This window comes from Nipponia nippon, unplaced genomic scaffold (genome assembly GCF_047370975.1).
Source record: "Nipponia nippon isolate SJK-2023a ecotype South Korea unplaced genomic scaffold, ASM4737097v1 scaffold_1, whole genome shotgun sequence".
Lineage (NCBI taxonomy): Eukaryota > Metazoa > Chordata > Aves > Pelecaniformes > Threskiornithidae > Nipponia > Nipponia nippon.
In genome coordinates, this window is record NW_028262290.1 from 162,926,452 (window position 1) to 163,070,630 (window position 144,179).

General features: G+C 39.7%; 1 protein-coding gene across 1 annotated transcript; it reads left to right on the forward strand.

The window, feature by feature from the left end:
* Positions 1-31,685: 31,685 nt before the first annotated feature.
* MINDY4 (MINDY lysine 48 deubiquitinase 4) lies at positions 31,686-117,597 on the forward strand. The gene is made up of 18 exons (XM_009475345.2): positions 31,686-31,916; positions 33,947-34,066; positions 35,233-35,441; positions 39,397-39,655; positions 40,715-41,133; positions 57,064-57,122; positions 57,453-57,562; positions 58,696-58,812; positions 62,289-62,377; positions 67,609-67,710; positions 68,716-68,779; positions 70,155-70,220; positions 70,479-70,546; positions 88,723-88,786; positions 90,716-90,877; positions 102,482-102,662; positions 107,896-107,968; positions 113,065-117,597. Exons 1-18 carry the CDS (start codon positions 31,854-31,856, stop codon positions 113,111-113,113), a joined length of 2,274 nt encoding a protein of 757 aa, XP_009473620.1. The 5' UTR covers positions 31,686-31,853; the 3' UTR covers positions 113,114-117,597.
* The last annotated feature ends 26,582 nt before the right edge of the window (positions 117,598-144,179 follow it).

Consider the following 144,179-nt stretch of genomic DNA (forward strand, 5'->3'; position numbering starts at 1 on the left):
ATACACCAGATGGTTGTGTGTGCTGCCATTCAGAGGGCCCTCCACAGGCTGGAGAAATGGGCAGAGAGAAATCTCATGAACTTCGGTCAAGGCAAATGCAAAGTCCTGCACCTGGGGAGGAAAAACTCCATGTACCAGGATGGGTTGGGGACTGACCAGCTGGAAAGCAGCTTTGCAGAAAACGTCCTGGGGGACACCAACCTCAAAATGCGCCAGCAATGCACCCTTGCAGGAAAGAAGGCAGGCAGCAACATGGCTGCATTAGGAGGAGCATCACCATCAGGTCGAGACTGATGATCCTCCTAGTATTGGTGAGACACATCTGGAGTGCTTTCCTCAGCATCTCCTGGTGTCCACCCAGCTCTAACAGCTTCCACTGACAGTTGCCCTGGGTAGTTTTTCAGTCACTTGTACCTATACTCAATTAGATTTTCACCAACACTTTTGTTCACTGTGCTGATAAGACTATCATGTGGGACATGTCAAGACGCCTAATCCAGAAAACATCTCCCTTATCTAAAAAGGCCTTTTTCCCTCTTGGAAAAGGGCATACACTGTTGTGCATAAATGGTATTGACAGAAAAACTTTACAGCGAAACAAAATTGTTACAACTGTGATGAAACCTGATGTTTCAAAACATTAAAAATGTAATTTCAATAACCCATAAGTTCCAAGGAACAAGTTTTTATGTTTATGACAAAATTGGTGGTAGTTATGCCTCACAAAAGAAATAATTGATAGGATGAAATGGTTTTATTCCAAGTTATTGCTTTCAGTGGAGGGCTTGAAAATGAGATGAGATCCATCGAGACAAAAAAATAAAATCCTTGCATGGCAATGAAAGTGCACCTAAGTGGTTATTTACTACTAAAAACTTCAATACTAATGACAGAATGAAAATTCAGACTCGCTATGCTCTAAAACAGCATACCCCCCTCCGAGGCTCCCTTTGCCAATGCATGGGTCAACATGCTGCTTTTTTGCACATGTTGGTAGGCTGGGATGCACAACAGGTTTCTGCAGGGAGAACAGCACTTGAAAGGGATGCCCAGCCTCAGCCTGTCCAAAAGGGCAGCTACAGACTTCAAAACAACTCTCCCAGGACACTGTGGGAGATAACTGCCTTCATCAGAAATCGCCCACCCTCTCCAAGGGTGCAGCTCAGTCTTGGCACCATGTTCAAGTGTGTCACAATCCTGCCAAGCATACCCTCATGGTAGGCACAACCCAAAGAAGAGCACAACCCAGGGAGATAAACGCTCCAGCCACAAAACCACCCAGGTCCCATGCCTGCCCCATAACCACGAGTGACAAGTGCAGTATGAAGGCTAAACGTTTATTTTGAACACAAGGCACATGGAGGCCATTTGAGGTGACTGATTCTTCTCCCCCATTTCCCCTGCATATGGATGCATTCACACTCTAGTTAGTGTAAAAAACAACAATCTTGCTCACCCTTGCGCTGTCACTTGGGGTGAACAGTTATATTTCTGAAGCCTTCCGTGGCCTGCACAGCCTCCCAGAGACTCTGCATGGCACAGAGCACTGATGGGTTTGGGGGAAATAGAGGCAAACATCACCCAAGTGACAAAGCTATCCTCAGTTTGGTTGAGAGAAGTGTGGAAGGGGGCAGACAATCCCTGTGCTAGGGTAGGATGGCAAGTGGAGAGAGAAAGGGACCAACAGGCTGTACTTTGATAGCCTGTGGTCCTCGCAGATCCTTAACAGGGTTGAAGAGCATCTTTCCGCATCCTGCCCAAGCTCCAGGGAAAGCGATGGTGCAGCACCCATTCCGCTCTGCTCTGGCAAGCTGCATGTTAGCAGAAACTTCATTTAATACATTTTTCTTTCTGCACTTGCCTTTTCCACTTTGTTCTGACTGAAAAGTCATAGGAAGGGCAAGGGAGCATAATCCACAGTATGACTTTCTCATGCACGCCTGAGAACTGTTCTACCAGTGAAACCTAATCTTACAATTTCTAGTCCACTATGCCATATCACAGTTTGAGAGAGTGATAAAGAAGTGCAGGTCTCAAGGAGAGAGACTTTGTATTTAAGTTAGTGCATCTGAGACTGGTTTATTCTTCCTTTTATTTATTCTTGTCAATTCACTTGCTTCCACCTCCTCCAGCTCCCACTGCAATCACCGTGCTCAGCTGTCAGCTCCATGGGGCAGGCAGCCCTGGGTTTGGGCAGTTTTCACACCAAATAACAACACAACGAGAATGAGAACACTGTTTCTGAGGCATCGGCTGTTTTCTGTGTCAGGCCCTCCCAGAGCTTCTCACCAGGAGAGAGATTTGAAATTCTCCGTCATCCCAGTCCCAATTATTATAAAAAAGTGGCAGAGAGAGAAAGGCCAATTCTGATAACTGAGTCAGGCGAGCAGAAAAATTAGCCGCTCTGAGTGATTATCATCTCAGACCACTGCTGTAATCCTTTCCAAATTCAATTACAGCTTATTAAAAATAATTCTCTCTTCTGAGTTGATCACTTACAGTTCCAAGTTACAGTTAAATCCAGCTGTAACAAAAACTAACACTCTAAGGAAAGTTGCAAGGTTTGCTACTGATGTAACGCTAGGGTTATACCATAATAGACTTAGTTGGTAGCCCTCTGGCACACTGGTTGGTTTTGAGTAAAGCAAGACTGGATGACAGTCCTGAGTATCCTAATCGCTCTCCTTTTTTTTCACCTGTCCCCCCTGGTTGATGTCGGATTGCCTGGGAGAAGCAGCGCTTGAGAAACTGCTGTTGGGCTTCACACACAGCTTCACTTGGAATTACATTATCTCATTTGTAAAGAAGTGGTATTCTGGCTCCTGTCCACTCATTTTTTGGTCTAGCACCAGCAGACATATGAATATATTATTATTAGCACACACTTAGTCCGAGGTCAAGTTCTGGTGACCAGCTCCAGCATTTGGTCTGGACAAAAATGCTCTGTACAGTCAGCAATCTTCCTCTGACATTTGGGATGCATGTTAGAATAATAATAGTAAAAATAGCTGCTTGTTAGAATAATAATAGTAAAAAGAGAGGTAGCAACTTGGAGCCATAGGCTCAGTTCTGGAAAGGGTTTTAGAAGCCAAGCATCTCTTTTCCTTGCAGAGCATTCAGTAGGATTAGATCTCATCCAACTGTCAGGAGTTAGACGTTCATATTCTTCTATCAATCACTGTAAAACAAGGACTTGGGAAGCAGCTACAAGACATAAAGCACCTTCTTCTGCTTACTGCCCTATAGCAATAAGTGCTTAACTCCTGGGACTCTCTATTAGCAATTCTTTTATCATGTTATCTGGATAATAAACCAACTGCTTACACAGCTTTTACTGACAAGATCAACTATGGGATTTGCAGTAGCAGAACAAAGTTGCTGTTTGCTTTCAAACTGCCAAGGTCAACACAAGCCAGAACACCAGTCACAGCAAATATATCACACACAGGAAGGACATGGTTCAGGAGGGAAAACAATTTTTTGGTGTCTTCACCCTCACCCAGAGCAAGACTTAACAATGACTGACCCTATTACAATATTTGAAAATGGATGTTTCATCACACAGGCTCCAGAACAGAGGCCGGTGACCATTTTCAGAGTGTATCACACCCTCTGTGTTCATCAGGGCACAGAAATGCATATCAAAAATATGATTTGCCTAGGAGGATTCATTGCTCTCTGATACATCACCTCTTGAAGGGACCAGAATATGATACTTTGAAGAAAAACAGAATACCTGACTAGACCTCCAATCCAAGAAAATAACACTTTACAGGGAAGAAATTTCCTCTGGCTCTTGCAGAGAACTGTTAAGCCATGTTGCACGTGATGCAATTATCCACATTTTTATTACATAGAATCATAGCATAGTTTGGGTTGCAAGGGACCTTTAAAGGTCATCTAGTCCAACTCCCCTGCAATGAGCAGGGACATCTTCAACTGGATCAGGTTGCTCAGAGCCTCGTCCAATCACCTTTTGTGTCTTAATTACTATTATAGTATGCTTGGCAAACCGTCACTCAACAGCTTACAGTCTTTGACTACATTATTTCATTCATTAGATTATAAAAGCAGCCAAAGAAAGCTGCCACACAGATGCTGGTTTCTGTCCAGCTACAGTGCTCTAAGCTCACACAGCTGACTGTATGGGCAGGCCTATTTACTAATTTTAAATGAATTGCCCTTCAATTAGGCTGCACTGCATCTTTCTGGCACATTTCTACAACAGCTGAGAAACTGCAAGTATTAGTCCCTGGGTAGATGGTACCCGCTCAATTACTTTTTTTTGTGTTTTGAGGATGGCAAGAGAAAGTTACTGCATAATCTCAACATGCTGTGTCTTCAGAGCAAACTTCATCCCAAAAGAGAAACAGAAGTAGTTTGCAAGTAGAAGGTCATAGGAAGTCTCATTCAGTCTGATTTTTACATCTTCTGTTCAGGTTGTCCTGCTCCAAGCAAGGCTCAGCTCTGACCAAAGCTCTTCTGCTGTCAGGGCATTTGTAGCATTCCTCTCTCGTATAGGCTCTCTGGAAGCTAGTAATGGAGCTGATCTCCTGCACCAGCACTGGAGATAGCAACTGATGTGGGCTAGGTTCTTGCCACTGACTTTGACAGAACTTGTAGGAATGCTAAGGATTTCAGATCTCTTTCCTGCATCATGTTCCAAATCATGTAATCCTATTAAGGATATTAAGGATTAATAGATAGGAAACTGAAAAAAAACCCCACATTAAAAAAAAATACCTTTCCCAAATTACATATAAAATATTGTTGTATAAATTATAGAATAGAATAGACTGTTTAAGTTGGAAGGGACCTACAACGATCATCTAGTCCAGCTGCCTAACCAATTCAGGGCTAACCAGGTTAAAGCATGTTATTAAGGGCATTGTCCACGTGCCTCTTAAACACTGACAGGCTTGGGGCATTGACCACCTCTCTAGAAAGCCTGTTCCAGTGTTTGACCACCCTCTTAGTACAGAAACGCTTCCTGATCTCCAGTCTAAACCTCCCCTGGCGCAGCTTTGAACCATAAATCTTTACTTTATCACTAAAAGAAGCATAATTCTCCCAAAACACGTGACAGTCTCTGGCATGTATGGTCAGATGAGCTCTTCTTCTGGAATCATACTCATTCATCCATCCTCCAATTACTGTCCGTTTATTGTGGTGACGAAAAAAGCAATGAAAAGAAATTCAGTCCATGCCACCGCAGTACAAAAAGCATCAAAAAATAAGCTTGAGCCAGAAATATCATACTTCTGGAGTACAATGAAAGAGAAGATGGTATGTGGCTACAGCTTGCCTACAAAGTATGTATAATTGTCTTACCAAGAGCCCCAGCAGTGGTGAGGTAGGGTAATCCAGAGAAGGACATAGGATCAGAATTTTGCAAGATATTAAGTTCCCACGGCTAAACCTTTTGCCAGGCTGCTGATATTACAAAATATTTTCATGTCTCAGAAAGCAACCTCGGCTAACACCTGACATGTGACCTAGGAAACACAAATAAAAGAAAAAAATGCCCACATTTTCTGTCATAGCTTTTTATACATCTCTACTGTCTTCATCCCAGAAATCGTCACTGGGTAGTTTTACCTTTCCTTCTTTTTGCATCATTCAACCAGGTAAAGGAAGGAAAGTGCAGAATAAAGCCTGCCAGTTACACGGAGGCAATGCAGTTAGGGACAGATGAGACTAGGACATCCCAAGCCTGCACCCCCATAGCTATGACATAACTATCGTGTATATAGATGATGCAACTGCCTGCAGGCCATAAGCATCCAAGTCAACCTATCTGCGAGTAGTTCAGAAGGTGAGAAGCCAATGGAGCAATTCATAAGAAGTTATTATCTGTTGACATCTTTCAAAGGAGGTGAGAAACCCAGAACAATGGTCAATGAACAGATTGGCATCTCCAAATAGTTCACCCAGGTCCAGTAATGCTGGAGGCAGAACAGGTGGGATATCTGTTGCCATGAATACGTCATTAATTTATATTTGATTAATTTCCATTGCTGGATGTAGTAACTTTTGTTGTTCAAAACAGTAACTAGTAACAGGATGTTGTTCTTTCAGTGGACCAGCAGGTACTCAGCAGCAACCCAACAGTCAGATGAAGCAGCACTCTCTCAGGATACACTAGTGAGAAAGTTGTTCGACTTACATAAATGTTCCTTTGTGGTAATCACCTTATTAAAACGTCTTTCTTTTCCAATGGATGGAGCTTTACTACAAGCCCAGTGGCATGTGTCTGATGTTGCCATTTAGATTTACAACACTCCTTGATAAGTGTATCTAATTTTGGATGGAGGGGTCATTTCATTTTATATTGCATCTCAGAAATAGCTGCTTCTTCCACTCTCTACCCATCTTCAAAGCATCATGGAAAGCTTCCTTCTTTCCTCCCAGAAGATATTTTCATAGCAGAAAAGGCCCTGTAAAATCAAATAACAAAATTACTCCATTCTTTGTTCCAAACTGTTTTTAAGTATGGTATAAATTCACTTTCCAGTAATCATACAGGCCACCATCATTGCTCTACTGATTGGGCCATAAACTACAAGAGTTTAGACTCCGACTGATTTCTGAGATGCATTGTCAGAGCAGAGATTCACTTGTAAATGGGGAAATTTAACAAATGTTTCTTAATAAATAGTTGAAAAAAAATCTTCAGTTACTGGTCTGTTCACATGCTACAAGAGATTGATTATGGACGTATGATAATGGCAGTTCATCTTAAGAGTTTCCACAGAGACACAAATCAGCTTTAATTAAAAGATGATATGAAAAATCACTTGTTGAGATATGAGTTTGTTAATAAAACAGTGATAAATTACATGGTGGATTTAATTGGAGAGAAAGTGCTTCATCACACTTAATTCAGTTCTTCTATTTATTTTTACATAGAATGTCTACACTTAAAGCATTTTAAGTATACCTCTGTTAAAATGATTTAAGGAAAGAGAAGCCTCAGTCTGTGATTCAGTAGTGGCATTCAGACAATACGGGGTGATTTAAAGGACTTAAAGTGGTGCTGAGGAATAACATCTAAAATATAGTAGCGTATTTTGAAGGATTATAATTTTAGCAATAGCATGGAATTTATACAAAGCAAGTCTTCTGTTTAAACACGTGCACTTTAAGAAGTTTGAATACACCAAAAGGTGTCATTTTGTCTGGGTTTCAATTGTTTTTTTTCTCCTGTTGCTACTTCTATATTGCGACATGTACATACACCAGGGAGAAACCCCAGGCTCTCAGAAAAGCTCCTGCCGAATGCGTGGGTTTACTTCAGGAGCATTTGACTCCGCTATGTGGCACTACTGGGGCTGTTAAGACAATTCCTGTTGCAGTGCACCTCTTTTCACCACTCAAAATACTGATGGTAACAGACTATGCAGCAGCCGACCAGATGTTTTTAAGATGTAAATTGGAGGACACGTGATGCAAGGCTGAGAATGCAGAGCTTGCTGGGGCAGCACTGGAGGACAGGAGGAGCTCAGGCCTGTCTCTACTGATCATGGAAATCCTGGAATGAACCAAACCCAAGCTTCACTCCAGAAAGAGCTGATTTTTGACTGCTATAAAGGGCCTGGGAATTAACTAACATGGTAAGTCACAGACCCTAGAAAGCAGGGAGCCAAGTTAGTCAACAGCGTAGACATGTCCTAGATTAGCACAGTGGAGTCTGTAGTGATTCGTTTTCCAAGAAAGTAATTTAGCCCATCAGGGACTGAGTGGTTTGTTGTCACTGGAAGGCTCCCTGGTTTCTAAAAGATGTAGAATACCTACTTTCTGCAAGACAATCCCCTCAGGATAACTGGGCATCTAGGGCCTGTCATTTTGTCATCCATGTTTGTCATATCAAATACAACTTTTTTCAGTTCATTCTGTTCTGAGACTGATACCCCAAAAATATTCATGAGAAAGTATGCAGTTGAATTAATGTGGGTAAATAAACCTTTACATGTTTGGGAAGGATTGTTTTTGTGCTTGATTTCTATTGCCATAGCAATTTGCAGTGGGATGGCTGGTACTGAAAAAACACTGGTTCAGAAGGGAACCACAACAGTAAGCACTATTAAAAGAGCAGCAATGTCAGTATCTTAATGTCTAGACGTATCAGCATCCTGTATCAGAGCAATAGCAAGAAGACATATCAGTTAGTAAATCGGAATGGTTAAATCAAAGTTATTGACTTCTGCTTGCCTTTCGCCACCAAGATAAAGCTCTGCCTATGTTCCTCAACTGTCTTCATCTTCGAGAGCCAGGACTGAACAGAGCTCAGGTTCTCTTGCTTCCACAGTCTTTTGAAAATTGCAGTTGTTAGACCGGACAAAAAAAAAGACCTGTATTAGAAAGTCACAGTAGGAAGAAAAAAAAAACTCCAAACCCTAACCAACACATGATTCTCTTTTACGGGAGGTTGTTAGTTTGAATTCACCAGTAAACAGTAAAAAATATGGTACAAACAGATACTGCAGACCTCTGTATCTCTGAGAGTTTTGTCACTGTAAGTGCTACTAATCACTACTTCAGCATAAAGACAATCTCTTCTTTGAGTAAGACAGGAGACCAGCTGCTAATCTTACTTCTGCAACAAGCCTACATTCTTCTTTTAACCTTCAGTGGAATATCCTGTACCTGTTTAATTGTTTAATTGCTTGGTCTGACCAAAGTTTGCTAAGCAAACTAAAATGAGACCCAAGAAGGAGTAATTTCATTGAATTTCACTCTTGTTAAGGTGGCCACTAAGTTCCAGCTGCTCATTTGGTATAGTGAATCAGGCTATTGGGTCCCAACTATTCTTCTAGACTTCCATTATCAGTAAATGGAGAGACGGGCACCTCCAGGAGGTGACTTATGCCACCTGTTTGAGATACTTCTCTGAAACAGAGGGCACAAATCACTCACTAAATGCCACCTTCCTTATGCACTGGCAAGGCAACCTAGCTCAGCCACCCAGAAGTTCAGCAGCTAGTTCAAAGTCAGATGATACCTGTTGCAAGAAGAAATCCATCCAGCTCCTGAAGTTTTCTGATGTATTGTAGTGTCCTCAATCCATTGGATTCACTTTGCAGAGAAACTGCAGCACTTGCTTTCAGGGTAGAAGCTCTTAGTGTAAAAGCCCTCTTATTTTGAAGGCAGCTTGGTTTTGGTGCAGATTTAGTGGATGTGCGGAAGAGCCCATTATTAGCTTTCCCAGCATTTCCATTCTGCAAACAACATGAAAAAGTGCCTCTGAAGTGATTAAATACAATACAATTATAATAACACTGACTCAAAGCTAAAACCGCCTGGCTCCAGAATCCATTTCTATGTGTTGAAAGCAGTACTAAGGACAGAAAAAAATGTAGCTGGGTGCTATTCTGGCTTGGTATCATTGCAAGGGGACAAAATACCACATGTAGGGAGTGACGGACTTCTCACTTGCACATCAGGTTTCCCCAGAAGGAACAGATAGGACAAAAACCTGCTGTTTGATTTACAACTGCCATTATGACATTGTACGGTTGGGAGGAGAGTCAGAAAAAAGCTTGAGCAGAGTGCGACAATGGCAAGAGACAAATTTCCTACAGTTTCGTTGTTTTTTTTTTTCCAATATAGGCACTTCCTCTAGAGTACCCTAGCACTTTAATAGTCCAAAAGTGCCGCCAGTCAACATGAGAGAGGACAGAATGCCTTGCACTAGCTACAGTAGATCAAATTCATCTCAGGGTTGATACTGCTGGAATGAGCAGAGTTGTTTTGAATGACTCGAAGTGGAGAAAAGAAAAAAAAAAAAAAAAGAGTCTGATTTAAACTGAACTCAGTTTGCTGACTAGCATCAAGGCCTTTTAATCATTTTTCTGAACCCCCTTACCTGTGTCCCCCCAGTAGTCCTTCACTTCCCCCATTTCCTTTTCTACGTACCAAGGGGTCTCATGCTTCAAGAATCTCCATTTCCTCTGTGCTGCTTCCCAGGAGCTGCCTTGTCCAGATGCTAAACTGGCTCTTCCTCAGTGACCCACTGGACTTTAGAGTGTATTTGTCAGCTGTTATTCAAGCACATTCAGCAAGACTTTCCTTTTCAAGACATGATTTAGATCAAGTAATCTTTGTTTTCAGTAGTGCTGCATCATAAAATTAGGCAATTACTCTTGTAAATCTGTCAGGGCTCTAAGCAATTATCTAATTTAGAGCATTTAAAATAAAAGGCAGGAAAATTCCACTCTCTTGTATGTGTTGCTCAGAGGAATTAGCCTGGGGCATATGGGCATGCTGATGAAGTCTATTCTATTGGGTGAGTTGGGTCAGCAGTCAAAAATCCATTAATATATGGTCATCTTAAAATGAGTTTTCCTTTGGCTGCAATTGATCCTCCTTTTCTGTTCCAGCTGCACCAAGAAAGAAAGGTTATTGCAAGGAATTGAATTTCTGCCTTCAGCTATCTACTGGAAGGTTATAGGGAAGACAAACCCAGACTGCCCTCAGAGGTGCACACTGAAAGGACAAGAGGCAAAGGACACGAACTGCAGCAAGGGGAATTTTGGGAGGACATGAAGAAACAGCTTTTATCAACATGAGACTGGTGCAGCACTGGGACAGGTGCCTGGAGTGTTTGTGGAATCTCTGTCCTTGGGGATTTTCAGCACTCAGCTGATGAAAACCTCAAGCCACGTGATCTGACTTTGAAGTGAATCCTGCTCGGGGCAGAGGTTGGACTAGAGACCTCGAGAGATCCCTTCCAACTTAAATGGTTCTATAATTCTAAGCAGCAGAGACAAAATTCTGTAATTCTGTATTTTTAACAGCCTTGCCAAGTAGAGGCAAAGTTGACTGAAGCAAGATCACTTCCCCCGTCAAGCTAAAATGATGCTAACAGGGGCTCTACTGCTGGGATCATCCTTCAGCATCAAGTGGGTGTAACTCAGGTGAAGATAACATTGAATCAGAATTTATTAAAAACCTGGGTAGAGCAGCTCTCCAGTGAAATTTTAGGCTTAAATGCACTGTCCTCTTAAATTGCTAGAAAATGAGGAAGAATGACTAAAAAAAGCTTTAAAACAGATTATGCACACAAACACATTCTCCTCCTTCCCCCCTTGTGTTGCATCACTTGGAGAGGACAACACCTGGGCTCAGATCTCGCTGTGAATACAGCATCTGACATCACTGAGAGCTTGTCTTCCACAGCGAAGCCTGCTGTTGCAGGAAGGCTGCTTTCTCTCCCAATCTATCATGGAAGCACTATGCCTAGCTCCACACTAGCAGCCACACATATTTCAAAACGTCCCCGTTTTTCACAAGGCAGATGTACTGTTTCCCAGCCAGTTCTACTTGAGAGAGTCCCTATACCTCCCTCCATCTGCTCCCCAGGCCTACGCAGGCAACAAACTGTGCAACCTTGTAATGATGATCTTGGCTTTATGCCTCCATGAAAAAAAAAATAAAAGTCCTCCACTTCAGCTAGTTTTAGTATCTATAATTAGCTTCTATCAAAAACCATGAACATAAGACCATAGATATTTTTGATAAAGTTTGAGTGATGATCCTAACGAGAGCACAGGAATATTTCAGAGCCAGAAATGTTTCAAAACTGCCTTATGTACATTTGTAATTTATAACAAGCTTCTAATATCGAAGGCATGCCTTCAGTAAGAACGGAAACAGAATGATAAATGCTTGTTTGGGCTGCTGGAAAGGCAGGATACAATTTCCATTGGAATTTTACCTTTCCCTTCCCCCAGCGAAAAATTTTACTGTTTCTCCAGAACAGCAAATTCCAATACCTTTGATGGTTGGACGGACCTCAAGGTCTTCATTCAAATTAGATGAACATGTGAAGTAGGAACAGCCCTCAGGCACAAAACATTTTAAATACAAATTTTAAATACCTCTGAATTTTGAAAGAGATTCAAGGTTCAGGGACTGTCTGTTACAGAAGGGAAGAACAAAACTGACATCGGAGTCAAAATACAACTTTGATATTATAGAAGATGAACACTCTTAACATCTGAAAGTTTTAACTCTAGGTTAACTGTAAATTACACGCTGTCTGAAGTGGAAAGATTTGTCCTTACTTTTTCTACAGGATCTCAATGAAAAATAATTTTTAGTTCTCCCACGTTCTCCTGAATTTACTGTGCCTAAATTCAATTGAATGTTCTTGTTGTAATCAATTATTTAATCCCTGTTCCACTTTCCAATCCAACGCCACTTCTGTGAAGGTTTTCACTAAACAATCCTGTAACACAAACAAAACCTCCCCACACATCTGGATGAATGCTGGGGGAAGCAGGGGCTCTAACAATTAGACTTTATTGTTAAACAACGTAACACTAATGAGAACCATTGTTCAAAAAAGGAAAAGCATTGTTAGAGGGAAACAAACACCCCGAAAAATAGAGCAATCAAAAGAACTGACATTCAAAGATATGTTAGCAACAACTGTAACCTTATAGCCGCTTAACTATGCTGGAGTAAATACATAATTGCTCATGCATAAACATAAGAAGGGCTTAGGTCTCAACGAATAAAGGATTAAACTTTGAGAACATCCATAAACAACAGGAGAAAATAGAAAGACTATAGACACCTCTTTGGAAGCAAGCATGCAGTATTATGCTCTGACCTCCTGCACTCACAGCCCAGTTCTGTGAAGCCTCTATTGCTGAAAGCTACAGATCTGCTAGGCTTTCTCCCTCAGTCTGATTTAAAACATGGAGAAAACAATTGGTAAAATGGTAACATCCAAACTAATCATCTCTTCTTGAGGCTCACTTGTGCAGCAAAACCTGTGTGACCCAGGCTGATGCATGTGAGATGTAGACGAGCTGTAACTTCTCTGACTCAGAACACCTGCCATTCATGGACTTCACTAAACCCACTCCTTACTCAGTTTCTGTGAATCTTTGTTTTTAAACTTTTAGGCATGGGTGGATTTCCCCACCATCAGAACTGTTGTTAATATAAGAGAGAATCCAATCAAAGTGAGGTCTGCTGGGTGCCATTAGAAGTATATTTAATAATAGATGTAAGATTTTGCCAGACCTGTCCACTGCAGATTTTCTTGCACCTTCTTTTGAAATACCCAGTATGGCCTAGGTAGATCTAGCCTAAAAAAACATCATGATTTTATCTTGTTGGTACTCCATATTATGGAATTGCCTCCAAAAGTTGGACTCCAAACCCTGCAGTAGGGTCTGGATCAGTTCATCCAATTCTGAGTCAAACATATTTAACAAGACTGTTTGGGAGCTTGGCATAATCCAGGGTTGTGGTGCAAATATACAGTACAGTTGCCTTATATTTGATGGTAGCAATTCCGAGGATTGAAAAAATGGCCAGGACAGCAGCCACAGAAACCATATAATTGCTCTTAACATAGGCACATATACATGACTCTAAGTAAATGCCTGCAAACCTATGGCTAACTTCAGCCTCATTTTTCAATCCAAACAATAACCATTTTCAATTATTGTATAGGTTCTGCAGTTCTCAATAAACTTAATTTTTCACACAGTTCGGGTACAAAACCCAAACAAGTTTGTAAGCTGCTAGACTGGAAGTGATTCAAATTACAGTGTAACAAATGCAACTAGGCTTGAATTCCTGCAGGAGCTTGGGACAGACATCCTTTTACACTGGCTCTCAGCAAATACCCAAGCATTCCTTTTTTAGCAGAAATACTCATAAGAAATTAGTTTCAGGATCTCATGGGTGCATATTTGAGGCTCCAAGGACTATATCTGTACACACACAAGTATGTTATTCATGCCAGAACTGCTCATCCAATCAAGGAACGGAAATGCTACTACTGTTTGTGGTTCATTTACCCAAATGCTCCCGAATACCGCAGCGGAAATTTAGAATAGTTGGGACCACTACAGCAGTGAAAATATTCAAAAAATGCACGATAAAAATTCTAACATTACACTAAAAATCCTATGCTGCTCTCAGAGGGGGAAAAAAGAAAAAAGCCTACATTAAATGGGTTCCAAAACACCTAGAACTGTTACTGGCAGAAAAAAAAAAAAGTATTTGGATAAGCAGTGGATGAGGACCTCTAAAAAATAGAGTTTTGCTAATTCATTATTGAGAATATTGTTTAAGTCTTGTATTAAATTACATTTCAACTCCAGTTAGCAAAAAAAGAATATTTGCTACAATATGGAGTAAAAGGCAATATTTTGTTTAAAGTTTTTCTCTTATTTATGGTTAGGAAAACATGAGGAGGCTTGGCTCTCCAAACAAGCATCTGGAAAAGAAGAAACCATGAATCATGAGCTCGCCCTAGTGTTTTAAACTAAGACTGCAGTGAGGAACTAAAAAATCCTTCATGTTATACTTAGCATTTTCATAAATCATTTTACTTGTCTACCTTTTCCAATTAAAGCCAAAAATTACTTGCCTAAACTCTTGATTTCTTTTGTTAGTATTTAACAAATGCTTAATCATCCGGATCTCCCATTTTACAACAAACTGAACATACTCAAATGTTTTGATGTGCATTTTGAAGTCAGTTAATCAGTTAAGATCAAAGCAGTAAATTACTGTTTATTTTGCAGACTATAAGCAGTGCAGCATTTACCATGGAGAAGCTTAGCAAATTGTTAGTTAAGATTTTACTCTATAGCTTCAGCATAAGACACAAGACAGAAGAAAGGAGAGGGAAAAAAAGCAATAGCTAAAAATCTGAAGCATTTCACGTGGGCTTTATAAGAAATTCCCAATTCATTCATGACCTGGTTTTCAGAAACTAGTCCATTTACATAAATACAGCCTGCATGCAGCTACAAGCTGTCTTTCAATTTTTTCCTCCTCTTCCTGCCTTTTTTATTTTTGATTCCCAATAAAACAATACATTTCAGGCATACAGTTTGATGCCATTAACGATGATGCACTCCAGCTTAGAGGGAAAAAAAACCTAGACACAGGGTTTTTGCAAAGCAATACCTATCACCTGTAAATTGGCAAAGTGACCCTCTTCGGTCTGCCTACAAAGAGAAGGACAGAAAGTATCACGAGGAGTGGGATGGCGTACGCTTCAATGTCGACAGAAGTGTGCAGTGGGCTGCAAAGTGTGGCAGAAAAGGAAAGGAAGGAGACATCAAGCCTTTGAGAAGTACAAAACAATCCTTTGAAAACTACAGTAGGAAAAGCTTTTCAAGGACAGATACAAAACCTTCTGCAGTTTGTTCAGTGCTGAGAAAAAAAAAAAGCGAGGATGTTGCCCACAGCAGGTGAATTCCTCAATAGTTAGGAGGTGGTTGCACAGTTTAGGGGAAGAAAAGAATGTTTTGCAGCATGCAGAGCATTGTTCTCAAACAGCCACCCTGCAGAGATGGGGGGGGACACAGAACTGTGCTCTAAAGACATGCAGTTATTTATGATATTTTCCCTTAGAAAAAGGGACAATAGGATGACACCAAGAAGAAAACTGCTTGACTGTGCCCATGCGTCAGTGTAACAGAAGCAGAATAGCAACGATTTGGTATGGATGATGGTGATCAATTCATATCTGAAGTCAAACCCCACTGCAAACACACAGCAGGAGGAAAAGCTTGCGATGGGCTGAGAAATTTGAGGGCAAAACTAAAGGAAGTAGAGCACTTCTGTTTATTCTTAACAGCTTTAAAGGTGTCTGAAAGGACGCTAAGGCAGTGCCTTCTGGTTGCTCCATCTTCTTCTTAACCCCTTCCTAAAATCCGCTCCAAAATGAAAAAAAAAAAGAAAGAAAGAAAGGGGATCTCAATCTCAAATCAAAATCTCTTATTTCTATCTCAATCAGAACAACTGGATTCTGCAAGAAGTGACTGTTGAGGGTAAAGGTTTTAGAGAGGAGACACAAGAGCAAGGCTAGGCTGCAGAGGAAGCCCTACAGAATTCATAAAAGCAAGCAAAAGCGTGATAGAGTCAAGGCAACAATTTATTTTGCTGACAATAATATGCACAGAAAAATGAAACATCTCCTGCATTCTTTTCATTCATATTCTTGCATTAAACACATGTTGTATCTGAAGGGAAAAAATCCTAAAAGAGAAAAAGGATGTTTGAAAACTGACTTGACAGCCAGAGCATGTATTTTGTTCCTGTAATTTTATTCTGCATTTTGTTTATTTCTCAGTCTATGTGCCAAAGCATATTATTGTTTACTACTGGTCTTGAGTTAATTATTTTCCTGACAACAGTGCCAATTCCTATTTAAATAACAAAATATACTCTTGATTATCCACCCAGTCATATTGCTGTTACTAGAGGTAATTCGGAAGCAGTGAAATCTTCCCACAGAGCTTATTAGTTTCTCTGGATCTTTGAGAGGCAGAACATTGTAGAAAAAAATTATGTGAGCCACTGAACTTACAGTGCTTCTGTTAAGGTCTGCAAGCAGATGACTGGGCACTGGCCTGAGCTTTAGTAAACTGAACAGACCATGAAAAACTACTGGACACAACATTAGAAACTGCTGAACCTAAATAACAGTGTGAAAAGCTGAAAAAAATTATACGTAGCACTGTGAATGATGGTTGGATTTCGCACATGATGAAGAGGGAGTTATGTGAGAGATGGCCAAATTTCAGAGATAATCAGAGGGACAATTTGGGGACCAGGATCTTACAAGGCCAAAAGGACCCAGGTAATGTCACACCACATAAGGCCCAAATGACCTAGGTAACAGTATCAGAAACACCAAATTTGGATGCAGATATAGTAAAACCACAAACAATGGAGAAAAGGTAATTAAAGATGGGTTGTTCAGTTTAGGAGGACATAGGATTGGAGAAAGGAAGAGATCAAAGTGCATGGGGAAAGGAAAAGCATGGGAAAATAGAGAGAAGGGGCAAGAAATGGGGTTACCCACGTGTAAGCATGTCATTACCCTTGTCTGACTGACCCTGTGCCTGACCAACGCAGTCTACCCTATCTCCTCGTTAAATCCTAATCTTAACCAGGGGACATCAATTCTGTGTGCATGTTGAGTGAGATTTGCTCACAAACTTCAAGCTGGACTAGCTGGTGAGTAGGAGAAGATCCACATCTGGTAAAGCCCAAGGTCTCAGCTGACAACTTGTTAAGGTCCTTGGGCAAAGCCCAGGCATGGATATTAGATGGAAGTGCCTGTGATAGTATTTGAGAGATCTGCCAACATGGCGTGCTTCTGAATCTAGAGAGGCAAGGCATGTAAATGTCTTTTCACCAGTGAACTTCAATCCAGATCTGATGGAGAAGGGTAAAAGCACTGGGCCACCTATGTTCATGTTTATATGAGTGCTGTTGGTGTTCCCAAGGGTGTTGTTAGGAGCTCACGTATGCCGTCTTAGGGTACCCTAAGATGCTCTGGGCTTATCACCTTCTATCAGCTGTCCTCTTCTGCTGCCATTCTTCTCTTGATGGAATCCCAGAAGAGGAAATCCCTTATGAATACCTGAGCATGCCCTGGCAGGAAGAGCACCCTTGCTGCTTCTTCTTGCTTAATCCCAGGAAGAATGTATAGATTTGTTCAGCAGATCTGGTGCTCTTGGTATAGTGGAGCAATTTGAGTTCAGAATGGCACATTAGTCACAGCAGACCCTTAACTCCTGTCCAGAAATAGGCATCAGCAGCTTCACTTACTGCACTGCAGGAACTGCTAGAAGAGACGAGATGCCTGTTCCTTTTGGACACAAAAAGTAGCCCTATTCTGATTATTTGACTTTTGGGATGGTGGCAGGTGCACTCAGCAAAGGAAGAATGGTCATTACCAAAGCATTTCTATGCAGGAAAGTAGCAACAGTTCCTATGAAGGGTAGAGAGAGCACAGAGAGGCTTGCAAAGGGGTGGGAAAGATGCATTTACTGGGAGTGCAGCAGCCACCTGGATGAATATCCCCTCATATGGATCAGAGGAATTGCTGTCTTTATATGTGTTGTTTACATAGACAAGAAAAATGGGCAATGTTTTAACCTAATGCAGGTCGTAATAAATGTTATGCTTGCAAACGTTGCACAAAAGCTTCACGCTTTCAGGATCCTAAGCAACCCATTTAAGTTACCACAGTATCAAGGCAATGGAGCTTGTTTCCATGGTAGTATGTGCTCAGGAGTACTTCTATGCCCACACAACTGCTCCAGCAAACAAAGAATGCATATCACAAAAAGGAAAAAAAGTTTGGTTGAAGTATAGTCATCTAAAACAGACTGCAGTGAAAGAGAGGTTGGCGGATATGAAACACACGCATCCATGGCCTCTGTGTTCTCTCTCTTCTCCTGCTTTATAAATTGTAGGAAAACAAAGTTTTGTAAGAATCTCAGCAGACATCAGGACAGTTATCCAGTAAGACAGGATGAAATAAAAAGGGGAGAATACAAGAGAAACAGGCTATCAGCTACCACTTAAGAGTTGCACAAAGAATGAGCAACAAAGCCTACCGTTATCAAGTGCTGCATGAATGCTTCAAGCACAGTCCCGCTGTTAAGTTCTATTGCTTCCATATTTCCAACAGGATAATGACGAACATTTCTTTATAACTATTTTCCAAGCATTAAGGTAAGTGTGCTGTCTCTGACTTATGCTGCTTAATATCTTGCATTAGCAAATAGTCCCAGAGATTTTGACTAAATTAGTTTTTAACTATTTAAAATGCAATATTCACAGGCGTATGACAACCTGATATTAGGAATCTAATAGCAGTGTCGTACCCAAAAGATACACATGTCATTACACACACGTGTATAGTTAACAGTGAAGTATGCTTCAGGATATCCAGCAATCTCTTAACAACAGAGGTGATGAAAAACAAGGCATCCATCACATTCCTATATGAAATATTACAGCAATATTAAAAATTACACAGCTGCTTACTCTCAAGGCCTCAGATATAATTATAAAACTCAGTAGTAGAAAAGTACATACTGTTTGCTTTCATTAGTGTGCTTCTAAGAAATTGAATTCTTACCTGTGCTTCATACCTTTTCTATAACAGAAAGCTGAGATTCCCATTAATCTAGTACTCCTTCTTCAGAGAAGCAAAACAAAAAGGTGGATGAAGTTCCAGATTGAAACAATGCCATTACTCACACTTCATGAGTTATACAAAGGATTGCATTACTGTATTTCAAACTGCGTCTGGCATCTCTGCGATTACTTGCTCTGTTTGTAACTCTGAAATACGCAGAACTGCACAGACCTTTAGAGAAACAGCCAGCGCTACCATGCACTACAGAAATAAAGGCTTTTTTGAAGGCCTATCCTTTGTTCCCAATCCTCCTTAAATTGATGGGGAGTGAAGAATGCTGAGAAAAAAGCATGGTGCCATGCCTTTTCTTTTTACAAAATGAAACAGCTTTTCAATCCCACATCAAAAAAGTTCTTAGAAAAATATTAGCCAAACCACACTGAAGGAATCCAAACCATCTCCAACAAGACAGTTATTAAAACAAATCTTTTGATTTAATATACTTGTTAAACAATGCATAGCAAGATAAACAGAATCCACTTGTGGATCAGGCAGATTCTGCTGGTTTCAGTCAACAAAACAGCAGAAAGCTACCTTGATACCGAAGTGTTCAGAGGTTGGCATTTTAGCATGTTTTTTCTTAAGAGTGCATTCTTCATGTATTGTTTTTGACAGGCTAATTTTTGCAGCACTGATTTACAGCAATAGTCCTGAGCAGAAAAGCAGCATAACAGCTTTTAAGCATCAGAATTTAACATCTCATCCTTGAAAAGCTTTTCAAAATTTCTTGTCGTTATTGTTTTACTCTTCCAGTCATTTCTACCTTTGATTTCTAACAGTTAAATGAAGATAGTTTTGATAAACACAGGCAACAAGATGATACTTGTTTCAAGTCTTCTCTTTAAATGACAGATACTCAGTTGTCTGGAGGGAGATGACAGAGCAGGCTCCCATCGGACCTGTTACTTAACTTGCACCCACAAATATAAAATGGCCAGGGTGTGCAAACAGGGACTAACTGGTTAGCATAGCAGGCGGCCCAGAGGTGCAGCCCAGGAAGGTACGATAGTGCAATGGTGATGTTCTACACGAATGGAAGAGGTCTTGACCTAGACGGGAGCCCATGAGGAAAGATGTGGCTGCATGGAGCTCTGGGTCCCCTTCCTGAGTCCAGGGCTGGGACTGTAGCAGCCTCAGTAAGGCAGGTGTGCGCTGGTCAAATTACTGAGTCTGGAGACCTGGTGGGGGGTCAAATGAAATGCTTGACAGCTAATGACCACCCCAATAGCAACAGACATCCCAAAGACCCAGTGAAAACAGGTTCCTTCAACAATGGGACAACTAATGCTAAGTTATCAAGTTCGCAAGAGTAACAGAGCCACATGTATGAGTGGGTGTGTTCCAATATATTTAAAGAATTATATATGTTTGTAGTGTAACAGCATGAACATGCTACAGGAAAAGAGAAGCACGGAAGAATCCTTGAGGTTAGGAAACCCATAACCTAATTCCAGTTTAGCACTGGACCTGGACACTACTGATCCCCGTCAGGGCAATGACAGCAATCATGAAATGCTGAGCACAGAAACTGTAAATTTTGGACTGGTAGCAATAGGAGGAGTTAAATTACCTACATACAGAATGGGTTGGCGATTCATCAGGATGAGATGCAGAAACAAACAACCTGCATAGGAATCCGCATGAGAGATGCTATTTTGGATTTAGACTCAAGTGGTGCTTGGGAACCAGTTCAAGTGGAACCACTGGAAGAGCTGTTCTTTAGCTGTGATCACAACACAATTACGTTACTATAGAAAAGAGCAGGTGAGTGAAGAAAGCACTAGATAAAAAATGTGAAGAAATGGAACAACATAAAAATAAAGCTATTAGTCAAGAAAAAGATGAAAAGAACAGCCCAAAAAGCAGGAACAATCAAATCTACAAACAATATAAAACCTATACAGAACACTGGATTAGAAGCTCAGATAGAACATGGACCAAACAGGAAAAAAGGAGAAAAAAAAAAATTCACTTAATTCTTGCTGGGCTCAACAGGGAGTTAAGAAGGCTGTCAGAAGGAAAAGGTCAGAATTTAAAGAAATGGAAAGCTTGCCCACATGCAGAGAGCAGAAAAGCCATACAACATGGCAGGTCAAATGTAAACAAGAAATTAAAAGGATGGAAATTAATTCAAACAGCACCTTACAATGGATACTCAACTTCATAGTAAAAAGTTCTTTAAAAACATTGAAAGCAGGAGGCCAGCTAAGGAATCAACAGGCCTGCTTGATGAAGAAAGTGCAATAGGAGCACGCAGGGGTAGGTAAAAACACCCAGTGAATTTCTTGCACGGGTCTTTTCTGATGAAGACCTTGGGAAGATTCCCACATCTCTGACATCCTTCATAGTGAATCAAATTCAATACACAAGAAATATCAGACCAAACCAATAATGCTAATAAAACATCAGAACAGGGTAGCATTCTCTCAAATGTGAATCTGCAAACCTGCTGGCAAAGGCATGCTACCCACCCTTGCAAACAGCTGCTCTGCCAGAGGCCTGCAGCGCTGCTAACACAATTCCCATCTACAAGAAGGGCTCCAGAAGGTATCTTAGAATTACAGGCTCGTGAGCCATGTCCTTGGCAGTGACAGAGTCCATAATAAGGAATAATTTTGAGCACACGCACAAATACACTCTATTTGGAAAGAATTGGTACAGATTTGTAAAGGGAAATTCAACCTCACTAGGCTGCTGGTCTTGTACAAGTGTTGTCAGTACTTGGGTAAAAAGAATCCTATGGACATGATATATTTGTACTTTGAAATAACTTCTCATTACTAAGCCACATTGCCTCAGGGTTGAAAAGAAGGTATCACATCCAGGACAGGACCAAAGAGCACCCATGCTCAGAAACATGCTGATACCACCTCCGGGTGATGATCAAAGTGCAGTACCATGCTTCCTAGAGCAACCACCCTGGGGGCATTTCAAAAGCCTTTCAAGCTTCCTTGTGCAATACTGTTTCCTACTATGTATTTTAATACTCTTCCAGCTTATCAGCAGTAATTTCCTATATTCCTGTTCACAACAGCTCTAGAATAGAATATAGTCAACACAAGCTACTTGACATTTTTAAATAAAGTGTACAATTGCAGAAGTGAAATGAAATTATTTCTAATGAATACCTGCACTAATGAGCCAAGTTCAAGCTACATGCATTATTTTGCTCAAACCCAAATTCTATAAATTGAAGTGGGTGTCATAGCCTTCAAGAGCTTAAGCACTGCTTTAAAAGAAGCTGTCAATTATTTAATAGAAATCCTTTCCTAGTACAATATTGCTGATCTATGTCCCACATCCAAGGTTAATTTAATGCTTAAAACGTAGCATTTCAAGTACTGTTTCATGAAATAATTTATCTTGGAAAAAATGTAGAGAACAAGGAAAGACAATTATTCATGTGAATAAGAGAACATGAATCACAAAGGAGAGAAAATTATATCTATATAATGCAGACATGCAAAGAGCAATCCATTATACTAGGCGACACAAAGGAGATTTAAATTGTAGGGTAAAATTATAGCTATGTACAGTACTTTTTTTTTTTTTTTTTTAAGCAGAAAGGAATCTGGTTCACCACAGATTCTGGTCAAGTCAGTCAAGGTGCTACCATGCCATCTAGAAAAACCTCTTTAAACCCACTCAGGTACATCTGTACTGTCAATACACACTCTTCCTTCCAAAGGTCTCAAATGATCAAGAAACACACACAAACACTTGGTAGTTCCACAGAGGAACCCACACCTCTGGTTGAGCTAAGGGCTGAAAAAAAGACAGGCAACAGAAAAGGAAACAACAGTGGACCTAAGAAATGCTTTGGCAACAAGGAGCTCAACCAGCTGTCCTGTTCAGCACCACAAATACCAGTCAAGTCCTTTCCTGTAAAAATCGGTCACTGTCCAAACCCCTTATTTACAAAAATGCCTTTTGTTCACAAGAAAATTATGCATTTCACATTTAGAAAATCTTTATACATTTCACTTTCATCTTTAACATACAATGAAATGTTCTGCATTTTTACAAAAGAACACAGGAACATTAACTAGGCAAATAAAGGTCATTTTAAACAGCATCTAAAACATCAGGTTTAAGTGCAATTATGTTCTCCACAGCAGAGAGCAGAGAACAAGGGGAGTCAACAAACTGCAGCACACACATAATTGTGTGCAATTATACAAGCAGTATATAACTTGTTCTAATTACTTTGCATTCATATCAGACTCTATTGTATTCCAAATTCCGTACCAAAAAGATGTCAGCTAACTCCAGGTGCTTTTTAAAAGCCAGATCTATTCTACTCATTGTGCATTACTCACTCTGGAAAATAGTGGTATTTACAGATACCACACTGTTCAAAGAATATTTTAAGAAGTCTTTCCAGACTTCATAATTGCTGGATTGTTGAACTGTCACTCACATTACTGACGGTATTTCCCTTAGCCCCTAACCAGAAGAATGTTTCTAGGCTGCATACATTCAGTAGCCAGTGGTGCTGAACTAGCCAAATTGAACTACACGCCATGCTACCCCAGCTGCTATGTGAACAGTCAGTGAGCTCAAAAGTGTCTACCATGATTGTCACCAACTGGGATCCTGAAGCTGGAATAGTGGTATTTGTGAGTTTGATGACTAATTAAAACTGAAGCCTATAAGGCAGCCCCAGTTACTGTTGATTAACAGACCTATACAGACAGGAGTGCCATTTTCCCAGACTGTGACTGCTCAGCAGCCCTTTGCTCAGACAGAGATTAAGGATATGTGGGGAAATTTGCAATTAACAGCTTCAGGAACCCCTCTGCAGCAGCTGTGGAGATGCCAGGAAACTGGAGCAGGTGGGATGCAGCTGATGGCTTAAGAAAGAAGTAGTTAAGCGCACAGGGGGAAAGGTCAGAGCTCAGTTAAACCACTGGGAGCTGGGGCCCCATGTATGGGCTACACAGCACCCTGCTGCCGCATTGGACTTGCTGCATTAGGGGGGCTGCCACCAACCTGGCAGCTGGTGGTGATAATCAAGCTTATGGGACTGTACGGATGAGGTGGTCAGGCACCCCTATGACTCAACGGCATCACACCCTGGCAGCACTGTCACTCAATGCAACCAAAAATCATTCTGAAGACTCCGGGGAAAGGGAATCTCAAGGAGTAGGAATCTCAGCTCCAAGAAGCCATGCAGTTAGTTAACACAATGCCTGTAGCTCTGTAACACCATAGTAGCTCTGCAGAAAATCAAACACCCCGGACTCAACTAGCTCATACACTGCCAGCCAGCCCTGCATGTGCTTGGACCAAGAGCTGGGCTGCATCTCTCCACTGCAGCAGTAGAAATCCCTAAGGAGGGAGTCCCTGCAACCTGAGGACGAAGATTTACCTGCTGGGTGGCACCTGATGACAATGAAAGGAATACCCTACATATAACAAAGAGAATAGAGTACCAATAAAGTTATGTTGATACAGAAGGGAAACTGCTGGTGGTGAAATGCATACACTGTAATGAATTGACATTGTTTACCACCCTCTTTGGTTTCAAATGTAGCCTCAGAGCTGCTAGGCTTATCAGCCAAGGGATATATCCCGTAATGGTGTTGCTCTTTGCCTGTATATTGCTTACTTTGCTGTATGTTACTACTATAGCCCGTTGGTTGCACAAGTTATGGCAAATGATTCAAACTGTTAGGATGAGTCAAGAGGGTATAATGACTCTGACAGAAGATAAAAATTGTGTTCCTATGACATGCACTTTATCCTCACCAGCATGAGGAGCAGCTGAGGGAGCTGGGGTTGTTCAGCCTGGAGAAGAGGAGGCTGAGGGGAGCCCTCATCGCTCTCTACAACTCCCTGAAAGGAGGTTGTTGCAAGGTGGGGGTCGGTCTCTTCCTCCAAGTAACAAGCTATAGGACAAGAGTAAACAGCCTCAAGTTGTGCCAGGGCAGGTTTAGGTTGGATATTAGGAAAAAATTCTTCAGCGAAAGGGTTGTCAAGTACTGGAATGGGCTGCCCAGGGAACTGGTTGAGTCCCCGTCCCTGGTGGCGCAGATGTGGTGTTTAGGGCCATGGTTTAGTGGTGGACTTGGCAGTGCTAGGTTTACAGTTGGGCTCGATGATCTTAAAGGTCTTTTCCAACCTAAACAATTTTATTCTATGATAATCTCTGCAATCTAGTCTTCAGTATGTAGTTCACAGGGGGAGGGATGGAGTTTGCAATGCTGTAGGCTGTAAGAAGCAGTGGGCCACAACAGTGACCCATGAGAGAGGACATCACAAACCACCGTGTCTCAGGCAAAATCACTTCCAGGCTGCCCTAAGACAAATCAAACACCAGCAGAAAAACCCACTGTGTGCCAAAAGTTAATCGAATCAGAGAAGTACTTGAGCTTAAATATATTTAATGAAACATCTGGAGCTCTTTAGGGAAGTCTCAAAGGGAAAGAATACACCATGCGAGGTCAGGTACGCCACTGAGAGAGCTCCAGCCTGTGACTGACACCATGCTGGAGCAGGAACCACTATGCTTATTGCCTCAAACTCCCACATTGCCCGTCTATTCATTGGATGAATTTTGATGGACTGAATGTATCATTTGGTGAAAATAAGGGAATATGAGACTGGGAAAGAGGAAGACAAAACTGTTCCTCTAATTGTTTTCTTTTTTTTTTTCCCCCCTCAGTGCTCAAATCAGGGTCAAAGAGTGGTGGACAACAAACTAGCTCAAGTGAAACATCCCAACTATAGACTGCTTCTCCTGCAACACTTTCTCAAACCTGAGGAGCACTGGCCGTGTAGACTTTCAAACTCTGTTCTCTGATCAAGCTGGACGGTAGAGCACACCGTGAGTAGTGGTGACACAAGATACTACACTGGTAACACTAGGGATGACTCAGCTTGTCTTGCTGTTGCAAGAGAAACATCTTGGCATTATCACTACAAACTACCATGATCAGAATATGCAGTTACGGAGATCCACAAGGCTGTGGCTACTGTGCGCCAGACTTGGCAGTAAGTTTGGAGAGGCACAGTAAAAATAGTCTAGCCAATGCTTTTAAGTTATTCGTTTTCATTATTACAGCATTTGGGAACAGGACTCCCCAACGTCTGGACTATCTGTATATAAATAGTGCATTTTCCAGATAGATCTTCCCTGCTTGGGCAATGTGGGACTGCATGCTTGCTGGTGATGCCACCACCCCTTACCCGTGACGTGGTAACCCTTGACACCCAGCTCACCTTCCTCTGTAGAGCAGATCTGCTCTTGCCGCTCTCTGATGTTGGGAAAATGGGTACCATCATCAGAGGCTTCTAATTAAATATTCTCCCAACTGTGCTTGTGCTGAGCATAAGATACACGTCCCCGGCAGGTGCCCTCCAATTCCTATTGCTGCTGATCAAGAGGAACCCAAAAGACAGAGTGAGGGCTTGACAGCCAGTGTCCCTTGTCCCTCCACGTAGCACAGAAGTGATCCTGCCCAAACCACTTGAACACAGAGGTTTTGGTGCTTCTGAGTATGTGGGTAACAAGGTTACTAGCAGAAAAAGAAGGTAAAGCAAGAAAGATTTTGGATAGTCAAAAAATCCCCTTCCATATGACTTCACACTGAATCTTCTCACATCATTCATTTTCTATAGAAATAGCACATCCCCTTTCCCACTGCCTGATGCAACCTTATTCAGCTGAGGAACCCCATGACCCCAGGGGTGCTTGCCTTGGGCTGCAGGGAGGCGGCGCATGTCACTGGCACCCAATTTTGCAGTGGGGCTATGTTGGGAGATCTGCCACATGCCAATGCAGAAAATGCTGTAGACCTAACTGAGCCTGCTGAGCACTTGCTAATACATGTAGATACTGGCGAGACATTGACACATGTGCACAGCAACTACCCAGTCCGTGTAACAGTTACGTTCACTGTATACTATAACCACTGCAGTGGACACGCTAAGAATGAGACACTTCACATAGATTAGTTAGTGATAAAGGTAAAACTTATAAAATCAGTATTATAAGAAGGATGTTACAGAAACTCTGTTTCAGAAGCCCACTATTCTTTGGCATAGCTTAATAGCAAACCTTCACCAGCTTTGAAATGCAGTTTCCTGATTTCTTTCTGTTTGTATCCCATCTGAGATTTTTCTGTGTCCTTGCGAGACCTTGCACCACAGCGCATGTGAACACCCACTGTTAGGAGTACCCTAAGAGCTACTTCAGGGAAAATCAACCCCTGCATCACTACCTCACGTAATCTCTTTGTCAGGTTATAATCAACCTACTTTTACTAGTGAGCGTTAAATGAAACCTTGAGGATGCTCTCACTGCAATGGGCGGTAACAGCAACAACCAGATGGTGCAGAGGGTGCCAAAGTCACCCTCTCTGTACCCAAGTCGGTAGCTGCATCGACAAGAGCTTTTCTCCGTGATGCAATACTGACCTAAGGGCACCAGAGGGCATTCCTGGCACTTACCTTTCAGCTTGGGAAAATTAACTCCTAAGAGCTGTTACCTCTTTTGTAAAGAAAGAGAGATCAAAAGCTGGCTACATGTAAACAGTGCTGTACTTTTTGTAAATGCATAACAGCATCCATCTTTTCTAAGAGAAATGGAGGGCAAAAGACTGTTAGACATTCAGAAGTAAAAGCTCTTAAGACCTGAGCTTTGTCGTTGTATTTTATTACACTATCTTTGTATCTCACTATCTGCACCTAGATTTTCCCCCCCGCTACCAAGACTCTTGATATAACCTTCTCCACAGGCTTCCCGGGGCTTCCCACTGCACTAACACCTGCAGGACCTCCTTCTGCAGTCTGTTACCCTGAGCTGATCAGCACTGGTTTCCTCTCTCTCTCTTTTTTCTTTCCCCCCAGGAATTAGGGAGTTGTTCCTGCTCAACAAAACCAGGTCCATGTGGAATTAACAGTTGGACTCAATGATCTCAGAGGTCTTTTCCAACCTTAATGATTCTATGATTCTATGAATCAGCTTGTGAGCAGAAATTCTGGCATTTTTGCAGAGAACATTTAATACTCTGTGCAATGTCTTTAAACAGTGCTATGCACTTCACAGCTAGACCTGTGCTGCCATCACTGAGCAGTGATTACATTACACCATCCCCATGCCTTCAGACATTCCAGTGCTCAGGGTACTGGGTTTACGTGGCAAGGTGTTGGTAGCAGGAGGGTGGAGAGTGGCTGCAGGGGTGGCCTCTGTGAGAAGAGATCAGGGGCTGCCCCGATGCTGGACAGTGCTGGTTCCAGATGGCGCCACCATGGGCTGACTGCAGGACACAGCTGAGCTCGTCAGCAAAGCCGGTGGTGCCTCTGCGAAAGCATATTGAAGAAAGTGAAAAATGGTATGCAGCAAAGTGTGAGGGGTAAGGAAAAAAAGTGTGAGACACAACCCTCCAGACACCAAGGTCGGCGAAGAAGAAGGGGTAGGAGGCACTGGAGCAGAAGTTCCCCTGCAGCCCATGGAGGAGACCACACCAGAGCAAATATCCACACTGCAGCCCACGGAGGAGACCACACCAGAGCAGATATCCGCACTGCAGCCCACGGAGGAGACCACACCAGAGCAAATATCCACGCTGCAGCCCACAGAAGACCCCGTGCCAGAGCAGGGGAAAAGTGTGAAGAGGAAGGAGCAGCAGAGAAGCCGTTAAGGACTGACCGCAATCCCCATTCCCCATCACCCCCTGCGTCACTCGGTGGAGAGGACTTAGAAGAGTCAGGAATGAAGGAGTGAAGTTGAGCCTGGGAAGAAGGAGGAGTGGGGGAAACATGTTTTTGTTTTTGTTTCTCACCATTGTGCCCAATTTTTTAAAATGAAAATAAATTAAATTTCCCCAAGTTGAATCTGTTTTGCCCATGATGGTAGTTGGTATGTAATCTCCCTGCCTTCAATCTAGACCCACAGGATAGCACCTTTACTGCGAAATTGTTGTTATCAAAATCATGTTCTACTTTCATTTTGGAATATGGTTTCTTGGAATGAAGGGGGCGACGGGCACGTATATCATAGCAAGCATTCTTTTGCAGGCCGCATCATGTTCTAGGACAACGTAACGTGCCAGCAAGTTAATGCACGGCAGACAGCAGGTACTGACAACAGTAACGAACAGTCAGGTCCTTTGCACGTCCAATTAACTGAATGGATGGCAAATTACCTCCCCTGATATCCTGAAGGCATGCAATAGTTAAGGTCCAATGCAAGGCAATCTTCTTTTCCCCAGATGTCCCCAAAAAACGTATGGGGAAACTCATAAAAACTTTTGCAAAATGCCATTTCCTGAAGCTCTCCAAGAGCCTGTCAGAGTCCAACACCTTCTGACCAGGTTCTTTTAGATATTCCATACATGGAGGGCATAACGTTTAATATTGTGTTTACTTATTTGAAGATATTTGATGTTACATGCAATTTCTGCTTTAGCAGAGCAATATAAAATATACCAACACCACAATACCAATGTAAGTTACACTTAGCAAAACATAGCAATTGCAATATGCAGTTCAATCACAATACCAGTATGATCCCCATTACTGGTCTCTATAATATGTTCATTGTTACGACACCGGTAACTAGGAAGAAATACATGGGTTGAAGCCAGGTCAAGCCCATTGCTCTCTTCAAAATGCTTTTGCTAGATCTTTAGTTTTTATACTCCCTGTTGGACTGAGCCATGTATACACTCCCCCCATGCTTGTCTGGCTAACTCTGGGAGACATTCACACACTTTTAATGAACTCAGGGAGGAACATTTACACCACCACCAGCTGATGCACTCAATTGCTGACAGCTGTTTATTTAAACCAAAGCCCACCCTTTCTGTTGAGATAAAGTCTGCTTCTTTACATTATTCTCTGAGCCTCAGGGGAACATCACCCTAGCCCATCTCCACCAACCATTCCTACACTGCAGGGGTTTATTGAGGGAGTCACATTCCACCCTTTGTCAGTCACAGAGCTGGCATGCATGTGTGACAGACTTAAGCCTGAGATTTCAGCCCACGCCCTACCAAGTAAAATTATACAAAAACCAGCTCTTTGTCCTTGCAGGTATACCACTTGATACCTCTGGACATGAAGCGGACCCATAAGCAAGCAAAACACCAGGTCTAAAAATAGCTCACCTGACTGGATGGATACAGGATTTCAAGAAAAGAGAAACAGGGAGGAGCAGGGAGAACTGTGCTGTATGCAAAGCAGCGGTCTGAATGCACAGAGATCTACTATGGAAAAAATGATGGGCCAGGCAAGAGCTTATAGTTCAGGACCAAGAGAAAGGTCAACGAAAGAGTCATTGCTGTGAGGATCTGGGACAGTCTGTTCTATCGAGAAAAAATGATGACTTCTTCAGAGAACTGGAAGAAGCTTCACCATGACCAGGTCCTGCTTCTCATGGAGGACTTTAAGGACCTCAACATCTCATGGAAGAGAAATGTGGCCTGGCATAACCAGCCCAAGAGACTTCTAGAGTGTGTAGACAACACTTTTGATGTTGTGCTGGATAGACAAGTTGATGAAGAGGGGTGCTCTGCTTGATCTGCTACACATGCTTATGGAAAAACTGGTGAAGGTCAAATTCAAAGTCCTGCAATAAGAATGAAATAAACCCACTCAAAAATACAGCCTAAGTGTTGGTTATGCAAGAAAGCAACTCTGCAGAAAAGGATCTTGGAGAGCAGGTAGACAAGCTGAAATGAGTCAGTAGGATACACTTGCAGCAAAGGCACCTAACTGCATACTGGAATGCACTAGTAAAAGCACAAATGCCCTTCTGTGAAGCACTCCTCAGGTCACATATGGAATACCATGCTTTCTTTTCCTTCCCCCACTACTCAGTTTAAGAAAGAGACGAATGAAGTGGACCAAGCACAGCAAGGAACCAGTAAGGCAATTAAGGGGCTGAAGCACGCAAGACGAAGCGAGCAACTGAGAGGGCAGTGCCTGCTCAGCCTAAAGAGAAAAAGACCAGGTGAGGGTCTAGATGCTACATACAACTATTGAATGCGGGTTAATGAAAAGAGAGAGCCAGGCTTGTCTCAGAGGGCACAGTTAAAGGGGTAAGACGAAACAGCCAGAAGCTGTAGCAAGGGAAATTTTAACTAGAAAAGGAAAATAGTTTACCCACCCAAGAGCGGCCAAATATTGGAAGAGGTTGCCCAGGCTGCGGAATCTCCATCCTGGGACAATACCCTGCTTCGAGCAGGGTGCCCTGCTATATGACCTCTCCAACCTAAACCAGATCCCCAAGCCCAAAGTGTTACTCATCACAATCCCTCCTGTTACCATATTGTATTACTGGCTAACGTAGGTGCAATCTGAAAGGAAAGATTCAATTGCTGAATGCTCCCACCCTAGACATTGACAGTAGGAGAGATTAAGCTTCATTTAGCAGCTGCATTTTTTGTTTGGGTTGTTTTTTTTTTTTATACAAGAGTGCAATTTTACTAAAGAAACACATATGGTTGAAAGCTGCATTAGCACAGGAGTAATAGGTTGCAAATAACTATGTACGCTTCTTAAAAAAAATAAATCACAAAACTGTCCCCTCTCTCAGATTTGAACATTCCTTTCTCAAATTTTGTTATTTAAAGCAATTACCGAGATGCTTGCTGCAGTGTTACACCATGAGCGCTTTCAATTTTAAGTCTATCATCGGCTTCCTTCCCAGGGGGAGGAGTTCTCCCTGCTTCCGATGACATGGTTTCCACAGCAACATACCTCCAGTAACTGGACTGCACACAGTGCTGCTGCTGCCATCCAGCCCGCCGCTGCTTCAGGATTGCAGTGGTTAAAAGCCGCACCGAAGAGCTGCAATGTCGGCAGACTTGAATGATTTGTTAGATGAAGTAAAGCATACGCCCCCTAAGCACACTTTGGGCTAAAAATGGACAACTCCTTTGTGGAAGAAGTGGCTGCATCACTGGTGAGAGAATTTCTCAGTAGAAAGGTAACTTGTCTCGATTTTCTCCAGCTAGTAGAAATGAGAATGACACTTGAAAAATGTAAAGTGCTAAAAGATTAAGAAATACTGGGAGGGGGGACTTCTTCCAGCCTTAAAGCAGCTAGACCTGAACCGTAACAAGCCTGTCGGGTAAGTAGCTACACTACATGTCCCACAATGCCTTTTTGTTGCTGAATATGGAAGACAGCTTCCTCCTTGTTTGAGAAAGCCTGATTCTTACCCACGCGCGCCTGCAAAACCCAACATCAAATCAAGAAACGCAGTCTCAGGTTTTTTTCTGGTTAATTATCTATCTTGCTATTGTCCTTGTGTTTACAAGAGACATAAACAACTTCCCAGGACAAAGACTTTAAAAAAAAAAAAGGGCAAAAGGTACTGCTGCTAGAGAAACCAGGAACATGCTTTTTTTCCGGTTTTCAGTAATAGCTTGGCAGACAGCAGATTTATCTGAGGGAAAGGGAGAAGGGGAGGAAAGAGGCCATTGTACTTTTCACAAACTTAATGCTGTAAAGGAAACTTAATGCTGTACGTCGGTGTGGGGACTGTGGACTGAGCAGCAGAAAAGGTACCTTCACATTTCCAGGTGAAAGCACCTACCACCTTGTATTTATGTTCAGTCCTAAGGAAATATTGCTGCTGCCCAGCCCCATCAGTCCCGCAGGGTCAAGAATGAGTTAGCTTGTATCAGAAATTAAACAGCCACTGTCTTACTAAGTGCTACACAAACCTCAGTTTTCTTAATCTCTTTTGCATCCAGTCTCCAATTCAATGTTTGTGAACAAAGTTGAAACATTTGCCAGCAGAATTTCAAATGCAGAATTCATTATTTGCCATTTACTGCCAGAAGTATGAGAGGCTCAAGTCTGTCTGTTCAATTGATGGCGAAGATTTTTCAGATGAAAGACTTTTACATTTCTGAGTTAGATACCTGTAAATGGAAAACTGAATAAAAGCATAAAAGGAAAGGGAATGCCCCGCTGGTAAAACAGACCAAAAAGCTTACAATGATAGTAATTTATAATTGAATTGTCCCATCTATTTCATACTGTATACCCTGGAATCAAAACCAAGGGGCACTGATGCTTCTTTATGCTTCTGCACAAGCGTTCCCCTGCTTCCCCCAAATCTTTATCATACATCAGAGGCAACTGTGAGAACCATCCTTTATTTGCCACAACTTGTCCATAGTTCTCTAAATCTGAGCCAGACAATCCATCTGCAGAAAAACAAATCCTTTCTTGTAACAACAGCCCTTCAGAGAAGAAATCAGGACTTTCTCTCTCAAAATGGTGGTCTGCTGTTGTACCACTTGAATTAGTTCAGGATCTGACTCTTACATTTCACAATAAATCAGGTTCTCCCTCCAGAAAATGAGATGCCCATACATTTTGTCTCTGAAGTGCCCATGTATGCTGACCACAGATACAAAGTAGTTGAGGAAGTCTGAAGACCCCAAACCAGCTGATGCCATGGAGATCTGACTGACTTCCACCCTGAGACTGATCAGAATAACCTCAAGTCATGATAAAGGTTCTGAAACCTGTTCTGAACCCACCAAGCGATAGTGTACACCTGATGTTCAGACTTTATAATTACCCAAATCGGAATCACATTTATGAAAAGCTGTGTCACATCTTGATGGAAAAAGCACACTCAGTATTTCTGGAAGTATTTCAACGAGAAGCCCAGGTTTTAGCAGGGGCCTTCACACAGACCAGTCGGTCTTATAAGCGTGTTTGGCAGCTGTAGTCACCTGCATGGAGGTTTTTTTTTTTTTTTTTTCAGGTTTTCCACCTCACAGGTAATATGGCCACCTTAATTATTTTCACATATGTGGGCTGTAGTAATGCATGATTGTACCATGAAAGTAGAGGTTCTAAGGGTTAGCTTGTTCTAATTACTGCCATTTTAATGTATCCAGAAGTTTCATATTACATCCAACAAAGTCAAGGATAAAAGCTATGGTAAGTTGTACTGTCTCAAATACTCTGAGATCTGACACTGTTCCTTCTCAGGGTTTGAAGAAAACCATCACTACCATGGACCGAGAGCTTCCCCGTTCTGCACTTAGCATCAATAACAGGAACGAACTTCGAAATGTCCTGCATCTGCACTCCTTGTACAAACAGAACAAGGTACGGAAACAGATCGCGCTCCCCAAAATGTGGTATCAGATACCATGAAGCTAGGTCAAGCAGACCAAGACTGTAGGGTATGTCCAAACTGCAGAGAACTGAAGCTCGGGTCTGGTACTGCATTTCTGTGGACACACTGACAGTTCTCTGAGGAAAGGAGAGCTTAACATTTAGGTGAGACTGCAGCTCTTGGGGCGAAGCTGAGAACCTGGCAGTTCACGAACCCTTGTTACAAACTGCAACCTCCAATAAACCAGGAGCAGTTATTCACTTTAACATCTTTTCCATCATTATGGCTACAGTATTCAATTTTGGAAGTGCCCTTACCTGCCCATTTCTATTTGCGATTATAAGACCTGGCAGATAAAATTATACTTCTAGCATTTATTATTCTTTGAAATGTAATATAGACAGCAATATTTGATGACAGAAACATCAAAGGATAATTTCCACTTGCAGTTCACTCATGACTTAAGGCACCATGATGCTTTTGGTAAGCAGTATGAGGCTATCCTGTAATAAGTGTGGTTGCATCACTACAGCAGACATCGTAGCATGTTTTACTTAAGTCCTAAACTGTGGTGGTTTTCATTTGTTTGTTTGGTTTGTTTAAATGAAATGCTCATGTACACAGGACATTTTCCAGAGTACTGTTGAAAAACAGTGTAACAAGTGGGATGGGGTGTTGCCCTATACTTAAGAGTTACCCCAAGCACATGAATAGGGTTCTAGAGTCCATGCTTCTCACCAAGTTCTGATAAAATAAACCACAAATACTGAAGTCAGGTACCAAAAATACATTTTACATTCTTCTGAAGTTGACCAGATAACATTAGAAAAGGTGTATTCTAGCACAGGTACCATACTTTGGAATGAGAAAATGAGAGTGAGGAATGACCCTAACCGCTTGTGTCTTCTGTATCATGCTTACTTCATTTAACAGAGCAACACTTTCGAGCTCTTGACATTCTCTCAGTGACATCCTCCAGTGTCCTGGGTTGTTTGTACAGTCACATCTGGGATACACCCATCGACAGCTAACTCTAGAAAGTAGCTAATACGTTCAGCTACTGTACAGTGTAAAAAGAATATCCTATCTTAGGCTGCAGCAAGACTAACAGACAGTTTCAATAGTGACCATGAACCTTATTTTTCTTTTTGGATAGGCAAAGGAGAACCCACTGAAAACACTGCTTGAAATTATTACTAATTACTTCCTTGAGCACTGTGGGACTTCCAGAAGCATCAGTTCAAGTTCTGCTCTGTCAACTCCTCAAAGCAAGAGATCAACATCTCATCCACCCGACTGCTCGGATGAAGATGGCGTGCGCGGGAGTGCCGCTATGCTCGATGAAAGCGAAACTCAAGGCCACAGGTACAGTCTTATTTCTTTCTCTTTGCCCTGTCTAGTCACTTTGTTGTTGTTTTTTTTTTTTAACTAGATAAGGGAAATAGTGTTAAAAGTTTTATCATTTATACCGTCAACTACACTACCTTTTATTAGTTATCCTAGTAAAACAAAGCTTTTGTGTTCCATACCAATTATGAAGATTGATACTTTGATTGTGTTCCATACCAATTACATCTTTCAGTCACTGAAGCACATAAAAATCTGAGCTTTTATGCCTTGTAACTTGGAAATAGTCACATTGAAGCATATTCTGATGAGAAACTAACTGCCTGCACTCAAACTACAGGTATACTCATGCCTTACGTAGTAAAAAGCAAGGCTTACTATCTTAAATTCAGTATAGTTACAAACAGTATACATTCAGCTATTTCATCTTGCGAAATACCTGAAAACAGCATGTAACCAAGTCTTTCAGTTGCATTTATTAGTGCCTCAAGGTGGAGTAACAGCCCTAACTGTGCTTCAACAGAAAGCTTTTAAAGTGGGCACAAAAGAGTAATTCGCCTTTCCAGCCTTGACTCTCACAGAATTAATCTAATTTTATTGCTCACCTTAAACACAGCATGCTCAAAGTAGCTAAGTCTGAGCATCAGTGCTTGCAAAACCCCAGCAAGTCTTTCCTCACAGGGAAAGAAAGCCTAGATTTTGAAAGTTGATGCTACCAGCTGAGAAGCAACACCTGAAAAGGAGGCAGTGCAAAACAATTAGCTACTTCTCTTTTTCAGATACAGCTTTTAGCATGTTGTCAGTGATCTTCTCTCCCCTTGTCTGATACTATCCCACCTCATGCTGCCTCAGAGCTCGTACCTGCCTCATTTTCTCCCCTTGCCCTAGACACTGCAAGTTGTTCCATTCCCCCTGCCAGCCTCTCCAGTGCCTGCAGACTTTTCTTACTACAGCAAAAAGCTTTCTCCTACAGAGGACTCCATTAACACCCTCCTCTGACACCGAACAGCCGCACCCAGCAGCGTTAACCGACTCCCAAGCTCCCTCTACCGACCCTCAACAAAATGGCGGCCCCGCCCCCGGCCCGCAGCTACTCAGCGCCCGCCGTGCGCATGCGTATGGGCAGCAGAGCCGCCAGGCGAGGGCTCGGCTACTGGCCCAGAGCGGCCTTCGTGGCACAGGAAGTGGTGCGTTATGGGGCCGCTCTGCTTGACACTGGAGGGGACTCTATGGTTTTAGTCCTCCCCTGGCGGGAAAAGACACAGGCGGCCCCTACCCACACATAGACCCGCACACACGAACACGCTCCTTATACACACATACATGAATGCGCAAGTGCAAAGAGTCAAAGTGAAGCTCCACACGCAGAAGCAATATGTGCAGGTGATGGGAGAGGGTGCGGGATGGTGCAGTGCTGTGAGGAAGGGCCCCTCACCAACATGGCGCGGGCACCATTCCTCAAGGGGTAAAGTCTTCCCCTTCGCTGCCCCAGCCAGTGGGGCAGGGGGGAGTCAAAACTGGCAGATTGAAGGAAAACTGGAAAGTGAAAACCAGAAATGCCCAACCACTTGTGCGTACAAGCTTGGAAACATAAAATAGAATAGAATCATAGAACTGTTTAGGTTTGAAAAGACCTTTAAGATCATTGAGTCCAACTGTTAACCCAGCACTGCCAAGCCCACCACTAAACCATGTCCTAAGCAGCACATCTACCCGGCTTTTAAAAACCTCCAGGGATGGAGACTCAACCACTGCCCTGGGCAGCCTGTGCCAATGCCTGACTACACTTTCAGCGAAGAAATTTTTCCTAATATCTAATCTAAACCTGCCCTGGTGCAACTTGAGGCCATTTCCTCTCATCCCATCGCTTGTTACTGGGGAGAAGAGACCGACCCCCACCTCGCTACAGCCTTTCAGGCAGTTGTGGAGAGCAGTAAGGTCTCCCCTCAGCCTCCTCTTCTCCAGGCTAAACATTACCCAGCCAAACACTGAAAACTGCCAGCTCTGGAGAGGGCAAAATCTTGTATTGACTTGGAGGTTTCCATCTAAATCCTGTGTGATTTTGTATCGATTTTCATGCCTTCATATGCACCAAGCTCACTGGTTATGCCTTCCCAAGGTGGGGGAGGCTGAATTTGGCTGGAGGTGCAAGGAAGGAAAAATGGGTTGACTGGGTATGACAGGGGAATGTGGTTTGTGAGGCTTGTCCTGATACAAATCAGTATTTGTAATTGATTTTTTTTTTTCAAAACCAGCTGAGAATCTGACCCTCAGACACAGGTAGGGACTGCTGGATGGGTGGCTTCATTTTTGCCGTAGATCAGATCTTGTCCCAGCCGTGCAGTTCCTCTGCGTCTTGGCAGCATGGCCGCAGGAAGAAGCTGCAAAGCCACTGTAACAAGGACTATTGCGGGCAGATTGCCAGTTTCCTTCAGCCACATCCTATTTCAGCCCACATCCTATTTCAGCCCACAAAATGAACCGGTGAGAGAAACACCACGGAAAAGCGCAGCTCTGGGATCCTCCTAGCCATTTCCATCCCCTTCAGCCAAGGAAAAATCAGGCATTACCAGCTCAACCAGCCAGTGCCTGAAATTAGTTTTAATTTCAACTACCTAGATAATTTTTAACAATGCTTTCAGGAGTGGAGAGTGGAAATTAGACAGGTACTCTTCACTGGTTCCTTATTAGAGAGTCTTCTTTCTTTTTAACTTACCTCCTGAAGTTTTTTTGAATGTCTGTAACTGTTAAAACAGTCTCCTAGCTGACACGTTGTGCCCTTTGGCAATGAGGGGTTATGTGGTCCTAGGTCAGGAGAAACAGTCCTCAGATTTCCTAATGCTCCCAGGGACTGATCATGCTCCCTTCAGTATACATATGCCACATGTCTTCACGACATGAGGCATACTACTTCAAAACCCAATTTTTAACTGGTTAAATAAAAGGAGTGTTTTTGGGGAACAAGATGCTTCAGCTCATGGAATTGCTTTACTATGAAAGAGGATGGAGAAAAACATCCTAGAGTGTTCAAGGACAGTTATCGTAAAGAAGGCTAGCATTTTCAGGTTACACAATATAAATGTATCAACTGACACAAAAGAAGTCTCAGTGAAGTGGGAGCTACTCAATAAAAGAAATTCCATTTAGCAGTGATCTAATATTATGCAGACAGTGAAACAGATACTGATGAAGAAAATGGGACTCATCACGATTTCTTACAGGCTCAAATGATGACTTTTTTTTTAGTAAGAACATGATTTGTTAAAAGGCGTTTTTAAGAAAGAAATACATATAGTATTGTACAAACAGAGTCACAGATCCAGGTTAATCTCACTTGCATTTCAGAAAAGCTTGTTAATAGCATTATATATGTGTAGGAAAACAGCTGCAAACAGTGAACTACACCTTGTGTTGCTACCTGGAGGACCAGGCTGAAGAATACGGAAGAGGTCAAATGACAGCAGTGTAGCAACCTATTATAAAGGAAAAGCCCAAATACAAAAGTACCTTTCTTTTTGAATCAACATAAGTGTTCTACATTTGAACAGAGTGAAAGGGGTCAGTAGAGTCAGTGTCAGTTATATGATAACAGAGGATGTGAGCAAATTTTCAAACTGCCAACCAAGCAGATGGAGAAGGAATGAGAACTGCTGGTGGTAGCTTAGGACCTGTCTGGTATGATATATATAGTTTGCTTTCTGTTATGATACACTGCATATCAAAATAAGTAAACATAATATTAAAGTGTTACACATATTATAACCACTTATGACACATAATAATGATATTGACATAATGTCCTGAAGACCTACATATAGATGTTTAAGTGAAAAGTGATTGTATTTGAGTACCATTGCTAGATAATAAGTAACTTAATTTGACAGCAGTGCTTTAATTAGCCAAGCACATTTTTTCATTGATTTCATTGTGCATTGTTTTGCTGTTTGAAGTTTTACCTTTTTCTTCCTTGTAGATATGAGGTTGAGAATCCAATTGATAAAATCCTTCCATGCAGAAAACATCAGCACAAAAGTGAAAAATGCCACACAGGGACAATACACAACAGCCCATTACCCTCTGATGGGGATAAGAAGTTAAAAGATAGTCAAGAAGATTTAAAAGTAGCAACGATTTCTGAGGAGCTGAAATCCACAGTGAAAGAGAAGCCAAGGCCCAGGTCTGGTCTCATTGTCAGAGGAATGATGGCTGAACCAGTAGCAAGTTCACCAGAGGTGATTTCCAACACTTACAAAATATTTGGGTTGGCCATGGATTTTATATCTAACCTTCTACGATAAAGTCATTTGCAAATAATATTAAAATTACCTCTGCATGCTAATCCATTAAATCTGCAGTCTGAAAATATGTGGTAAGTTAGGGAAGTGGTTCTGGTTAATTCAGATATTCAAACTGTTTCAGATATAACCACTACATGCAACTACCCCCTGCATGTCTGTGATCTTAGGTTACAGAATTTCTTTATAAATTGTTTCCATTCTTGATATCTCTCGACAGATGGGATTTTCTGTTTTCCTAGGAAAATTGCTTTTTTACCTTAGCAGTGTCTACAGCTTTCAAAGTTTTCTTAGCCATGGGTATCTCTTTTACTCAGATATTTCCAAAACTCCACGTTTAATCAGTAGCAGTTTGGAATTGAAAATTACTTTCAGTTAGAAATATGTTTCTAAATTGGTCCAATCAGACCATATTCCATCAGTAAGTGTTTTCAAAACATGGTTTTAAAATTCTTGCCCCTTCCTTTTCCTTCATGCTGCTTTTATATAGACAGGAACATTCCCTTTGTAAAATTGGACTTGTAATAATGAGAATTTGAAATAATTTAAACATATCATTTAGATAATACCAAAGACAATATGGAAGTTAAATGAATTAGTTGGATTTTTCTAAATATCTCTGATTTGGAAATAAAGACTAGATACCTAGTAGTGGGCAGTCTTTCCAGTAAAATATGTTACACATCTTGGTTTCCTGAGTTGGGTACAATCCCAAAATTAAGCTTTTAGGAGGTATTTTGTTGATGTTTTTGGGTAAAAGAAAGCAGTTTTTAACGGTATATGGCATCTTTAATACTGTTCAAATTTTAAGTAAAAGTATATGTCTGTCTTATTTATTTTCAATCTTTCAAAAATCTGATTTACTATATAACCTGATTCCTAATAATAAACAAATTGCTTAGCCCAGAAGTTAGTGATAGATCTTTCCTTTGCTTTTCATGTTTTTTTAAAGATGCTCAAATTTTAATCTATGGTTTTAATGGCCCTTATTTCTAGGATCTGCAAAAAAGGAGGCTTTCAAAACGATCCACTAGCATAAGCAGCACAACACAGTTCAAGGGTGAAGAACATGAAGAAAATGACCTGAGTGTCCCAAGTACTGATTTTCAAGAAAGCAAAGGATCTTCAACACAAGTAAATAATGAGTTTGCATCAAAGACTGTGTCAAGCTCACACACAAGTTCAGCCTCTGAAAAACTAAGAAACATTGCCAAAGATACAGATGACTTTTTTGCCAAACTGCTGTCTGAAAGAGAGAAGACCAAGACAGAAGAAAGAAAATCAATTCCAAGCTTTGGTACAGATAGCAATGAAAAAAGCCTTAAAGTGAGTGCCCCTCACAGACATTCAGGGGCTGGAAGAGAGAAGAGAGAAAGATCCCTCAAGAAAAATGAGAGTCGGTTGTCAGGCCACAGGTAAGAATATCTGTAAGAATATTATACTAAAATGTTGAGGAAATCTGATGCAGGAGTAGGAGTGACTGAGGTATGCCTTCTGATTTCATTGGGGGGAAGTAGCTGGAAAAGGTGAAGATACTGAAAGGCAGAGAAGTTTTAAGATTTAGCTAACTAACTTCTGACATCCCAAACCACTCAAGAGTCCTTTCTTGGTCAGTGGAGAGGCCCTGGAGGTGCTGGTTTCTCTTTACTGCTTCAAAAGGGAGCTAGTTACTAGTTCAGACTTAGACCACTTAAGACATCTGAGCAGTACAGATGACTCCCACCTGGGGAGGTCGCCTATAGTGCTCCACAGGGACATTGCTTGCTCCTTAGGAAATAGTGTTGATTACCTCTAAATGTTGCAGTAGTACATCCAGAAAACCTCAGAGGATAAAATTAAGGAAAACCAGGCAAGTGCGTACATGGTTCAGTGCAGTGCTGCGTTGAGATATCCAAGCCATGCCCAAACAGGCTGGTTTAGCTACCAGCACAGTGCTATACCATGTAGAGACACTGTGGTGTGTCTTTGAAGCAGGATAGCCTGTGTCATTGTGGTATTTAGACTAAGCACAATTAGCATCCCCACACACCAGGATGCTGCAGCCACACAGCTCCTGTGCCTCCAAGTATTTTACTCAAAAGTTAGCTCAGATTTTTTTTATTGTGCTGCATTGCTTCACATTGATATAAAAGGTTTAGAAGAGCCTCCTGTGAGCTCCAAATATATATTTTTGGCTTTTTTCCTGTCTTACACTCTTAATTGGTCTTTTTTATGGTTTTGTGTTGTTTGGGTTTTTTTCTGTGCAGAATTTGAGAAGAGTGGGTGGGAGGCATGGGATTTTGTTTATTTTGGGGTTGCTAAAGCAGTAGGACCCAGACTGCCACATCTGCAAGCTGGCTTCATAGTGGGGCTGTGACTTGGGTTGGGTTTTGAAATGCTTCAGGTTGAGTCATCCATCCAAGTTTAACCAGTCTGGAATTCTGAACCACTGAAGATGCTCTAGGTTTGAGCAGTGCAGAGCAACCGTGCCCTGTCCGTGCATATACAAAATCTGCACAATAAAAAATGCACTTCTCATCAGCAGCTCTCAAACAACTTTAAGCAGGGGGTAAGTATCACTCTGCCCGTACTACAGATGGGAAAACTGAAGCAGGTAGAGAGAAATCTGCATGCTACAGGTCACGCAGCATGTCAGTAGTAAAGTCGTGCATAGGTTGGTCTTGTGGTGCACTCCCAGTGCTAGAGGTGAGCACGTGTTATAATTGGTAGAAATACTTTTGAGTTTATATGACCTGCTGCTCCATAAACTAAGGTATATGCCATTATCTTCTTCTGTGGGCCATAAAGTAGTATTTCTGTTTTACTAAATTTAACAGCAGCCAGGTTTGTTGCCTTTTTTTTAAGTACTGAAAAACCTCATTAATATGCTAAAACTGCAACCACAGATTTTTTAAAATTATTATTACTATTTTGTTTTCCTATTTAATTTTTTATAAATCTTGAGACATAGTGTGTTGAGGCCCTGTTGAGATTGTGAGGAACCAATGATATATTAGGTCTCTCCACATTTATGTTAGGGGCTGTGGGAGTTAACAAACTGGGGATCTGCTGGAGCTGCAAATGGGCCAGGAGTGGCACTTGTTTCCTGTCTGAAACCAAAAAGCAACTAAAAATAGCTACCAGCATTACGCAGTTATTTACCTTTGTTAGCTAGCTTAATTTGTAAAAGATTATTGAGTAACAGGCCAAAGTACTACAGTCTTAAGTCTTAAAATCCACAAGAGGTCAGCTCTTCATTGTGTACTGTGCTGGAAAGCTGAGCTATGTCAGATGGCGGCTGAACCCAGGCAATACAAGTCCAACTGTTGCTGAACTGGAACTGGTGCCTGCAGATCCACCTTGATATTCTGCTTCCAGGAGGATTTATTAAATCTTGCATGACTCTGTGTGAGAGTCCGTGCACTCTCCGTGCAGAGAGCCAGCTCATAAGTCACTGTGGAAGCAGAAGCAATGGGGTCTGACTCCGTACAACTCTTGCTTCATATAGCTTGACAGAGCACATAAGGTAGTGCTAACCCATCACTTCCTCCTTTCCAGTTTCAGGATGGTTTATTACTTCACACTCAGCATTAATTGAGGTAGAGCATACAGCTTCAGTGGCCTTTTGACAGCTCCCCAACAAAGCTGAGAAGAGGAAGCGTATTCCTTGTATTTGCTAATCAGTGAATATATAGTACCTTATTTACGAGTGTCAAAGGCATATTGGACTGCATAAAATCATTTGGAAGGACTGCGTCTGACCAAGAAATCTCTTGTAGTAACTTCACTCAGCTGTAGTTGGACGTGCTGACACTTCCTAACCTTATGCAGTAATTGTGGAGTGAGCAGAAAAGGAGAAGCTGGACTAAGGGGACTGCCCCAGTGCACCATTTTGTCCAATGCACTGCGGTACTGTGCTCCATTGCTGTAGTAAGTGGTTTGAAAGTTTCCTGCCTTTAGAGGACTGGTTTGGTACAGCAAGAACAGAAGAGGGAGCTATTTCCTAAGCAGAGTCCATGTAATCTGTTTCCAAAGCAAAACGGGGACATTCCTGCCAGATGATTTGAGTTAAAGCCATTAGAGCATTTGAATTCATGCCGAGCTCTGAGATCCTGAAAACTCTACTGAAATCAGCAGGACTACTGATGCTCCTGGAGTTAAGTGGAAGTAACAGAGAGTGGAAGTGAGACTCCAAATAAACATCGACCATTACAATATAAGGCCTGGCTCTTGCAAGACTTTTATATCCCTTTGGCCAAATCCTGCAGTGTTTGAGAGCCTTTCAGGATTTGGCCAGAGTGCTTGAGCATTTTGAGGCATGAAAAATTACAATGTAGGAGCGGATATTTGTCTGGATCCGCTTCCATTCTCTGTTACTGCTACCTAATGCCTCTGACATAAATAGTAATTTAAGTATGTAGATGAGTAGCTGAAAATCTATATAAGATTAACCACAGCTAGTTCATTTACAGGCATCTGCAATTCTGTTTTTGTTTCCCGTAGAAAACTAAGGACATACAAATCATATTGTTCCTTCCATTTGCTGTACTTTTTCATCCTTATATGCAAAAAATGCTTTTGCTGCATACAGGCTGCAGGCATCCACTGTCTACATATGAGAGAAAAATGAAGCAAAACCACTGCCATGCTTCGAAAGACAAACTGAATGTTATGGAATAAATGCTTACAAACAAAGTGGGCAGAAATACCTAAGTATAAAAATATCCTGGGGAAATACAGAACCACAGTACTTTGACTCAGGCGTTTTAATGAAAGAAATGATCATGCTTTTTATTCCATCAGCTATCTAATGCTTAGCTACTGCATGAAGTGTGTGCGGCAGGGGAACTGTGTCGAAAGTCCAGATTTGTGACTTGATATTTCAATGCTGTAGTATCAACATGAAGTTAGACATCTGAGTACCATATTTCACATAAAAGTTTGTCCTCATTAAGAGCTGCAGGTTCTGTCTTTGTTCAAATAGATACCATTTTGCTGTCTTGACAGTGAGGAGGCATTTGGATTTCTGTGATGACCCAAATTAAATGCTTACCTGCAAGAGGGCTGTGTAATTCAAGAGTGAGCACTAAGTTTTCCAAACGACAGACCAACACACCCACCACAGATAGGAAAAAAAAAATGCCAATTCATTTATTTGCATTGCTATTGCTGCAATTCCTTGCTTCTTTTTAGGAAAGTGGAATCATGTTAGTGAATCAATCAAAGGGATAATAATGATACAGATGTAGTCTTTGCTTGTTTGTTCAACTGCTACTGCTGAGAGCATCTGCTTTAAATTCAGGTAACTCTAGTGATGGTTTAAAAAGCCAGTGCTTAACTGCAGTTATTACCTAATTGCTCAGAACTGTAATAAAATACTGACTTTTAATAGAAAACTGCTTCTTATTTTTTTCAGTATACTCCAGACTTAATGTTGATCCCCTTGCAGACATATTGTCATTACATAATGAGTACACTGCATTTCTTTAATTACAGAAAGACAGAGGTGAAGAACAATTTGTTCACCTGCATCTTCATTTATCTACATAGTACCTGGCAATATGATGTCTGCATTCTTCCCCAGAAAAGGGAGAATAATGATCACAAAGAATTAGCACAAAAGGATTATTTTCTTCCTTGTATTACAGGGGGAACAGAAATTTTTGTTCTGTTGGGTCCATGTTGTGACCCAATGGGTAAATGCTGTCTATGTCATGACTGTGTTCTTTGCCGTGTCACTAGGAGTTATTCCATAAAGAAAGTATAATATGCTGTAGAGTTTGCATACCTACTCAGATGTAATTGGGAATGCAATCTATATGCCTTTTTTTTTTTTTTCAGAATTCCTTTGTTTTTAATTAATCCAGGAAAAAAGCAATAAATAGGTGGCAGCAAATCTTCATGTATCCTCAGCTGTAAGCAAACAACAGCTAATTTAATTTCTCGATTCATAGAATTATAGAATCATAGAATATCAGGTTGGAAGGGACCTCAAGGATCATCTGGTCCAACCTTTCTTGGCAAAAGCATTGTCTAGACAAGATGGCCCAGCACCCTGTCCAGCCAAATCTTAAGTGTCCAATGTTGGGGAATCCACCACTTCCCTGGGGAGATTATTGCAATGACTGATTGTTCTCACTGTGAAAAATTTTTGTCTTGTGTCCAATTGGAATCTCCCCAGGAGTAACTTGTAGCCATTACTCCTTGTCTTTTCCATGTGACTCCTTGTAAAAAGGGAGTTTCCGTCTTCTTTGTAGCCACCTTGTAGGATAAGGTCTCCCCTAAGCCTTCTTTTCTGAAGGTTGAACAAACCCAGTTCTCTCAACCTTTCCTCATATGGCAGGCTTCCCAGTCCTTTGATCATCTCTGTGGCCCTTCTCTGGACCCTCTCCAGCCTGTCCACATCATTTTTGTGTAGCGGGGACCAAAACCGAACCCAGTATTCCAGGTGTGGTCTGGCAAGTGCTGAGTAGAGTGGGATAATGACTTCTTTACCTCTGCTGGTGATGCCCTTGCTGATGCAAACCGGCATCTTGTTGGCTTTCTCTTTTCTCAGGAGTTGGATATCTGACTTTTCATATTCCATGGCTTTAGCTTTTAATAGTTTAGATATAATGCTTCAGCAGCCACAGTACATTTCTTCTTTTCTGCCTAAACTACGTAATAGTATTACAGTCATGAATATTTGAAGTAAATAAGGAAAGGTAAAGGTTTGCTTTGACCGAGAAATCATGCAGCAGAAGTAATTAACAGTGAATCCGTTTATAATACTTTCCCATGTGACTGTATCATGCAAAGATAGATTGTTGATGAGTTTTCTTGTACAAACTAATGCAATGTATACAGCACTCCTATTATTTTACTGTGGAACCTTCCATTTTAAGGATATGAAACATGTTTCTCCAAGAACATATGGAGACAAATACATAATCCAGTATTTGTATATTGACACCAAACTGCACACCCACATGTATACAGAATTATGTCAGTAATTCCTCCATGCTCCTTCATAGCAATTTTATTTAACTAAAATTAAAAATTACATTTATGTCTCAGTGCCACTTCAGTGGAGGATTTGAACCCCCATCTATCTTTTCAGGTCATTTTGGTGCTGTTTACAGTTCATTCTCAAAAGAGTATTTCTCACTGTTCTCTTTTTTATTGAGTCCTTGTTCCTCTCATTAGTGTTAGTTGTGTGCAAGGCACAAGCAAAATGTGAATGACTCACTACTTTTCAATTGTTTTTTTATTTTGAGATTTTCAAGGGAATAAAAAATTATGTTTAAGAATACACAATTCAAGTGAATGATCCAAGATTCCAACTAAAATGTTGCTGTATCTGTAGTTATGATTTTGTTAAAATGCTGCAAGTTCCACAGGAACTTGAGAGAGACAATGCTGAAGGAACATATCAAAGGTAGCAAACTATTAAAGAATTTCCCAAGTCTTTTAACCTGGGCAGAGCCTTCAATGGCAGTGAGGAAAGGTTCTCTGCCATCTTTAATATCTTGAGGTGGGTCAACCCTCCCTTGAACAGAGGGGTTGGACCAGATGACCTCCAGAGGTCCCTTCCAACCTCAGCCATTCTGTGATTCTCCTTAATGCTGAATCCCCTATAAGAAGAAAGTATTTATCACTAAACTGAGCACAAAGAATAAAGAATGAGGGTCTATAGTGGAATGGAATTCATGATCTTTAGGAACTGTAAAAACATAAATAGCTGTTGAAGTTGATGCCTGATCATGGATTAAAATCTTTCTATTGCTTTTCCAGAAAAAACATGGTGAATAATGAGTTATTTGGGAAGGACAAACGGTGTTTTCCCCATGTTTCATGGCTTGAGCAAACAAAATTAGGGAAAGGCAAGCAAAACCACTTCACAGCAGTTGAGTTCAGTTCTTTTGTCTCAGCTACAGAGACATACTAGTTGTTGCTCATGCAGCCTCTGAAGTTGAAGTGCTCTCCTAATTTTCCATGCTTACATTCTGTCAATGTAAGGTGTTGTAGTGATGTGGAAACCCTCCAGTTTTCAGCTGAATAGTTTCGAAATGAGTAAATCTGAGCTGGCCAGCTGCATTCTGACTGGGCAGTTCTGCAGTGTAGTGGAACCACCTTATGCTGAGTTAGATGGGCAGATATTATCTGTAGACCTCAGTTTCACTTCTGGTAGTTAAGAAGAACATATTGCGATGTTTGAACTTCTAGTTTTCATGTATAAGGCTAACCACCCTCCCTCCCCCGATTCCAAGATAAATAGCGTAGAAACTAGAATCAGAGCAATGAAAGAAGAAGAAAAGTGTAAAACTGGAATCAAAGACCCAGGGGAACAAAAGGACTTGGCAATCAGGACCTGAAGTTAAGGGTATCTTTCCAATTTCATAGAAATTAAAAAGGAATGACTATCAGAAAGGCAAAAAGAAACAGGAATATCGTTACATCAGAACAAAAATTTCCTCCTGCCATTCATGAGCAAAAGGATACAGCAGTAGATCCCATTGTCCAAAGGCAGAGATCTATAACACAGTTTCAGGAGCAAGGAAGATAATTGATTCTCCACTCATCCTTTCATTGTGAACAATCACCCTACTTATCCGGTTCTTCTAATTGCATCTGCCATACCCTCCTTTGCCTTGCCATCAGTCTTGGCTACAAACTGAATGTGAGCTAGTGGTTTCCTTTCAGAAGTCTGCCAGTACAGATGGATATTTCAGACAGTAGGGACTGTTTTATGGCTGTGTATCTTGGCTTCAGACGCCTTTTCCAACCAAAACCTAAGTATCTCTGATGCGCTTCGTCTCCACCACCAGGAAAACAAGTGGCAGCGAGTTCAGAGCCAGAATTTCTCTTCCTGCAATAGTCTCTCACCTGAGTTGGCCTTAGCTGGGCACTCTTTAGTGGTTCCCAAAATATCACTCATTATTTGGTAATAAGCCTTTTTCTAGCAGTGCTCTGCATTCTAACACAAATAGGGTAGGGTTAGTGAATTGCCATAGATACCAAGTTCCTTAGTGGAACATTACTCATATTTCATAGAATCTTAGAAATTACAGATGGAAAAGACCTTTTAAGGTCATTTGTTTCTATGGCAGATTATTCATTACTCTCTCTATATATTTGCTGTAATACTTTTTCCAGGGTTTTGTCTAGTTCAGTCTTAAATGACTCAAGTGACACCTCTCCCCTGAGAGTCATTTAAGACTTAAAAATATATTATATTCCAGTGTCTAGCAGTCTTTAGTCTTGGGAATTTTTCCCTTATATTACCTTGCATTTGTTTTTTTCTGCCCTGTTATCCACAGCTGAGGTTGATTTTTGACTGATCTTTCTGTTCCTTGCTACATATTCACCTCTGTTAAAATACTTCTAAATATTTTTCATGTTCCTTTAGGCATTTTTTGTCTAAAGCTTGTTTCGTCTGCTTGTATTTTTATCTCTCCTGCTCTGAAATTTTGCTGTTGTTTTTCTGTTAGGTTTTATTGATTTGTTTTATATTTCTTCCATGTACTTAAGGACTGCTCTAACTTTGTCGCACTGTGACTCTTACTAATACAAGGTAAGAACAGTCACCTGCTGCTCATGACATGATTCTCAGCAATATAAAATCACATTACCACATTTATCACTGCAGTTTATCACAGGCATATGCCTTCTTACTTTCAGTTTCAAGCGCATTGAATGCAAAATGTCTCCTCAGTGTTTTAGTGTGTTTTCCTCCAAAAAGGCCTTTATAATGTAATTATGAATATCTCATCTTCTGTGGTAAGGCAATATGTGTTCCTATAGAAAAGGTACCTCCCTTCAACTCCCTGCATTTCTATGTAAGACTGACAAGGAGTTAATGGCTTTACTTTGCTTTCTGAACCACCTATGGCTTTCTTCACCCTGAAGGATGAACACAGGTGAACCCATTGTGTTACTGAAAATTCCTGCCTTTTCCCTTTCATATGTTCCAACAAAAAGTCCCTGAAAATTCACTTTTATGGAGCTAGGAGATCCTTAGAGAAAACAAAATACTAATCTTCCTCAAATAAATCCATTAAGTCCTTTAAAAATATATGCAGGTTTTTTGTATTCTTTTAGATACCCGAGACTTTCAAAATAATAAAGTCCTTAAAGGATTAATATTCATGCTTTCTGCTATTAACAGGAATAAACAAGCTTATTTTCTATGTGAGGACCAAGCCTATACCTGCCAGTTATGCATGACTGAATGCCTAAAACTGCCAAGATCCTCTCACACATTTTTATCCTGCATTATTCCTGGCCACAAGCTGTGTTGATTTACATTAGAACATTGGCAGAAAATGTTGGCCATGAGTTTCTGGGCAATTCCAGAGCAGGATTTGATGTTGCCTCCGTCAGCATAAGCAGCAAAGCAGAGCACAAGCAATCCAGGAGGTTTCTGGACTGCACTGATGATAACTTCCTGGCACAGGTGATCGAGGAATGTTTTACTGTGAGGCTGGAAATGCTGGAACAGGTTGCTTAGGGAGGCTGTGGTGTCTCCATCCTTGGAGATACTCAAAACATGACTGGACATGGCCTTGAGCAACTTGCTCTAGCTGAACCTGCTCTGAGCGGAGGGTTGGGCTAGGTGAGCTCCAGAGTTCCCTTCCAACCTCAGCTATTCTGTGATTCTGAACTCATGACAGAAATAAAAGAGCCAAAGCGCTGGCCTCTTTTAAATATGGGCTATCACTGAAACAGGAAAATACAGTGCCTAATGAAGGTTAATATATGAATGTCAGATTTCATAAAGAATACTAATCAACATTCCAGTTTTCATTGTATTTTTAAAATAAAATTGAATTTCCGACTCAAGCGAAAAATAGGTCCAACAAAGTTATGTAATGTACATTATTTACCCAACAGTTGTGATTGGCTCCAGTCTTTTCTACTATGCATTTTGGTGTAAAAATAGGTTTTCTAGGAATAGTGAATTCTGTACTGTTTGCCCAGCGGGCTGTAATATTTCACTGTTATACACAAAATCGGTGTGTCAGATGAGATTGCTTTGTCTAAAATAATATCTGGCATTTTGGTAAGTAATAAAGTTTTGATCCTGCGAGATGTTGAGCAGTTCCTAAAAGTACTCATCACCTTGATAGCCTGTTCTGTGAAATGAGGTCTGAGCTCAGATGGCCATATTGTTATAAACTAGATACAATTTAAAAGTAATCAGAAAACCCCAAATGGTTTCAGTATATACCAGCATACTCAGTGACATGCAGTTACAGGGTTTAACACTGCAATGAACTCCTCCCCTTTCTGCTAGCCTGGGTAGCAGCAAGGGATTCCTGCTGTAGTAATTCCTGTAACATGCAACTCAAATCCTGAGTTACAACAATTTAAACGTATTTCGATTACAATAATCTCCACCCCTGTTTCCTTTGGACCAGACCATAGGGTTTAACATTGCAATGAACTCCTGACCTTGCCCCTGCTCCGGCTTGGACTTGTCCACAGACTGCAGTCCCTTAGGGGAGTACCTGCTCCAAGTAGAACCTTATCTATGAGCCACATTCTCCCTAGGGGAATACCTGCTGCAACATATTCTTATCCACAGCTGCACTCGCTTTGAGGTGCACCTGTTTTGTGCTGAAAAGTGTTGATAAAAAAGGGATGTTTTCATTACTGCGGAGCAGTGCTTACACAGAGTCAAGGCCTTTTCTACTTCTCACCCCACCCCACCAGTGAGCAGGCTGGGGATGCATGAGAAGTTGGGAGGGGACACAGCCGGGACAGCTGACCCCAACTGACCAAAGGGATACCCCATACCATATGACATCATGCTCAGCATATGAAGTTGAGGGAAAAAGAAGGAAGGGGAGGACATTCAGAGTTATGGTGTTTGTCTTCCCAAGTAACTGTTACGCGTGATGGAGCCCTGCTTTCCTGAGGATGGCTGAACACCTGCCTGCTGATGGGAAATAATGAATGAATTCCTCGTTTTGCTTTGCTTGTGTGCACGGCTTTTGCTTTCCCTATTAAACTGTCTTTATCTCAACCCATGAGTTTTCTTACTTTTACTCTTCTGTATCTCTCCCCCATCCCACTAGGGTGGAGTGAGTGAGCAACTGTGTGGTGCTTAGTTGCCAGCTGGGGTTAAACACTGAGGAATTCATTAAATTTTTCCCTCTATGAGAGGAAAAGGACGTATCGGGCAATGGTGGCATTTCTAGGAAGCAGCAGTTTAGTCAGAGTGCAACATTTCAGATGAAAGAATGGAAAGGAACGCAGAGTTGGAACAGCCTAATAGTAAATTACCTTTGCATGTTTCCTTCCATCTTTGTCTATTTGTGATCTGTGCGTAACACCAGGAATTGTCCTTAAGCCACACGAAGCAGCACATGGCGTCATCTCAAGCTTTCATCAATGCTTCGGTGTGGCTTTGTAGGCAGGAAGCACAGTAAGAATAGCGCAGTCGGCACCTTCCCTGAGAGACTCACCAATCCCTCCTGGAGTGTGCTCGGCTGCCAGCTGGGGAATAGGTCTTTGACTCTGTCTGTCAAACAAAACGGGGTCATCTTTGGGGAATATGGATTTACCTAGCCCATATACAAAAAGAGAGAAAGAGATTGTAGTTGCCAAATCACTCACTAGTGAAAACCTTCAAGTATCTGGAGTTGCATAACACCTCTTATAACATAATGCTTGGACCGGAAAAAAAGAACCTAAAATAAAAGTAATAAACTATTGTGACTTTTGTTTTGTGCCAATGGATTTATGGCATCAAAGCCTTTGACATAACATCTGTGTGTGCTGCCATTTGCCCTTTTAGTATTTTTCCAGCACTCCATAGGAAGAAGCACTTTGCAATTACTGGAAATGACAAATGGCTTCTGTATCATTTCTTTATTTTTGGAAAGAATGTAAAACTGGAAAAGTCCAGCCCCTTGCCTAAAATACAGTCAATTGAGAATTTGCCTTGTTCATGCATAGAGGGACTCTAGATGTTCTCGAATGTAAAGCAAGAACAGACAGTGTACATCCTATTTCGCTGGTAGAGTTTCACGCTATTTCTTTTCACTGTGTCTACGTACGAGCATCAGGGGGAGCACAGTAGGAAGCAGCATAAGAAATTACTTGGTCCTTAAAAACAGTCGGTTGTTTGCAGGTAACACAAGGAATTTTTGTCCCGTTATGTGTTACTCTCCCTAAGATTACCTTACCAGGAGGTAAAATCTCGCTCTGCGGTACATGTGCTTACTAATAGGCTGTTATCTGTTTTCACCTTTTTTTATAGTAAAATGAGATAAGAGAACTACCCACTCCTCAGTGTAAGCTTTTGTCTTCTTCCAATTTAACACTTGATATTAATTTTCAGGAAGATAATTTATTTTGCTAAAATCTGTCAGGTTATAGTGGTTTGGACTGCTAAAAATCTGAGGTTTCTGACAGAAAATGTAAGGCCACGAAAATTCCACACCCTTAAAAATAAATGGCCTAAGAGTTGAAGGCCAAAACCAGACAGAGTGGGTGCTTTATGTGTGACAAAGAGAACGGAGAGTTGTATTCACCTCCACTGATGTGAATTGATTGAGTGTTAAAGTCTGGGAACCCTTCTCAGTGCTTTACCTAGTGTCTCTTAGCTGGTGTCTTGTAAGCATCTTTATTTAATGGAATTAAATTCTGTTTTATTTTACTGATACTTGTTTATTTTGCTGGCAACTGTTTTGAGTTGCTGAATGTAGCGGTGAGTTCACGAGTGGTACTGTGCTCCTTAAAAATTCCAGTGTGGGGGTGTCACACTGAAAAATCTTTGATAGAGTACAGTATAAATAAAGGAGCTACACTTTTGTTATAGTAGGTCTGGTTTTATAGGAGGAGATAAATATTCATTCATTGCCTATGAGAGAGCATTCTGTTCAGGTGAGCCAAACTCATCATGCAGTTCAAATGATCTTGTAGCTCAACCCGTGATTATCGTCATATTTTTTTTTTTCATATACAAACCTTCTCAGCAAAGATGTAGTTTTCTCCTGAATTGTCACTACAGTTAATAAAATTCAGCTGGACAAACACAGATTCATGTGTGAGCTTATTAGAAATGACCCTTTCAATGACAAGTTTTTCATTTACCTTTTTTATATTTGTTAATGAGCCATCTGTTCATGAATTAATATTTCATACTGCTAATGTGCCAATCAAATCAGGTGCAGGTCTTAACTAAAAAGGAAGTTTGGAGAAATTAAGTGTATGAGCTCTGTTACCTTTGTCAACCAGACTTGCAAGAATAGCAGAATTTATATTAAATCTTCTTGACAAGGTCTTTTTCCCATAAAAATATATTGCCTGAAATTGATTAGGATAATTTCCTTTGCATCTTTACAATTGCTTTTAATTCTGTTTTTATCATTTTGCCCCAAAACAGTGGCAAGCTGCGTCACATATAATGGCCTTGTTTACCCTTTTGCAAATAGTAACAGAGTCTGATTTTTTTTCTTACCTTCTCTCTAGTTCTTACTCACTATACCAAGAATGTCATGTAGGTCTGTTTATGGCATAACAGCACAAGACCGGAGGATTGCATGGTGACTTCTAGGCACCCTTCTGACACTAAATGATTATGCAGAAAAGTTATATGTCCAGTAGAAAAACTGTTGTAATCAGGCAGTGAAAATAAGTTTTACCAACACAGTCATCTTAAAGCCACTGATGATCAGTGTTTATTTTTTAAGCCCCTTTGTTTATTTGACCTCTTGTGTATGGTAGTATAAATAGGAAATAGTGGAATGTACATGCATTATTGTGCCAAGAAGTGCTTTCTCTGCGAGTTCAGCTATTTTGCGTAAATTCAGTTTTCTGCAATGCATGAAGATCAGATAGGAATGTTCAAATATTTAGAGAAAGTCCTGTATAGTATGTTTATAGTGAAACATATTTTTTTCCTGTCCCATTTTTCTGCCATGACGGATGACTTCCCCCTTCCTAAGTGTTCTAACTGTATGGTTTTCTGTGTACAATAAATTTTCCTGGAACTGTAACCATCTGCTGAAATGGAAATGCCAATAAATGCCCTGACAGTGTTTTGAGAAACACAAGTTCCCCTTAAGTAGAGAACCTACACCTGCAAAAGTACCCCACTTAACCAGAAAACACCCTACATCAATCTTTGATGTCAGCACTTTCCTCAGCTTGATGGGAATTTCCTTGTACCTTGAGAATTCAAAGCATTTTGCATCCTGGGCTTGGTTCTTCCTGGAGTGGGTGTAGAACCAAAATCTTTTAGACTTTCCAGAAAGCAATAAAGTTACAAAAACTGGTGCCAGATGAGCTATATATTAATTGTACCATAGTTGACTTTATTTTCATTTATAGATCTTTTCAGGTGAAACACTACCGAGGAGAAGTGTTTGGGACAACAATGAATCAAGGGTGCTAATTTGATGTAGGGAGTGATCTACATGCCTAAACATAGGCTAGTGCTATTTGAGGCTCTCAGGTATCCAAGACATCAAATGAAGCTAGGAGATATGACACAGTACCTATAGGAGACCCAAGCCCTTCTGAAGCAGTGACTGACCCAGATAGGATGCTGTAACCTGTAGTGATGCATTCGTAAGTGTTAAGAGCTCTGTTTTTGCAAAACTAGATCAAAATGGGTTGGCCTAGGAAGAAACACATTATTGTCTAGGAAACAAGAGACAATAGTGTGCAATCTCAGACAAAACAAAAATGTGGATTGTGAGTATGTCTAAGTGCAGTTGAGTGACGTGAGTACTTGGCTGAAAAGCAGTTTATTGGCAAATTTAGTGTCATTGGGACCCTTTCCCTGACCAGGAGAGATACAAATACTAGCAAGTAGCTAGCAGAAAGAAATCTCAGCTGAAATTCAGTATTAGCAAAAAGCAAGGGGAGAAGTGATTGCATTTTAAAATATACCACAGTCAACTATGTTAATCTCTATATCACATTAAAAGTACTGTTATATTCAGTGAGAGCTCAATACTATTTATGCCACTATACAAATTTGTTCAGTCCTCTTTTTTTATATTGACCTGCTGGGCATCCTATTTATTTTTACTTCAAGTCCCTGGTAACATGGGTGATTCATTTCCATTCTGTCTTTTCTGAATTGTGGCCATCCACATTTAAGTGCATAAATCCTTTAACTTGTTTATAGAGAAAAAGAGGTGTTTCTTTTCTTATAGTATCAAAGACTATCAGTGAGAAAGGTGCCAAAATACTTTTAAACTGGAAAAGTCCTGAGTGTTGTGTGTCTGTGTTCTGTTTTTATTCATCTTTCACACATTGGAAAAGGAAATTAAGTTAATGGAAAGTATGTGATATGACAGCAGTTGTTGCTATAATAATATTGTGCATACAAAGAATGTTGCTGAGGAAATTATTCCATACTATTTTTGAAAGGACTGTCAGGGCAATACCTTTTTTCCAAAGCAAAGGCCAATGATGCAGTATTGCTCTTTTGGGGAAAAAAAAAAAAAAATAAAAAAGACCATCTCTTTACAGTAGTTATTTGAAACTTTTCCTTGGTTCTGAATTCATTTTGGTACGAATTCAACAGGAAGAATAAACCCATCTCGTCTCCGAAAATCTAACATTCTATTTAAGTTCTGACTTCACAGCCAAATTTAAATGCTTAGTCCTTTTAGTAGTTCTTTATATGAATTTTTAACCTGTTATGTATATAATATACAATTAAATTGCAAGGGCAGTAGAACAACTGCTACCTATTAGTGGATTTAAAAATTACCCTGGTAAAGGAAGCTAGTTCCCACTTATATTATTTGGATATTTCAAGTAGTTTAATAACTAACTTGAATCTCATCCTGATCCCCATCAGGGATGTAAATTTTATTTTATGTCCTGATCCTTCAAACTCAGAGGCAGTCACATATACGTGAATATCCTCACTTGAAATTCAGGGCATTACAAAATCTTCCCCTGTATATGAGCTTGCAGGAGCTGACATATACTGAAATCACACAAATGAAATGAAATTGGTGTTGAAACAGGATTGAAATCCTGAATCAATTGCAGTGTATTGCTCTGTGCTGGCTGCTTTTCCTGTTGAACTCCTGAAGTTCAGCTTTCTTCCATTGAAAAAGTTTTTGCTCTAACAGCATTTGTTTCTTTATACAAAAATGTTAGTGAGACTGAGCTGCTTTCTATACAACATTTTAAAAGCTAAAGGTGAAAGCAATTGAGTATGCTTTTTGTCTATCTGCATCTTTTATTACCTCTCTCCACACCCCCCCATATAGATATATACATACATATATATAGACACATAAAAAATTATATATTTGTGTGGCCATACTCCTTATTTCTTCTTGTTTATTCCAGCTTTTCTCATAAAAGTGAACATTTGGTCATTAATTTTTTTATTAATTTTAATGTAGGAAGTCTCCAACATCCAGTTGCTATAAAGAAGACCAGATGAAAGATGCCCTAGAATTAGGTAAGTTATGTCAAGCTTCAGTTTGGCTTTTGCCATCGTATTCTTTAGAACAGCTGTAATCAAATACGTATGAGTCGCTTCTTTTGTAACTCTTAATTGCTATTAACCTCTTGGTAAGACTGTGTAAAGAAGTCATTAAGAAGTAATCAAACAAAGGCTGGCTCATGTGTTTTCTATCTGGCCTTTCTGGCTAAAACTATATTTTCTTTTTTATAAAGATGGATGACAAGAAAGTGTTAATTGTCGTATTGATGACCCCCTGGCACTGAGCCTGCTGGGGGTAGCAATTTTTTTCATTCAACACATTATATGATTATTTTTTTCTTTCAGTTGATGTTGAGGATGAAGAAATAACTGGAGAAGTTAGTAAGAACCTGGATCTTTCAACATTGTATATGCTTCAAGTAGTATCAAAGGCAATTGATATTTCTCTTGCAAAAGTAAGACTAACTATGATGGTAAATACAAATAGAAGTGTGAGAATGTTATTTCAGTTAAGTTAGTCAAAGCTGCAATGGATTGCTCTGTGTTGCAGGTTTGTGTGTGATTTAACACGTGCTGTATTAATTCCTGAATATATTCTTTATTTGGTATTAAGGTGAAAAAGTAATGTAGGGATGCCTGTCCAAAATTAAGAAAAATACCAGAAGAGCATGCCAGAATGCATCAGCCCACTTGACGCACAGATAATAGCTTTAATTAATGAAGCTTGTATTATTTTATTAATGCCTCTAGTCAGTTATTCATGTGCTTATTCTCCAGTCCTTTAAACTGACAGTGGTTCAGAACAAATTTATTATTCCCCTATCACTGTTTCTCCCTTGCTTATCTTCCTTATTTTGGGCAGAGACGGAACTGTTAAATACTTTTAATGTTGCCCTTCCCATTCAGACAGAGGGAAAAAAACCCAAAAAGTTAATGATGGTGTCTTCCAATTTCATTTCTAGGTCAGAGGTCCGACTAACAATACAAACACTGAGCAGTCTGTTCTTATTTACTCAGCTTTACTTTAGCAGGAATGCAACTTCTTCAGTTTAACTATTCCTGAATAGTAGCGGTCTGCAGTTATTCAGGGCCAAAGTCTGAATTTGGCATATGCTGATATGCCATCCAACATACAGCAGTCAAACATTTGAGTAACATTTATCTCATACCAGCAACTTTGACAGGCAACACGGGCTGCCTTTTCTCCATACTGTGTCCAGCAGGGTCCTTTTCTCCCTAATGTAACCATTAGTAGGCATTGCTCTTCTAGCTGTTAAATTTAAGGCAATATTCTGTAATGCTTTCATGGGAAACTGTGCCCCAGACGATCTGCATAAACAATTTCCTATGCTGAGCAACACACAGCATTATGAGTTGAAGGAATATTGCAGGAAAAGGAAAAAATTACTCCTTTTCATTTGAGTGTTGCTATTTACAGTATGTATAAAACAGAAAAGGGTGGTTATAGTGAGTTAGTCATTACCCTTCCACACTCCTCCTTTCTTTTCTACAAATTACTGCAAGAAAGCGTACCTGTGTTTTGGATTTGTTTTTAAAATGAGAACTTTTTTTCTTTTTTTTTTTGTAGGAATTAAAAAATCTTTTGTTTGGCTCTAGTCTTTGTTGCTTCAATGAAGAATGGAAAATACAGAGTTTTACATTTAATAACATGCCACAGTTAAAATACGGCATTGTGCAAAAAAAGGTACTGTAAATTACTTCCTTAAAGCGATCTTTGCTTTTTACACTGAATTTAAAAAGGCTATGTGTTTCAGCAGTAAAAAAAAGTCTTCTAAAGACTCTTTCTTTAACTTCCCTGGTTACCATTGGATGATGTCACCTTGTCAAGTCTTGTTAGGAGACTTGAGATGGATGGAATATTTCTGAGGGGCACTTAAAGTAGCTACAGAAAGTGTGCATATGTGTGTGTGTGATGGGGAGTTATTTGTATGGAGGAAGACAAGCCGCTTCAGCTGAAAGCTGGTGTTAGTAAAAGAATAAAAGGGCATAAATCAAGGGTGGAGTTTAAGAGAAAAAGGATATGTAGGGGCAATGTTTAACAAGTTTAAGATAGAGCTTGATCTGTCTCAGAATGGGCGGATGTAGCAAGAATTGCCTGCAGTGCCTGGGAAATCACAAGGAGATTTTTTCCTCTCAAAGATATGGGGGTCACACAGTGAGGGTCAGTCCTAAAATAAAAGGGAATAAATGGCCCTGCAGTGTCACTGGGACTGGGCCACTGGGACTGCTGGTGGGACCACCTCTTTTGCAGCCATGTTTCTGTAATTCTGGACGGCAGCCACAGTATGCCAGCGCCTCCCTAAAACAAGGTTTTCATCAATTCCTAGGCATCATCTACCAAGTAGCCCTTTCTAAAATCCCCAGCAGGTTCCTGTGGTGACCAGAGCTGGTAAAACCACCATGCCATGAGTAGGGTCAGCCTGGAAAGCATGGATCCAATCCACAGAAATTTTTGGTGCTAAGAAAGATCTCTCTAGTTTAGGACATTCAGTGGGAGACTCACTCATCTGGTGTCTACCTTGTCAACCTTGCCTGGGCACCTGACTCTTACAGACTGAGACTGCAGTGCTTCAGACTGTCCTTCTGCTCTGTATGCCAGATGCAGTTGGTCAGCCTGGTTTCTCAGCTGGCCAATGAGTAGACTCAGACCAGGGACCACATGCAGGGCACAGGATATGTAGCTGCCTCCAAAATCAAACATCCATCATAAAAATGCATCCTCCTCAGCTGCAGCGTAATGCTTTTGTCTCTGCCCTGTGACTCTGTACATATGCTTCTGGGATATCTGTGCACCAGGTCTCTTCTCTTAAGAGCAAGGATCTGAGAACCTCAGTAAAGACTAGGGAAGGAGTAGACTCCTCTTTACAAAACAGTCATCAATCTTCTGAGCTGATGCAGAAAATCTTTATCTGGCCTGAGAGAAGTAGACCATTATGTACTATACAGAAATGAGAGGAAGAGAGGCTTTGGGGCAAGGACGATGGCTAATAAACATGTCATTAAGATGTTTAACTAACTTACCTTGTCTAGTAAAATATTTCATTAGGCTGATGATCTCAGAAGAAAGCTGCTTATGTTTAAATAAAACCTAATGGGAAAAAGATATTGAATGTTAATTTAAACTCCAGAAGGAACCACGGCAGTAATGTTCACTGGTCCACAGTAAATGTTACTTTGGTGTTTCCAGACCCTGCTGCTAGAGAAAGGATGTCTCATCACTTCTAGCAACCAACTGGCCATTAAATTCACTACCATAAATTCCACAACAGGAATGGTAAAACAGAGTGTTTTGCTTAGGTGTGTTTATTTCAGACAGTTAATATGTTCCTCCTCACTTCCAAAATTCATTTCAGCTGAACAATTGTTTGATTCTCTCCTACGTTAAGTTTCTGTGGTGCTATAAGAAGATATTTAGAATAGTTCCTATCATTTTTTTGACTGGGAGGCTTTCCCCGGTGGACTGAAATAAATCTTGCTTTTTTCCTTAATATATTTCAGATGATTCACTCATTAGTTATGTGAGTAATTATAGAGAGGTAGTGTGTGTATAATATAAACGAGAAAATGGAAGGTAGCAATAACTAAGCTATTTTCTGATTACAGGACCTTTATTTTCTAGGTTGCACACTGCATACTGCATGTACCTACAGGTCCCATTCCCTTAGGCTCGATGCTGTACTTAGGACAACCTGAGAATTAAACTGATCACTTTGATCACATTGCTATTTGAAAATAGCAGTGCTGGTGGCACTTTTCATTCTCCTCCAGGGTTTTGAGCAGAGTTTGACAGATGCTAAACTGATTCATCACAGCCTGGTCATGATCTAGAGAGGAAATCAGGGGTGCAACTGTAGCATATGACAGCAGGGTGATCCTGGGTTAATCTCATGCTATGGAGAGTAACAGCAGCATAGACTTTGGTATGGGTTAAAATCAGAACACAGACTCTCCAGAAAACCTGCTGGGTGGTCCATACTTTCTTACCTTCATTGTTTTTCTTACTTTACCTGTGTAGACAAAGCTGGCAGTGATACCTCAGCCTATATGGGATGTTGGTTTAGGGAGGACTTTTCTGAGAATGGCAGCATGTGCTGACAGACACATGGGACAGCATCTGTGGGATTTAATATGCGAAACCCTCTGTTAAGTTGCAGTAATTCCCAGTACTACCAATGTGATGTGTGATATTGTGGTATCTGTGATGTTAGTCTTGTATCCTGCATAGCCTGCTCCTTTCATGCATAGATGCTCCAGACAAATGATGGCTTTTCTCTGTCTCCTCAGCAAACTACTTGAGTAAATAATAAGATACAAGGCACCTGGGAGAGAATTGAGTGAGAAGGGAAGGAGAGTTATACTGGGTGAGGTTTTCTAGACAAGAAGAGAGCATACCATTTGCTTCTCAGGACAACTTGTGCAGCTGTCTCTGCTCTATAGTTAACCCACAGGAACAGGTCTTGGTCATGCAATGGAGTCAGGTGGGCTAGATGGCAAGGAATAAGCAAGGACAGGGAAATACATTGCTACCCCATCCCACAGTCTTTCAAAACAGCTATAAATCTGTTTTCCGTAAAGTTTAAAGTTAATATAGTATTTGTTGGTATTGTGATTTTTTTCCAACATGAATCCTTTCAAAGGTTCAAACTTCCTTTGTTTTTTTTCTCTTCCCCAGTGAGATAGCTGCCTGGTGCAGAGGGCTATATGTAAAACTGAAATCTTTGTTAAGTGATGTAAGCGGGAACTTGAGGGGAGGCATAGTGCTCAGAGGAGGTAAAAGAGCAAGGTTTGTTTTCACCCTTTGGAAAACGGATTTGATTTCTCTCTGGAAGTTAAGGTAGACTGTGGCTCAATAGGGATCAGGAGATCTTTTGTTTGTTTGCATAATCACAGATCAGATTTAAAAAAAAACTTCCATTTGATGTTATAGATGTCTAGGCATTTTCAGGAAAAATAGGTGGGAAACACAATACCACTTAGTAACGCTGATTTTCATTGGCTTGCAAAAAAAAATAGAGCAACAGAGAGTACTACAAAGTCATGGATGAAAAGAGGGAAAGAATGGCTTAAGCCTGAATGGAAGCACATAGCTTGCGAAAGTTTTCACAAGCAGCAAACAGTGCAAATTGTGTTGCTCATGGAGTGTCCCATTATTCCCCTCAGGGTGGCCCATGTGGAGTACTGGCCGCAGTTCAAGCTTGTGTCCTACAACGGCTTATCTTTGCAGACAGTAGCAGGAATAAAGACACTCGGTAAGTCAGCAATTGACATCAGAAATATTTTCCATACAGAAGTAAAAAATTTTTTTTCTCCGCTGCAGCCACTCAGGAGCCTTTTGAGATTGAACTTACTGAACTTCTCTTTGTCTCTGAGAAAGAAAGAAAGTAGGATACTGATTTACTTGTATTTACTTTCAACTGTAGGAATTTAGAGATTGATGTTTTAGTTGTATAATTACTTGCTTGTGATTAACCCAAGAACCTCTAAAAAAATCCAACAGCTTGAATTGAGGCCAATGAAAATTATTTAACCTTGAGAACCCATGGAGATATGATTTAAAAGAAAATGTAATAAAGGTTTGAAAGAGCATGAAATTCACGCAGTTTTTGAGACTAAGAATCTCAGGGAGGATGACAAATTAAAGTTAGCTATATTTTTTTTTTTCTTGCTACTGTGTTTGATCTTTCACAGTTAAACTGTGTAACAGAATGTGAATTTAAATTCTGTGTGGGTATTTTCTACTTACTTTAAAGGAATATTGTTAAGTATTTCTAGTGTCAAGGAAAATTGCTTGGAATGCTATAATATTAATGTACTTGTCACTTTGCTAAAGGAACAGAGCTTATTCAATGAAATGCTGGAAATAATGTCTAAAAAAATTATTACCAGACTTCTTGTATTTGCCTTTTGTTTTCAATAAGAAATTAAGTCCATTACAAAAGAAAAAATTCACAAAGCTTTCCTGTGCTTTATAGGTACAGTTTGTTGAATAGGGATAACAGTATTTTACTGGTTTACGCTGCCACCACCTTGTATTATTTGTGGGTGATACACTGACCCCAATTTAGTCAAAAGAAAAGCTTTCATGCTGAGATTTTTCTTGAACTTCATTGCCTTACAATGTAAAAATGTTCATCACGTATAAAAATTGGACCTTAAATATACACTTTTCTGCTTGGAACTGTTTAGGAAAATGACAGGGTCTGTGTTGATTTTCCTGAGTTTTGTCTGACTGGCACTTAATGGAAATTCATTGTTTGGGCTGTTTTCATCAATAATGGAAAGAAACAGGCACCTGTAGAACATCATTATTTGTCTTCAGCAACCAGAATGGGAGGTGACAGTTAATGAAAGGATTACGAGGCCCTGGGGGATCCACACGGGTGCCTAGGTCCAGGAGCATTAGTGGGTAGGCAGTCCTGATACGAGACACCTAGTAAGCCATTAGAAATGTTGAAAACCAGGCTTAGAGTGTAAATAAAATACTGAAAGTTTTACTGTTACTGCTGCTATTGCTGTTGCTAGTTATTATTGGCACTGATTGCTTGTGGACCCCAAGAGAAGGGCCAAATAAACAAGATGCTATGAATTAATCACTTGAAAATTGCCTGTTCCTTGAAGTCACTTAAAGGCAGTTAGCATGGACTGATAAAGAGATAGGTTCAGTGGTACAATACATGTGCAGAGTGTAATGTCAAGCTAATTCTACAACATTATAGTTTAGCTTTTTTCTTCTGCTGCTCAGTTTTTTCAGTCTGTAATTCATATCAAGAGCCTGCTGTTCAGAGCACACTTTTTAAAAGTGCAAAAATTAGCTAGCAAAACTTTATTATTCTAATTCAGATTATAATGAGAGTAGACTTTTCACAGCAGAATGAGGCTTTTATCTGTATAAAAGAAAAAACTCAGAAAATTCCGTGCAAGAAAATCAGTACATATTTAGATTTTATGACCAGGAATCTCCACAGAATCCACTGAAGAATTATTTCTGGTTGTGAAAAACAAGAATTTGTTTCAGCTTGGAGGACAGCCTTTGATCATCTGCTCCTTGGTCCCTCTGAGTCTTAGGTCATCCTTAGTGAAAATAGAGATGTTAATTTTTTCCTCTTTCAACATGGTTCAGTGATCGTAAATGTCACAAAATTATGCGGCAACCAATTAAGTAGGTTGAGACCAGGTTGTTTAAACTATAAGTGTCCCAACTCATGCCAGCTACAACCTATCCAGTTTACTTGGCAATATTTGCCTCTGCTATTTTTCCTCTCCTATTATCTACATGGTTTTAAAAGATTTTGGTTTTACATATTTTGTATATGAGAAATGCTGCTGAAGTATGCAGAAAGTCTCCAAGGAATTTCAGGTTAGCAGGTTAGCTCTTTGTCTTTATGCACCGAAATGCTAAAAGCCTCCAGGCTCCTAAAAATGAATAGCAAGATGGACTGTTTTATTCATGAGATAAACATATTTTCTTACGATGTGTTTGCCATGGGCAGAAACTCTTAGTCAGGCAGAAAGAAAGGGAAGTCTCAGAGCTTGAAATGAGAAGATTAATATTCCTTTCTAATTCTAACCTGAATTTTCAAATTATTAGCCACTTCACAGTAAGTGTTTGACTTCAGGCTTCTTTGATGTTCAAGAAATAATTATCATGTCTCCTTCTTACTCTGCTACCTCTCTCAGACATATAAATTGGTTGCATGCTTCCCATAAATTTCTGAGTGTCTGTATTAGAACACAAGCAGAGATAAGAGAAAGCTGTGATTATATTTTTTTTACTTGAAAACTCTCACCAATTATTTCCCATATCTCACATCCTTCAGAGCGGGAAACATTCTCTAAATGAACATTATATTCAAGGCAGACATTGTACGTGAAAGTCTGTTTAATTTTTTGATGTTTGGTGTTTCTTGTTTAGTTTTTTGAATCATTAGATCTTTTACTCAAATGCTGGGAACAGGTTTTGACATCGTCTCCCATGTTGGTAACACTCTAAGACTGATAATATCTGAATTTCAAAGAGTGCCATTCTTGAAGCCACTAGAGAAAATTCCAATTCTATGCTTCCCAGGGTCGTGGATCTGTTCTCCACTTCTTCAGGCTCATGGATGTTGGGTTTTATTCTTAAATCTGCCAGTTTTCCATTATGTGGCTTTTGGCCTCCTGGTCCTTTATTTCTCCATTCACATCTTGGAAGACAGAATAACAGGAGATATTAGAAGACTTCACAAAACACAGTTTGTAGAAAATGTGTTGACAGTGTTGCTTACATATTTAGGATCAATAGAGTACTGTAAACGTTCTGGAGTTTTGCACATCATTGTGTAAGTTCCAAGCCAAACATCTAAGTAAAAATATTTCAGAAACAGTGGGGCTCCACAGACCAATACCGGGTCGTTTACCATAATGTTTTAGGTCACCACTTTGAGGCCTACCTTATTAAAAAACTGCAAGCATAGTGTTTATTGCAGATGGTACTTTAGATAAAGTTTAGTAGTAAGTAAGAACATTATGGTGTAGACTTGTTGACAAGAGTTAAGAAATAAAAACTTAAGAAAGAAATTAAGTATGACAGTCTTTAAAACTAAAAATCATATTTAATTTATAAAACAATACTGTTACAGAATATTAAAACAATTTTATTACAGATTTAAAGATTAATTAGCTTCACTTGTCCATTATTTGCCAGTAGAGTGTTGTTCCTAAAGTACATTTACCTGTTTTTTTGTCCAGCCGATTATAAATATGTATTCTGAAAGAGTATCCACTGTTTCTTTTAGAAGATTAGTTTTCAGGGTATGATTACAGATCTGTGTATAATCAGTCCCTGTTGTTGATCATACCTTATTTAGTGTTCTGTCAGTTTTGGTCTATTGCTCTTAATGATAATAATAGTTTTGTTTTAATCAGTCCTTATCAATCAGACACCATCTTTAGTATTAATCTCCTAGAAGTAGAGATTGTGCATTTAATCTCTTAGATTCACCTGTATTACAAGGGTATTGTCATAGAGCATATAGACATAGTCTAGCAAACTTACAACTGCTTAGCTTAAGTACCCATAACAGCAGTCTAACCGTCATTATGAGCAACATAAGCTTATCCAGATCCCCCAAATGCAACACACTGCCTATTAACACTTGACCTAGGTGAATTAACTTCCATCAAATTTCTGTTTTGCTTCTGACTTCAGAAGAGACCTACCTACTGTACCCAGTTTGTTTTACTAGCAATCTAAAGAGGAAGTTGTTCTAGATACAGCTCTATTCACTGGATTTGATTGTCTTCAGTAAGATCCAAGATAGCTTTCTAGATGCCTAAAATGAGATTTAAGGTGGTTCATCTCAAAGAATCAAGAAGGGCATCACCAGCAGAGATAAAGAAGTCATTATCCCACTCTGCTCGGTGCTTGTCAGGCCACACCTGGAATACTGTGTACAGTTCTGGTCCCCATTATACAAAAAAGATGTGGACAGGCTGGAGGGGATCCAGAGAAGGGCCACCAAGATGATCAAGGATCCGGGAAGCCTGCTGTATGAGGATAGGCTGAGAGAGCTGGGTTTGTTCAGCCTTGAGAAAAGGAGGCTTCGAGGTGATCTCATCACCATGTACCAGTACTTAAAGGGGAGGTACAAAGAAGATGGAGACTCCCTTTTACAAGGAGTCACATGGTGAGGACAAGGGGTAACGGGTACAAGTTACTCCCAGGGAGATTCTGATTGGACACGAGAGGTAAATTTATCACAATGAGAACAGTCAATCATCGGAATAATCTCCCCAGGGAAGTGGTTGACTCCACTACACTGAACACGTTCAAGACTCCGCTGGACATGGTGCTGGGCCATCTTGTCTAGACTGTGCCCTTGCCTAGATAGGTTGGACCAGATGATCCTTGAGGTCCCTTCCAACCTGGTATTCTATGATTCTTTGATTCAATGATTCTAAAGAATGGTTCCTGAAAAGTCCATATTCCAGTGTCGACTTCAGTTACATCTCCCTCTTTGGAGCTCTTTAGGTGCTAAATGGCAGCACCACATCCTCCTATCACCTGTTCAGTCCAGTGCTGAGAAGTCTTCATACTGCATGCACAGTGAGTGCTCTCATGGCATTTCATTCAGGTGCTTAATCCTCAGAGAAAGGTTGGATTCAATTGTACCTTTATAACTGGTATGTCTTCTCAGTAACAACACTAGCTCCTTGTTCAATTCACAGTATTTTTTTTGAGTTGGCCATCCAAGCTGTCTCTTTCTTGACTATAGAAGGAAACAAGATACCTAAATGATAATTTTCTGAGGCAACTTGCCAGAGCCTTGTTATTATGCATTATAACTCCTAAATAGTCTCTAAAAAAATGCTTTTGTTCTTTTAGCTGCAAACCTGCTATGAATCTGTGTATACTGTAATTGGGACATTTTTCCCCTCTAATGAGTAAGCTTCCCAATACACATTTTGGTACTTTCTGTTTCTTGCGTTTCTTGGACTGCAGTTGTCTTCAACCTTCAGAAGTTCACAGGACCAAATGCCTCACCATGGCTATTGCAGACATATTGTGGCGTGCAGGAGGCAATGAAAAAGCAATTGTGGCACTGTAAGTAGGAGAAGCAGTTTTAGTTATTGTGCAATGCTCCTGTACTTGTATCTGTTATATATGTACATAGTTTACAAAATGAAAGTTTTGTAAGATGTATTTATGCAGTCTAAAATGGCTTAGGGAGAAATGCAAAATGTCATTTCTGCTGTCCCAGTAGCTGGGACAGAATAGTCAAATTCTTTGAAATTGCTGGGAAAGATCCTATGGATTTCATTGAGGCTAGGATTCCTCCAAAAGCCTTACCAAGGGTTATTTTTCCAGATACAGCATTTTACTCCAACAACTTTGTATTGCAGGATATTCTATTATGGCTGGGATTAATTTCCTTTTGCTGTAGCTGCCTACTAGTTACTTAGTTTATGCAATGCAAGTAGGCTGCTTGTACACAAGACATCTTAACTTTTAGATCGCTAGCTTTGGCTGTACTGGATCCTACACAATATTTTTAAGTAAGCCAGGTTTAGTGACAATAGGTCATTTCTTTTATTGGATCAACTAAAATAGCTTAAAAATACCAGAGAAGCTTTTGGGCACAGAAGTCCTTCTTCAAACCTGAAATAGAAGCAGCAAATTCAAAGACATTTCAAATAATATTTTGCTTATTTTAAATCTATAAAATTCTACCTCTGTGATGATATTGTACATATGTTCTTCTGCTTGTTTTAATGTCATTGCTCTGATATTCTTTTTCAATAAAAACTGTCATTAACATCTTAAACCTATATTTATCCTCTTTATAGAGAAACTTGTAATTAATAATAAAAAATTAAAAAGACTGAGAGAGCACAGCACAGCTAAAGTGTATGCTTCATTGATAAAAGTTTGTTTAATATGTAATATGAACTTATTATGCAAGAGGTCCTTTTTCCAAAAAAAGTGGTTAAAAATAATGATACAAAATCTTTGGCTCATCATTCAGTTCCTATACCATGTTGATTTCTCTTTAATGCCATTTTGTTTCTTTTAACATGAGCTTTGGTTTTGTCTGAATATCCTCTTCAGGCCATCAGGAAGACAGCAGTTCACTCCCGTAGGAAAATACAAGGCAGATGGAATCTTGGAAACTGTAAGGCTCTGTGTAGCTCACAGTAACATTCTCCATATATCCTTTTTCTAGTTTTTCTTATTTTAGTACAATCAATCTGATTTCCATTGCTCTCTTAGTGTTTTAAAATCCTTTATGTCAAATTAGTTAGTTGTGATCCAAAACCCAATAGGAAATAACAAAATCCTGTAGTCTGTCTGGCTCTGAGTTGTCCCAATGTCTGTGGGCAATTGAGCTCTCTGAAGTCCTTTTAGTTCCGTCTACCTTTCAAGCTTATAAACTGTGCCTACTTTTATTGGTATGCAGTAAAAGTGAACATGGATCCTTTCAAGTTGACCAGAATGGCTGTGAGAATCAAAAGGCAATATTTTCTTCTTGTCTTACACAGAATTCTTTGCCTTTTTTTTTCCTTCAGAAGCTCCAAATGGCAAAATACTTTACAGTTATGCCTTTATTTCCATTTGAAGCTCTCAAATGGCTTTGCAAACAGTGATGCCATAAAACAGGCTTTAGTGGTTTAAGGAAATATTACTGGCCTCCTAAATGGAGGAATGGATGTGTCAACAACTTTTCAGAACCAGACAGTTTTGGAACAAATGGAAGTAAAAACCTGTATAAATAGGGTGAATGTAGCAGAAAACCTTCGCTATAACATGCTCTTCCAAGGGACAAGATAGATTATTTAATTAATATGTTAACACAATTCTGAGCTGCTGGCTATTTCAGAGTGCAACTAACACCATTATGCTGCCTCTAAGTACTGCTTATCAAAGGTCATGTGGACGTAGTGACACTGAAAATGTGACGGAAAGGAATGTAATCCAGACTGCTTGATCTTTCCTCACACAGTATCCGCAAGACCACCATTTCTGTCAAAATCTGAAGATGGAAAAATAGTCAAAGAATGTTGAAGTAAGGGCCTGGATCTGTGAACTCTCCTGAACTTCATGTTAAGTAGGAGTATTCATGGGAGTGTTTTCTGAGTATGATAAGTGCTCTGCTACATGCCTGCTATAGGTGGCTCACAACATAGGTACAAACTCCTGAGCTACTTGCCCATCCTGTGTCTTCTAAAGCTGCAGTGTTCCTATGTTTGTTCTAGGAATTGTTTTTCATTGCATAAGCAGTGCTTAAAATTGAATCAAACTGTCTGTTCAGTGAACATAAACCAACAATAAGCAGTATTTAAAATTTCAGGTTATACAAAGTGCTGAGATACAATATTACACCAAGTAACAACAGTAAGAGGTAGATTTTATTAGATCTTTATTCCATTTTGTTAGTTCAAATCTTCCCAGTCAGATTTAGTTTTGTCTACTTCAGTTCAGCTTTCAGGTTATAAAAGTGAGTTCTTATTATTTCAGTTACGTTTTTTTCTTCTTACATTTCTTCCCAGCTAATACTACATAGTGCCACAAGATATGAAGATCTGATTGTATTTCTTCAGCAGAATATTCACCAGGTACTGTGTATAGAGAAGATATTAAACATGTTATAGTTCAGCTGTCAGTCCTTCTGTGTTTATCAGTCTCATATGATGTCTTCTGAACATTGTTTCAAACACTATATGGACATGTCTTGCGTTTTAACAAAAAGTAACATTCAGTTTTAGCATAAATGAGAACAATTCCTTCTGCTTTCAGTTCGATTTACATTTCTTTAGGACTGGGCAAAAAATGTACACAACAAACAAAATAAAAACAGTCCTCTTCTTTTTCAGTTTGAAATTGGTCCCTGTGGGTGCATCCTTCTGACTGTGTCTGTCATCTTATCAAGATCTATCAATCTGTGAGTATCTTTGTATCCCTGTTTCATAAACTGCAAAGCAAACAAGCTGTGCAAAGTGAGGAAACAACCATGATGTACTTAACTCTCTGACCTTTTTAATCTATCTTGATATTTACTCTGATAAATATAGAGAAGTTATGCAGATTTGCTCAACTAATCTTGGCCATTTTTATTGTATACGCACACACGTGTATATATATATGCTGTTAAAGTGGTAGTGTTCAGTCCACCATATCTGATATAAATGACTCCATCTAAACATTAGACATCATGTCTAAGGTAGTTGCCTATGCTCCCTGTCTTGACAGTTGAAAGCAAGACTCATTTAGAGGGTTATTTATTTCACATACTTTAGGTATATGTCTTAGGTAGGGATGAATAACTTGCTTGTGATGCCCCAACCTCTCTGTCAATGATAATGATAAAGAAAGGCTAGTATAAAATGGATTAGGCAGCTAATGTTTAGATGGTTATAAGTAAGGTATGACAAATCTGGTCTCAGTTTATTGGTGTAATAAATATGCTGCACTCTAAGTAAGGGGTAGTCATTATAGCCTCTTTTAAAAACTCATTGAGGCTTGCCCAAGCACAGTTGCAGTTAATTGTGCTTTTATACAGATTAAATGTATTTCTGCGGTACTGTGAATATCAGAGTGGGTCAGAATATAAAAGCTTTCTTCATTTTGTCAAATTCCACTTTTGTAAAAATCTCCTGGAGTTATCTGCAAATGAAAAGAACTGTTCCCTGACAACTTGCAATAACTGACATGAAGAGAGCAGCTGCTCTTGAAAGCAGCATGGGTTTGGTTTATGTAAGCTTTTATTTCTTACATCTCTGCATTGTCTTGAAAATAAAGAGCAGCTTAGTCCAGATTGGTGACATGCATTCATTTGCTCACCTACTGAGATTCCTAGAAGTGTTTACAGGTTGGTTTTTCTGGTTTTGCTGTCATTTCTTCCTTTCTTTTTCATACAGTAACACTACAGGCCATTGGCTTAACTCCACTCTAGCACTCTAACACAAACGAGACGATAATTTTATAGCATATGTCATTTATTGTCATTTTCCTGAGCTCGTTACAGCAGAGAGGTCCATATTAGTAAAGGTATTTGGGCAAGTAATGATATATTTGGCGTTTGGTAGGATCACCAAAAGCAGCAATGTTCCTAATTGCTAATGATTGCATTGCTTTACTTGTTATAAAATGCTAAACATTCTGTAATAATATAAGCAAGGAGCTTGTTTTTGCCATCACCTCACAATTCTTAACAGATGGATTATGACAAGGCCAATCAATCATCTGTGTTTGTATTTGAGGGAGCTCAGTGTCTAAAGTGAACATGAAAATTCCTTATGGTGTCTATTTGCATTTTTAGGTATCTAAATATTTTTACAGTTCTTGTCCATAACGTTAGAATTGTTTATAAAATGAGGCTCTGTTTTGAGGAAGATTCATGACTTTCTCACAGAACTGAATTTTAAAACACTGTTACTCTTCTACCTTGGTACTGTGTAATACATTGCATTGGTACCTATCTTTTGTTTATAAGAAATGGAATTTTTCTCTGTCACTAGATACAGTGGAATGTGTTTTCAGATGTTTGCATAAATTTTTTTAGAAGTGCAAACTAAATTTTGTTTATGTAATTTTCAGTAATAGATTTAAATGGCTATGTCATAACACTTCTCTTAGGATATTACAAATATCAAGACAAATAACTCAGTGCTCATATAATCAAGAAATATGTACCATTTAGTGAGTGTTACAAGCATTGTAAGTAATTATTTACACAACTGGCATAGCTCTGGATGAATAGTTGAAGAAAAATAAGAGTTGTTTTAGGTAATGGAATTTTTATCCAGTAACAGATCTTCCTGGGATTTTTTTTGTCCGAGTTTTTTAACAGAATATCAGTAAGGTTTTTTTTTTTTAAAAAAAGAAAACTCCATGGAAGTTTCAGTTTTCCTGATTTTTGTGTGCATATTCTATTGAAAAAGCTAGAAAGATTATTTAATTTTAGTTGAGAAGTTTATTCTCAAATCATGTTGAAATGCTTATGTTTGGGTCAGTTGTTCACCATGTGCCCACAATGCTGACTCTCTGGGGTCCCTTGGTAAATATCTCTCCTATAAATATCTCTGCTTGCATTTCTTGTAAGCAAGTTGAAGACTAAGGATGGAATAGTCTCCATCCCTGGAGGTATTTAAAAGACAGGTAGACATGGTGCTTAGGGACATGGTTTAGTGGTGGGCTGGGCAGTGCTGGGTTAACGGTTGGACTCGATGATCTTAAAGGTCTTGTCCAACCTTAACGATTCTATGATTCTATGATTCTATGAATAGTCTTGAACTGTGGTTATTATAAAACAACATTGTGTAAGATGCAGAGATGTGTCCAATGAAACCAAACCAAAGCATTTAGATTTGATTCAACAAGAGAAGACTGGCATTTTGATCAATGAATATTGAAATGTTTCTTTCAATCAGAAATATTCTTCCCAATGTTTTCTGTTCCATGAATACTTCCAGTGTTTATTGAAGCTTTCACTTCAGGATATAATTAGAAGAAAATAATAATACCTTATTTTATCTGGTGGGGAAGAATTAATTACAAGTTAAAACGCAGAGCACTGAATGTGGACTAAATGGTGAGTTTGATTAATTGAAGGATAAATACTGCTATACCAAGACCTGTGCAGTTCAACCCATCCAGAACTGATCTAGAAGGAGTGCAGGATAATGAGACCACAAAGCTTACAGCTTTCCTCAGAGCAGTCACATCTGTGGACAGATGCTTCCCGTGTCTGTACAGATGGAAGATGGCATGCAGTTGTGACCATGCCACATAACTCAGGAATGATAGCTGCAGCAGTTGGTGCGGTTCAGAATGATCAAGACCTGTTAGCACCTTGTTAAATCTGTGATTAAGTTCTAGCAGTTCAGAAGGATCTCATAGTGCCAACAATGGAGTAATCTCATCTAAGTTTAGCCTTCTAAAAATTACACCAAGTCTCAGTCCTCCCAGCTCCCTCTGTAATCAGTGAAAAGAGAGAACCTTCTCTAAGAGAGTCATCCCATCTGAAAATAAGTGTCAGGAAAGGTGAGGCGAATTGCTGTGGGCAGTGCCTATCTTTTTTCTTTGATTTTGGAGGGAGAACTACTAGCTAAGACTCCTTATTTTGAGGGTAATGATCTTACTTACTTATCTTTATTTACTTTCTATAGCAATATGTGCATCTAGGCTTCCTTTATGCTCAGAAAAAATAAAAAGTTCATGATTTGTTTGTCTTATTTTGAATGTCTACCTTAGAATGAGATAAATCACGTCCTGAAATGCTTACTTATCTCCCCTATATAAAAAGAAAATCTAAATCACCTACTCATATAGAGGCTTTACACTGTAAGCATGAAGTGGTAAAATGGATTCTGTCTTATAGTGACTGGTCAATAAAATGGGAGATGAACTTCAGTGTTAATAATGCAAAGCATTATATGTGATGAAAAAACAGTCTCAACTACAGTTACCTAGTGATGGGCTTTAAATAGGCTATTATAAAAAAGGAGAGAAATACTGGCACCACTACTAGTAATTTAATTATCTGAAGATATCAGTTCAATTTTCTATGATAGACAAAAAAGAAATAGTGTGTTGGGAGTTATGGTGATAAGAAATGAGAACAGAATAAAAATATGGTAATGTCTTTGTATATGAAGTAGAACACACTGGAAGATAAAAACAAAGTTTCCCTTTAGTGTGAACTACCTTCTGTGTGAGGACAGATGAAATCTTTCCTCTTTGTCATTGAAGAGGAATAACTTGGATGTGATAAATATTTAGATATCCATGATAAGGTTGAATAAGGGGTGATTATACATTATTTCTCAGACTTGGGCGGCTGTCATGGCAATGCTCAGGCTTTGATTTTAAAACAAACCACAGTACCTTTTTTCCACAACATAAGTAACTTTCAGTACTGGGAGATGAGGAGGCCAAAAGTATGAAGAGGTTCAAATAAATGTAGACAAGTTACTGGGATGTACATGCTTCAGTACCTTTAAACCCACCTGCTAGATGTAATCTCCATGTGCCCCATTTTTGTATTCTGTCTTGATGTTTGCAACTGCTGCTGCTGACTGGATGCTGGGATAGGCTGACTTTTGGTCTGGCTCCATAATTTTTACATTGTTACTGATTTTTCTTCTAAATAGAAATTCCAGATTTCAGCTAGGTCTATCGGGCAGTTGTTCTAAATCACTAACAATCTAAGTAGTTTTATTTAATGGGAACGCATGCCAGGAAATGCAGGGTTTTGCACTGCTTTGTAGATTTTGGTAATGAGTTTATCATACTCCATGCACTAATGATCATCACTGGTAGAACTGATAACAAATGGCCAAAGAGGAGTGAGAATTCCTGAGGAAGTTGCTGAGAACGTGTTGTTGCTTCTGGTACAGGAAGGAGTGCTAGTCACTAACAATTGTAACCACTTTTTTTTTTACAACCAGTGAAAAATTAAAAAATAGTGGGCGTATTGTACTAGCTCAGGGGACTAATCTTCCTGAATGTGCAAACTTGTGTACTAAAATCTTCATGTTGTTAAGAGCTACAAGATATTTCCCATGTACCTGGGAGAGACTGAGCTTAAAGGTGGGCTGCAAGCCCCCATGTGGGCCTCACCGTTGCATCTCAGAATGGCACATCACATGTAGGAAAGCTATGAATACTCAGGAGTGGTTTACACCGACCCAGTAATGGCAGCTTCAGTAAACCCCACAGTCTTGCTGAAGTTACAACATATACTGGAACTGCAGCACAAGCTTTCTCTACTAGATGCTGTCTTATCACCTCTAACACTTGGCACCTTCCTCATTGTGCTTACGCATGGAAAACCACTGCTATATCAGGATGTGGCTGATTCTGATCCATTCATTGAAAAGCCTTCTTTAAATTTCAGCTTCTTCCCAACTAGTCATACTGTCTGTTTTCATTGCCATATTTTTCTTAATCGGTGCAATAACTTTATTGCATAAAACCATCACTACTAGAACCTATTATAGCAAAGAAGATATTGAATGAGAAAATTCCTTAGGTCAAATTCCTTTGCAGAAAAGCAGTGTATCGCTGTTTTCAGGCTACCTGAAGAAAATTAATAGAAACACAGACTCATTGTGTTACTCACAAATTCGCTGAACAATAGAATCAAAACACCAGTGTTTGCAATCTCTTTTGTAGACTTAGGGATACTTTATCACTCACTGATAATAGAGGACAAATGTAATTCTGCAGTCAGCATTGGTCATTTGGGTATCTTTTCAATTTTATCTCTAAAGTGTTTGTGTGAGAATAAAGAAAACAGTGGCTTTATCTGTGGGGGAAAAAAAACCCAACAAAACGGAGAGTGACTTTGCAAGTCAAGAGGAGGCTGTGTACTTCATTAAGGTTGGCCACTTATAAACCTAGGAAAACACACATCAACACCTTTTTCCTTATTGTGATCCCACAACTGTAATAACTACCCTTCTGTAGTCTTTACTGCTCCAGAAATGTGTACAGCCCTATTTCAAAATTGTGCTGTTTCCATTTCCGAGTTTGGGAGTTTTGGTTGTTTGGGGGTTTTTTTTGTTTGTTTGTTTGTTTTCAGAAGCCAATGCCTTTTTATTAAATGGAATAAATCATTTTTTGATTCCTTATCAGTCTAGGACTTCTCACACCAAATAAGTCTGCCCTTATTTATTAGTAATTTATCTAGTTCTCTGAGATCTTCTATCAAGTAACAATTTTTTACTAAGAGGAATCATATGGTTAAAACTATGTTGTTCTGTCCCCTTGAGCACTTGTTCTTCATTCCTGTGGCACCATTTTTACTGAACTCGGGATGTTAAATTTCCTTCATCTTTCATTCTAATCCATTCTTGAAATAAACACACACAAGCATCAAATCATGTTAATAGCTATCCAGTATACCTATTCCATCTCAAAAAATGTCCTTCCTGTAATAAATGAAACTGAACTGCATGTGGCATGTTATAGGGGAGAAAAGTTTTGACTTTTTTGAACTGCCTGTGAGAGGAAAGGCTGATCAGGCAGGCTAAAGGACCAGTGGCTACAATCCCTCTCTGGCTATGCAGAGCATCTAAGCTTCAGCATTTACAGAACTAGTATACCTTCCTGAATGAATAACTTGCTCATCTGAGGAATCTGATTTTTAAGGGCTCCAAGGATATTGGATGAACTATGCATTGTTATTATTATTATGCCCCCTACTATGCTCAAATATATCCATTTGTCAACTTGGTTTTACTTCTGTAATTATTTATCTGGTTGCAAGCCATATTCCAAGAATCTTTTTGCTATGGTCCATTAACAAACTATTTTGTCAATTTTTAAAAAAATATAACAATTTTGTCTTTACTCGTCTCCGCAGGACAACATTTCATTGTGAGATGTAGTGTTATATATGTACGTTATATATTTGTAGTACAGCAATACCTATGGGTAATTACCTATGTAATAAAGATCAGAAGCCCTCCTTGCCAAAGAGTCAGAAAGAGTAAAGCCACATCCAGAGTCACCTCAGCATGCCACCTACTGCCCCCCAGTATCTCTGGCCATATATACACTAACTTATAGGGCAAACAGATGTGTTTATCCTTGTTTCACGCAGGAGAAAGTTATCTCGTATTTGCTGCAGGGTCAGCATTTATATGGAGAGTTACTACAGGTCACACTCTGCCTGGCCTCATGATGAGTTGTTTGCCCATTTCCACACAATCGCTGCTCTGCAGAGTTTTCATGGAACAGGAGGGGCATGTGACAAACTGGAAGAAGGAGACTGGGAATTGATTCATCAAAGAGCTTCCAGATAGGTATAATTTGGGGGGCATGTGCTATAGTGAGCATATTGTTTTACTGTGGCCAGAACAAGGTGCCACAAATCAGAGAAGAAATGTAAATTGACTGCTGGATTTTGGCATGTCTAGCTATGACTTTACCTGCCTTTCACACATGATTTGCTGATCCATTTTCATCTGCATTATTTCATATTGCTGCAAAGACAGAATAAGCACTTTTAATTAACCATGCACTTCATTACAATAAATAATCATAAATAATCTTAAATAACCTTAAATAACCTTATTGAAATTATAAAATATTAGTACAGTTAAACCATATTGAAAGCCATGCTCTGGGAAGACTCTCTTTACTTAATAAGACAATTTTCTATTGAGAGATGTGTAACAGAAGATAATAATCATTGTAGTAATCTTTATCAAGCCATTTTTTTCTGTATCCTTTTCTGTATCGTTTGCTGTGAAATAACCCTGATTCTGACATGTTACTTGGCTTTTAAACTCTTTCAGTCATGTAGGACATTAAAAAAGAAAGTGGTGCTCTGTTGGCGCATGAATTGTGGGTGGAACAATGGGTCCTCCACCCTCAATCCACTTTCCTTAACTGACACCTTTTCCTGTCTCAAAGCCAATCTCTAATTTAGAGTTCCCCTAAAATGCACCCACTCTCCTCATGCTATTTGGCTGGTGAAGAAAGGCTTTCTGTGAAATGACCATTTGGCTTGTCCAATGGTAAAAGCAATTACAACTTCACAGAAAAGATCCAGTCACATGGGGCATAGTCAGTTCTTGATGGAAATATGTTTTTCTATGAGCTAGTTTTCTGGGAAAACTTTTTCAGAGATAGTTCCCCCCCCACTTGAGAACGCCTGGGCGACCAACAGCAAGGGGAAATTACGTGTGTGAGCAGTTTTCACTCAGTGTTTACAGTTATGTAATATAAATACATGTCATCATGTATTTTACAGCTTAGTCTTTTGGTGTTTGAAAAAGATAGGGAAGCAGCTATTTTTAAGGGGAAACAGCTGTCAATTACGTTACAGTGCTAAAACACAAGCAGCTTGACCTAACTGAAAAATCCTTATTTGAGAGTCTCAGACCTCTCCAAGACCCATTTGTGATTTTACAACATGGAGGAAGTGTGAGATTAGATTTACCAAGACCAGTGGGAGGAGAGCAAATAGGAGAGTTTGTGTGGGATCCAGTCCTTGGTAGGGAAGAACTGAGTCCTTGTTTGTTTGGGTAAGTGAACTTCTGTGCCTCCTGCTTGATAGGTTGCATGCAATTCATAATCTTCAGGATCTTCCTTGTCTTTGAGGCTCTGTTGTGTGAATTAGACAGAGGCCCTTCTAGCTGGAGTGTTCAACGGGCAAGAATTGCTAACTACATTAATAAATATATTAAAAAAACAGAGGAGGGCCATGAAGATGATCAGAGGTCTGGAGCAGCTCTCCTATGAACACAGGCTGAGAGAGTTGGGGTTGTTCAGCCTGGAGAAGAGAAGGCTCCGGGGAAACCTTGTAGTGGCCTTCCAGTACTTGAAGGGGGCCTACAAGAAAGCTGGAGAGGGGCTTTTCACAAGGGCATGTTGTGATAGAACAAGGAGTAATGGCTTTAAACTGAAAGAGGGTAGATTTAGAGTAGATATAAGGAGGAAATTCTTCCCTGTGAGGGTTGTGAGGCACTGGCACAGGTTGCCCAGAGAAGCTGTGGATGCCCCATCCCTGGAAGTGTTCAGGGTCAGGTTGGATGGGGCTTTGAGCAACCTGGTCTAGTGGAAGGTGTCCCTGCCCATAGCAGGGGGGGTTAGAACCAGATGATCTTTAAGGTCCCTTCCAACCCAAACCATTCTATGATTCTATGATTCTATGATTCTATGATTCTATGATTCTATGATTCTATGATTCTATGAATAAATGTAGCACCTTAATGAAGCACAGATTACAGCTTCAGCTTCTAAGAGGGAATAAAGAAGGGAGTTTGCTTGAAAGGAGTTAATGTTTTTCCTTCAAAAAAAGGCAAGAAGACAAGGAGAATAAGTGAGACAGCCTTAGCAATATTTGAAGGAGGATGTGAGACCAAGATTTGAAGCTATGAGATTTATATTCTTTCAAAAGTGGATATGCAGTGGAATATATTGATGTATGAAGTATCACCTTGTAACACTTGAGAAAGAGGGGACGCAGGGACAAAAGAATAAAGCTAGAGATGATGGTAGAATGGGATTTTGAAGACGAGATACAGGAAAGGAGAGTAGGGTCTGACACGACACAAATATGTAGGCATCTGTTAAGTAAGATCTGAAGATAAGGAAGCTACATAGCCTGCTAGATAAGGAGTGTGACCCAGGTAGAAATATGACAACAAAGGCAAGGAAGAGGAAGAGCTGAATTAAGTTTGAAGAAGTTTGCTGCACTGAAGAACAAGAAACAAAGGTTAGTGGTAAAGGAAACCGAAAAAATGAAACCAAACTCAGCAAAAAAGGGAACAATCAAGAAGACAAAGAGATTGTTACACTGATTCTGTTTGACATCTTGCTAGGTAAGGGACTGCTGTATTGGGAAATAATGCAAAAAAAAAAAAAAAAAAAGAAGAGAACTGGAATTTGCACAAATAATGGAGAGCGATGTGTGACCCTTGTCTCCCTGTTAAGAAAATTCAGGAAGCCTGTTACTGGCAGGGGTCCACAGAACAGAGAAGTGGACTATATGCTGGATGCTAGCAAATTTGGTGTGGATAAGCAACAGAAAGATTTCTTATGACAACAGGGGAAAAAATCCAGATTGTTCCCCTGACACATCCAGTTCCTTCTAGAACAGATCAGGATAAATCATAAAGCTGGGGAACATGCCTGAAGAGAAGGAAGCTTATTAGCTCATTCTCTGGAGAATTTTCTGATCTCTAAAGAAAGAGTGCAAAGGAACGAAAAAAGTGTTGTGAATAACAAATAGCTCTAGCAGTAGTGGTCTGAGTCTTGGTGTTGGAAAATACAGAACTAATGTGATTCAGATAAGGTCAGACTCAGACCTTGAGTCACGGAAATTAACCAACAAGCAATTTCCGTATCATATCAATAAAAAGATATCAGGAAAAGATGTGACGTTTCTGTGTAGAGTGGATGTGGCTGATACTAGGAATAATGCAAAGAATGCTCCAAATCTAAATTAATATTCTGCCTTACATTTCAGTAAGGAGAACAACATGGTGCAAAGTCAGGATGGATAATTGGAATCCGTGCATAGAAATTGGATTAATTTTGTGGGAGGCAGAACTGAACCTGAAAAAGTGATGGCTACAGAACATGAAAGAAAAAATAAACCAGGCCTCTTTTTTGAGTAGATCTCATTCCTAAACTTATACAAGTCTTTCTGAGCTCTCTCTTGCTTTGTCAGACTTTACGAACAGACTTGATCCTAAAAGCTTACATGCTTTGTCATACTCTTCCGCTTGTCCCATTAAAACATACAGTAAGTAACCTTGCATCTCTGGTGCAGTAAGTCTGGAGAAGTGAATGCTCTCCATCTCCAAATACTGAAATAACTAGCATCTAAAATCACAGATACAATGACAATGATGCTTAATACTTTTTCACAATAGAGGTCACCATATAACTGTCTAATAGCAAACAATGCTTACATTTAAGAAAGATGGAAAAGCAGACCAAACAACTTAGCCTTTATGTTAGCAGGTTAAAAAGCTGTAGGCAAACTTCTGAAAAGAGAGCAACTAACTACAGAGGTAAATGGAAAATGGCAGGGAATGCAGTCTGATTCTACTGAATATAAGTTATACAAGACTGAACTAATATTCTACTTTGATAGAAGAGCAGCTGTTTCAAAGTGGGAAATGAAATAGATGAATTCTATCTGAACTTCAGTAAAGCATGCAATTATAGTACCAAATGGAGAATTGTTAGTTAAACTGAAAAAAAAAATAGAATAAAATTAGTTAATGGAGAGGTAATAAGAGGGTTTTGTATTTGATACCATGCCAAATGAGAAGTCATTTTCTAATGTGAAAATAAGAGATCTTTGAAGAATTGTAAAGGTGATGAAGGAAAGGTCTCAGAAGAAAACTATCAGCGTGAGGAAGGTTACTGATAGAGTTCCTCAGTGATCAGTCTGGGATTAAACTTAGTTTTTATTCCCTACAGTAATGTTAAATAAAGGGAGTGGTGTGCTAATGAAATCTACTGATGACTCAAAAGCTGAAAGGCACTGTCAATACAGAGAAGGAATTGTGTTGTACAAAAAGAGTTGGCTCAGCTTCATGAAGAGGGTAATAAAAAAGAATTTCTTTTAACTGCAGAAACTACAAAGTCATGCAAACAGAGACTACTCACTACTATACTTCATAGGTTGTAAATGGCAGGATGAGGAGTTGAGAAGAGTAGTGGAACACACAGTGACTTCGAGCCCGCATTATAAAATAGCACTGGATCTACTCTTAGGGTTTATCAGTGTAAATTGTTCTAGGAGGTGAAGAAATATTAAGATTGTGCAAGGCACTGATGTGTCCTCATTGAAATATCATGTCAAATTGGGTTCACCCATTAAAACTGTGAGAAGTGTAGGGAAAGAGAAGACCAGGCGAATGAGAAATCTGTCTTATAAAAGAACAAATTTTTTTATCTTTGCTAGAATAAATAACAAATTTTGAGTGGGAGCATAACTATTGTCTAAAAAAATGGGAGGGTAGCAGTTGTAAGGAAACAAGAAGGATGGAGAAGAGTTATTTAATTTAAAGAACAATATTAGTACAAAATGAAAGTGTATCAGTAAACTTAGCCTGTGACTCAATAAACCTAGTCAAAGTGTGACTAGATTTCAGGTTCCTAAGCTACCACTGAGAAAAGTATGAAAAGCCAAGAAAGCAACTAAGAAATGTGGTTTTCTGTGAAAGAGAGTAACTGATATGGCTGGGCTTTATCTGCCAGATGCAGAGAACATCATCTTACTTTCTTCCCCCTCTCTGCAACTCTGCTTTGTCCCACTATGGGATATGGCTGTAGTTCACACCATGGCTAATATAAACACAGAGTACTGTTCTGAGAAGTATCTGAAATACGTGGATTTAATTGCCCCTCAGTTCCATAAGACTGTCCGTATAGGATTAAAGGAAAGGTCCATCTAGCCTAGTAGCCCGTCTTCGATAGTGAAAAGCTGTGGCTGCTGAAGGAAACAGCGTAAGAAATGGGGTGAATATAGAGCAATTATTTTGCTGGTATATTCTCCATGTTTCCGATAGTCAGTAATTCAGAGACTTCCTAAGCTGGCAGTTGTATCCGGACCATTGAGTTTATTAGCCTGTGATGAACCTATCCTCCATGAATTTTTCTAAAACCTTTTTGAACCCTTTAATTCTTTTGGCCTTCACAACATCCTCTGGCAATGAGTTCCCCAATGTAATGTGCTTTGTGAAAGAGTTTTCCTTTTGTTTGCTTGAACTGGTTGCCCAATAAGTCTACAGAGTGTTGCCTAGTTCGTGTTACGAAAAGTAGTGAGTAAATGTTCCTTAATCATCTCCTTACCATTGAGGAGTTTTTGAACTTCCGTTGTAGTCCATCAGTTATGTCCCTTTGTAGTGAAATAGTCCTTGTCTATGTAGTCTCTTCTCATAGGAAAGCTGCTCCATATCTTGACAGTGGTTTCTTCTGACCATCTGAACTTCCTCTGATTCTACAATACCTAAATGCCCAAATTCTGTTACTGTTGAGCTAAAATTTATAACAAAGTGACTATTTGAAACCAAGTGTTCATGCATTGCTTTTAATTGGCTTGTCTAATTGAGGAGTCTTTGTTCAAGGCTGGCTACAGGGTGTTGTCATTTCTATAGCAACCTTATTTCTCAGCTTGTAATCTAAAAAAAGTATACTCAGCCTGTCTGCAGTGCAGGCATATTTGTCAGTATGATTTATCTGTCCAGTCCCTGGTATACAGCAATTAGATGGCCATGCCTGAGTCGTGGCAAGCTCCCTTTACTTTATGTTCATCAGATGGAGAAAAGGCATTTTCCAGTAGAGTTTTTTCCTCTACTCTGCAAATTATCTAAGCAAGGTCACATAAATTACCTTCAGGAGATACCAGTTTTCCTCCATGTACAAAAATATAAAGAAGCCCAGAGTGCTTAGCTGATGTTTATGTGTCCATCTTTATATTTAAAAAAAATTAGTGATATGAAGCCCATCCCTGAGTGATTGATTAGCTTTGTCATCTTCCCAGTCTTGTTTTTTCCCTTCCTTTCAGGAAATCAAAACATTTCAGAAATGAACTCTTTTGATTTTAGAGTCATAAAGTATATTTTTAAAAAAAGACTCCAAAGATGTGAAAGAGTAAGCGTTACTCTACTACAAAATAGAGCAGTAACAAAAACACTGTCATATTTTTACAAAATTCAGCCAGTGTACTGTCATACTGTGTACTATTTAGGTCTGTTTGCTAAAGGTAAGGTCAACATGGTTAAGCAGATCTGGGTTTAGTGTCTTTGCTTAATGTGTTGCATTCAGGAAGACTTATTACATTCAGTAAGAAAGAAAATTTATTTTCAAAAATGAAATAGTGGGTTAAATATGCCAATAGATTAATCACTTTTCATATCAGATCTATCCCTCTGAAATATAAATACTTCCTATAGTATGTTAGCACCCCATAGCAGCAGAGTTGATGAATTACACGTGCATAATTATCTGAGTACATGTACATTTTAAGAACTCTGTGAAATTAGCAGGTATGTGAAAACGGTGATCACAAATGAAGCCACTTCCTTGCTTTTGCTCATTTGAATCCCAAAGAGCAACTTTTTTTTTTTCTTCAGAGGAGCTCTTCCCTTCTTCTTTAAACATTAATTTGAAACCTTTGCAGTGTGCCAGTATAAAAAAAAAATATTATGGAACATTTACACAATAAGCCAGTCACCCATCCTGTCATTTTCCACATCCCCATTGTAATTATTTGAAATCCTTATGCTTGAAGACGAGTTTTTCTCCCTCCCAACCCAAATTCTATTTTCGGAGTAGACTTGTAATTGTGTGTTTGTTAATATAGCTGTCTGTTGCCATGAACAAAGTGAGGTCACCAATTTTCTATTACAGCTTTGCCACAGAGTTAAGGACTGTAAAACAGCTAGCACTTACTTGAATGCACCATTTTTTCTTTTATATTGTTTTATTTTGTTCTGCTATCAATCCAAACGATATCTAGGGTAAATAACGGACATGACCTAACTCCTATTTTGATAGTCTGGAGTTATTCCTAGTGTTACAGTTTGTATGTGAGTTTTGTATTTAATATTCAATGCTCAGATGTTCTCCATTTAAAACTTGGCAAGAATTTTCCTGGAATTAAATTGAGAATTAATGTGTATGAAGCATGTTTAAAATGTTTTATTTATCTAACTCAGTGTTATTTGCTAAGAAAAAGTTCATCTGATTACAGATTGTGTTATATTGTACCATCCAGTGCTCAAAATGTTTATATTTTGAATTTGTATTTATGCACTTTTAAAACTTCAGTAGAGACCATACAGATCACTGTAATTTCTTTTATCAATGCACCATCAGTGCTAAGGTTTATACTGTCGTTACAGTTTCTTCTAACTCTGGCAGTTTTGTCCATCTGTCTTAAACTCTTAGAATATTTTTTTATAATTTGTATATCCCAGAATGGATGAATGAATTGAGAACATGAGGCAGATTCCTAATAAGAACTGTCATGGCTACCTTGAAGTCAGCAAGTTATGTCGGTATGGCTGTGACAATTCAGAGCAGTCAACGGTTTGGCTCAGAACATCTATACACCTTCAGTACTTTACATCCTTAATAAGCACATTATTTATAACTTGAAACTAACCATTTCAACAAGGCTGAAGATTAACACAGAATCACCAACAGGAGCATGGAGAGAAAATGAGATTTATAATATTTAATGATATTTTTTGGAAAGGCTATTTCAGGCATTCCTGCCCTAAACCCAGCAGCATTAGAAAACATGAAAAAATATGTATAATTCACACCAGATGTGTTTTGTTGATTTCTGTCATGACGAGATTTCTCCAGTTGCTATAAAGCAGATATTTGCTCTGAAGCCACCTTACACATCTTTTGCTTTTGCCACAAAAAGACATTTGTTTTATGATATAATAATGTAAGAAAAAAAATGTTTGGTTGCATGCTGAATGAAAAGACAGTTCAGCCCCAGGATATAGGTACCTCACCCTGATCACCCTGTTGTGGGGAAAAAAAAAAGATAGCAAAAAAGCTGGACTAAGCAATTCCAGCACTGCTGAATGGAGAATTCAGCAATTCCCAGGGCAAAAACTGAAACACAGCAAAAATTGAAACTATGACTTTACACACAGTAGGAAGTACATTAATCTGAGTGTATTTGCTGCTGTCTCTCTCTTGTCTCAACAGGCTGCTTCTGCCTTAGCAGAAGCCACAGCTTCACTCACTCCATAGAGAATTCAAACTCTCCCCTCCCTGGTTTCTGTACAGATGTAAGCCGCATTACTTTACACACAGTGCAACTGAAAATAAAAATCAAGCTGGGAGGTCTTACAGAGTGATCTGAAATTTAGCAGATCTCTTTGTCAACTTTTTGATTATGTATTAACTCAGGAAATGATTCCCGCTGAAGATTGCGCTTAAGCATATTTGAACGCATGCTTAATTTTAAGTATTTTTCCATGAGATTTTAAAAATCAGTAGCTTGCTCTCTGACTGAATAGTTTTTTCACAGACTTTATGGCATTACCAGGTGAAGCAAATACCACCATTCTGTGCAAGCAGTCAAAGTACTCCTAGCTCACTCTCCAGTTAGAATTATGTACTACCATGGCACTGGAAAATACTGATAATGTAGCATGAGGAAGAAATATCTACCACTAACACCATTCTCTTTGGTAGCATCTTTTTACTGATCTGTGATGCTCTCAAAGCAGCATGCAGAGCGTTGTGTTGTAAATTAAGGAGGGATTCAGTAGATTCAAGCCTTTAAGTCATTGTCTGATGATGACTGGGATACTTAAAAGTCTCCTGGCTTAAACTTAATGGGGTTTTCTCTTTTAAAGTGTTTTAAAAATTGTAAATGTAAAATTCCATGCAGGGACAAAGTAGTGTTAACAGTAATGATTTATTCATTATGTCTGTTTTGACATCTGATAGTCAAGACACCAGAATGAACAAATGCTTCAGATTTACTTGTCATCGATGAACGTCTTCACAGCCTGGCAGAAAACAAAACACATTAATGTCATTATTTGACATTTTTTACAATGCATGAAGTGTAGTTGCTCTTAAAAGCTGATGCCTTTTATTATATAACACAATAAATACACCTGCACAGAAGCTGGTAAGGCTTTGGCAGGTATGAATAATAATCTTAAAACCATTTAGAATAGGTGTAAATCTCATAGCTATATGCCTGATGTTTGTTTCCTCATTAGCAGAGATGATTTGAAAGGCAGATGTTCTTCTTCTTGAAAATCTGAGATACACTTCTAAACTCCCATATTGTTTGTACCTACAGATGAAATTAGAACTTCCTCCTATTGTCTTTGTCGTATGTCCCATCGTCCCTAACTGACGCATATTGTATAGTCTACTCATTTCAAACAAGGTTATGGCGTTTTCAAGATGAAACTGTTTCTAAAACTAAAAAATGGCCGAAATCCAAAGATTATTATCACCTCATCCATTCCTTGCAATGTTACATGAGAGAATTTTCCACATCACAGGCACACTTTCCGTGGTCTTTTCTTTGATTTCACACTAGCAAGAGACTTATTGTGGCACTTTGTTATGATTGAGACTAACTTGTAAATTATCTTTAAAATAAATTTTTAAAAAAGGGAATTGTGATTCAATGGCTATGACTTGATTTGAATGATTTTCAGTATCATTAGGGCTGGAAATCTTATAAGTTATATATTACATTCTGATTTTGGCATTCAAAGAGATCCCATTAGAAAATAATTAAGTAAAGTTTGGGATGAAGACAGGGAATGTCCCAGTTTTTTACTTAAGAAATCAATTTGTTAACAGAGCATGTATAGCAATGTTGAAGGGGATTTTCTAGCCAGCTCTATTCTAACCAAATAAATTCAAGTCTTACTTTATCACAAACAAAATCTTTTCGTTTTTTAAGTAATTGTGCTAATTGCCAGGAAACATCAATATCTGGGTGCATAGGAGATTTTACAGGTCAATTGAGAGTGAGAAGACCAGATGTATGTAGAATAACTACGTTTTAAGATGATCATTCAGGCATTCTCTCTACCTTTGTAACAATAGCAAAATAAGGATGTTGCCAAAACAATTGTGATATTGACAAATTTAAACTGAAGGGAAATAGGTTTTTTTATGAACCATAGAATTAATCTGTGGAGTTTATTGCCATAGCTGTCCCAGAATATAGTACACTGTTTTTTCTCAAAACTAGATTAGACATTTATTTATGTATAAAATAATGTTTGCAGTTACATTATATCTGCAGGATAAAAATGATCACAGTTACAACCTTTATTTTTGATCAACCAGTCACTAATTCAATAATTTCAGGAGTTATGGACGAGGGAACTTAGTTTGGGGAGATATTACTCCATAATTATCAATAATGGAATTTCACGGACTTTTCTCTTTGATGTCATAAAATAGAAGAAGGAGCCACACAGAGGTATTATAAATGTGTACACCTAGAGTCTTTTTTTTTTTTTTTAATATAGTGTATAGATTATATTGTCTTCAGTTGGTGGGTATATTCCAAGTATTGATGATAGGAATAACAAATACATGCATTTGTGTGAACATCTTACATGACTACTGGAATAGGTTGCCCAGGTAGGCTGGGGAGTCTGCCTCCTCAGAAATATTCAAAAACTGTCTAGACATGGTCCTGGGCAACTGGCTCTAGGTGGCCCTCCTTGAGCAGGGAGGTTGGACAAGGTGACCTCCAGAGATCCCTTCCAGCCTCAACTATTCTGTGATTCTGTAATGCTGTAAGACAAGTAGTCCAGTGGTTCTAATTTCTGAAGTTCTAACTAGTGGTCACAATGGCTTCTTTTCTTCTCTACAGCTATTTTCTTTAGTCCAGCTCTAACAAACGTTTGCTTGCCACAGGTTTAGTTGATGTATACACTTTTTTTTGCCATGCAAAAAATCACCTTGAAAGGATTCCAAAATGTAGAGCTGTATTTATGGTTGGGAAACAGTTTGGGTTTTTTTTCCCCAAGATTTAAAGATGTTAAGTCTAATGAAAAGAAGCAATTGTATTTAAATTTAAATGTATTCTCCACTCCTAATTTAATTGTATTCTCCACTCCTTTTCAGGGTGCGCAATGATTTTGATGTGCTTACAAACCGATTGATTGGCAGCCATGGCTATTGTACGCAGGTAAGTTAAGCGTGTGATCTTGGGGATGTCATATGCCTCTGCATGCAGAGCTGTAAACTGACCTCTGGGAAGAGATGGCATTTCTTATTTTAAGTTCCTTATGATGTTCTTCCTTTTTCTCCATAATGTCAAGCACCTTCATCCTTTACTCTTTTTTCCTTATGTTTTGGCATATTGTTGTCTTTGCTTTCAGAGCCTCTGCATTTTGGCCTGATTTTGTGGTCCATGTGTGTCTGTACCTGTGTATGCATGTGCTCATACTCCTCTCATCTGCCTCTTTTGAACTCCTTAGTTGATTTTAGTGCTGAGATACCACTGAGACTGCAAACTGTGTTTCCTTCCTGCCATTTTAGAAAGGGGACTGAGGTTGCATGTCTGATCGTACAGCTCCTCTATAAATGGTCACTGCCCAGCTAACTGAGCTGGTGCTGATTGAAGCTAACTGGTACTTCAAACTAATGACACTGACTTTAGATATGTCTAAAAGACATGTGGTACTTGAAAATAAGCAGTCTGAATTGCTGTCTGACACTTAGGACCACAAATTTATGTAGTTTAAATTCCAGCTCGTGTCCTGTACCAAATGTCTCCCACTGGCTCTAGGCCCATGAAGGCATCCACCCAGTTGGAAACACTTTGCCTTGGACACATAGGTGGAATGTAGATCCCAAAATTCTGGGACATGGATTCCCCCAAAGCTGGGACAGGGGCAGTTGTGTGGTCTGAATATGGTCCACAGCTGTTAAATATACTACCATTTTGACTGCAGAAGGCAAGCTTTATATTCTTCTCTTGTACTGTTGATAGAAGACTTTTATACTGTGGTTACATAGTGATTCCTCAAGAAGGTGGTGGAACATCACTGGTGGATTAGACGTCCTAAAAACATCAGTAAGAACCTATAAACTTTGGGGAGTCCTTCAGGAGAAACATGGGGCTATAAATGTGTGCAGTATTTTTAAAATCATACATCAAGTCCAAACTGGTAATACCAGTGTTATTCATGTCTTCGGGGATGGTAATTTGGACTATTTTTTCTGGAAACTTTCTTACTACTTCCCCTCATGTTTTTTGACATATGTTATATATTAATAGTTAGCTGGTTCATTGCTGTAGCACAGTCTCCTGCTAGATATTGTTACATGCTGTTACATCCTAGCTGGCCCTTGTGGGATCTTATGCTAAGCAAAATGTCAAGTGTCTCTGTTAATTGAACTTTACGCATACTCGCATGTGCACACGTACACCCACCCTTGCTCTCACATGTACTTAGCCTCTGACACACCTGTACTTCTAGTTCAATTGGAGGGGAAATAATCAACAGTCTGCGATAGTAAGTATGAGTATATTAGTGATAAGGACGAGATGTGAGGCCATATGGGTGAATGTCTCACTGAATGAGATTTAAGTTCATCCAGAAATAATCAGTGAGAAAAAAAAAATCTTGTAACAAATCTTGTCCAACATACAAAATGCATCACTAAGGACATGTGGAAATATCAGATAGTACTGTACAGGCTTTTAATTTATATCATTCATGCTACAGCTTTCATTGTAGAGAAAAGGGACACCAAAATGTTTTAATTTAAAAAAAAAACAAAACAAAACAACACTAATATGAGAAGGTTGAAAGTTGGATGTAAGAGTAAATTGATTATCAGCATCTTGCCTCTGGAAGGATGAATGTTGAAAACTCCACTAATATTTCCTCATTTTACTTTGGGAGTAGACTTTCCCCAAGGTATCTGGGAAAAATTTTATAAGCAGTCCTAATCCCAACCCTAAACTTAAAGCCACCACATAAATTAAGGGTCTGGTATATGTGTAACTTTATCAATACTGAATCAATCTTGTACTGATGTCTGGCAGAGACAAGACGTTTAACTACTGGTGTTTTGTTTTGTTTGTTTTTAAACATGTCACAAACAGGAATTGGTGAACTTGCTTTTGACTGGCAAAGCTGTGTCCAATGTTTTCAACAATGTGATAGAGCTGGACTCTGGAAATGGCAATATCACAGTTTTAAAAGGTATCACAAGCCGCAGTGATATTGGTTTGCTGTCTCTCTTCGAGCACTATGATGTTTGTCAGGTATGCTTTCCCTTCTTCTGATTTTAATTAAAAAGGAAACAATTAAATGTAAAATTGGCTTGGTGTGAGTATAGCGGCTAAGAAATTATGGGGTTGATTCAGTTGCTCACTCAGGGGCATCTAGCGCTGTTTTAGATGCTTCAAGGCAGGGTGTGATCTCCCTTCTGGATGCAGATTGTGTCACAACTCCCACCCCTTGGTAAATGACTTGTGTAGTCTACAGCATCTGAAATCTTACATGCCTGTGTCATTTTCAAATTGATCTCCTGAAGTGGGAGTCAGCTTACAGACTAACACACTTGTGTTTAAATGGCTACTGTATAGATCTGTATACATGAACTAGGACCTGTTCAGTGCAGTCTGTGGAGTTGAAAGCTGTTCAGCTGACTAAACATAATTATGTATTCTAGGCTGAGCTGAACAAGTTGCCCTGACTGTATTCACTAGATCTTCTCTGAATATAGTGGAGATGAGACACCCAGCTCACATGTGGATGCCTATATCTTATTCATGTATATATAGCAACTGAGTCTGGAGCTGAAACTCACTCTAAGTATCCAGTTTTCCATCTGTTCCTATGTGTTTGGGAGCCAGATTGATTGAATCCTCTAGTCCATGCTGTAATGGTGGACTTACTGTATTAGCAATAAAGAAAATAATAGATAATTAAAATAGCTGTCAATATAATGGGAATGTTCCCTTCAACATGTCTTTGAAATTAGTATTTTAATTGTAATCATCATGAAAATTAAAAGATAGATTAACAATTTCAAAGAAATGACAGTCATTAATTTACCTCTGGAAAAACTTGTATAAGGATTTCACTGGTTCTCCATCAACAGACGTTGTCATCAAGATGGACATCTTTCCTAAAGACATGTTCTATGTTAAACAGACAATCTTGTGTTTGATACAAGGATATTATTTAAAATTCTCTTGCTTGTGTTGGATGCTACATTAGATAATCGTAATGGTCCCATCTGGATTTGCAGTCAGTGCCTCTATAAAAATTTGAAAGTGATTAGCAAAGAATTTGTTTGTATTGATCTAATATAAATGTGTGAATGAAAACAAAGCTTGATTTTAACTGTTTCCCATATGGCTAAAGTCAGTTACATTTTCCTACTACTGGCAAATTATAATTTTTGTTATTTTTAATTAACACAATCCTTTACATTATTCACAAGATTATAATAAGGCTTAAATTCAGTCAAGACAGCATATCAGTGTATCCAAATCAATTCATTCAGAAAAAACTGGACTAAAAAGAAATTAGCTTCTATGTCTAGTTCAAGCTCCTTTTCCTTTGCTATAAACAATGTAACATTTAAAACCTAAAAAATGGTTATGCACCACTGTAGCATTTTTTCCATTCTCTAGTGAGGAAAATGACTTCTAAGTAGCAAAATGGTAAGTGAGGTCAGTGCAGGTAAGAGCTATTTCTTTCCCATCTGCCCTCTAAAAATAAAATAAAAAGTTACCCAGAGAATCAGACACCGTCTTCCACTTATTCTGCAAATTATACGGTGGAGGGGGTCTGTTTCTTCTACTACTGTGCTCTTGCATGGGAGCTGGACTCATGAGCAGTGATCTGTTTTCCAAGCCAGTGACTCTTAATCAGTTACAGAAACTCCAGTAGACGTAGTTTCCTTTTTTTCAGTCTACACTAGTTAGGCATCTGATGCAAATTGTCTTGCTTTTTATTAAGAACATCTGTGAGTGCTCCACATTTCAGTTTGTATGTCTAAGTGCATGCTGCAATGCCTGCCTTAGGACCAGGACAAAAGTCAGATTCTGGTGGACTTTGGCCTCAGGTCTGGGGAGTCTCCACTGTGGCTTCAGCATGAGGGGCCAGATTCTGCTTTCTGTTATAAAAATATAAGTTTAGAACAATTTAGAAAAAATAAATGGCACTGATAGTTTGCAGTAGTGGAATTGAGAATAGCACTTGCCTGTAAGTCTTTCAAACTGACTCTTTTCTTCCTCTCAGGGTTTCGGTAAGTGGATTCAGCATCCAATTACGTTGTGGCTATGAGGATGGTAACTGAAAGCAGTAATGGAAAAGGACTGTCATTTTTGGTCGTTTTTTTTTTGTTTCCAGGAGTAAGAAAATCCTGAGCGTGATATATAGTGAATCATAGACATCAGAGTTGGAAAACTCCCTTTAGGTCATATCCAGCCAATCTCTCAGGGGAAAATTCAGGATATTTTTATATCCTGTTATATAGTAGGCTTTCTTTTAAAAATCTATGTCCATGAAATTCCTGCTTTTATGTTCAGATGGCCATTGATTACTTTAAAACATGAGGAAGAGCGAATACAGGTACCTGCAAATGTGAAGATTTTAGTATCTACTATACAGCTTGTGGTTTGGATGTACTAATATTAAATCTGACTGTTCATTTACTTAGTTTCCTCTGATTATCATTCTTAGTTCTAATCCAGCCTGCTCCCTAAACAATTCATCCCCATCCGCTAGACATTTGCAAGCTGATGTAACAGATCCTCCCTTTTTCATCAGTACATCCTGTCCAAAGCTTATTTTTATTGCTCTACTCTAGACTTCTTCCAACTTACCAATGCATTTAGGAAGAGATATGCAAGATTCCAGGCTGGATGCAGTAAATCCGCATAGAGAAATATTTCTATACCATTTTATCTCCCTTGTCTAATATGTGGAGTATTTGTATATAATCCACAATTTCCTTGGCACGTCTTCTGAGCTGAAAATATCATGAGAGTATGAGAACTGAATTAAACTTTCTGTCAAACTTCAGCAGTAGCAAATCAAAACAAAATGATCAGTCCCTTTTTCCTAGTGGTTGCCTGAAGAATCCTTCCTCCGTTGCTGATCCAGTAATCTCTTCCAGTAGATCATGCCGAATGTGTTGTCTTTGCTGACTGGAAAAATGTGTGCTTCATGTAATTTGTCTCAAATTGTTAATGTCCAGTCATCACTCTTAGTCCTAACATATCATCATACTCAGTACATTTTTGGTAATGTAATTACTTGTTGCAACTTGTTTCACAATGACAGAAGGATTAATTCAATCTAATTCATATGCGAACATTTAGTTTCATAGCAAGATTCCATATTTTAATGCAAAAAAGCTGAAAGTCCACTTCTTTTACTTTTCTGTAGGCAAGTTACACATCTTTGGATTTCTTTTCTTTGTGCTAAACCTGTATTTGAGCTATGTTAATTCCGTCTGATCTTATACATTTAACTAAGAGGCCTAAATTGAGATTTCAAGTTCCCTGAGATTTCTTTAGAGCTTTTAAAGCAATAGAAACATTTCCGAAAGCTGGTTACCCCACATAAAATTGGTGCAGGTTCTCCTCTCTTTGCTGGGCTGCAGCGTGCAGCAGTTCAGTGGTAGTCTCATGGAAGCTGAGTCGTTTCTGCAGCACAGACAAGACCTCAGAGAAAGGGGTGAGGCACAGAAGTGGGCAGGACCAATCATAGCAGTTGTGAGTGAGAAAGTCCCTGCTTTTCGGTCAGAGTCTTTGGCCTAAATGCCATATTAAGATTACAGGTGAAAAAACTTCAAGTGATGAAATGCTCTTTTCAAAACTTATTGTGATGTTAAAAGTAGAAACAGATGGAAACAGATGTTCCTTGTATTTATACCAGATCATTTAAGAGACTAACAGCAACAAAAGAGAAAAATCATCTGCATTCTCATCTGACGAAATTAAAAGATACTAATGTTATTGTTGTTACTATTATTGTTAATAATGATAAAAATATCTAGCATTTATATGTCATTACCTATGAATAGATCTGTGCTTTGCAAAAAAATCATGACCATTTTACAGGGGGGTAACAGACGAATAAAAGTCAAAGTCCTTATCCCAATAAGTCAGCTAGTGGCTGAACTGGGAAGCGATTACAGGCCTTCTGAATCTCTCATTCTAAAGTTAGCATGATGAATTTGGCCATCCTTCTGAAATGCTTTTTGAAACCACTTTAAGTATGCGCTGTTGTACATGAAGTGATGGAAGTATTCAAAGTTACTTGCCTCTTTTGAACCTTGACTCTGATTCTTCTTTGTCTTCACTGATTCTCTCCTGCTTTTAACCTGTCTTGCTGTCCTGGTTTCAGCTGGGATAGAGTTAGTTTTCTTCTTAGTAGTTGGTAGAGCGCTGTGTTTTGGATTTAGGATGAGAATAATGTTGATACACACTGATGTTTTGGTTCTTGCTGAGCAGAGTTTACACTAGTCAAGGACTTTTCAGCTTCTTGTGCTCTGCCAGGTGCATAAGAAGCTGGGAGGGAGCATAGCTAGGACAGCTGACCCAGACTGGCCAAAGGGCTATTCCATACCATATGACATCATGCTCAGTATATAAGCTGGGGGAAGAAAGAGGAAGGGGGGGACATTGGGTGTGATGGCATTTGTCTTCCCAAGTAACCGTTACGCGTGATGGAGCCCTGCTTTCCTGAGGATGGCTGAACATCTGCCTGCTGATGGGAAGTAGTGAATGAATTCCTTGCTTTGCTTTGCTTGTGCGTGCAGCTTTACCTATTAAACTGTCTTTATCTCAATCCATGAGTTTTCTCACTTTTACTCTTCCGATTCTCTCCCCCATCCCACCGTGGGGGAGTGAGCGAGTGGCTGGGTGGTGCATAGTTGCTGGCTGGGGTTAAACCACAACACCTGCTATAGTAGCTAAAGCTCCTATCATCTGACCTCCCAAACTCACCCTACTCTGATTCTTAACAATGGCCAAGTCTCTGCCTCAGTTGTCAGCATTTCAAGAGACTGATACTTTTTACTTTTTGCATTTCTGAGAGAACATGGCATTGGCAAAGAAGTTGCATGCTCATTTTTCCTATTTCTTTTCAAAAAGAGAGGGAAACATAAATAAACAGAATTTATTCATTAAAATTCCACAGACGGGAAATATTATCTTTGGTCCTTTTGATGAAACCGGCACACTCTGTGCTATAACAAGACCTACTTGAATTATTAAATTTAGCACACATGCTCTGTCTTCTGGCACCTCACCTGTTTATTTTCCTTGTGGAACGTTCTTCCTATAAGCTTCTTCGCTGGGAAATATGTCTGCTAACCAGGCGCCTTTCTCAGTCAGATGGACTGGATTCAAGCCAGGTCATCGGTGGAGTTGTGGAGGGAGAGGTTTAGAAAGAGGTTTTTAACCATCTCGTTTAAGAAACCAACAACAAAAATATGCATGTGCAAAATGGAAACTGATGGTTGGTTTTAATTTTCCACTTATTTTTCAGTAATGGTTATGCGGTAGATACTGCACCACGTAGATGCATTCGGCAAGGGACCCTGCTATTTATGTAAGACATTTGTGAGCACCACTGTGGGCAAAAACATGTGATACATAGAAGCTTGGCTGAAACAAGGCTGACAAGGCATTGGCCGTTTAAAAAGTCTATTCTTCATTCCTTGTTTTTGCATCTCCCTTTCTAGCCTGAAACTGAAATTTTCTTTAATGAAGTCCTGTTGTCCTCCTACTTATCCATGGAAAGTTATTTTCCCAGAGGCTAGTCACTGTTGCTGGGATATTGGCATTGATATCTTGTCAATGTCCTTCCAAATAAAACAGAATCACAGAGGTTTTTTTTAAGACAATAAGAATAACAAACCCCACATGTTTAAAAGAGTTCTGCATGCTTTGCAAACAGACAAAACAGAAGATGATTAGATTAAAAATAACTGCATTTGGATCTGGATTTACCCTATCTAACTTTAGGTCCTTTATAGGCTGAAAATGCTTCATGTAAGAGTCCAGCCACTTCCCTTTATAGCTGATGAACAGGGGGGTCCAAATTTCTGACAATACCCATCTCTTTGTTTGATTTTATAGACAGCCAAAGCCAACCTAAGATAGGGGCCAACCTAAGTCAGAGGGCCTAGAAATAGATGCTGAAGAGTAAAGTGGACTGAATCTTGACTTATCTTTGTCATTGCAGTGAAGTAACGTATTGAAATGAATTATAAACTCCTTCGTGTGTATTGAGGGAATGGCAAAGTGCTGAAGTCTGAATGAGGGTCTGAATGTCTCTCAAAATTTCTTCACTTGATGGGACATACAAGAAAAGCAGCAGAATGGAACAAGGATAAAGAAAAGATCCAGAGCCCTGAGGTCTATTTGCCTTGCCACAACGACTATCTTCTTTTATGTTGTGGCAGCGTAACAAAACTTTAGTCAAAAGCCAGTGCTTTCCAGGAGTCTTTTCTTTGGTTTGGTAGTCCTGGGATTGAACACACATCTCTCTTTGTTTTTCTTGATTAATATTTCCTTTTTATTCCCCAAAATTCATCATCAGAAAGATTTCCTTTTCTATGACAAAAAGTATTAAACGCTGCAAAGAAATTATCTAGGGTCCCACGAAGCAGTAGTGTTTTCTACTACAATTTATAAATAGCTGGCCCTACTAAAAGTTTGTCCCCATTTTTCTTGTAGGCCCCCTTTAAGTATTGAAAGGCTGCAATAAGGTCTCCCCGCAGCCTTCTCTTCTCCAGGCTGAACAACCCCAGCTCTCTCAGCCTTTCCTCATAGCAGAGGTGTTCCAGCCCTCTGATCATTTGTGTGGCCTCCTCTGGCCCCGCTCCAACAGGTCCATGTCATAGTTATGTTGGGGGCCCCAGAGCTGGACACAGTACTCCAGGTGGGGTCTCACCAGAGCAGAGTAGAGGGGCAGAATCCCCTCCCTCAGCTGGCTGGCCACGCTTCTTTTGATGCAGCCCAGGATCAATTAGACTTCTGGGCTGCAAGCGCACATTGCCAGCTCATGTCCAGCTTTTTGTCCACCAGTACCCCCATGTCCTTCTCAGCAGGGCTGCTCTCAGTCCCTTCATCCCCCAGCCTGTACTGATACTGAGGGTTGCCCTGACCCATGTGCAGGACCTTTCACTTGGCCTTGTTGAACCATGGGCCCACTTCTTGAGCTTCTCCAGGTCCCCCTGGACAGCATCCTGTCCCTCAGGCATGTCAACTGCACTGCTCAGCTTGGTGTCATCTGCAAACGTGCTGAGGGTCCACTCCATCCCACTATGTCATTGATGAAGATATTATAGAGTACTGGTCCCTATACAGACCCCTAAGGGACACCACTTGTCACCGATCTCCATCTGGACATTGAGCCATTGACCAGTACCCTCTGGATGTGACCATCCAACCAATTCCTCATCCACCAAACAGTCCACCTATCAAATCCATGTCTCTCCAATTTAGAGAGAAGACTCTTGTGGGGGACCATGCCAAAGGCCTTATAGAAGTCCAGATAGATGACATCTATAACCCTTCCCTTGTCCACTGATGTAGTCACTCCATCATAGAAGGCCACTAGGTTGGTCAGGCAGACTCGACCTTGGTGAAGCCATGCTGGCTGTCTCGAATCACCTCCCTGTCCTCCATGTGCCTTAGCATAGCTTCTAGGAGGATCTGTTCCATGATCTTCCCAGGCACAGAGGTGAGGCTGACAGGTCGGTAGTTCCCAGGGTCCTCCTTTTTACCTGTTCTAAAATGGGTGCAATGTTTCCCTTTTTCCAGTCCCCGGGGACTTCAGCTGACTGCCATGACTTTTCAACTATCATGGAGAGTGGCTTAGCAACTACATCAGCCAATTCCTTCAGGATGCTGGGATGCATCTCGTCAGGTCCCATAGACTTATGTATGTTCAGGTTCCTCAGGTGGTCACGAACATGATCTTCTCTTGCAGTGGGATGGACTTTGCTCCCCCAGTCCCTGCCTTGCAGTCCATCCACTCGAGAGGTATGGGAAGAGAGGCTGCCAGTGTAGAGTGAGGCAAAGAAGTTGTTGAGTACCTCAGCCTTCTCCTCATCTGTTGTTACCAGTTTGTCAGTCTTGCTCATCGGGGGGGGGAGGGGTATGCTTTCTTTGACCTTCCTTTTCTGGCTGACATACCTGTAGGAGCCCTTCCTATTATTCTTTGCATCCCTTGCCAAGTTCAGCTCCATCCGCACATTGGCCTTCCTGACCCCATCCCTCCACAACCAGGCAGCGTCCCTATACTCTTCCCAGGACACCTGTCCCTTCTTCCACTGCCTGTGCATTTCCTTCTTGCCCTTTAGTTTGACCAGCAGGTCTTGACTCAGCCATGCTGGTCTCTTGCCTTCCTTTCCTGATTTCTTACACCTGGGGATCGAGAGCTCTTGAGCACTATGGAAAGTGTCCTTAAAGATCTGCCAGCTCTGTTCTGTTCCCGTGTCCCTGAGGGCAGTTTCCCAGAGTCAGAACACTGGGTGTTCATGCTTTTTCTTCTCTGTCCTGCTTCAAGGTCCTGTTATATTCCAGGATCACTATCACCGACCAGCCTGGCCAGGCAATTGAAGAAGCACTCACCACCCACTAGCTTGACCAGTTAAATGAGGCCATACTTTTAGTCCACTCAACAACTGATGCTTGAAGAAGTGGGCAAAGGAATCCTCACAATGAGGATTGTCCTTACTTTGTCAATAGCATGGTTGCATATTTGTGGAAAAAATCTGGACATGATTTGGGGAATGCTATGGGAGAGGGATCGTCCTTATAGTCCAGACAAAGTAACATGTTTGGGAAGAGGAAGAAATTTTAGCCTTATGGATAAAAAACATTCCGTGACCTTAAAGCTGGGAAACAAATCCTGGGCCTGTTTAATCTACTAGTGTAGGAATAACGTGAGGTATCTGGAGAGCCAGAAGTCCTTGGAAGGTGATGATAGCGGGATAGAGTGGCCAGTAGTTTTGGGGAGAAGCACACCTGTAGGGACCAGCCAACACCTGGAATGCAATTTAATGTTAAAGGCAGCAGCTAATCCTCAACTAGTATAATTGATGTAACTGAAATGAAGGCTTCTCCCTTTTTATGGGAGATGAGGATTTGACCTGCAATGTTTTTATACTGTCCTTATTGTCTTAAAGTTCATGCCCTCACCTTCTTCTGCAAGCATTGTAACTGAAAACTATACATATTTGGAAAAAGTTCCTGCAGACCTTACTCATCTGAACAATTTGTCCTGACTTCAATAGGACTGTTTGTGTGAGTAAGAATTGGAGTGGATGTGTGCTTTGAAACAGTTCTGTGTCTCTCTAATCTTGTTTTGTCAAATGTTGTTTGATGAAACTTGGATGTTACTTTAGCAAACATACGTAGGAAGAACACATTTTTAGGAGAAGACTGGCTGTTCCTCTTTCTGGCTTTGATTTATCTGCATACTAAAATATGCATGTTTGTGAGACTGAATCTTTTCATCTGTATCCATGTAATTTGCCATCTTTTGTTGCGTATGCATATTTCCTTTCTTGATAACTCCTGTTATAAGTATTTTTGTAAGCTTTAAAAAAAATTCTGTACTTTTAAGCCAAGAATATACATAAAAAGCAAAACTGTTGTACAAAAGGCTGTTCTAAATAGACCTTAACAAAGTAATGAGTCAGGGAACAGTTACTTAATTAGCTAGAGACTTGTTATCTAACATCTGAAGAAATTCTCATTGGGTAAATAACTGATTTTGTACTCTCATAACATTCCAGATATAAATTCTAAATCTCAATAATAAAAAGCCCGCACACTCCTTATCACTTTGGATGCTGTTTAGACTTTTAATCACAACAGCATATATGCTGTCTTTTGCCTTTTAGCACTATATTGGATGACATTTGTACCCCCATGCCCAAGGTGAAGGACTGAGGGCTGTACTGTAGAAGCTATATCCATGAATCTATATCTAGAAAACATGTATGAGAATTTTTATGTTAGAAGTCTTCTAGTTTCCACTAGCACCCACTGCATATGCTGAAGCATAATTTAAATCCCGTAGCGGTAAAGGTAGCAATAGACAGAGATGATTTCTGTAGATTAGATCACTTTCCACATTACTATGCAAACCTGTTCAAAACTTCCTGAACCTCTGACCTAGCAAAGTTTCTTCGATCCGTGTGTCTGTATTACGGAGACAGAAACTGATCTTATATTTCTACGCACATATATTTGCACACTTGGCGGCCATTCCTTGTTTTGTGGATTGGTAATATACCAGCAGTGCAACATTTGTTTAGCAAAGGATACATAAACCTGGGGATAAAATACAAATGGTTATACACAGCATCCTGCACAGTAGTGATTCTGTGTACTATAAGAATAATAAGAAGAGCCGTAGTCAGAAACATTCCACTGAAAGCAAAAAGTTTTATTTTTAGTTTCCCTGAGCAATTTATCAAAGATAAAAAAAGAAATAATTCAGTGGGGAAAAAAAACAGTATTATTTTGAACTTAGAATACAGCTTTCAATGACAGGAATATAGCTAATAACAAATATCTGTTGTAGCTGAATATTAAAATCCCAGCTGGAAGAAATAAGGCTTCTTTGCTACATTAAGCAATCTAATCACTCTCTTTATTATTTACTACCCAAGGGGCTAAAATCATTAACTGATACTGCGCTCTAAAGCAGCAGCATGACATAGGAGCGTGGTATCTGTCTCAGAACACATGAGTGTGAAGTGAAGAAAATACTACAAGACACTCACTGACCTCAGGGGATGCAGGAAAATTCCATGATTCATTTTACATCAGCATATATTGAGTTTCAAAGCCATAAATACACTCCCCCTGCTATTAAAGCATGTATATTTCTACCTTAAAATATAAATTCCATGAGAAATAATAGTTATGAACCTAAATATACATAAAACTAGCCTCAATTTGCTGGACTTGAACCTTAAAGACTATGGGGTGAAGCAGGAGAAAAAAATGATTAAATTGATAAATGGATAGATGTATAGATAAAAGCAATTACAAATCCAAAGAAGTGCTGTAGTAGTCCACATTTTAAATAGCTGGTAGATTTAAGAATAATACTTCAAATCAGTAATGAGTATGAAAATCAATTATATCCAATTTCATACAGAATATTTAGGATATTTCTAAACAAGTACACTTTCAAACTTTCAAAAGGAGGGCAAAGGCTTAAAAAAAGGCATCTGGTAAAGAAATCATTGTTTTTTTTCAGCTGAGAATATTTCATTTTTGAGAATAATGACTCTAAACAAGTGCTTCTGTTATTGCTTTCTTCTAGTAGCTGAAAATATTTTACATATCTGGACTGTGAAGCTAGAAGAAGATGCTAAAATGAAGGGAATGTTTTATATTCTTAATCCAAGAAAAGATTTTGGGCTCCATTTAGTTGCCCACACAGGAGTGTCTCATGTCATCTGGGATCTGATGAAGTCTCTTGCCTGGCTTCCAGATACTGTTGCACAAGAGCAGTCTCCCATTGATCTCGTGTGGTATTCCTGACCTAAACTCACTGTGGTTTTACAGCTATTGCAGAGGACAGGGTTCCTTTTGGTTCTGATCATCTGGGATATGATCTTTGTGCTGTAAGGATACTACAGCTGGATTTCATTACCTGCCTATAGCTCAAGGCCAGATACTTGCTTTATATGTTCCATGATTTACCAGAGCTATCCTGATCTGCTTCATCAGCAGTATATAGTGAGCCTTCATTAATGCTTGTAGACTGTAATAAATAAGGGATCTTATAAATCACATGTTTTCCACAATGAATTGTTTCTCCCCTTGCCCCCTGTGATGTTCTAATGTTTTGTATCTTTCTTTTAGGTTGGTTGTTACTTGAAGACTCCTAAATACCCAATTTGGTTGGTATGCAGTGAAAGCCACTTCAGTGTGCTTTTTTGTTTGGAAAAGGATTTACTAGGTGATTGGAAAACAGAGCGGAGGTTTGACCTATATTACTATGATGGCTTGGCCAACCAGGAAGAAGAAATACGGTTAACGGTTGGTATGTACAACTCCGTAACTCTGCTTTTCATCTCTGGTGGTGGCAACAGCATCACATCAGAAGGAAGAAAACAATAATACATACAATGATGATCTCAGGCATTAAAGATTATTTGTATGCCTGTTTCCTAATTTCCGTAATTAGTTTTGGTGATTAATTGGAAATTAGATTTCACAAGGAAATTTTGAGGATAAGCTCTTTAAAGGGTTAAAAGTGAGCATATGCTACTTTATACAGACTGGTAAATCTTTCAGTGACACTCATTTCCAGGGAACAGATTGTGATCTGGCCTACTCATGCTCCCAGGACTAAAAACCGTATTTAACTACTCCCATTTTCCTTCACATCTCACATCGTTTCTACAGGCAGAAAGTATAAGTGTCCTGTTCTTCAACCCTACATGCCTGTAGTAAAATGAGCAGAGAGGGAAGCATGAAATCCTTGCCTCCAAAACCAGCTACTTCAGAAGATGACAGTAATCTGCTAACAAAATCTAGTCTCATACCTGCTTGTAAGCATACCTGGAAACACAAGCATGCAAAAGATCTGTCCTGTTGCACTCATTCTTTCAGGAAACCATGGCAAATTATGCAGCTGCTTTTACAGTAATACGTATTTCTCCAACTGGAAGGCATTTGGACAAGAAGTATTCTGATGCTTAGAAAGCTCCTACTAATTGCCATATTAAGACATTCTTGACCACTAAATTCCTATTTGCTAATAATATCCTACTTATCTTTTGTTTTCTTTCCTTCAATATATTTATACAGTCTAATCAAATTCCTTCTCAATCTTAAGGAGCCACTCTATAGTAGTCCACTCTTTAAAAATAAGCTGTCTGTATTCCTTGTTTGCACCTATGCTCTGGTTCTTGGACAGGATGAGTTATACATGGGTGTTGTATGTTCTAATTGAGTCCATGTGGCAAAGCTGTTTGTATGGGAGTGCTGGGGACTTTAGCATCTCACAAGATTTGGTAGTGAATTCAATCATCTTTCTGCCTGTTATTTATCCTCTTATTTTAATTAAAATCCCTGTCATTCTATTGTAGTGATGGCATTATATATTATCTCAAAAAAATGCTTGACCTTTACTGGACTGTAGTTGCCATCTGGTTCCCACACAGTCTGTCCCAGATAAAAGATTCTTTGTAAGTGACACAGATGATATAGTTCAGCATAGGACTAGAGAGATTGAGACACATTTTTTCTATTGTGTTGTACCATGTAACATACGGTCCAAACCAGGTGTCCTTACTTATAATTTCGTCATTAATAAATCAGGAAAGTTTCCAAAATCCAGAGCTACCAAGCAGTCTGAGATCCCTGGATGAGAAAGTGCTTAGTTTGTATAAATTTTTCTCTTTACTGTTTAACCTGTCATGGCATATCTGTATATTTCTCCTCAAAGACTAAACTTGCATTGAGAGGTAGATATCTTTTTGTTGTGTTCCAGGGATGTGTCCTAGTAAGCCTTTTGTTATCTGTGAAATTTTGCAAAAGGCTGTAAAATGCAAATAATTTCATCATTCTAGGGAAACGCTTTCCTAGTTCTGGCTGCACAGTAATCCTTTGTTAGGTCTGGAGAAAAACTGAAATTACTTTACATCCAAAAGGTAACATTGATCATACATCTAAACCATGAATACAGTAGCAGATGGAAATATCAGAATACTAAGTATTGCTGGTATTTCCATTGTGGAAATACCAACAAGCTATGATGGTTAGGCAGTGTTACTTAGAGGTACAGCATGACGTCCTGGGTGCTCCACAGCCACATCTCACTGGTGCTGGTTAGCAAAGTTGTTTGCTTTTCACTAGCAAGAAGGTGAATTCCTTGAAATGGAAATCTTGTTTATAATTAGGAAGATTACAATCAAGGTCACATTTCAGGAAATCTTGAAGAAATTACACTGGGCAAGAAAGGCAAGAAAGCCAGGAAGAAAGAGTAAAATTACATTTTGGGGGTAATAGCAATTGCCACTTTATATTGAGAATTTGCCCTGCTTTTCCTACTCATAACCATTTGCCAAAATGTAGACAAGGAATATGAAGTTCCTTCCTAAAAGCAGGCAATGCCTGCTAGTGAGTTCAACATACTATCCTAAATGGACAAAGGTTCATTAATCCTTTCCATTGGGGTAGAAATTTGTGATGGGCAGAGAAAGCAAGCAAGCCAGTATATCTAAATTAATAACCCTCTGCGTTTTGCTTATTTACTTTTTTCAGCTGTTTAGGGACTGAGTGGAGATTCTGGGATGTTTGTTATATGTCACAGAGACTACTTGTATGAAAGCGTGTTATACTGCTCAGAGAGATACTGCTCCTCCTTTCTAGTATATACGGTTAACGCCTACCTATGTTAACATTTACAATGTGTTGTCTCCAAGTGAAGATATAGGGAATTTTTGTACAATCATCTGTTTTAATAAATCATTCTTATATCTCATTGGTGCATACCTTCAACTCAGTATCCTTTTAAAGGTCTTCTCAGAAAGCAGCTGAATAATTGCTAAGACTATAACTAAATTTCTCAGAAAATTCTTCCAGAGTCATAGACACCATCTCAGCCCCTTTGCAGATGCCACAGAAGATAGCACAAGCAGTGAAATTAGCAGAGGTTCAGATACTGGAGACAACTTCTAGGGAAAACTGGTATATTGATTACGACACTTTCCTTCAGAACAGTTTTTTTCCCACAGTTAAGGTGAGATTATTCGAATGTGCAAAAGTCTTCTGGAAAGGCGATTACTAAAATGTCACTTCCTAAAGTTTAAAAGCCTTTTAAATTATGAGCAGTATTTCTTCTTTCAGTGATTGTCTGTTCAGATTTCACTCTTCTGAACCTGAACTCATCGTATCTCCTGAATAGCAAGTTTGTCTGTAACTGTGCTGGCACTCAGTTTCTCACTACCCTTAGCTTAGAATATAAGTGAAGATATAAGAGATCATAGAATCATAGAATCACAGAATAGTATGGGTTGGAAGGGACCTTTAAAGGCCATCTAGTCCAACCCCCTCTGCAATGAGCAAGGACGTCTTCAACCAGATCAGGTTGCTCAGAGCCCCATCCAGCCTGGACTTGAATGTTTCCAGGGACGGGGCATCTACCACCTCTCTGGGCAACCTGTGCCAGTGTTTCACCACCCTCATGGTAAAAAATTTCTTCGTTCTATCTAGTCTGAATCTGCCCTCTTTGAGTTTAAAACCATTCCCCCTTGTCCTATCGCAACAGGCCCTATTAAAAAGTTTGTCCCCATCTTTCTTGTAAGCCCCCTTTAAGTACTGAAAGGCCACAATAAGGTCTCCCCAGAGCCTTTTCTTCTCCAGGCTGAAGAGCCCCAGCTCATTCAGCTTTTCCTCATAGCAGAGGTGTTCCATCCCTCTGATCATTTTTATGGCCCTTGAGTGTAACATCAATGTGCCTTGCTCCAAATGAGTTATATGAAACACTTTAACACAGTTTGTTAATTAACTTAGCTAAACATTCCTTGCCTGCTCCTGTAAGATACACCTTTAGTGACAATTTTTTTCCTATTCCTTTGTATGAAAAACCTCCATTCAAACCTCTTGGTTGGAAGAACTCAAGTGTAAAAATGACAAAATGTACCAAGTTGGCAATGACTGGGAAAGACATCTGTGCCATATGCATATCCTGCTACCAGTACTATGGTCGGAACAGTGGTTGTTGCTTCTTACTATGAGAAGATCCAGAACATCAGTATCAGGAATTCCAAGAGGGATCCAAATACTACTGGAGACCTCTAATGAACTGTTATAAACTCTTCAATATTAGGATAAAAGAGGCCCTTTGAAACTTAAAAGATTCCTGTGTACCTCTAAATTTCTGAGGATCTAGGAGAAAACTGCCAGTACTTCATGTACTTTTAAATATTGTCTGTTTCCTACTACTCCAGCCCTTACAGTCATTCAGAGTTTTCTGCATGTATTTATACCAACAAGATCAACAGACAAGGGAGAGCCAGGTTCTCTCTATGACATGAGGAAGCCAGATATATCTGAGACTGGCAGCTGTGAATGTAAGAGCAATTGCCTCCCATCCTGTCTACATCAGTCTCACTGAAGCAGACCCATATCCTACACCCTGTCTTGGCATCGTTTGTTGCTCACAACCTGGCTGTTGGCTGGGTGACAGAAAAGAAGAAAAAGAAAAAACCCTAATCTGCTGCAGTTAAAATGTTTTACTCCAAAACAGGAAACAGCTGAGCAGACTGACATCCAAGCCGCTCGCAGGATGTTTTCTCTCTGGGAAGTTCAGCGACTACTTTCACTGTTGACAGATCCAGTGTCTGAGACACTGACCTCTCTGTTTCCCCCAGAACAGTGCAATTGCCTCTCCGTCCCGAAGGAATGCTCACAGCCTGTGGTAGCTCTCATATCCAACATAACGTCGTCTTCTCCTATCTGTGCATTGCTTTCTCAACAATCAAGGAATAACCTTCTTTCCCAGGGTGAAAGAATCTTAAACCAGTTTGGACTGGACTTAGGGTTTCCTATGCAAGTGTTGGACTACTGCTGTCCTTAGTATCTGAGTAACGAAAATTGCTTTTTTAGTAATTATGACATCAACTGCAAAATAAAAACCTCATGACAACCCTCCAGCATATTCTTTCACCTTCTAATCCATGTTTTTCCTTGAAACCATCTCTATATTAGTAAACTAACCTGGGTCAGGGCATGAGTCTGAACACTGTCCCACAATCATCCTTACTGTTAAGTAGTCAGCACAATTCTAGGCAAGTTTCTGGCCCAGAAAAAACTAATACTGGGCACAATCTGGGGATCATTCCCAACAGCGTTTGCATTCAGTCACCCCCTTTCAGCCTTTAGCCTGCCATCACATCAACAGTCAGTAGACCACGAGCGAAAAGGGTTTAAGAGATGGCAAAGCAGTGAGTGACAGACTGTCCACTCAGGTCAGCTATAAAGCCTGTGCTATTTGCAAAGAGCCATAGTCATGGTATCTACTCTGAGCATTCCTGGCCCTGTCTGGGGTGCAAACGAGAGCATGAGATGGTATTCAAGTACCAGCAGTGCTCATCTTTCAGCATATTGCAATCCAAAGTGGGCACGTGCCTATTGTGGGCTAGGAGATTTACAGTGTGAGTGGTAGTCCATCACTTCTGTGGGTGGAGTTCCTAGAAGCTACTGCGGTATTCTATATGAACAGAAATATACTCCAGCCACTAATAATATCTGATATGTCTCTGCAGACACAACTCAGATGTGCGCTGAAGATAAAGAAAATGACCTTATTCCTCCGCTTGAGCACTGTATTAGGACAAAGTAAGTGAAACTACAGTTTTTCATGCAGATATATTCAGTTATTGATATAAATAATATATGTAAGGCTGGACTGTGGTAAAAATATTGCAGCAAGTAATCTTGCAAAATTACTGCTTAAAAATCAGAAAGGATCTAAATAGGCTAGGCTGTGATAATATGTATTACACATTTAAATGTGCGTTATTGTAGTTAACATCCAACTAAGACGTTCACTTCATTCGTAGAGGGAACTTCATTACATCAGCAAGAACTGACTGAGCCAAATTCAGTTTGAGAGCACAACTTGATTTCAATAGATCTAAATTTAGATTCCCAAAAATGATTGATCCCTATTGTAGAGATATAATGAGAAAAGCAGAAAATTTCTTCCATCTTCATCAGTCTTTTCTGAAAAATGTAATTGCACTGAGGGATTTGGGTACCATTCTCAATGCATGAAGCCTTGTGCTCAACAGTCTCAGTTTTCTCAAACTTTCCATGTGTCTATGGGCAGCACAAGAGTTTCTCAAGATTACAAAACACCGTGTTTTGTGAAGTCATTCTTGACAATTCTTACGTCATATTCTCTCCTTAAATTATAGAATCATAGAATCATTAAGGTTGGAAAAGACCCTTAAGATCATCAAGTCCAACCATTAACCTATCAGTACCAAGTCCACCACTAAACCATGTCCTCGAGCACCACGTCTACCCTTCTTTTAAATCCCTCCAGGGATGGGGACTCAGCCACTTCCCTGGGCAGCCTGTGCCAGTGCCTGACTACTCTTTCGGTGAAGAAGTTTTTCCTAATATCCAACCTAAACCTCCCCTGGCGCAGCTTGAGGCCGTTTCCTCTCATCCTATCACTGGTTACTTGGGAGAAGAGATCGACCCCCACCTCACTACAACCTCCTTTCAGGTAGTTGTAGAGAGCAATAAGGTCTCCCCTCAGCCTCCTCTTCTCCAGACGAAACAACCCCAGCTCCCTCAGCCGCTCCTCACCAGCCTTGTGCTCCAGACCCTTCACCAGCTTTGTTGCCCTTCTCTGGCCACGCTCCAGCACCTCGATGTCCTTCTGGTAGTGAGGGGCCCAACACTGAACACAGTACTCGAGGTGCAGCCTCACCGGTGCCGAGTACAGGGGCACTGTCACCTCCCTGGTCCTGCTGGCCACACTATTCCTGATACAAGCCATACAAGGCTAGTTGCTGTCATGTTAGGATTTTCATGGCTATTTTGAGATCTATATGATATTAAAAGATGGACTTTTAAGCAATTTATCCAAGTCATACTGAAGTTAATGAGAACGTTTTCAGTTTAGTGAGACATGAAAGAAGCAAAATGGAGAAATTTAACTGGGTACAAAAATCAGATTTTTATCAACTCCATCAGCTGGACTTTGAAAGCTGCTATCTGAATATCTTTGGAGCAAGAAGTAAAAGCCTCATTGTCAAAGACCGTAACATTTGTAAAATCAGCAAGCCAAGCAGCTTCAGATTTCTCTTGTAATTTCCCTCCTTTCCTTGCCATAATTTGTCCTGTAAAAAAACACCAAACAAAAAATAAGGACAACAGCTGCCAAATAGTGTGTTCATGCAGGGCTGCCATTATAAATTACAGAAAAGTAGAAGAGGCATCTTGTAACATGACAACAGTGACATTAGTCCAGACTCCCTGCACATGTAGATTGTATTGATTCTTCTGTTCTAGTGACACATAAGCATGACCACAAACTAAAATAAATCATATGCAGCCTCAGAAACCCACACAGTGGGGGTGAATAATGCAGGCAACTACTTAAAGTTGCTCTTAGAACATCTTCCATTCCTGGCATTGTATCAAAGTTATACGGTTTTTGTAATGGTGATGTTTGTTTATTTTAAATTCCCTGCTTTAATCTACTGGAGAAGTAAATTATCCGCAAATTCCAGTGTCAATTTATTTTGTTTGTACCATTCTCAGGACTGTCTGATTTACCCTGATCAGTCTGGCTCCTTGTTTTCAGTATTCTCCATTTGCTTTGAGTGTATTTATTTAAGCATGGCCTTTCTGCTAAAGGTTTTTCATGTTTTATTTTTCCTTTTTGTTTTAAGAACTTTTTCTTCCAACTATCAAATGGTATATAAGGAAAAGTAAAAACAAACCAAACTAACCAATATTTTAACAAATTGGGAGATAAAAAAGAAATGTTTTCTATTGTACAACGATGGAAAACACTCCTAAACTGATTTTTAGTAAAGCAAGCAAGCAAGCAAAGAGCCATTGCTTATATTGACCAAACATTCATGATGAAACTCCTTATCAAACCTTTCTCATAAAAAAATGCAGGATAATTTCTCAGGCAGTGTGGAGAATTTCACAGTCTGAACTATCAGAACTGAGAAGATTAGCTGTTGTTTCCAAATGTTGATAAGGGTTTTTCCTTTCATTCACATGACTCAGTTCTGTTTTAATCCCTTACCCATTGTTTACCCCAATACCTGAACACCATCGTCCTGTAGGGCATTGAGTTATATGCCTAACATCTGTCTGCTGTTTGTTCTCTTATCCTCTCCCAAAGGGAAAACTGCATATGTAATAGACTGTTTCTGTAACTAGGTTTTTTCATTATTGTTATTATCAGAGGAGAAGGGTTGTTTTGCTTCTGCAGGAGGAGGAGGCTCATGTTTTTAGTCCCTATTCTATAAAATGTCAGAAAAGCGAGATTTGAGTTTAAAGCAGGTAACACTTCAGACAGCTAGAACGACTAGTCACCAACAGGTATCGCTTTAACCTGCAGGCTCCCAACCAAAGAGTCAGTGCAAGTACATGTACTTTTATTGTGGCTTTCAGCCCTAGACATCTGTAGAAGCAGTCAGTTCTGACCAAGAGATGTCTGGAATGTGCATCCCTGGGTTGTTTGGGAGATGCCGTGCAGATGTCTTATCCCATTCTTCCCTGAAGAATATTCTTATATCACAGTCACGATCCTCCACGTCTCTCTGCACTGGCGGAAATAACATCTGTTAGCTCTGCCTGAGGGGAACAAAACTTTGATCTGATATTATAATATGAATTCAGCGGTATATTCTGTTAACCCTCTAGCATAAGCTTTCCCCTGTGATAGTGGGGCTGTATTATACTTTAGTTCATCTGTTTGGCTTTAAAGTGAGACATCCAGTGGAAATTTAGTGGATAAGAGGAGAGGAGAGCATGGGCATTTCATCCTGAATTATTGGTGTGCTCTAAAACAATACCAAATGATTAGTACAGGAGATGCTCTGAATGTTATTCTGGACTGAGCATTGTTCAGGGCTTGAACCAGTTCCTTTTGGGTTCCCGTTAACTCCATGACCCTTGGGTGAGGTTGTAGTTGAACCAGATTGGTCAAATGTAGTTTTCGTATTGCTAATCTGATGAGTTATAATTGAATCAGCAGCGAGAATCTGGGTTCCATTTGAATTACATTGTGGCAGGATTGTTTGGGGAAATGATCACACCGCATTGTCCAGTCAGTTTGGTTTCTGTCTGTAAAGAAAAGACTTGTTCAGCACCTGTGAGTGAGGTTCCTCACTATTTGACACCTTTTCTTGTGCAGATTCAATATCTGAAAAAAGTTCTGAAGCTGTCTGCATAAGAGCAATTAGCCAAGGACTAATTTTCAGTCTACAAACAGCTCAAGAAAAATGCTTTGAAAATAAAGACAGAAAATAAGGCTTATTATGAATGTTACCTTGAGTCCTACTTCAGAATATCACCTTCTGTTTAAACTCTTTATTGAAAGCCTCTTTTAAAAAAGGCCAGTTCCTCACTGCATAGCAATTACAACATCTTAAGCCATAAGAGCAAAAATGGTATCAGCACATGTTAATATTTTCCCAGAGTATAGCGTAGTCTCAGACCAGATTTCGTTCAGTGTCTTTTGGCCTCTGTGGGGTCTTTGTGGATTCCTCTCAAAGTTTTAATCACCCTGGTGAGATAGAAGGTGGTGCCTTGGGAAGATTGCATGCAAAGATAAAGGATGATTTGATGACATTACCAGAAAAATCCAATGGGGACAGAAGGTGGTGATTGTACTTCCCCCTTGCATTTGGTTGTTCTGGGGGTAAGGTGATATTCCGAACCTCTGGCAGAGACAGCTCTCCACATTGGCAAATGCCAGACTAGGTCGAATATCCCCAGCTAAAACATATTCCGGGTTTAGCTTAAGATGTCAGGCATCACTGTTGTGTATTCCTACTAAGCCCTGGGATGAGGACAGTCTTTCTGCATTTTTTTTAATTTTTATTTTCTCAGCAAAATAAAAAAAGAAGGAAAAATTTCACAACAGCCCTCATATGGTCACTTCCTTTGAAACTTTGCACTGAATACTGCATGAATTCAGCTTTGGGTTTTGTTTTACACTTAATTGACTTGCTCAATGAAAGGACTGAGCTGCCATACCCCTGCTGACACATCCTTTCCTCAGTGACAGAAAGAATGTGGCACTCTGGCAAGTCACTGTTGTCTCCACCTCCCCACCAATGTCTTACTACTGTGCACATGCACTCTGAGACAGATTTTCAAACCAGATCTAGATACTTGACACTGGGAATGCAATAGTTTAGTTCTCAGAAGATCTGGACCATGATTTTGCAAATGCCACGGACAAGGGTGCAGTGAGTGACGCTGACTGTACAGTAAGTTGACTCACTTCAACCCAGTGACGTCACTGGAGAGCATCGTCTTGATTTCATTGAGTCTTGGTTCAGGTCTTTGTCAGACTGAGTCGTAAGCACTCTGAAGACTGAGCATTCTGATTATATAGGATTAATTCTTGTACTCAGCTTGGGGATTCCCTACAGTCTTTGCAAAACCAAGGTACTTTTGTTCTGAATCAACTGATGATGAGGACTTTCTATTGCACAGAAGAGGCTGGGTAAGGAAGGGTAAGGAGACTGACCTCCAAACTTAGGCACCTAAATTTAGGGGGCACAAGTACCTCACTTCCCTTCCTTTCCCTTTGAGATGTGATTAGTTACCCCGAGTGAGTCCATCATAAACTCTCTAAGGTTCTTTTGGGTGGCTGAGGGGTGTTGGGTTACCGTTCCAATGATCTGATTAGCTGATGGATATAAAATGATTGTTTTCATTTCTAGGTGGCAAGGAGCTGTTATTGACTGGAATGGCACAGAACCAATCTTGTGACTGACCTGACCTGCACTTTATTTGTAAAGACAAAAAGGAAATGACTGAATTAGCACATTCCTATTCCCACCAATACAGGAAATAGGACAAGAGTTGTGCAGTTTACGATGAGGAAGAATGACATGGTTTGCAGGCTGGAAGAGTTTCACCTCAATCACCTCGTGCTTCAGATATTTTGCTTATAATATAAACAACACTTACGTAAATTCCTTGTCACTGCCTTTAAGATACAGCTTCTGAGAGTAGACTGAGTTTCCACCGCCAAATCAAGGCTACAGATGAAGCAGTGAAGTTGTCAACGTCCCCTTGAGGTCTGTTTCTGGATCCACTCTGTATCCTGCAATTGTTTCAAAACATCTGATGAAAGATGCTGAACCCAGGTTTCTGTCACTGTACATGCCTTCTCTGTACTGCCTCGTTCTTCACCTACAAAGCTCCAATGCAAGTATAAAATATCATCCAAGAAATATATATTAACTTCTTTACCTGATATTAGTAAGTCTGGTTTTGCACTGAACAGGCTGATAACCATATGGGCTTTTCAGATAAAACTTGACCTATACAAAGTTCTTGTTGTGTCATAAAATTTGCAGTAAGGATTGTGGTTTTGTGTTACCAGAATAATAATACTAGTACGTTCCTTATACTGGGTGCAATTGGTGTATAACTGTGCCTCACACTGATGTAGCTCATTTTTCTTTCTGGATGAGAGATAGCTGTATCGGTTTATATTTATACCATTGCAGCTAGTTATACACTAGGGCTTATTTACACCAAAGTGATAGATAAGATTTGTGCTTTGCTTCTTCATAATTACAAGAAAACAGAAGAGCTGTTAGGTTTGAAATTTAAATGGTGCCTATCTGTGATAAGTACCATTTTTCATGATTAAATAAAGTGCATGTACTGAAATGATGTACTGTGAAGATCTATCACAAGGTACTGAAACAGCAGTTTGTATTGTGAAACGAATTATTTAAGTGACATATTTTGGCAACACTTTACCAAAATTGGAACAAGTTACTGAACTGAAGATTGGAAAAAATGCCTTGGAAAAAAGGCAGATAAATGGTGTTTCTAGAATTATTCCTCTCTTTTGAGATTGAATATTTCATGAGGGTTTAATAAAGAACTTTTACTTTCTGATATTTATCATAGCATCTTCTTCCTAGTCAGTATGCAAACTCCTCTGAGTCCTGATAAACTACTTGCTCTTTCCAAAACCAATTTCCAACAAAAATTCAGGTCCTACTGTGTGTAGTGTGGAGATATCAAACTGACTATGCAAATACAAATCTTGGGGAATTAGCACTTGAGCTAGATTTGGAAAGCAACCTGAATATAAGCCATAACGGAGTATCAGAAAGGTTTAGATTGTGTTTGAATGTTTCTTCCCATTCACATCAAACTATCTATACGCAGTAAAGCATCTAGGAGTTTCTGTTATTTTAATTTTATTTAATTCAGTATAATGTAATTTGTTTGGTTTAGATCAGATAGGCAAACTTCTTTAAACTTTGTGAGATTAAGATCTCCCATTCAGATTCTGAGGCATAGGCAGCATCAGATCTGAGCTCATTCCTGACTGCTACAGGGATGTTACATGGCCTTTGGCAAATGCTTTTGTCTTTATGTATATAGGGACAGGTTTGTACTGTCAGCTATAGGTGGACTCAATACTGCCTTAAAGATACACTCATCATCCATACTTCAAGCACTCCAGTTTCCCAGGAAGCACTTGCCTCGGTGTAATCTTCAGTGTTTCCGGGAGCAGGAGGTCCCAAACAGTCAAAGATCCCAGATCCAAAGCCTTTGTTCCTCTTGAAATTTCTATGAGCTATAGTCCACACTTTGTTTAATGAAGCAAATATAGTTTGATTTTCCCACCTACCTCACAGAGCACCTATAATGTAAAATAAGACTTTTTGCAGAATGCATTTGGACAGAAAAGAGTGTAGAGATGAAAAATGGTGGAAGATTTTTGGAACCAGCTTTAACAAAAAATTCCTTTCTGGATTTTCCAGTCTACTAAATCTACACCATTTACTTTAAAGCAGTTAGGAGATAACCTTCCACTCCCTGATAGAAGAACAGCAAAGATAAGTGTTCATCTGGGGAAGCATGGAGCTGCTTTGTGCCAGGCCAGATTTCATCTGACTGAAATATGGATGTCTACAGCGCAGACGTGTTCAGAGGAGCTGTTCTCCTCTGTTCAGAGGAGGGGAGATATCAGGTTGTGACATATCTTTGCTTTAGGATGAGAACTGTGCTCCACACTGTAAGATGATGAGTATAAAGGGAGCCCAAGAGGATTGCCTCAAATGGATTTCACCCATGAAGATGTAAGGATTTTTCAGGGTATAAGAAAGAGTATAGATTAGTGAATAGGGCTTGGAAATAGATTGTGGTTTATGGTTTATCTTGGAGGGTAAATGAAGATGAGGAGAGGCCCTGAACTCTGACCCTCTTTCTAAAACAGGCTGCAAAGAACTTTGAGGCTCCTTCATCACTGGTTATGGAGAGTATTTTTGTTGAAACTTAATTTCTATGACAACAGAATCTCAGTGAGACAGATCTTTCTTACCTGTTATCTGTCATTGTATCCACGTATATTTGTTCTGCAAAGTCCACTGTCCACCTGTCATCTGTTTAAGATGAACTAACTCCAGATTCACCTGTGCCCTCACTCACAAAGGCAGAAATAAAGCACTTGGTCTACTTCCCCAAACCGCCACCTGTGTAGGGTAATTCCACCAAGCTGGAGCACTGAGAACCTCAGCATTGCTAAGCACCTTCCACCATCCTTGCTCCTGGAGCCTAAAAGCAGCATCTCCCTTCACCAGGGTTCAGTGGCAGTGTCCTTGCTAGGCAAGAGAGATGGCTCTTGAGATTTGCTACGGCATCCTTCCATCAGGAAGAAATGTGCAACCAGAACATTAATTTAGATCTAGTTCTTCTCAGAAAAATGCCAGAGAATTACCTTGGTCACTATCTGCATCAAGAAGACGACTTGCAGGTTTTTATTCGATATAAAGCACCAGAGTTATTTCCCTTAAAACATTACAGGGCTTTTTGAGTCAATCAATCAGACAAGGCAATGCAAAATGTTATATGGCGATGCAAAAACCTTTGCACAGATCTGTGTAGAATCATATCCTGTTCCAGTAGCATGCATCTCTTTTTTTTAATTATGTTTTCCTCTTCATTGTTTCTCATTTTCTTTTTCATTGCCCAATGAATGTGACTTCCTGAAATGAACAAAAACAGCAACCGTTTGGTAACTGAGAATTAAACAACACAGGTGACATTGACACTTGGTCTGCATGATGTCTTAATTTCATTCTCATTTCTTCTGTGGCATAAAAAAATACACCCTCTGCTGAAAACTGACCCCTTAGCTAACAACAGACATGGCATATTGTGTATGTAGATGTAAGCAGAGGTACTATTTTGGTAAGGTGTCATATACCTCACCTTTGTACAAAAAGTATATTTAACTTTGTCTTGTACAGAATGTCCCATACAAATAAAACATTTAAAGCAATGGTAATAGTAAAAGCCCAGATTTCCTCCTCATTTTTTAATAATTCATCTGCTAGTGGAAATTCATCTGGGAGATTAGATTATAAATGTTTCAAGGGCCTCATCAGGTCGGTGGAATAATAACGAGAAGTTAGGCCTTCTCTTCTGTGAGAGGAACTGTAGTGCAGAGTGGCATGAAGTAGCCCACACTGACCTTGATAGTGTTACACCTAGGCAACTACAGATGCTTAAACCAACTAGTCTGAAGCTAGTTTAAAGCGTGAGGTACTAACTGACTCCATGCATGCACGTCCACCATGTTCTGTTTGAAACCTACCCAAGCGGTAGTGAAAACTGCAACGATCTCGTTACCTCTCATTGTTTAGTCTGATATGAGTCTCATTATCCCGATCAAAATCAGAGCAGAGGCAGTCATGTTACAGAGTTTTATTGGGAGTCTGGTCAGGATGGATATGTGTACACACCGAGTAGGTTTCTTTATCCATCCGCAGGTCTACTCTACAGCAGAAAAAAGGTTTTATTATTATAGCAGCAACCACTTGTGAAAAACTCATCATTGTGCGTAAAATTCAGGCTTAATTTGATGAACCTGCTGGTGTTTGTTTTTCTACATATCTGCCCTTATTATGCTGGTCAAATCTGGGAAAACTTTGAGATTTGATGTCTGACTAGAATGAACGAATGTCTGCTGTCACCATGTGTTTTGTTTCCAGGTAGAGCAAAAATGACAACTTGAGTCTGTTGTTTTCAAGTCTTCCCTTTTCTGAGGCAGATTTCTTTTTGGTTTTGTTCCTAATATATTTAATGGGCTAATTTGAAATGACAGGAAACGGTCACTTTAGAAATCAGAGGAAAGCTGAAGACCTTGGAAAAATGACACAGCCGTTAGCGAAGTTTTTCAGAAGTGATAAGTGGCTTAGGGGCTCTAAAGATTCAATTGCTGAAACTGAAGTACTTAAAGAAGGCACAATTTTCTGGTGGTGGTTGGGAGCTCCATTAAACCACAAGGACCTCAAATCACTGGTTGTTTCTGAAAACGCTGGTACCAATTTTTTGAAGGAGTAGAATAGTCAGTTCTTCAGAGTGTCTACATGATTTGGGGTATGGTTACAAAAACATAATGTGATACAAAATATAGATTTACATTATTTTGGTAACTCTATTTTCCTGTCCCAGGGTAAGTTTACTATGAAGGAAACTGCGCTGAATTATTTCACATTGACCATGCCTGGTATATGGACATTTATTATGGAGTAGGTGATAAAAAGTTAACCCAGACCAATGTCTGTCTTGTAATAATTTGTCTCTTTAGTTCACATTTGTAGAATTGTAAAACTGAAGAATCAAGCACCAAAGCCTCTATGACCGATGTGCATTATTTTATTTTTCTGTTCATCAGTAAGATCATGTAGGAAACAGAGAGGTTTCTTCATGGAAAGAAAATGATTGCTCCTGCATGTCCGTATAATCCAGGGCCCAGTCTGCTGCATAACCTAAGGAAAACTTATCCCATTAAGAACAATTTGTATATACTAGCACTCTTCATTTACTTGTTTTTGTTGGCTAAAAGGTAATAAATCCAACATTAGCTCTGAAATAAGGAAGTGGTTTCTCCTTAGCAACTTTGTTTATAAAGCTAGAGAAGGAAAAAGGGCATTTTCAGTCAGATATTTTATTTGTCATTTCAACCAGGGTGGGGAGGGTGCAAAGTATGCAAAGTGACTTTTTTCTAAGATAAATATTTATCAGTAGTCCAAGATTTCAAGTTTCATGTGCTGTGGGTTTTTTTACTTTTCTTTTGCTTGAAGGAGTCATGCTAAACTGCAACAGTTGACACTTCATGGAAGTTGTGCTTAAAGGCACAATTCTTAGCTGGTCTAAGAATGATAGTGTTGAGACTTTTGCTAGACCCTCGAACTAGAGCATAGAGCACTATTTCTTTGATCTCTGGCTCTTGACATCAAGGTGAGTTTCAGCTAGTGGGTGGTTTCCATGGCACTGTACACATTACATGCTATTCACAGCATGCTTTACATAGCACAGATTAAAATGTCTTATAGCGACTCATGGATCTGGGTGCCTCAATTTTCAAGGCCCATTTGAGAAACCTGAGATCATTTATGAAAAAATAGAGTATAATGAGTTGGCCGTAGACGGGTTGAGATGAGGTGGTCCTGTGCAGAGACTAGATTCAGATACTCAGAGACAGTAAATCTGGAAGCAGCAGTGTGACATTAATATGGCTCTGAAGGTGAACTTATAAACCCTCATTCTTTTATGGAGGCTAATTGGCTGAGATGCAACGAGGCTAATGGGTTCAGATGCAACACATTTCATTTTCGCAGCTGGTCCATGCATTGCTTACTAGGAGATGTTTGTAACACAATCTGTTTGCTTGATGTACCAATGCCTATAAAGGCTCTGGAAAGTAGTGAGCATCCACAATCTCAAAATAAAGGTCTTTCCTGTGTCTGAAAGTGGTCATCCCAAACCAAAAGCTTCCAACATTGTAAATTAGTCTTGGCAATAGTTATAACTGGCTTCCTGCTGTAGGAAGTTTGGTCTCATCTGTGAATCTCAGGCAGGATCTATCTAATCTAGTCAGAGGTGTCTACAGGGTAGATAGCTCCATGTAAACCAATGACCCAGGACTATATTTAAAGCCACTGGTGAGAAACAGGCACAATATGAGCATGAGACACCTGACCTGTTTTAGGTGCCTACTAAGTGAGTTGCATTTTTCACTTCCCTGCCTGCTGCTGGCTGGATCTCCACTGATTATACTGACTATCGGGAGGCTAGGATGACTAGTTCAAATGAATCCCACTGTGTGTGAATGATGAAGTCAGAAAAGAAGAATGTGTTTATAGACCCACATACTTGACAAACCAAGTGAATGAGATGATAAGTGAGAGATTCCTCCTGGCTCCTGCACCATTCTTACCTGTGTCTTCCACTTCACAGCTTTTAGCTGTGAGATAGAGAAACACCTCTTTGAGAAAGAAATCATAGGATTGAGCAGCAGGAATTTGCCAGCATCTGGAGAAGGAGCTGCTGATAAAATTTGATTGCTCACGTAGGCGCACAAGAGGCATATCGGAGTTGAGACCTGGAAGGTGTCCTGGACATGAGATTTTGTAAGCGTAGATTTCTTGTATAAGAACAGCACTAGTACTGTGTCACAATCCTAAATCCTGATAAAACACCCAAGATATCTGTACCTTGTGTTCTGCTTCTTTTCGTACCGTTACCTTATCATTTGGCAAGGACTTCCAGATTAATCTAAGAAATATTCTGGGCATTTGTAAAAATACTCTGTGTGATGGAATTCAGCAAATATTTATTAATTGACAAAACACTAGCAAAGAATGTGTGGCCAAAAAAAGAATAAAACTGTTCAGCTCCTCTCTGTACAATACACAAAGAATATGAGGTTAAAAGTTACATTCCACAAACATACCTTTTGCTGAGAAGTACTTGGTTTGATAAGTGTTATGGATATGAGCCAAGGTCTCCAGACCTTGAATTCTGGATCATTGCTGCAGGGAGCGTGGAAAAATATAACTTCTGGCTAAGGGAAGGGAGTGGTCCACGGTCTCCACCTGTGCAGATCTGTGTGGCACAGTTCCCCTGAGGACGTCTGGGTTTCTGCAAAGTTATTTCCAAAGAGAAGTTAAAACCCCACCAGAAGATCACAGTTATTGAGTAGGCGCTCGGTCAGCTGTCCGTATGACGTGGTCACATTAATGAAGTTTTGGTAGGGATTAGATCCTAAACATTAAAAAGGCATCATCATAAGTGGGGTGGAAGGTGCAACAGTAAATTAATTTTAGTAACCCAAATAAAAAGAAAAAAATCCACCTTAAACATCGAACATGGAAGAGGCTACAAATCGTTTTACTCTAGGGGTACAGGACATGAATCACTGATTTTTGTGTTACTCCAATTTTTTTCTTCTTCTTTGTGATGCAGTTTTAGGCCTACACTTCATTTACTTTATTGACCATTAAATTCAGGAGAAAAACATACTAAGGGCCACACTCATGCCAAGTGCAAATCACCTAAATACTGCTTTCAGTGTGCTCCATATTTTTATTTATCTCACATGGAAGAAACTGTCTTGCACGCTATTACATTTTGGCTGAGGAAAAGGTTCACAGTGTGTGTCTTTATGTCTTATTGTCTATAATCCATCTCCATATGCCTGTTTTTAAGTGCCTGTAATATGTTGTTGATATGATTTCAAATCTGCTGTCATGTGTTGTTTGCATTTGGTTAGTAGAAGTAAAAGGGAAAAATATCACAATAGCAAATTGCGGCTGGTAAATGTCAGTCCTAGATAGTGTGAAAAATGAGTAATGATTTGCAATGGCGTGTGAAGAAAGCCGGTCTTTTACGAGCACTTCCATGCAGAACAGTTTTATTATGACTGACATCCTTCTCAGGGCTGAATTCCTATCACGCATAATATCCTTCCTGAGTTGCTCTTGGTCAATTCAGTTCTGTAAGAAACAATCCAGTTTTATTAAAGCTATGATTCCAGTTTGCAAACCTGACAAATGCAACACACACATTAGAATCTGCTCTGCTTTTATTGGTATTATTTTTCAGGAGTTTTCAATGTCAGTAACAGATGAACATAGTAGATGAGAATCTGAAAATTGGATTTTTTTTTACAGTATGAAATATAGCTATGGATACCCAACTGTTTAGTCATCTGAGAGAGAAAATAGGTGTCTAATGGCTGCATGCCATATGCTGTGAGAAATACATGTGTGTATGAGTAGCAGAAGGCAGAGAAAGAGGAATCAGAATGATAATTGTTATATTTCTTTTAATTTTGGGTGGAATTTGTTAGGTTCCGTGCAACAGCGCTAAGGCATCCACTAATTTTTAACGGGACAGTGAGTTAAAAATACAGGGAAGCATCCTGAAGTGTGAGAGACTAAACATCCATGAGACATGTTAGGAGCTGTTGGAGTCTCCTCTAATTGCAGCAGCTTAGATTTAAATTCTTCTAACAACTTGTGCTCTCCGAATACACATTGCTCCTGTGCGTCCTCCTTTTGCGTTTTCTCAACTGCTAAGAGCAATGAAAGGCACTCCTTTACTTACCGTATAAAGACAGCATTAATTTTTACTCTCTCCTTGCTTGTTTTGTCCACTTTACATATCCTATGTCTAATGTGTAACTGAATTAGGAAACCTCTTTCTTTTGTGGACTCTGACAGCAAAATGTCAGCATGGTCTGAGAGGCGAAGGGTGATTTATGAGGTTTCCAGGATGCAGGGAACAGGTGACTTTTGCTTAAAGGAAAAATTATGTTCCTTGCTTAAAAAAATAATCAAGTAAAAGTAAAGCCACACGGAGAATATATGTTATCTACAGTCGTTCCAGAAAGAGTTTCCTACAGAACAACCATTACAAGTCATTGTAAGTCTCTTGGGAACAGCAGTCAAAAACATCAGCAGTTAATTACTAGAACTTCCTAAATCAACCTTCTTTGGCATGACATGAGGTGAATGAAAGCAATAAAAGCAAGGAAGTGCATTGTGCTTTGTCCTGTCCAACTCCTGTTCGGACAGGCGTAGGTCACAAGCACAAATGTAACCAGCCATGAATTGTTGTTTTTTATTTTAATTCCTGGCCTTGGGTTAAATTAAATCAACATGCTGGAAAGGCCAAGGTGAAATGGCCAGGTCTTCAGACTGCGTAAATCCTCTGACTTCAGTTGAGTTGTACCATTGCCCCACCTTCAAAGCATAGTCCCTGCTCTAGTAAAGCAGCAAAGAGTATGAAAAAGTATGCCCTGCAATGGCTGGTAAAATAAAGAGAGAAGCTGAACAATCTGTTCTTATTGGGGTCTTCACAGTATTAGCTTTGCAGAATGTATGTTGGGGTGCTGCTAAATTTTATGATACACAACTCTGGGAGGTGGAGCTTTTTCTTTGCCTTGCCCTGATTGTGGTCAGTCCTGGGTGCAGCAGAAGGGTTGTGCAGATTCCCAGGCTGCTGGAATGAGTCTGGAAGGAAGAAATTATGTACCATCAACCTTGTTACCAGGACTGGGAAAGGGAAAAATGTTTCATGTGGACCCTGCTTCAAAATCGATTTCTTTGCTTTAAAACCAGCCTGCAAAATCTAGAATATCTGCTTGATAAAGCAGAGTTACTGCTGTTTTTCACTGATCTCTTCATTCTTGCCTTTATATCTCACAGTGGGGTGGAGAAGACGTTTCACCAGCTGATTCGGTGAGTCTTCCAGGGAAAAGGAGTTTTGAGTAGGGACGTGAATGGGGCAGAGTTGCAAGCATCACACATCTTTGACTCAAAGTGAATGAGAAGGAAACCCGGAGGAAAGACTAATGTCTTAATTGGAGGGAAGGAGCCAAAGGGAAAGGCACACAATAATAAATGAGACAGAAGTTGTATATCAGGAAGAGTTTTATAGGATCTCAAAACCTTCACAGATGTGGGTGAAAAGAAGCTGGTGATTGATATAGGGTGGCTGAAAGGAAGAGAGCACAATGAGATGTTGGCCAGACAGGGTTCCCCAGACCTCGGGAGCTTAATGCAGCCTGGGCAACTGGAAGCAGCAGAACATGATATTTTCGGATCAGCAGGTGGCCAAGTCATGCTAGGTGCCTTGCAAGGGCTGGCCAGAAGAGCAATAAACTAGGCAGCAGGCAGGATGTTTCCCTAATCCGTTAGCATATGTGATTAAGAGTTATTCACCATAAACACAAAGGCTCGTCAAGGAGCTGAGGAGCGACGATGGGTGGAGGAACCCCAATAACATAATTAGTGCCAATGGAGTACTCTGACTCAGTTGCTCCTGGGGCTACCCAGGGAGGGTGATCAGCTCATGGTCAGGGCTGAGACCCACGAGATGGCTTGGCTTGGCCAAAGAAATGCTTCCCAGGTGGCCTTGAAAGTTGCGGGGTTTATCGCCTTCGCAGGAACAGCACTCATAGTGGGATGCAAGGGAAGAGCATTTGAGGACTGTGTAAAACTTATTGTGGGATGGTTTTACAGGAATTGAGAGAGTGTGTGAGACATTATAGGAGGGGAAGGACCAGCCAATGTGGCTTGGGGACGAGCAAGTGTGGGATAAAAGCAGTCGAACATGTATAAACCAGGGCTGGCCATGTTCTGCACTTGCTGAGCTCAGTCTGTCGTTTCTCCTTATTAAACTCCATTTCCAAATATTTTCCTGGGTGAGGGGCTCCCTATGCTGTGTGCATGTGTGTATAAGGGGTCAGAGTGCCAGCAGCTGGAGAAGGGGCCATGGCTCATAGGGCTCGTGTATCTGTGGGGCCAGGAACCAGAGAGACCAGAGTGTGTGAGTGTTTCCCTAAGGAACTGCAGCCCTGTGTGTCTGTGCGTGTGGTTATATCTAATTTGTTAGCGAACTTCAAGCCAGACTAGCTGGCAAGAATGGTAAGAGGTCTGGGAGCCGGGCATGGGAGAGACCATGGCCCTGGGGCCAAATACTGGAGGGACCAGAGGGTTGGCAAGTTGGCTACTGGAGGGTCTGTAAGTCTGAAGCAGCTACTGGAGAGATTCTGAGTGTGTGTGCATGTCTTTTGGGAATACATGCTGAACCTCCCAGCTGGCTGACCGTAGGGACATGGAGCTGTGGCAGCCTCACATCCACTGGGCTCTTGGATCCAAGTGCCTCTAACATCTGGCATTCTGACCTGTGGTCTCCCCAGTCGTTGTTCTTTTGATCCTCACTGAACTTTGGTGTTTAAGGTGATTAGCTTTTGATCACATAATGTAATGTGAGCCACTAAGGGAGAGACCAAGCTTTTGGATACTTATTTTAAGCTAGTAAAAAAGAAAATAAATTTTACATTCATACTTTTGGGGGGTTTTAACAGCACTACTGGACAACTGCAACCCCCTGAGGCCTTTCTGTGCTCTCAATCTATGGGATGGGAACTTGTTACTCCATCAGCAAAAGTTCCTGAAAGGGGTTGTAGAACATAGTGTGTTGAGTTCAGCAGCTCGGGTAAATCTCCTCTGGTCCTTCATTCCACTGTAAGCATATGTGAAAGTCACGTCACCACTGCTCTTGGTCTGAGGTTTCAAATTCCATGAGGCCATCTCTTTGACTTCTTGCTTACTAAACAATTCAGGTGATTTTTTTTCTCCATGTCTCTACAGACCTGATTTTTGTGCAATGGACTAACGGATTTCTGATTTAATATTTCCTAGCATCTTTTCTATAATAAAGGTGAATAGTTATGAAATGCCATACCAGTACGTTGTGCCTCACATCCAATATTAATTGCAAATCCAAAATTAAATGTCAGGTGCCTGAACTGGAATTTTATTATTGATTCTTAACTCCATGGCACCCCAGTGAAACTCTGACTAATACCAGGTTCTGCTTTGCTGTGCTTTTTAATGGCATGTAATATAAAAAGGTTCTTCTTACCAGAAAACATTCAACGTCTAGACAGATTCAAGCAAAGAGAATTTTTATCATGGACAACTTTAGTCTGTGATCAAAATCCAAAGTGAAGCCACTGCCCATGGTCTTACAGTAAATGCACATCTACTCTCTTCTTCTGTTCTTCATGTTCAGAAATATTTTATGCTTAGGTGTGCTTACCTGCTGTTTACCAGTACATGACCTTTATTTTCATCTGTGATTTGTGCTTTTCAGTTTATTGCTAAGGATTTTGAAAATAAAGGACTTTTTTTGAATGAACAAGCTAATAAACACATCTCAATCCTGATTTCCTAGGAAGGTTTTTATACTCATGGCTAGTTGTTGTGCTGTATAAGTCTGCAAATCATACAAAAATTTTAAGTGTGAAAACAGAGAACAACTGGAGAAACAAACCATGTAGACAGGGAAAGTGGTAGTTATCCAGAAGATTTCATCAGTTTCTGTGCCAAACCCCTGGCTACCATGTTTCTTGTAATCACTGCTATGTTTAAAAACAAGTGTCCCTTCAGGTGAAAGTAAAATTTCATTTTGTTTACTACAGCACGTCTGTTTTCCATTGTATAGCAAAAATGGAGCAAAATGAGGGAAAGAGCTTTGTTTTATCACCCCCTCATGAAAGACACATGGTTATCTTGGGCTATGAGTGTGTCTGTGAAGTGATGATCTGGTCTGGAGGACCCCTAACATACCGATACCTGAATAACATAATTTTGTTAAATGCTGTTTTCCTCTTGAGGTGGAAGATGCCAATTTTATTTTTATTCTTGAAATGTTATGTCTGAACTCATCACCCTACACATCTTTTAGAGTCAGATGAACAGATGCTTCCTTCTGACCTGCCTGTTACAGCTACTCTAGGAAAACACAAATACACTTCTGAAAGTGGAGCACAGCACACAAGACAAATCGTGACTTCAGAGGATGCTTCAAGGGACCCTCTGCTTGCAACTGTAACAGCACAGACTTGTTTTTTAATCCTCCCCCCCTCCTTCTATACATGGATCATAGCCAGTGGCATCTGTGTGCAGACCATAGGCTGGTAGAAAAAAAATAAAATAAAACTACAAAATCAAGTGTAATTTTCTGTGCTTTTCCTTCATGGTCTTTCTGAGCTTGCAGAGGGTTTAACTACTTGTTCCAGCATCAGGATCAGTGTCATTTACTCACGAGAAGCTCTTTATGATCTCAGGCCTCAGCAGGCTCTTTTCCAGCTGAGATTTTTGAGCAATTCCAGTGCAGTGTGTAGGAAACGGCCTCTGGTGACATTATTCTGCTTTCAGTGACAGTGCCAGCATGTGCCAAAATGATTGCTACTATAACAAATAAACTAAGCCATGCTGCAGTTGCCCTTTGTGTAAATTAGGAGTGAGAACTGTGAATGCCCCTAACATTCTCCAGAGCTGAAGTATAAATCTGCTACTTTATCCAAAATTAACAGCATGTGGCATCCCCACTTAAGATGGTGCATGTCTTTCTGAATGCACCCATGGTGTAAATGACACTACAATATATTATTAACTTGTTAATATTTGATGAAAAGGCCTGTTTTATTAAGCTCGGGGAAACAAGCAAGAGAAGTACATCTGAAATTAATAGAGCCCCAATTTAAAGACATCATAACTAGATAACAGCAAGCAGTAATGCTAAGATAGAGTCACAGCACACAAAATTAATCATTTTGTTCATTGAGCACTCTGTACCTGAGGAGTTCAGGGAGAACAAACTCTTTTAATGATCCCCAAGCACAGCAAGTTATAAAGCAGAACAGCTCCAAGCAAACCTCATTTGCTTAGAGCACTGGAGCTCTAAGCTGATGGTGAGAAAAAGAATAAATGTCAGAAATTTTTAAGCAGTTCCATACTACTGATTCAGAATCCCATTTAAAAAGAAACAGATGAACAAACTCTAATATTTGAATTGTTTTTCACTCTGCAACTCACAGTAAATATGCAAAAGAAGAGCCAAGTCCATGTTGAATATTTAGGAAAACACTGCTATATGTAAAAATAAAAAAGCAAAATTGAAAGTGAATAACCAAAACTTCCCGGTTGCACTTCTGTAATATGAAAATGAAATAAAAAAACATAATGACAACAACAATACACAACTGCAGTAAAGTGAAGGGAAATTCAAAGAAAGAAGATAACTTCAAATGAAGGACATATGGAGTACCACCGTCCAATTGTCTTATGTTTATTTCTGTCCTGATATACTTAAGGATATTCGGGAAAATCTTTGTTGACTGAGTTTTATTTTTCCTTTCCTATTTCTTAACAACATGGAGTTTGAGTATAAAACTGACACCTTCGTACTCTAACATGAAGGATCTCATTGCAAAATCAAAAAAATTTCACATGTGAATTTGAGTGGGTATTGTAAAATTAGAAATGGAACATTTCTATGAGGATTAATCAGAGAACTTCTGATTTGCCTTTAAATACTTCTCTAGCATCATGATGTCTTAAATACCTCCTGTCAATATTGGCCTAAGATGTGTAGAGTAATTCCTTGTAGAGCCTTACAAGCCTACACTTTTCGAACGACCAACTAATGAGCCTGACTGCATCTCTATCCATATCCTTCTTTGAGGAAAAAACAGTTATGACAAGGAATGAAGGAAACTAACTCCATTTCAAAGTTCAGTATCCCATTAAAAAGCTTTAAAGGTGACATTCCATTCCTGTTGAAATCAATACGATTTGATTTCAAAATGAATAGGATTTCACTAAAAAAAAAAAAAAAAGAATCAGCTTTGAGGTATATGGAATCAAATAAAACTCTGTAATTGAGAATGGGTTCTTAATTTGGTAGCTTCCAAAGCATAAAATAAATAAAATAGTGTGTAAGCCAACTGAAGTCAAAGATCTGTGTGTTAGTCCATTGGGCTAGCCTCGTTCAGCTGCATTCAGTTTTATAGCCATGGTGCACTGTCAGTGTTAAGTTGAGGATTGTGGTCAATGTTTTATGGTTCCCCACACAGATGATCATATGGCCACTTTCACATAAATTAATTGGGTGAGCAGTTGCAGATTCCTAGACAAAACATAACCTTGATTTAAACAGGAAAATTCTGTTCATTTGATCTTAAAAACTATGGCCATTTGACTAAACTACACCAAGATATTCTTTACATCAGTTAATTGGAGTGAAAACTTTTGCAACAGGGAATAAATTGCTACGTCAATGCAGTTTTTACCAAAGAAGGAAAAATGTGGAGTCATCAGCCAGGTGAAAATAATCAGTCAGGATCTGACAAATGAAGGACTGTTTACCAAGGCTCATAGGAAAAAAAGAAAAGAAAACATTAAGAAAACTTGGAACTGAAACAACCAAATCACTGATTCAACTGAAAATAGGGATGTGAAAAAAGCAGTGCTGCTACCAAGGCAAACGTGCTGAAAAATTAGTCTGGGCCACAGCAAACGGGACCTTTCTCTGCCCAAAGAGGCACAAGAGAATCATTACTGCTAAACGCTCACTTAACATTCCCTGGGAAGCAATTTATAGAGAGCACCGCACGCTCTCCTCCTCTCCTTTTAGGGAAGTTGTGTGGAGTGGATAATCCTGGAGCCTTCTCATGCCAAGGAGCAAAAAGAATCATTACTCTGTATCTGCTGCATTTAATCAACCTCTCCCTAGGCTTATTCTGTAAGAATAAGAAGAACTGAGAAGAGAACAGAAATCTGTCACACACACGGTTCACTTTAACACCAGAATCCCCAAGACATCCCAGCTCCCATCTTTTTAAAGACATTTCTGGAAAAAATAATGACATTTTAAAATGGTTTTCAAACTTTAGAGCTGTCAAGAGAATGAGAGCTATAGGAACTGTTGTTATAATGACAGGACTCCCTCGTTTTCTACATTTGTGCTTAGAAACAATGGACCAGATTGATCCCATTTCCATTTAAACATCTGATTGAGATGTCTAAGTTATGCTATAGTAGCCTTATGCTTCCAATAATATCCACAGAGATATTATTTCCAAAAAATGATTCAGATTTCACGTTCTCCTCTAATGATTGGGTCATGTAAGCAATAAGAGCTTGTTGCCAGATAATGGAATCCGAGTGATTGGCTTCCATGCTTTGAATCCCAATGTTCCAGGTTTTCCTCTACTAACAACCTAGGTGAGCAAAACGTTTCACAGAATTGGCTTATTTCTGCTGCCTACAGCAAATCGTGCCAGTGCTGTCTGAACAATTTCTTAAAGCACACTAATATCTGAGGAAAGTCCAGAAGCTAAATTGTAAACATTCAGTTGCAAACTGTAAGGCAAAACATGTTTCTGCTGCATGACAAATATCAGAAAAGAGTCCATGACGGTGTTAGATCACCAGCAGGAAAAAAAACACCACCAAAATTGGGCTTCTTGAGTTTAATGCTTTATTCCAGACTCAAAGATCTTAAGAAAAGTGATCTGATTTTCAGAAGTGTTTTTCTTCCTGAACATTTACCTACCCATATATATAAGCATCTCACTTGAGATATATGATAATGAAAATCTAGAGCCCTGCTTCGTAATTTTGAAGCATTAAGGGTTAATAGGTAAATAATGGTTAAATTCATAATGGTTACAAAAGATCCTCTGGAAACTCAGGGTACAGCAAGCCCAGAAGATGACTCGTAATCATTCCTTTTCCATGTCTTTCTGCTGATATTATATAATAACCAATATTCAGTAACCACAGTCTAAACCGTACATCACAGTATCTGGCACAAATCATTCTTATCCCTTACTGGCTCCACAACAGTTTGGAAATAAAATAGAAATAATATTCTCCTTTCTCTTCTCATAAATCTATGGTAACTTCTTATTAGGTGTTATTTTACATGTCAGAATAAAACATGATTTAGACTCTAGGGTGCACATAGTCCTAGGCAAGGTCCAGTTTAGTTTTATTAAAATTATTTGCATCTGTTAAGATTCATATGAAGCTTACTTGATTTTTATTTTTTTTCTTTCCAAAATCCCTGGCACTACACCAAAGTGATGGAATTGAGAGTTCTGACCCTTAAGACTCCTGTCAGCAAACTGAGGATGTAATTTGCTTTGGGGTTATTATAGCTCTGAAAAGGCTGAGTTAGATTTAACCTGATGTTGTTTGAATGAGTTTACAATTGAATAGAAAAACAAAGACAGAGAAATGGCTTTTATTTTTTAACATAGGCATCTGAGATTTTTTTACATCAGCATAGATTAGCACCGTTGGAACATTGGAAGGCTTTTGAGATTATTTTATTTTTCATTTGCCTAACAAGCTTGGTCACAGTTGTTGAAGCTTTATGCTCTATTTTTCTCATAGAGAGTCTAGATATTGCTGAAAATATTAATTTTGCAGTGACAGAAGGTCTTATAGGGAGGCCCAAAGCTAAACAGAACTCTGCGTGCAGGGAACATCTGTCTATTCTTAACAGGTAAGTCTTGTCAAAGACCTGGAGGTTCAGCTCAGATGATTCCTCAGAAGTTCTTATTTGGGTTTGAAACATAAATGTTCTGGAAATCAGCCTGGAACTAGCATGGTTTAAGAACAAAACAAATCAAACCAAAACAAAACAAAAGAAAACTTGCTGGAAGTTACTTCTAAGGTGATGGACATGTTCTCTGAATTTAAAATAGAACAAAGCTTGCTTAATTGTGTTGACTGGGTCTGAAATACCACGAATCCTACGCCTTCCGCATAATTCTGGCAGATTGATGTTCTGTCCTAGCCAAATCTCAATTGTACCAAAGAAAGAAAACATGTAAGAGAAAACAGTATTTCATGGAATCTGTCAATTTTTCACTAGTCAGGAAAGGTACAGATGAAAACTTACATGGTTTTTCATTTGTTCAAAAACAGCTTATCATCAAAGATAGAGCAGAAAGGAAAGTCTGTTTTTCTCTGGGACTGAATCTATACCTTGTGAATAAACTTTTGACACCGTTTCAATTTATGTTAAAGTGATTCAAATTCTATGCTCAAATTCTATGCAATATTTGGCTTCCAGAAAGTGGGAGATACATTGACAGACAAACCACAGACTGCATCTAGAAGTGCAGAAGGTTTCTTGTTGTGATTTCTGTCAAAAGAGTTTATGAAATTTCCTGCTCTCAAGACCGTGTTACCTGTAGGTAATTGCAAGAATTTGCTGCTGAATGACTAAATTAAGAATTTTGAAAATTTCATCTGGGTTTGGGGAAGAGTGCTCTTTTAGACAGATTAAAAATAATAATTAAAGAAAACAAAACAGCAAAAGCAGAGCAGATTGTAAATGAGAAATGTAGCCCAACAGAATTCTAGCAAACAGTGTTATAGGCAAGCCTTCAGCCAGACTGTCTCTGACAAAACACTTTCCCAACTGTTCAGCAGCTATGTGCTTTTCTGCCAAGGCACATGAAACAGTTCATTACAAATGAATGCCTTTATCTATTGGCAAAACTATTGAGAATGTAGGTGGGGTTACGGCACTATGTCCTACAAGTCAGAAGGGTCCAAGCCCCCATGAGAGGTGAGGCTGAGGCTATGTGGATGCCCCTTCTTGTTCCTTGGTGACCCCTCCGTTTTCAAACCTACCACCTTGACCTCTCCTGGCCTTTTTCCCTTTGGAAGTCATCTCCAACTATGTCTCTCCTGTAACCTAATCTGCTTTTCTGGTTACACGCCTCACACTACATAACAACATTTCATCAAAACACATTTCTAATTAATATGTTCTGGATTTGATCCCACCTTAGAGAAAAAGTCCAACTGATTTAAGTGGGAGGAGGATCAATCTTTCTTGTGTTCTTTTCAGTTAAGAATGTACCAAGATCTTGTGAAGCACAATCAAATAAAGCCATTTGTCTCTGACAGCCTCTCTGTCTCTCATGAGCCTTTAAGAGGCTGTTCAGTTCATTAAAAGCACCTTGGAAAATATTGCTCTTGGAGACAACGAAAGGCACAAACATGATTAGCTGCAGATGAGCAATCTCTTTTTAAAAATCAGGAAATTAGAATCAAGCTTTGGAAATTTTGTTTGCTCTGTGGCACCAGGAGTTCTTTCTCACTACACTTGGGAATGATTATGTGAGTGATGTTGCTTTCACTGTCACGTGTTTCAAAGACACCAACACAGTGCGCCATAGCCAAGCCAAGCAATACACACCTCCACCGCTCCGTCAAGAGAGTCATGTTCTTTAATGGCATTTTTCTCTCATGCACTGGTGTAACACATTGTGCTGATTTTCCAGAGCTGGAAAACCAACAGAGAATGGCTGGGAGTGCACAAGAGCATCTGCTGAAGGAGTAATTGTGTAGAGACTGCATGCTGCCTTCGAGTCGGTATTTTCCTTCAGGGAGGTGCTCATGACTAGTGATTTGAATTAATAGAAGACAAATCAAAAAGTGAATTGGAAAAACACAGGGTTTTTTTTGTTTTATGGTAATAGCTACAGGCCCCAATCATCCTTGTGGCCCTTTGTCTTGGGCATTGTACACTTAAACTGGGTCTGTGCTGTTAAATTAAAGATGACCAGGGCTGGACCTGTAATCTTCCATAGCGATCAACTGTTAGCACCCTCCCTGAAACAGTTTTGTTCCATGTCATTTTTCTCTTTCCCAGCCAATGCTCAGAGATGGTTCAAGTAATATCACAGGTCAGAGACTGTTCCCAGTAGGCGATATGGGTGAGGCCACATGGAGGAAAGTTTAGCCGTATGGCCATGAGATGAATCACACCACTTGCCTTCAGGGCCAAGGAACAGGTCCTGGCCTGTTTGTCATACTTGTGTTGATGTATCCTTTTGTAATAAGAGAAAGGGCTTGCCTTTCAATACTTGTAATCTCAACCGAAAAGAAAAACAAAAGGGAAAAATCAAAGAAATATTATTATTTTCCAGATGGTAGAGAGAGATTAAAGAAATGTTTACTTAGTGCAATGGAGCATTATACAGACATTCCCAAGCTAGTGCTGACCTGTGGTTGATACATTTTCACCACAACAATGGATAGACTATCTTTGTTGGCCTATCAGACTTCAGAAGTTGGCTCAAATTCCATATAACCCAAAGACCACTGAGAAAAGAGTCAATAAGAGTAGCAAAAAGACAGTTGACAAGAGACATAAAAGGAGGGGGCTTTACTATAATCCTTGTATTAAATCTGGAGTGCGACTATATTAGGTTTGGTTCCATGCAAAACCTCTGCTTCTACTGAGTAGCTGCCAGTGTCATTTTCTGATGGCATCTCCCTGCCTCAGAGCTACAAGTACCTTCAATTTTTGACAAAAGGATCATCAGACTGTAGCAGTGCCTGCGAAATTCATTCATCATCTTCAGTTTTTATCTCCTTGAATTATGAGTTTCTTCATCCTTTTAGAGATTTGAAAGAGTTTGAGTCTTGATAGAACTGGAACATGAACTCTTTATTATGACAGAGAACATCACCTCTTAGGCTTTCCAAAGATTACACATTTGTGCTCATCATGTGCCAGTCCACCCCTTCTACAGGACATCTCCAATCAAAGTATATCAAGACATCCCAATTCAGCTTCCCTTTTCCGTGGGTGGGTGAATTGGCTTCCAGATTTCCAGGAGACACACAATGAAATTATGCCTTTGGCTTCATATGCTCAGGAAGCAAATCTCGTCATCTGAAGGACCTGTTTGCAGGGCTCACATGTTATAGTCTTTATCAATTAGTTAGAAGCTTGGACCATGAATTGGAAAGTAACAGAAGGAGCTGAGCTCCTCAATGAAATCCTCCAAGCTTGTTTTTTGCAGGGTACAATAGGCCTCTTTAGAGCTGGGTGCAACTCCTCATTAATATAATGATAACTTCAGTAAAGCTCGTACATTGGTCCTAGCTATCTTCATGTTAATATTATTATGTTATGAGTGGAGAACGGAGACACAGAAAAGCTGCAAGGACTGTCGAAGTTAGAGAGGAAGCCTAGACTGGACCAGGAGACATGGGTGGAACACATAAATTAAAGTCCATTGTGGTAACTACTGGACCATCTTTCCCCTCAAGGGGTTTATGACCTGATCCTATGGTAGTTTTAATACAAACAGTATTTCCTTGATTTTTGCCCCTTTGCCTTGACCACTGGTAGTTTTTCCTAAAAACCTTCTGGCTGAAGACTTGTTCTATATCTTGATTGTCCACCCAGCGGAACACTTGTGACTAAATTTATCTGCCTTTTAAGTTGTTTTTAAATTGCCTTTAGTGTGTGATGTTTCCTTATCTTGGACAAGAGAAAGGAAAAAGGAAGGAGTCTATTTCTGCCATGTCTTTCCTCCTGCAAGAAATCCCCCTCCCCTTTCCCTTCTCCCTGCCTTCCAAAGCTTTTGTTAATTTAAAATTAGCCCTTTGAGATGTTCTTGGGAAAATCAGGCTCCACGCAGTGAGCAAGTCTCTGTGGAGAGGACTGTTGCAGTAAACACGGGGCAGAATCTCAGTGAGTCACCTGGCTGGCGCTCTCCACTGCGTGAGGGAGAGCAGCGTAGGAAGCCCATAAAGAACATGCCACCAGCATCAGGGAATCCACGTGGGATACTTCAGCAAAATCATTTCCCATCCTATCCGGGCCTCCTACCAGCTATTCACTGCGAGCGTCAGTCTAGATAGTAATTAGCGGGCACTAGAAGCCTGGCTCTGATCTCATTGCCATTGTTTGACCAAAGGAAGGATTCAAAACAAGGCTTAGGGCCAAAAATAAGTTCTGAAATGCTTTTTTGATATTCAGGTTCTCTTGCCCCCATGCTTTTTTCTTTTTTTTTAAATTTCCCTTGCAGCTAATTTTTAGTGACACCCGCTGGCCAAGGCTCAATTGTAATAAATCCCTGGTAGACCTGATTGGCTTGTAGAGAAGGTATTGGCTTGCAGTGCATCAGAACAGTCTGATAGATCTATCTGCACACACATGCTCTTCAGGCCAGCCACCCAGAAATGCTAGGGAGTATTGTTGCTTCCAAAAAAGCCTCTGTCTCAGCCTGTCCCGGTAAAGGCATTGCAAGAGGGATGCGACAGACAAGCCATTCTTTGTCAGCCTTTTGATGAAAGAAAGCAAGCACCTAGGATGTTTTATTCAAACTACCTGTCATGTTTTTTCACAGAAGCTGTGTGAAACAGGAAGAAAAAAAATACAGAAAATAACGTTTCTTGGCATCTTTATTATCTGTTTTGTTGATGTACAGTGGGACACATGGATGAAGGGTTTGTTTTGCAGGAGGAGGAGGATGACAAATGATAGCAGCCTGTTTCAGGGGCTTTGCTAGGTGGAAGGTTTGTAGGAGCTTCTGACATCTTTTTGACGACAGAGGGAAAAGACTATGCACCCATGAACAGGGAGGACAAATATAGTTAAGTCAGGGGTAATATGTGGGCAGCTTGGACGATAAACCTCTTTCCCATTCTCTTTCTTTTTCCACTTTCCACTATACATAGATCAAACTTCAGATTTTAGGAATTCCAAACCTCACCTTTCTAATGTTGCAGACGTGTAGCTTCAGTGCTTGCTGTGAAATGCTGATTGCTTAAAATCTTCTTCCAAACAGTTTCCTTACATTAGTAAACCCCTGTTTGCAGTGAGTAAATGGAAATTTAACTCCAAAGTCTTGCTGTGCACTGTAGATGAGACATATCTGGTGTCATGGCACGTATTTACACCCTACGCACCCAGTGTAGCTCATACCTTCAACCAAGCCAGATCTCATTCTGGAGGTGAAGCAGCCACGGTAGCACAGATCTCAGCACAGGGTAATTATTCTGCCAAGGGATGTTTTGGTCTGGTACATCAGACACAAACGCTACTGAGCTGGCATTCTCTGCTCACAGCAAACAAGGGATGGGAACAGGACTTTGCTTTTAGAGGCTGTAATAAATGTGTGGACTGTATCTGAGCAATTACTGTGACACTTGAATTTTACAGCCCTATGGTGGAAATAGGTATGTTTTCTGCTCCCCACCTACCCCACCAAACTTTTCTTCAGGTAAGGTTGGATATTTTCTTGATGTTTTAGAACTGTGTGTTTTTATGGCCTAGACACAATTATCATGAAGTAAAAGAAACACAAAATCAATGGTAGGTCTGATATTTCATCCAGAATAGGGCAATGGCACAGAACCAGGACATTTTATATGACATTTTTATCTTATGCTTTCATAGACATCTTTTACATTTACATTTTTAAAGCATCCATAAGTTCATTTTCAAAAAAATACCCCAAAACAAAACAAAAAAAAGACAGATGTCACCTGTCAGAACTATAATGATAAACAGTCTTTTCAATCCAAAGATTATATCAAAATGAATAAATGACAGTGCTCAGAAGTGGAGCATATGTACACCACCAGGATAGTATTTTCTGGTTTTTTTTAAATTCCTTAATTCCTAAAAAATTTTTCATTAGAAAATTAATTTTGCAACTTTGACATTTCAGAAAATCAAATATGAAGAAGAGAAATGAATAGAAAACCATGCCTGAAATGAAAGAATAATGGAGAAATAAAGGACAGTGTATCATTGCTATGAGGTAACCAAACAGGTGAATGAAAATAAAGAAAACCAAGACTTCACAGGCAGAGACCTTGCAGTGATGAGGATACAGGAATGTACCACTCTTGCTTGGTTTTGAGTGACCTTTACAGACTTCTATATTTATGTGAATAACAAAGGTCTCAAATTCAGGCAGAGTAAAGAAATGCAGAACTCAACTGACTGTGGCTGATTTACACCATATTTCCATTGTGATGACTAACAGAACATGGACTTTTATCCAAAAGAAAAATTTAACTTTACCTTAAAATAATTGTCCTTCTCCTTCCCATATCTGGTGGCAAGAGCACAAGTGATATATCGGTGTTTCTTTTCCATCAAAAGATTTTACATGGAAGAGTAGCTTGCGGCTATTATTTGGATGACCTTGATATTGTGCATGGTCAATGTTAAGACTGTTTAGGAATTTTAAGGGGAAGTTTTCTCAGCTTTCTAAAGATACGGGCACTGAAATTTAGTGTAACTAGCTTTTGCTGCCCAGAACTGTACAACCCTGTATAAGGCAACAGGGATTTCCCTTCATTTTATATTTGGAAACAAACGAACAAGCAAACAAAAAATAACTTTTCCCCCCTTTCATATTTTGCTTAGGGTACAGTTTCCATAACCTTTTCCTTTGAGGATGCCAAGGCCCAAGACAGACCAGTAGATAATGCTTTTTCCTTAAAGTCCTTCAGAAGCTGTATTCTGGTCTCTCTGCATGTCATGGCCCTGTATTGGGTAATTTAATGTGATGAACATTGTGCTTTTGAGGTTTAAGACAAAACACATACAGGTTGCTGCTGTTATCTACATAGAAAAGATGAAGTTGTGAGCCATGATTGGATTCCCAATGGCATCACCAAATGTTGGCAAAACTCCATGGAGGCTTTTAAAAGTTGCTGTTCATAGCTGGTCTCTGGCCCTAGCTCATTGATCTTAATGTGAGCACCTTTCTCAGGTCACTCTCTTGCCTTTGGTCATGCCTGGGTCTTGACAGCAATGTAAGCAGTCCCGTTGAGCTCTCTGACGCCTTCTTGCTTGGTCCTGCCTCACTGGTTTGTATCTCTTGGAAATCTTCCCAGGCAATCAGAGCAGCAAATGTGTGATAGTTCAATGAACTACAAGCCACCCACTTAGATTACCTTCAGTATGCTCTAAAATGTATTCAGAACTTGTCTTTAGCAACTTAATTTCAGTGTTTTTCTAAGGAGAATGAAGAGTTTAACCAGCTTTTAGAGGATAACACCTTATCCGGCAATGTCCAGCACAGACTTCATTTTGAAGTTAAGTAAACACAGGTGCATGCTGGAAGCTGGTTGCAACAATACATCATCTTGGTCTCCTTCCAAAAACAGTTAGGCAAGGGGAACTCGATGTTTTAGAGGGACCCTAGATATACCATTCCCATGCATGCCTCTTATGTTATGTATAACATGCTGTGAGCACCCTGTCTTTGTTAAAGTGAACAAGCAGGTGGCTCCTCCATTCCCTGTTTGTCATGGTTCCTCAGGACACTTTGCTATACATGAAGGAAGGGGTGTGGAGAAAAAAAAGAAAGAAGACCAGGGCATTCCTAGGAGCATCTTGAGGGCTGTCAGGAAAAATCAGATGGGACATGAAATCAAGCCCTCTAGCTGCAAACAATAGTTATTGCTTTCTTTTTGGAAAATTATTACAGATGTTCAACCAAATTGAAGAAACCTCAGCAATAGCTTGTGGAATGAAATAATGTATTTCATTAGTGAAACTTGTTTGCTTTTTTTGACCCCCAGAGAACATTTTAAAATGCTTTAAGTTGTTTACCTTGACTTAAGTCAAGATTAATTAAGTTTTCCTTGGCTACAACTGGGCATGTCCAGAAACTATGGAATGAGCATGAGATAAAAGCATACACGGTAGGTAAGTAAGTTAACGTTTCATATAACTCATAAATCCTGAAGCAGACTCCTTCAGATTGTAATATTGACTTGAAAATTATTAAAGGAAAAAGAAACCTTTTGTTCTCTTGATGCCTTTAAGCTTTTCTTTGCAGACAGTTTTCGGAAAAGATGGTATAAACTGATATCATCACATGAATTCCAGAGAAGGAGTTAGCAGGTTCAATAGCTGCAAGGATATGTGGATTTTAAAGCTAAAAGAGACTGTTCTAATTATGTGGCTTGAATGTTTCATAACACAGGCCAACATATCTAAGCCAGTAATTCCTGTGGTGAGTTTAATAACATCTGGTTGAGATAACCCAAGTGTTTCTTAAGTGAGTTTCGTAAGAGGCCCCTTCATCTCACCCTTCATGTCTTATCAATATGTTATTATATGAAATATTCCTGATTTATCAATAGAATAATGGAAGGAATTTTCAGGGGTGTCTCAGAGAGGGAAGCTCCTGAATTTTAGCAGAGAGATTGACCTCAGACTTGAGCAACATGAACAGCTTTAATGGATGTTTATCAAAGAGTGTCTCCACCATCATAGAGATGAGGAAGTGGATAACAAGAAAGATCTCCTCTCAAGCCTTTCAAACTTGCCCAGGGTGCTCATTTTCCATCCCTTGGAAAACCTAATGCGTGGTGAGAATATCAGCCTGGCTTGCAAAGCAGGAACAGTTCGTTCCGAGCTGTTCAACATGCTGCTCCCTCTGTTTGCTTCATGTTATCAGCACACTGGCTTTGGTTTTAAGACGCTCAAAATTAATCACTTTGCAGGCAAACAGGCTGCCTGTAGAGGTTTGCAGTGTTTTCTTCAGAGAGTGGGTTTACTTTGGAGGCCAAGTAAAGAGTTGCCAAGCAGCTGCCAGAGCTGATAGATAGAAGGCAATTGCAGGAATGTCCAGAAACGTTGCATTGTTCTTTAGTTGTTTAAACAAATGGATACAGGATGAACTCCAGGTTGTGCTGGGTGTGGTCACTGGGAAAAAGGGGGGAGTTTACAAATGTATGTGCTCTTTTAAAAAGTAATTTTGTTATTATTTCCTGTGTTTCTGCATTATTGATTGTTGGAGAATCCCAAGAATATAATAACTCTACTTTGTTGTTGTTGTTGAGAGAAATGCTTCAAATTCAGAAATTAGTTTGAGAAAGGATTTGTATGAAATTGAGACCTCGTGAGCATAAATTACTTCATTCTGTGATAGTGATTGCTGAAAGTGCTGATGATACCACAAAAAAAAAAGACTATCACAAAACAGTAACTACACATGTAGTGGTGTCTTTTATATTTGAAGATTAAATGGGCCAATGCATAAGGACACACCCTGTGAGCACTTCATATAGATACCAGCATTTTCCATTCACAGCCTATGGGTTGAATAGGTTTCATACCAGACTGGTTTCTGAAAAAAATGCCCTTTCCAGCAGGTTGATTGAATTGGAAACAAAGTGGAAGAAAAAGTTGTGAACCTGGAGTTCCTCACATACATAAACTGCAAGTAGTTTATCCCTCCATTATTCCCTGTAAATTAATTATTTAATGAATATTCAGTTACAGAAGGAAGAAAAATAATGACGACCAAGAATCATCGGAATGCCAGGTATTTAAACATTACAGATAATATAAAAAAATACTGTCAGCTCAGAAATTAGGCTTCTAAATCTGTTTAGAAACCAGCTAGCTGGATCTGCTGTTGAAATGAACGGTGTTGCACATCTGGAAAATCAGTGTTCAAGTGCCTAAAAATGGCAATTGGGTTATGTTTTAGCTCTAAATAAATGGCAAAACATTCCTTTACTCCACTGAGGCAGGAGCAGTTCTTTAGGCAGATTAATTAAATGGTGGCAGTGGTACTGGCAAATTAAGAGATAACTTGCCTATAGAGTATTTGTTACTAATAGTGATAGCTGGTACCAGTTACTACAATTTTAGCTAGGCCGAGTGTTACCTAAGTAAGACAGTGAGGTCCTATGCAAGGTGACTCATTCCCTGCTATCTGAAATGGTATTTTAAACTTTCTCATGTGGTTCTGGTGTTGTTGAAAAGGAATGCAATGGCTCCACAACCTGCAGTATGAAATATTATTCTTCATTCTGACCTTTTGAAAAGGTTTTGGGTTTTGGGAGTTTTTTTTGGTCTGGCTTATTCTGTGGTGAAAAAAAAGAGATGAAAAATCAGAGAAGGAAAGAGTGAGCATGAAAAACTAGGTTCTCTGAAATATTTGCTGTGTTAGAGACAAGAGTCCCTTCTCTACCTCACATTTTGTGCTTCTGGGCCAGCTCTTTTTCTTGCATTGTCTTGTTCTGAAGAGTTTTGGTCACATTAAGCAGACACAGAAAAATCACCCAAATAAGGCAGAATCAGGTCTTGCCATGGGGGAAGTGCTTCTTTGAGTGTTTTGCTTTTCTGTCATCATGGTTGTAGAACAATGTAAATCCCTTAGTAGCCTGCATAATACAGGGGAAGAGAATTTGTACTCCTTGAATTCCGGGTTGGAAATTTCTACCTTCTATCAGTGTTAGAATGTGCTGCCAAGGTTTCAAGTATTCCATACAGCTGTGTCACCTGGATCACCATTTTCTTGATGGAAACACACTCTTCCACCTCTGTGGCTAAGGACCTCAAATTTCCTGGATCCTCATGAAAGTTGATTGTAGCAGAGACAGCGTGGGGAGGGAGATATTCATGTCACCTAATTTCAAGCATCAGTCTGACACAAAAGTCAGCAGTTCAGGCTCCATGTACTTCTCCCTATTGAAAGGAGAGGGATGAGTGTTTAGTGAGAGCCTCTGGAGGAGCATGTCTTTACACTGACCATCTAGGAGATAAATCACATAATATTCTCTTCTCATAATAATCAGTCCCTAGGGGCTATGGTACGGAGATTTGCAGCCCAGCAAAGGCAAATCCTGAGGAAGACATTTAGTCTTTGCAAAGATGATAACTTCCCAGAGAGGACCATTTATCCTGCTGGCATTGGATTGGACTCAATCTCGCTGAATCAGGCATTTGATAGATCAGGGAATTGTAGCTCAAAGATGCTTTTGAACAGGTTTTCTCCTACATTACAGGAGCAGAGGGAATCAGTACAGTCTTATGGAGGATTTCTGACCTAAGTCAAGGATGTTACTTCTTACAAGGGCTGTGTAAAGAAATGCCAGACCTCTCTGTGTCTGGAGTAAATCCTTGTGGTTGACACAGGAGGGTTGGTTATTCAGGTTGTGGTGCTGTGGCTAGATTGTGTGCACTGTGAAACCTGGGTATTTGGTTGTATAGAGTGAAAGAAGTTTTAGTGAGCAAAAACTTTCCTTCCTCTGGCCTATGCTTAATGCAGCTGATCCTATGCCTGTGATGATGTCCTAGGAGCCCAAATACTTTCCTTTCTTTCTCCTTCCTCTAACAAAAATACTTTATCTTTCAAGTAACTCATCTGTCTTTAGTTATCCAGTAGGAGTGGCTTCCTTTGAGATTTATCCCCCTTCACATCTGCCTCAGTGACCATTGCAGTCCTAGCTAGCCAGGAGACTTGTCTAACTTTCAGTGAAGCCAGCAGGATCCATTTTGTGACCTTCAGCAGCCAGCTTTGATCAGCCTCTGAAGACCAAAAGACAAACATGAATAAAAATGCTAAGCCACCACCCCATTAGCAACAGAGAGTGAAGCATCAGGAAGGCATTTATTTCACATTAAGGATAAAATTGTCAGAGAAGCCAGAGTCATTAAATCTGACAGGACATTAACAGCTAGAAATGATTTGGAGGAGGTTGTCAGGGAAATCCCAAGACTGAAATATAAATTATGTTGAAACAGTGCCTATTCAGTGATAAGTTAATGCTTAGAAATACAACATCTGTGCGGTTTCCTCGGACTTATAAGTCCTGAAGCAATTCCATATGAAATTGTATCTTCTACCAAGCCATCTTTTGTCTGATGTCCATCCCACTCTTAGAATGGTTTTTAATAAATGCACAGAAAAGAACTGGAACAACATCAGAAGGTGATTCATAGGCAAAACCCACATCAGTGGGTACACAAGCTTGTTTGTTAAGCAAAGCTGCTGCCCTTGGCGATCTGGTTGCAGATTGGGGCCTGGAGATAGGTGCGTCAACAAGGGTGCACTGGAAAGAAAGCTTGGAAAAAAAGAAAAACGTTCCCTTGCCTCATCAGTTTTGATTGTCTTCATCCTTGTTTTTCTGAATTTTCTTCATTAAATTAATAAGGAATTAATGAACAATGTTAATGACAGGGCATACGTCTTTACAGCAGACCAGTATGGGTAGCATCCTCAGATGTTACATGCTATTAATCACTTCCACTCTTAGATCTATAATGTACCAAGGTGACGGGTCGCTTAGTCTGACCTGGTTTGGGAAAGTGCATGAACTGCTCTAGTAACTCCCCAGCTGTTTTCTCATTTGTGACTGACAACAAACTACTGGAAAGCATTGTAAAAATCTTTGTGGCTCCTTTAGCCCCTAGAGATCTTCACAGAATCATGAACTGTAGGACAGGAAAGGACTATTAAATGGTCCAATTCCTTGCCAGTAGAGGTTTTCTCTCCAGTGCACACTTGTCAGTTTTGAAAAAGCTCATGTTCAGTATTTCAAGAAATTATGTGCTATTCACTTCCTCAGGGGAGCTATTATATAATAGGTCTTGTTGGGAAAGTTTGCCCTCCACCTTGATAATTTATCCTAGATTTTCTCTTCCTAAGGGTGTGTATATATATTTATATACATGTGTATATATACATTTCGCTAGTTCTGTTGCTGTGTTTGTTGTTTTTTTTAAGTGTAGGTCTACGTTTCAGTGGCACTATTAACAGAAAATCCCCAAGATGGATAAATGAAATGCTGTTTTCCAGTTTCTAACTTTGAATAGTAGAAAGCTGGCAGCAAATTACAAGTAAATTCTATGAAATTATGGCGATAGCAGAAAAGGAGGTCTAAAACACCCTGAATGCTAACTATACAGTTTATTTTTCACGTATATAATGCAGTTAGCAGTTGGCTTCATATTCCTCACAGATATCACTTCAATATAAATGCCAGGAACTATGTCAGGGCTGGCAATCTTAGATTAATGTACTTTCCTGTGTGATGATTTGCATAAAATATCAAAAGACTAAAGATGCAATAAAACTTATATTTAAAGCAAAAAGGTACTTGTTCTGTCAGCAGTGGAATAAATGAAGACTGGTTTGCACTGGTGATATTTGTGTATATTTTCCCTCTCTTATTTATTTTCCCCAATGAGTAGGTTTTGTGATGTCTAGAACTGTAGTTAAAGTTCACTAAGAGGGCTTTTCTACTCAGCTGCCTATTTTAATAAGTGTTTTAGAAATTTACCATCTTGGAGTTTTCCACCCTTCTTTTAAATTTGGTTGAAATCAGCCAAGGTCTGTTTACATGAACAAAAAACACATGTACAGAAATGTATACACACTCTCATATGGCAACAAAAACACCCAAAGAAGAAACGAGTGAAATGGGCTTACGGGCTCCGTTTTGTCCATCTTGTGGCACAGCATAGTGCACAGAGCTGAAAAACAAGATTAACCGAAAAATCGGTTTCAAAGAATAATCCTATACAGCTTGTAATTAATCTTGTCTCACAGCAGTGCTGAAGGCCATGA

Excerpts from the sequence above, each read along its gene's own strand:
- MINDY4 (XM_009475345.2), top strand. The coding sequence starts at position 31,854 with ATGGACAACTCCTTTGTGGAAGAAGTGGCTGCATCACTGGTGAGAGAA. Across the intron at positions 34,067-35,232 it reads CCTTGTACAAACAGAACAAG|GCAAAGGAGAACCCACTGAA; the intron begins GTACGGAAACAG and ends CTTTTTGGATAG. Across the intron at positions 70,221-70,478 it reads TTCAGCAGAATATTCACCAG|TTTGAAATTGGTCCCTGTGG; the intron begins GTACTGTGTATA and ends CTTCTTTTTCAG.